At 33.1% G+C, this 127,774-nt stretch overlaps 2 protein-coding genes across 12 annotated transcripts; both read left to right on the forward strand.

The window, feature by feature from the left end:
• The first annotated feature begins 43,658 nt into the window (after positions 1-43,658).
• SPS3F (sucrose phosphate synthase 3F) lies at positions 43,659-50,851 on the forward strand. The gene is made up of 12 exons (XM_068638660.2): positions 43,659-44,621; positions 45,185-45,417; positions 45,998-46,061; positions 46,163-46,855; positions 47,167-47,301; positions 47,383-47,514; positions 47,593-47,769; positions 47,862-47,915; positions 48,000-48,062; positions 48,258-49,169; positions 49,521-49,648; positions 50,313-50,851. Exons 1-12 carry the CDS (start codon positions 44,343-44,345, stop codon positions 50,593-50,595), a joined length of 3,153 nt encoding a protein of 1,050 aa, XP_068494761.2. The 5' UTR covers positions 43,659-44,342; the 3' UTR covers positions 50,596-50,851.
• Positions 50,852-72,361: 21,510 nt separating this feature from the next.
• Positions 72,362-114,784, forward strand: LOC137831123 (callose synthase 7). Of its 11 annotated transcripts, none has more exons than XR_011084342.2 (43): positions 72,362-72,931; positions 75,248-75,348; positions 75,655-75,767; positions 75,850-75,937; positions 76,035-76,145; positions 76,252-76,413; positions 77,363-77,449; positions 77,577-77,668; positions 77,988-78,111; positions 79,163-79,297; positions 79,398-79,474; positions 79,582-79,672; positions 80,491-80,619; positions 80,747-80,864; positions 81,009-81,340; positions 81,484-81,536; positions 82,136-82,196; positions 92,499-92,583; positions 92,672-92,721; positions 92,836-92,922; positions 93,547-93,651; positions 93,761-93,855; positions 93,945-94,026; positions 94,119-94,282; positions 94,380-94,503; positions 94,606-94,700; positions 94,803-94,896; positions 94,986-95,137; positions 96,832-96,941; positions 97,026-97,136; positions 97,227-97,295; positions 97,392-97,578; positions 97,673-97,784; positions 109,669-109,791; positions 109,886-109,998; positions 110,133-110,216; positions 110,550-110,662; positions 110,785-111,014; positions 111,805-112,607; positions 112,694-112,744; positions 113,007-113,192; positions 113,438-113,697; positions 114,413-114,784. XR_011084342.2 is itself a non-coding variant. In XM_090304002.1 (43 exons), exons 1-42 carry the CDS (start codon positions 72,724-72,726, stop codon positions 113,675-113,677), a joined length of 5,742 nt encoding a protein of 1,913 aa, XP_090160128.1. In that variant the 5' UTR covers positions 72,362-72,723; the 3' UTR covers positions 113,678-113,697; positions 114,413-114,784. The 11 variants fall into 11 exon arrangements, 10 of the variants coding, with proteins under 10 accessions (XP_090160128.1, XP_090160131.1, XP_090160129.1 ...); XM_090304002.1 differs by having other exon boundaries at positions 111,805-112,602; XM_090304007.1 differs by having other exon boundaries at positions 72,504-72,931; positions 79,402-79,474; positions 111,805-112,602.
• Positions 114,785-127,774: the final 12,990 nt, after the last annotated feature.

The following is a 127,774-nucleotide window of genomic DNA, read 5'->3' on the forward strand; positions in this document are numbered from 1 at the left end:
TTATCTAGTGTTAGTTGGAATAAATTTCAATTACTAATAGAGTGTGTTAGAAAGCATTTTAGTTTTAATTATTATAACCCTTGATTAGTTGCTAACAGTTTAACTCTTTCTCCTCATGTCCATTTTGAAGAATAGCCTATGAAAGGAAGATATGCTGAATTTTGTTTTTACATGAACATGTGTGGATGTTGGTAAATTTAATAAGAATTTCTTCATGGAATGAAAAGAACTTGTTGTAACAGGAGATATAGATGCCACACAGAAGGGCATCGAAGGCACGCAGCTTAATATTCAAGCAGTAAGATGCAACATTTATTAATTTAATCTTCTTCCCCTGATAGCATCTGTGCAGTGACATAATCAAACAAATTGAAACTAAATAATTTGATATAGAATAAGGTTAAAGAGATAAATAATTTATATTATTCCCAATCTCTACTCAATTTCCCTATTGCTTTTTGCCTAAACATAAATAGACTCAACGCATTATCCAAAATATTGTTTCTACCAGTATATATATTTGGATGATGGCATCTATATTTGAAATCTAAAGAGGTACGTTATGATTATCTTAATAACTAATTAAATATTAACATAGACTATTTAGTAACAATAGAAATCAATTTAGATAATAATAATTTTTTTAATTTATAAAATAGTATTTAATTTAATTAATATTATAATTATTATTTTTAAATGATTTCTATTTAATGATTTTTGTAATGGATTATTTAGTTATTATTTTATTGTTATTAAATTTTATAAAATTTTACATTTATAATCAAGGTTAAATATATATATATATATATATATATGTATATTGAAAATGAAAACATTGTTTGCTGTGTGTGAATGGTTGTGCACGCAATATCATTGTCAAGCTCATATTAAAATCAATGATTTTGGCATTGGCTGTCGATGGTGCAACTGAGAGGTACATCTTCATCAACTTCCAAAAACTTCCGTAAAATCAAGCACTTGGTTCCAAACATTTATTTTCTAAATTATAAAATGATTTATCACTTCAAAAGTTTATCTATCTCCTTTTTTAATGAAATATTTTCTGAGTTAATAAGAGATCATTTTGTAATTAAATAAAGAAGGGAAAAAAATTGATTCCTATGCGTTTTAAATTATCTTAAAATATTCAGACTTATAATTTTTATTTAAATATTTGAATCGGTAGGTTTTTAAATAATTGCTTAAAATATTAATGTTTTAATGGTATATATTTTATAAATAATTAAGTGAGTTATTTTTATTGATTTTTTTATACCAAATAAAGAAAGTCATGAAAAAGTAAAGTTCTCTTTTGATGAAAAAATTAATTAAAAGTAAAAATAATATTGATTTAATTAATGTTATGAACTTCAACAATACTTTTGAATCATTCAAGCAAGTGGCATTTGGATCTAAAATTTCTTTTAATGGTCCTGTAGTTGGCAAAATCAGTGACATGGTCAAGAAGCAATTGACACAGAGGATTCAACTGTTACAGTAGAGTTTAAATTTGTTGCACTTTCATATTAATATGTCTATCTATGCATTACTTTCATGGTATAAATCACTATGAACTTTAATTGAATCTTAGTTTCCATTATTTTCTTTCATTTCTGTTGTATACTTGGAACTAGCATTTTTCGTTCAGGACCTGCAGGGATATATAATGGCTATGACTTTGTTACATTTTTTTTTTCTTTCTAAAGAACAAAGTTCTATTGCACGAGGAACCATTCATTGCACTTTACTCACGCGGGGCCAATTTTCACTCCCAGCAATTTCACTTTTTCACCACACTTTTAATACCACACTATCTTTACTAAATAAGTCTGGGCTCATTTTACTGGCACAACTTCATATATTAATCTAATTATCTAAAGAATAACTAAGTTATATAGTAATTGTGTAACACTATATTACTTATGGTATTATATATGTTCTTTAAATATTAGATATGTTTTTTAAATATGTTCTTTTTACCGACTCAAGTGATTTGGACTTCTCATTATGAGTGTCAAATTAGAAAAGTGTACGAGTCAAAGACAAGAAAACGTCTTTGGTCTTTGTGATATGTTTGGTAAAGCTAGGGTGAAAGTGACTAGACATAGCTGGATCGGTGAAAAAGCTTGGATTGGTCTCTTAAACTATTGAGATTTTAAAAAGTTCAAAGAGAAATCAGTCCAAAATAAATTGAATAGATCATCGACTCGAGGTGGGACATTGCACTCTGTGCCATAAATCACACCTTGAACTTGCATTGGGCCTAGTAAGTATCTATATTTTGTTACATAAGTCTGAATTCAGTAGATAATATCTAATGTTGATAATTTTTTCATTTATTTCAAGAACGTAAATTTGGTCGACCAGTTGAACCCGATAAGTTATTCATTGTCACACACACTAAGAAGATGGGCTTTGGGTAGATAGTTGTGCCTGATAGACTTATGTAAGTTATTGCTATAATTTTGTGTACATAACTTTTATTTCTCATTTAGAGTATTGCAAGTGTTAGGAAATCAATTGTTCAAGTACATTTAAGTTCAATTGTTATTCACTTTGATTTGGAACTTGAACCCAATTGTAGGTGTTACAGTTGAACTTCCATATTGATTGCAAATTTAAATTTGGATTGCCTATTAAAAAGCATTGCAGGTGTTATACTTAAAATTCTAGTTCAATTATAAATTGATATTTGGATTGAATGTTCAAAATAAATTGAGGTGTTATAATTGAAATTTGGATTGGAGGTTGGAAAAAATTACATGTGTAGTAATTGAAATTTTGATTGACGATTGAAAAATATTGCAAGTCTTGTAATTGAAATCACATATTTTAAATTAAAAAGTGGATTGTAGTTTAAAACAATTTATAAGTAGTATGATTCTTACCTGGTGGTTTTATAAATTTAATTGTAAATTTTAATCAATTAGTAGGTGATACTAATTTAATAATATCAAATTAAATAATAAAATATTTGTCTACACGAGTCTTAGTCGGCCCAGGTCACAGTCGAGTCGAGTCGGCCTAGGCCAAAGTGGAGTCGAGTCAACCTGGGCTGACTCGACTCGACATAGGCTCGGGCTTGAGTTTTAATTTTGCTTTTGCTGCTGCCATAAACAACCGGTTAAAACGAAGATTCAATCGATTGAAATTCTGCAAACAGTATTTTACATTGTTTGATTGTCTTCCTTGATTGCTTAATCTGTGATTTGTGATAAAGCTTCATTCTTATTCAATCTTTATGAAAATATTTTGATAAACAATTCACCCTCCCCCTATTGTTTAAGCCATTAATTCAACAGCTTGTAATCGGGGATGTTAAGAGATTCATTTTGGCCACTAACTCGGAGTTTGTTTTTGGATAAATTATGGTTGTGAGTGGACTCTATTGAATAACTTATATAACAACAATATCAACTTTTTTTTTATACTTCTATTACTTCAATTTTTTTTTATATAAGATTATATATATATATTTATATATATATATTTATATTGATTTAAAATTAGTTATATATATACATATCATCTATCAAATTTATAATTTTTTGAAAAGGAAATTTAAAATTGAAAAAAATAATAATTAATGACCACTTAATGTGATTATAAATAACTACATTGATAGTAAGATTAAAGAACCTTCAAATGATGGGGCTTATTAATGTATGACTTGGATGTGATTTTGCCTTGGTTTTTGTTGTGTTTACTGCTAGGACTAATGTTTCCTGGATGCTTCGTAATCGATGAAATACTTGTCTTAATTATTAGAATTGTAGACATTAAAAAAGAGGGGGCTGAATTGTTTTCAAACGTTTTTTCAAAAGTTTTGAAGGTATGAAGAAAGTCAAAGAAGAATCACAGCCAAAGGAATCGAAGAACACAAGATAAAAATATGATTGACGATTGACGATTGAAAAATATTGCAAGTCTTGTAATTGAAATCACATATTTTAAATTAAAAAGTGGATTGTAGTTTAAAACAATTTATAAGTAGTATGATTCTTACCTGGTGGTTTTATAAATTTAATTGTAAATTTTAATCAATTAGTAGGTGATACTAATTTAATAATATCAAATTAAATAATAAAATATTTGTCTACACGAGTCTTAGTCGGCCCAGGTCACAGTCGAGTCGAGTCGGCCTAGGCCAAAGTGGAGTCGAGTCAACCTGGGCTGACTCGACTCGACATAGGCTCGGGCTTGAGTTTTAATTTTGCTTTTGCTGCTGCCATAAACAACCGGTTAAAACGAAGATTCAATCGATTGAAATTCTGCAAACAGTATTTTACACTGTTTGATTGTCTTCCTTGATTGCTTAATCTGTGATTTGTGATAAAGCTTCATTCTTATTCAATCTTTATGAAAATATTTTGATAAACAATTCACCCTCCCCCTATTGTTTAAGCCATTAATTCAACAGCTTGTAATCGGGGATGTTAAGAGATTCATTTTGGCCACTAACTCGGAGTTTGTTTTTGGATAAATTATGGTTGTGAGTGGACTCTATTGAATAACTTATATAACAACAATATCAACTTTTTTTTTATACTTCTATTACTTCAATTTTTTTTTATATAAGATTATATATATATATATATATATATATATATATATATTTATATTGATTTAAAATTAGTTATATATATACATATCATCTATCAAATTTATAATTTTTTGAAAAGGAAATTTAAAATTGAAAAAAATAATAATTAATGACCACTTAATGTGATTATAAATAACTACATTGATAGTAAGATTAAAGAACCTTCAAATGATGGGGCTTATTAATGTATGACTTGGATGTGATTTTGCCTTGGTTTTTGTTGTGTTTACTGCTAGGACTAATGTTTCCTGGATGCTTCGTAATCGATGAAATACTTGTCTTAATTATTAGAATTGTAGACATTAAACAAGAGGGGGCTGAATTGTTTTCAAACGTTTTTTCAAAAGTTTTGAAGGTATGAAGAAAGTCAAAGAAGAATCACAGCCAAAGGAATCGAAGAACACAAGATAAAAATATGATTGAAGATTGACGATTGAAAAATATTGCAAGTCTTGTAATTGAAATCACATATTTTAAATTAAAAAGTGGATTGTAGTTTAAAACAATTTATAAGTAGTATGATTCTTACCTGGTGGTTTTATAAATTTAATTGTAAATTTTAATCAATTAGTAGGTGATACTAATTTAATAATATCAAATTAAATAATAAAATATTTGTCTACACGAGTCTTAGTCGGCCCAGGTCACAGTCGAGTCGAGTCGGCCTAGGCCAAAGTGGAGTCGAGTCAACCTGGGCTGACTCGACTCGACATAGGCTCGGGCTTGAGTTTTAATTTTGCTTTTGCTGCTGCCATAAACAACCGGTTAAAACGAAGATTCAATCGATTGAAATTCTGCAAACAGTATTTTACATTGTTTGATTGTCTTCCTTGATTGCTTAATCTGTGATTTGTGATAAAGCTTCATTCTTATTCAATCTTTATGAAAATATTTTGATAAACAATTCACCCTCCCCCTATTGTTTAAGCCATTAATTCAACAGCTTGTAATCGGGGATGTTAAGAGATTCATTTTGGCCACTAACTCGGAGTTTGTTTTTGGATAAATTATGGTTGTGAGTGGACTCTATTGAATAACTTATATAACAACAATATCAACTTTTTTTTTATACTTCTATTACTTCAATTTTTTTTTATATAAGATTATATATATATATATATATATATATATATATTTATATTGATTTAAAATTAGTTATATATATACATATCATCTATCAAATTTATAATTTTTTGAAAAGGAAATTTAAAATTGAAAAAAATAATAATTAATGACCACTTAATGTGATTATAAATAACTACATTGATAGTAAGATTAAAGAACCTTCAAATGATGGGGCTTATTAATGTATGACTTAGATGTGATTTTGCCTTGGTTTTTGTTGTGTTTACTGCTAGGACTAATGTTTCCTGGATGCTTCGTAATCGATGAAATACTTGTCTTAATTATTAGAATTGTAGACATTAAACAAGAGGGGGCTGAATTGTTTTCAAACGTTTTTTCAAAAGTTTTGAAGGTATGAAGAAAGTCAAAGAAGAATCACAGCCAAAGGAATCGAAGAACACAAGATAAAAATCAGTTTTAGTTGAATTCCAGAAATTCAACCGGTTGTTTCTGCGATTCAACCGGTTGCTTTTATCAACAGAGTGTAAAAAACAACTAAAAACATATATGCAAGAGTTAAGGGAGAGAAAGAATCACACAAGCAACTTTATACTGGTTCACTCTTATACCAAGAGCTACATCCATTTCCCATAAACCTCTGGGTATCCACTAAGTAATCAAAAACCAGATTACAAACACAAAACCACCAAAGAAGTGATCTTGATCCCCTCAAGAACACACACTTCTTCTGGCACACCACAAACAAACCACAAATCAGAACACCCTCTGACTCTGTGAACACCTGTACTTACAGAATTACAAATCAAGAAGAAATAGGATTGATCACACCTGGTACAAATCAAATCAAAGTACATAGCAAGTCCTACTTCACTCTTAGGCTTTGTTTGGATTGAGGAGGGGATTTGTGAAGAGGGGAGAGAGTGGATTTGTGAAGATTGAAGAGGATGTGTGAGGATATGTGAGGTTGTTTGGATTGAGGGATGATAGAGAGGATGGTTTATTGTAAGTTTACAAAATTATCCTTCTTATTAAAAAATATTTAAATAATAAATTATGATTTTTTTTTGTGTAGGTTTGAATTAATTAAATATTTTTAACATATAATATTCATAATTATTTATATTTTTAATAAAAAATTAAAAAATATAATATAAAATATTTTGGTGTTAAATTGAAATAAATTTATTAAATACATTAAAATTTATGAAAATAATATTCATTTGTTAATTTATATAACTATATATTGTTGATATTATAATTTTATTTTATTATTTTATTATTTATAATTATATGTTGTTATTAATAGTATAATTAAATATTTTTGAAATTATAAATAATAAATAAATTTATGTAATATTTAATTTTATATATTAAAATAAAATGCATGCACAAGGGTATTTTGGTAAAATGCAATAATCTTACTAAATCCCCACAAATCTCTTCATTTTGTGAAGAAAGAAAAAAACCCTCCACCCTCTCCCTCATCCTCTCCCCCACTCTCAAAACCATGGAAACAAACACAAAAAACACCCGCTCCCTCCCTCCTCCCACTTGGAAGCAAACACACCCTTAGAGAAATATCCAAAGCCTTAAGCAATATTGGAGAAAACTTGATTTCAAAAACTGATCTTGTAAGTTTGCTAGGAGCATATAACAGAACATTTATACTCCAAATAGTAGTTGAAAACATTTATATAAAAGCCAAATCACTTTCAAATCATTTAAAGCAAATTTAACAAACTTAACAAAATTCTGTTAAGGCACTTAAAAAAACAGTTGGTTGTTTTGTCGAAACAACCGATTGAATTGGTTTGACAACAAAGTCAACTAAGTTCAAACCTACCAAAACCAGTTTCAAAAATCTTAAGTATGAAACAACTAATTGAAATGATAAAACAACTGGTTGTTTTTCTGCTTCTTCATAAAACACTCTTTTCAAAAAGATTTCAATTAAACCAGCTTTTGGATTCAAACTAAGAGTGAATTAACAAATTCAAACTACCCCCGAACACACCCAACTAAGCTAACATCAGCCTTCAAACAATCCATGGAGATTTGGAGTCATCAAAGCACTTCTTCAACAATCTCCCCCTATTTGATGAAGACAAATCCCTGGTTTGCTTTGTTGAGTTCTGTTTGAATTTGAAGGTACCTGCAAAACAATCAAAACAACAGTACCAGAAGGTAATTCCATCCAAAATCTCTTGCACTACTGAACCAACTTCCACTATGTGATTTCCACAAAGAAAAACCACAAAATCAATTTGAAAAACTAGTGTAAGTAGGAGAGAAAATCAGAGTTTCCTGCACAACTACATATTAGCAATCAAACAGTTATAAACAACAATAAACCAACAACCAAACAAACAAATTCTCCCCCTATTTGTCCTCACAAATAGAGTAAAAGAGTATAAGAACAATTTTCACAATATCAAATGTTCAAGCAAAATAAACCCAGCAAATATAAGATTGTTCATCAGAAACCCAACAAAATTAAAAGACTTAAGACAAGAACAAATCTTCAATCATCTTTCCCATATTGGAGTTCAAATAGATGATTCTAAACTGCTTCAATATGCTCATCAAGATTCTGAAAACAAGACACACATAATTCATGATGGCTCTTTTGTTCATCCGCAAATCTGTCCATTCTGCTCAACATCAACCTCTCAAAAGGTGACATGGATGTGATGCGTTCACCCATGTTTCTAGCACTTTGTCCAACTTCATAACCACCGACACCATCTCCTCCAGCTTCCATATCAGTAGCAGCAACAACTGTTTGATCTTCATCTTCACCTTCAGCATGTGCACCACTTGATGAACCAACAAGATCACCACCTTTGCTTATCCATCTTCCATTAACCTTTGTGAATCCCATCCTACTTAGGGGTCCATTATTGAATTCACTTATAGTCTTCACAAGTTCATATTGTTTATCCTCCAAATGAACTTCAAAATAATGTAGAAATTTAGTAATCAAAATAGCATAAGGATAGTGATAATCACATAACCTCATAGATTTCAGCTTGTGCTCCTTAAAGACATGAATCTAGTTGATTTTGGTCTTGCTCATGATGCAATATATGAAGACAAGATATTCTTCAGTCAATGTAGAATGGTTCTTCCTCTTGGAGTTAGCATCCATGTGACAATGAATCCAATAAGCCTTTCATTCAACTTTTGTCTCCCAATAGAAAAATTTCTCACTGAAGAATGAGGATCCTTCAAGCAGCTCTTGTAGAATTGCATTTTGTTAAACTCATCAACAACACCAATGTTTCCCTTGTTGATCCTCAGTCCAGCATCCTTCAAACCAGTTATTGCAGTCCATACCTCTTGGGTAATCTCCATATTTACTCCCTTCACATGAGAGCAAATATTGTTACCAACAACTTGAAGATTGGTATAGAAAACTCTTACCAAACCTGGGTATATGTTCCCAGTCATCCCAATAAACCTCTTCAGCACTTGGTCTTTAAGAAGACTCCTCACTTCCAGAAGCTTTTGATATTTAAGCCAGTTGAAGGATATGATCTTTGGAGTGTTGATCAATTTTCTACTAGTTTCATGAAGATATTTGTCTATCTTCTCACTTTCACCTGAAAACAAATTCTCCAAACGTTCTTCTCTCTCTATACCCCTAGAGTTCATCCTCTTGGAAGAAAGAGGTGTAGATTCCATGGAAAATATTTAAGGAACAACACACACACACAGATAGTTCACAAAAGTTTAGAGCAAAAATAATGGGTTGTTCTTGTGAGAAAGAACAACAAAATAAGTTATTTATATAGAGATAAAAATAGTACAAAAATTTTCATTCAATGGGTTGTTTTGTTTTACACAGAGAATATGGCAGAAGATGACAGCTTTATGATAGTCAAGGCACATAAATCACATGGAGAGCACATGTAAACTTTGACTAGTGATAAAAGCACTTTATTTTCCAAGAAAATATGGAATATATTCAATTTATGACCAATGTAACTTCCTTTCAGAGAGAAAAAAAATCCATGATGAATGCAATTTGACTTGTAACAATTTGGAGAAGGAATCTGCAATAGAAACAATGCATAGAGAAAAGAGACCCATTTAATGCAATGTTGTTATAGGGAAACAATCGGTTGTTTCGTGAAAACAATCGGTTGTTTTTCTGTAACAGCAAATATGAAATTTCATAATAAATGGCACAAAAGAAAAACAAATGAAATTATTAAAAAAAATAAAAGAGAATATTATTCCAGAGTTTAAGAGAACATAAGATCTTTCAATTTATGCAATGCTTAAGATTAAGAAAACCCGTTTTACTTTCAAGCCACCGTATTTGATTGATCTTCACTACAACACGTCTCTTTTGACCAAGCTTTTTCTTGATTCTTAAGAATGCCCTTGTTGTTAACTCCATAGGTTGCATGCACTTGAAGCTTCTAGAATTTCTCCCTTGTCATATGCTTGTAGCAACCACAGTCATGAAATCACATGTGCTGTTTTTCCACCAAAGGAACCTCCATAAGACAAAAATCAAGCACCAAAATTTGGTCCCATTACATGGTAGAATTAGCCACTCATGTTGGCTATTACAAGCCCATAGAGCAAGAAAAGAAGTTCCAGGATGTTTCTCCTTGACGGATGCCTCCTCTAAGGTTTCTAACACCTTCTATTCTCCCAAATGATTTCCAATCCACTCAATGATGTCTAGGGTTGTGCCTCAAGCCTCATATTTAACCTAGTTGTGATGGGCCTAAGTGACTACTCGCCTAGGCGTTATTAGGCTCGCCTGAGCGAGTTGCACGAAAAAAGGCCCAATGTCAATGGAGTGATCTCGCCTGGGCGAGATTGAACTCGCTTGGGTGAGATCCTCTGGGAGCTCCTGGCTTGGGCGAGTTTAGGCGAGCTTGGGTGAGTGCTGGTGCATTCAAACTTTTTCTTTTTAGGTTTGTATATTCTCCTTTTGCCCTTTCATCAACATTTTTTCATAGAATCTTGAAATTAACACAAATTTGGGAATAAATCATTCTTATTCAAATTATAATCACAAGACATATAAAAAGATTTAAATTCATAAATTTGGGGTTATATTATAGTTATTTTATCAATTAATATCCATAAGTGTCTGTATTTTAATATGAAATATTACTGAAATCTAAGATTTATCAATCATGAACCACCCAAGAACAAAACAAAGCTCAATTCCTAAAATTACTTTACGATGTCGAAACTTGGTAGCAGATCACCACTTATTCCTACAAAGGTCACCACTTAATATGACTATGACTAACTACATTAGAAATGACATTAGAGAACTTGACCATCATGTCTTGCACTGGGGTGACTTTACACACACCTCATGCACTGCACCACCCAATCCAAGAAAAAGACAACTGAAAATTTCAAAAATTACTTCTCTGCGCATAAAGTTGGTAGCAGGTCACCACTTATTCCTACACAGGATCCACTTAATGTGATTGTTACTAACTAACTACATTAACAGTGATATTATAGAACTTGACCTTCATATTCTCCACTGGGGTGACTTTACACACACTGCATGCACTGCACCACACTACACAAGAACAACACAACTCAAAAATTCTAAAATTACATCACTATGCAGAAAGTTGGTAGCAGATCACCACTTACTGTGACTAACTACATTGACGCTGAGATTAGAAAACTTGACATTGGTTTCCTCCACTGAGGTCATTTTACAAACATGTTATGCACCACCAAAGAATAAAACAAAGCTCAATTTCTAAAATTACTTCACGGTGCAGAAACTTGGCATAGGTCACCACTTAATGTGACTGTCACTAACTACATTAAAAGTGACATTAGAGAACTTGACCATAATGTCCTCCACTAGGATGACTTTACACACACCTCATGCACTACACCACCACACTCAAGAATACGACAAAGCCCAAAATTTCTAAAATTACTTCATTATGCAGAAAGTTGGTAGCACTTATTTTGACTAATTGTATTAAAATTGAAATATGATAATTGTACCTTGGTGTCCCACACACAAGAACAACACAACTCAATTTCTAAAATTACTTAACGACATAGAAAATTGGTAGCAGATCACACTTATTCCTACACAGGTCACCAGTTAATGTGACTGTCACTAACTACATTAACAATCAAATTAAAGAACTTGACCTTCATGTCCTCCACTGAGGTGAATTTACACATATTTCATGCACTGGACCAATTCACACAAGAACAACACAAAGCTCAAAATTTCTAAAGTTATTTAATTATGCAAAAAGTTAGTAGCAGGTCACCAATTATTCTTACACATATCACCACTAACTCTGACTAACTACAATGACACTGAGATTAGATAAGTGTCTAATTATAATTGGTGAGCTTGGTTTGTGTATGCGGTGACTTAAGCATAAGTGTTTGCACAATTGTAGTTTTTTTAAAGTCTTGCCCACAATATCAAGGATGATGATGAGTGATGTGACTTAAGTTCATTTCGTGTTTGCACATAATGGTTTGTTTTGGTGTGATATTTCATTAAGTAATTTTGTGTTTTACGTGAAACAAGTGTTTCTCGATTTTGACGAATGTACTCCAAATATCAAGAAATGTGTAGGTATTATGCTAGTTTGTTTGATTATAAGTGATTACCCTGATTTGTGTATGTGGTGACTTGGGTGTGTATTTTTGGACAATTATATTGTTTTGAAGCAGTGACTCTCAAGATCAAGCATGACGACGGAAGACATAACATGCCTTTGAGTGGTCTTTTTTTACAATTTTCATCCCATTGGTGCTGGATTGTGTACAATATAATTGAAAACATGCCATAAATAAAAATAATTATGGAAAATGATGAATGTTGCTTAAACATTATTAGACAAATAAAATTTGGTCACTGGCGAAGTGGCGAAATGAACATATATTGTTATCAATTTACAACACCAAAGCAAACACACTCCAAAAACAAACATAAACAAGTGCTTAAGAAGTATGAATAAAACGTTCCCTAAATCTTGTAATTACAATATGATGACAATTTTCTATTCCTTTCCTCTTAGTCGAAAAATAACTACATCTATATCAAATTTGTTATACAAGTATAAAAAACACCAAAATAAAATTGCATCATGGACATGATACCATACACCCTACACTCTGCACAACGAAAAACAAATCAATCAACCACCATAGTTAATGTTGTCCTTAATTTATTATGCACGTTGCTTGTTAAAGGACAACAACTTGTGTAATGATAGCAGAAATTGAAAAAGAAAAACATTATGATGCAAAATTTATAATCGTAGTTTAGTAACACAAATCATAACAATAGATATGAATCAAGAATGTAGGAAATGACTTACCAATTCCCGTTCCTCAACTTCTTCATCTAATGCACAACCCATTTCTAAAGTATGTACATAGACAAGAGGTTCCTTTCGCAAAAACTAAGCATGGATCCCTCATAATAAGAAACCCTAGATTCCACAAAAACAAAAGTGAAATTGAAGAAATAGAAGGAAAATACAAAACATTGCCTCAAGTTTCTCTGTTCTGACGTCAATTAGTTCACGATTTCCAATCTTTCAAATTCTAAATATTTTTCTACAATGAAAAAAGTACCATTTTCCATGTCATCAACCTCTACCACGTGAAGGTTGTAATTTGGTGCAATGGAGAAAAGGGTTATCTAATAATCATTTTTCATAAGGAATCTATGTGACTCTTTTTTTTGTTATTCTGGATTGTATGCTTGCTTACCTTTGCTCTTGTGGTTATTGGTAAGAGGTATAAATAACTTGTCTATATTTTTTTATAAGGGTTAGAATACCCACATATAAATTTGAGTATATGCACTTGGAATAATTTAATTTTGCACTTGTTGATAGATAAAGTGGCAATTAACTTAGATATATTTCATTCTGTGAAAATATTGGTTACAATATTCTTAGCTGTGACAAAAAAATATCATAAAGAGTAATCTAGAAATACAATGAGTGAATCATGAACTCTCACCATTCACTTGCAACTAAAATGTATAATGAATTAGGAATCTGATGAAGTAATATATATGGCCAATCAGAATAACCTCTCATCGCATTCATAAACAAAAAGTTGTTCGCTTTATATCTCCTTTATAGTCTTTTTTTTCCATACTCAAGGAACCTATAAATTTGCTCCTCAAGATTTTCATTAAAAAAGTTAACATGAAGTAGTTGTAACACTAAATTCAAAACATTCATCATAGTTATAAAAACCTAGTGTTTTATGCTTCGCTATATTTGGTTCCCTCCTCGGAAAAAAAAAAAAAAAAAAACACTTTGCCACAAGTTTTTCCTTATAACCAATTGGTTCAACCTCCAAATCAATCTTTCTTTCTTTTCAACACTCGTTTCCAACCCACTTATTTATATCACGTTTTGCATTATTGGGTCTAGATTTTTCATTCCTAACAATTAACCAAGGGAAATTCTCCCTTCACTTCTATACTTTCTCCCTCCACCTTCATATTAATTATGAAAAGTTACTTTTACTTTTAAAAAAAAAATTAAATAACTCTAAATAAACCATAATCTCACCTTTCCAAATAACCTCAACTACATTTTTCACCCCCTATCTCCCTTCTAGTCGTTACACTTTCATTTTTCTCTAGTCAAGCGTTTGAGAGAAAATTTTCATCATTTGAGCATGTGTAAGATAGTTGACAAGAAAATTCATTGTATTCAACGTTTTCCCGTGGAAAGATAATTTTTTTTTTTAATTTTGTACTTCTGGGTTTTTTTCTAGGTTTTGTGGCTTCCAAAAAAAAATAAGCGAACAAAAAGACATTTACCACTAGTAAAAATATCACAAAACTTACCTCAATATTCACCACCAGTCATCTCAAAAAGGTATTATTGGGATTAAAAAAAATGTAAAGGTGAAAGGAGAAATTTCCTTAACCAAACTAATGTTTATCTACTCTGGACGGGTGGTCCCTTTATATGATAGAGGTTTGTTGACGGGTTGCTTCTTCTTACACCTCTATAACTTCTTGTGACACCCTCCTACTTCTTAAAATACCAAAAATATTCTTTATTCCATTGATTTTTTTTTTTCTTTTAGAATGGATGGTCCAGAAAAACTCTTGATGATAGAATCTAAAAGGTATTTCCGGATCCAAAAATATCTTCCAAATTCTATAACCCAAAATATAATTTTTTAAGAAAAATTTATTTCAAATTGTAAAATCTATAAGGTATTTTGGTAATACCTTCTGAATTATACAATTAAGGATATGTAAATTAAAAAAAAAAAATACATTCCAGATTATAGAATCTGTAAGGTATTTTTTGATTTAAAAATACATTTGGGATTATATAATCTGGAATGTATTTTTTTTTTAAGAAAGATAACATTTTGAATTGGAGAATCTAGACCAAAATACCTTCCAGATTCTATAATCTAGGATGTGCAAATAGAAAAAAAGAACAGATCCAAAAATAATTTTTAGATTCTATAATCCGAAATATATATTTTTAAGGATAAAATGATTTTTTTTCCTAACCTATGGGGTGTAAGAGAAATTATAGAGGTACATAAAGAAACAACCTTGTTAATGTTGCATTTGACAAAAACTATTTGGAGCAAAAACGCTAGTTGGAGTTAAAATTTAGTTTCAGGGTGACACTAGGTAGAATTGATAAAATAGTTATGATTTTAAGTGCAGGGATTTCTTTTTCACCCTGTGCTTTACTTCTACACCCATAAATATGTAAATCCTTATTTTGCCCTTGTAGTGCTTTTTTGTTATTATTACATGCTTGTAATTAATATTGGTCTGTGATTTTTATCGTTCAGCCTTGAACTGTTGAAGAAACTTTGGCACAAGATTGAGTTGAAGGGAAGATAGTAAAGTTAGAAAGTGGGTAAGAAATTTACATTTTTGTTTGGTTTTGAAATTTGTGGATTTCTCTTTAAAGTTTTTGTTGAATTGTATTGTCCAAGAGATTTTTTAATTGGATAAAAGTTCTTCGGATTATCTAATTTGAAACTGATAATAATTATTTTTGGATTGTGGAATTTAAAATTTAAAAGTAATATTCTAAAACACACAGAAACATAATTCAGAAAGAATTTTGTCTTCTAAATTATTAAATCCAGAATAGAATTCTGGATTTGAAAATATATTTTAAATTGCAAATCCAAAATATATTAAGTTTATGAAAATATATTGTAACTTACATAATAAAAATTATATTAAATTATTTAAAATGTAACAAATTGCCCAATCTATAATAATTTTTCGAATTCCATAATTAAAAAATTCTCACGTGAAACAATAGGAAGTATATTACAGATAACAGTGAAGGAAGAATATTGTGAAACCAATATTAGAAACACAAGAGCGACAATAATGGGTGGCTAACGTATAGATTAAAAAAGTTTCCAAATTATGTAATTAAGAAGGTACACATTTCATATATTTTAAACTTTTTACAAAAGGGTAATTTTGAAATACAAAAATATGGTGTGCTGAAAGAATGTATGGAGGTGCAGGAAGAAGCAGCCAATGAAAACATACGGGTGAAAAAAACAAAAAAATGTGCCATCTAAATAGCCCGCATCAGTTTAGCCCATAACTTAATAAAAGAAGTTTAGGTTAGATCAACTTGTTTATTAAAATAATAATTATAAATTTAAAAAACTGAAAATAATAATATTTTAATAACATAATAGAAATAGACATGTTAATACGATGTGTAAATTTTAATTTATTACTTATAAAATATATTTATAAATTTTAGTTTTTAATTAATTTTAAAATTTTGTAATTTTTATTTTTAAATCAATCATTTTAATTGGATTTTTCTTACTCTCAATTATTATATATTTATATTATATTATTTAGAATTTAAGCCCACATCAAACTTCATAAGGTTAGTGGTTATAAAGGTAGTGCACTAACAATATTATTATTCATCATACCATACATTGAAGTCTATTGTGAAAATAATAAAATAAATATTATTTTGTCATAAAAAAGTAAAAATTAAAAAATTTATACTTGTGATAAAAATAAATAAAAATACTAGAAGTTAGTTCTTTAAAAGAAGTTATTTCAAGTACCCTTTTAAAAGAATTAACAAAAAAAATCGTTTTTCGAACATATAAAAATAAGTTTTTAAAACAAAACAAAAACTAAGTGAAAGATACTACCTATACACTACAAGACAACAAAATATTGAATAGTACTCAAATTTATAGATCAAAAGTAATTAAAAATTATATTAATTAAATTAGATATTATTTTAGAGATTAAAAAATTATTGATATTTAAAGAGATTTTTATTATTAATAAAAATTTATAAAAATAGTTTTTAAATTGGCACTACAAGAAAAAAGATTTTAACAAGGTTATTTAGCAAAGCTTAATATAACCTTAGGAATTATTTTAATTAAAGAAATTTTTTTTAACCTTTATTAAGTTTATTTTAAAGGTTATTCTAAAACCTTAGCAAAACAACGAAGTTTTTTTAACCTTTTTTAAATTTCAAAGGTTTGTTTTAAAACCTCAACAAAATAACAGAGTTTTTTAACCTTTGTTAAATTTTAAAATTTTATTTTAAAACCTCAGAAAAATAATGGAGATTTTTTAACTTTCGATTAAATTCCAAAGTTTTATTTTAAAACCTCAGCAAAATCACGGAAGTTTATTTAACCTTCCTTAAATTCTAAAGGTTTATTTTAAAACCTTAGCAAAATAACATAGGTTTTTCTAACCTTCGTTAAATTCCAAAGATTTGGCGTAGAACCTCAATAAAACATTCCAGATTTTTCAAACTTCAATAAATAAATATAATTAAATCTATTTATATATAAATAATTAAAAACTATATAGTTTTAATATATTTTATAACTAAATTCTCTGAAATTTTGAATGTGTAACTTTACATTACAAATAAGTTTTCTAAAGTTTCAAAAATTTATGTTAAAATCTAAGCAAAAATAACCTTGGATAATAAGTATGTCAACAACTAATTTTGGATAATAAGTATGTCAAGAGTATGTGCATATTTATTACGATGGATGATAGTTGGTTTATATAATTCCTAGATTTTTTTGTTACGAGTTCATACTTTAAAAAACCTGACCTGTTTTATTTTAGCTTTTGATGTACGTATATTTTATGTGTAATTTTAGCTTTAGTTATAATTATTAATATATAATTCTCATAAGTTTGAAATATTCTAAATTAAGTCCTTTATTTTAAAATGCATTTGAAAGTGAGAAGTGATAAAGTTAATTTCTCCTCGCAATATGTTCTTGCAATCTTTGAAACCTTCTTAGTCAAGAACACACATGGCTTTGAAGCCCACATCTGATAGATAATGCAATTATTTAGAATATATAAAGTAGTGATAAACAACAATTCCCAAGTTGGGGCAGTAAGGTGATGAAAGAAGCAATATTTGAGTAAGAAGAAAATATGTGTCCTATTTAGTGTTTCTTCAACTTAGATATAATAGATAGCAATATTTGAGTAAGAAGAAAATAGGTGTCCTATTTAGTGTTTCTTCAACTTAGATATAATAGACATAAGTCTAATTGAATTGTGATTCCTTGCTAGAACGTTAACATAGTCAATCTTTTTATTTTCTTTACTTCATCTCCTTGCTAATATAAGTAAATATATATATATATATATATATATATATATATATATATATATATATATATATATATATATTGGCTTCTTCACTTAGTGAATCCACATAAAGCAAAATTTCCTAATTTTAAGTATCAACTTCAAATCCATCTTTACTTATTCCAAATGATTCGACAAAATTTACCTTTAAAATTAAAAAATTTTGAACTTAAAATTGTGACTATGGAGGGATTTATTGAATGGAAAAACAATTATTAATCTTTTTGGACAAGTGTACCCATTCAGAAGTAATAATTTTTCCTAAAAAACAGATATCGAATCCAAAAGGAACAATTTTCTTAAAATTTTAATGTGTAAAACTCACTAGATATTGAAATATGTGCAACAAATTAATTTGATCGATATGAACATTGTTTAAATAAAATGTGCTTGTAATTTAAATAAAAATAAGAATAAATGAATATGAGAATTTGATTATTATAAAGGTTTCATGTTAGGCATCACTATGAAACTTGACATCGTAGTTAAACTGACACCCCAAGTAACAACAATCATCTGTCATCACATGAAAAAATTATTATTAAAAGAAAAAAAATACAAAAAATATATGGGGGATTAGACCAAAACTCATATGTTAACAAAAACGATACATAGGTAATACCTATTCATAAAGAACTCTAAGAATATACTAGATGAAAGCCTATTATAACAATGAAATGAGTCTCTATGAATAAATCATAAGTTAGCCAACTTATCCCCACACACATCTCCTTCATGAACAATATGAGTAACCCTAAACCTTATTTTTCTACAGTAGTTAAGACAAGTGTTGCACCAATTACGAAGCATTCACGAAACCTTAGTTCTAACAGTAAATGCACCACTAACCAAGACAAAATCACTTAGTTAGGATTTTGCTAGCTACCACGTTTAACTTAGCTGGAGTTTGACGGTCGTTTATAACTATACCACTTAGTGAGAACTCAACTCACTATATTAACGAGGTCTAACCTACAATATTAGCTTCGAATAATAGAGGGTTCAACTCACACTATTATGATTTAGAGGTCGCTTGTTCCCTTTTGTGTCAGTGTTTGGCCTACTCTAAACACCTTGTAATGGTGCATTTCGTACAACAATCAAATTCTCAATAAAATTGGTCGGTCTAGTCTGATTTTTGATAACTATACAAATAAAAAATATATGATTTTATTTAGGTTTTAATTATTAATATATATACATATATAATTTTTAATTTTTATTCAATTATTTTACTTTATACCAACAATGATAATTACTCGCATTTTATTTACTTACGAATTTTCTCATTAATATGTTTTCGTAGTTATAGTTTCTTAGAGTTAGAAAAAGCTGATTGGTTTTAGAATGAACAATATAAAACACTAAATGCGTAAAATGTTTTTTATACGGTTTTCTACTTACAAGCATCACTTTAGTTAAATTCATTGGTTGATTAATCCAATTATTTGAAGAAAAACTTCAACACACTAATATAGCAATGGATAAAAAAATATCATATCAGTATTGTCTCGGAAAAATTGGAAAGATGCAAGAAATATGTATTTAATATACCATTTTTTAATTACATGACATTTCATAATTAAACGACATTGTAAAAAATATATTCTGCATATAGATTTATTTCAATTAATTTCAAAATTAAATTATTAATTTAGCCCTTATGTTAATAGATGATAAATTTGTTCATGGAGAAAATTTCTGATTAAATATTTGAATGTGTAAAATTTATGAGTGTTCTATAGATTTCAAACTCATCATTATAATAATAATAATAATAAAATAATTTTACAGAACTTAACTGTAGATGTAATTAATTACCAGATTTCTTAAACTTAGATGAAGACGACAACCTCTAACATCCAATGTTGTATAAACGAAACACTTTATTCATTGCATGGCTAATTAATTCTACATAGCAATAAAAGTTACAACATCTCAAACTCATGCCAATGAACTAAACTAGCCTTTACAAATGAAGGAACAAACGAATTTGTGAAGATGATCTAATGAACTCAGAGGTGGCAACCACAACAAAGGTAGAAAACACAGAGCGTGGAAACAATGACAACTCCTTCCACGATAGAGACAATCTTGTAAACGACGTTGTCGACGATGGTGGTGTGTATGTGGAGTCGTTTTCCTCGAAACGACGACGACAACCTCCGTGGCCACAACTCCTTGCTCAGCTTCTTAAACGACCAGCATGTGCCCTTCTTCTCCATCAAATTATTCTGAGTATTGATCAAAAGGGTTTTGGTCGTTTTTGTTTGGTGTGCATGTGGAGAGAGGGTCTGTGAAGTGCCTTTTATATGCGTAGAAAGCAATGAAGTATGACGTTAGTGTCTTGGATGATCCTTCAACGACAAGGCTTTTGGCTGGCACTGCTCATCTTTTGCTGGCCAAAGATTACACGTAAATTTGCACTTTCCTTCTGGACTGGTCCTCTTTTAGATTCTTCAATCATACTATATTCTATATTTATTAATGTTTTTGCTTGTTATTTAAACTCGAAAATATAAGAACATTTGGTTTGTTTGTATATATTATTTAATGTTTTATAGTAGGACTAATGGAAACTATTTAAAAAAATGTATTTAAAAAACATTTTAATAGATTAATAAATGAAAATATATTTAAATAGATGATGATTTTAATTCTTAAGTGACATGAGAATTAAGTAACAGGATGTATAAAATAAGTTCTGGATTTAAGATTTTTTTTTTTCTATCAGCAAAAAGAATAAATAAATATGGATTATTTTAGGAGTGATTCAACTCTTGTACAAAATTCAACACTCAAGACCCATCTATCTCTTTTCAGTTTATCTATACCATACACTATTTACATAAAATCAAACTACCCAGTCAAAAAAGTCAATAAAACTCTTCTTACAAAATACAAAAACAATCTATTACAAAATTCAAAGTTACTTAATCAAACACATACATGTCAGAGAATCAATGCACCACTTAAAGTAAGAAAAACTGATAGAAGCAGATTTAAATAATATCTAACATCATACATTTAGTTAAGCCAAAGTGAATATTTACTGATGATTTATTCCCAAATAAAATTTAAGTTAATAAAACATAAGGAATGTTTGAAGTTATATGTAAAAGGAATGAGGACAATTTTATCCTTCTACTCTATAAATTATACTAAAAGAATAACACATAAACGCATCGATGTATATCTTAGTGTCAATCAGTACATATAAAGTATTCTTAAATTTTGGGAGAGAATTGGCACTTCAGAATATTAAAGGAGAAAAATACATTTAATTGCTTTTAATGTTCACTTTTGACTCGTAATTGATACGTGTAAAAGTAATATATTTTATTAAAATTGTTATTAAGACACCCTCGCATGATTTCTAATGGATTATTGATTCTGCAATCACTACTTTCCTACACTAATAAGTTAATAAGACGCCAAAAAGATCTTTAAATTAAAAAAAAAAGCAAAAAGACAAAGCTAGTTAACATTCTATCTTTTTATATTACGTGCAAAAAATATGTAAAACCTGGTAAATATAATTAACACCGTGTGTGTGGAAATAAATTCTATATTTTTAAATATTATTATTATTTTAGAAAACATAATAAAATTAATGATTTTTTTGAATAACTTACTAAAACAAAATTAGGAAAATTAAAATTGGTACTCAAAGGTACACTCATAAATCTCCAAGGTAAGTCATTAATTCCTTAAATAAAACACAAGATTTGGGATATTTAAAGATATCTTATTATACTCATATGTGTATTATCAAGACACGTGTGGATTACAGAGTTGAAGCTACTTAGATTAATTTTTATTTTTCACACCTGTGATAACTTTACTATTCTTATTTTCATCTCATATGAAATTAATTTACATACATATATTACTGTAATATGAAAGTAAAAATAAAAATAAAATAAATACCATAATTTTTTATTAACATATAAAAAATTGTTATATTTCTTATTAATGTCTAGATAACAACTTTAAAAGGAAAATAAAATGGATGAGTATTTAGTTTTCGTATAAAAAAGTTTAGAAAAACATTTATTTTAATTAATTTCTCTAAAATATTAAAAATATAACTATTTATAAAAAATATCCCTAAAGATGCACCTGTTATAAGGTACCTTTATTTCTAAGTGACATATGAAGATGCCCTGAATTTTCTTTATGTCTGTGTTCTTTCTTTTTATAGTCTGAGTTCACATGAAAGACCGTGTTTGGTTGTTTTCTTTTCAGATTCTTTTTACTTTCGTTTCATTATCTTCAAATGTTGCGCAAGAGCTGGACTTCATTCACTCATTTTTCTCAAATAAAGAACCAAAAGGAGGGATATGGGTATATATTCCCTTCAAATTCTCCACCTATCTTTTACCACTAGATCACAAAAAAATGTATTACTCAATGAATATTTTAAACGCAAAGCTCATCAAAAGTTTTAAGGAGATTTTATAATTTTTCTCAAGCTTCAAGAAAAAAGAAAAAAAAATATTAAAAAGAAAGAAATTTTATTTTCTTCATAAATTAAACATAGGTTTTTATCATAATTTTAAAGATTATTTTGTTAGTTTCTTCACTGATTTTTAACTCATGTACTCTAAAAAAATCACTAAATAACAATTAATTTTACAAACAAAAAATAATTAGTTACTTTATTGACTAATTTTACGGGATCAAGTCATCAATAAAGTCATGATATCTCATTTACTTAATGAGCTAACTTGCTTAATACTCTACTTAATCTACATCATCAATAATGTTCATTGCGACACATGCATAACAACTCATTCTTAGCAACACACTGCTTAAGCGAGCTCCTTTCACTTGACTGATCTCGCATTCAATAGTTGGGAATTAGCATTCTATCTTAACTGTCATAGTCTATGCTTAAGGCCTCGTACTCAAGTGTCATACTCCATGCTTTAGCGTCTACCGTTATCACTTGAACGTTTCATAATGCTTGAGTGATACACACCTATTTGACTTCTTCCAACAAGTTTTGAAGCTTCCTTCATTGCTTTGTTCGCATTTGAGTGATACCTTCACCACTTAAGTGTCTGGCGCCTATGCATGACCCTCCAAGGTTTTAGAATCCATGCACACACCAATATCCTCACTTGAGTGACCATCATGTCCCTTAAGTGATATGATTTTAAAGGGGAGAGAGTTGTCTCAGTGATCTTACTCAAGCTACAAGCTTTTAGAACTCTATCATTTGAGTGTCTACACTACTGCTTGGTGATGGTGAATTTGATTACTACAAATAACTTAGGTGTCACTTGAACGATAAGATGCTTCTTGAGTGATATAATTCGAGAACACTTATTTTTAGCAAGCAAGGAAGAAAACCATGGAAATCCTCAACCAACAAAAACTTTAATACTTCAAAATTGCATTTTTTACTTTGATTTCACTTTTTGCTAATCCTTAACAACAAACATGAATCTTAATATATCGGTCATTCAATTATGGATGATGTGAGTATCTTAAACACCAATTCCTTTTAGTTTATATAATTAAATCATTCATTATATTATACTTGTAGGTATATGTATAGAATATAAATTAATAAGGGGAAACACAATTTCTATGGATTCATGAATCCCTAATTAATTAATCCTTTGGAAAATACGAAAACTAAAATCCAAACATACATCACCAATGGCTTGGTTACAAGGGGAAAGAAATACATTTTGCATCTTACATTAATGAGTAAGTACAGTGTTTAAGATTACCAATCATTAATACTCCATCACTTGTAGTTATACTAATAGTTTTTTCAACAAAGTATCACTAGAAGTTGTTTGTGATATCCCTAAATGATTACACTACAACATGGTTCTACTCATTGCACAAGAAGCCACCTACATATCTCAGGAAAATAGTGGATTGGTAATTACATTATCAACTTACATATATATATATATATATGTAAGTTGATAATGTCCCCTAACAAGTGGTTCTTTTATTAATTACCTCATATAGTGTATATAACATTTTGAAAGGTCGACCAAGTGCAAAGTCTTATAAGCTAACATGGTTGCACCTAAAGGTTATTTGTAATTTTCATTAATTAATTTCATATCTTCTTTTGTTTGTGAAATAAATATTTTTATCAAGTCATCATTAATATTGAATTATAGTGCAATAAAAAATCAAGAGGGTATGAGTGTGACTATTATATAATGCAATGGATGGAAACCATTGTCACAAGTGACATTGAAAGAGGTTGAGACCAAATAATCATGTTTAACTAATTCTTTATATAAAACTATGTCTAGTTTATAGACTAATTTCAAATTATTATGTGTTGTAGTATTTTATAGGTGTTCAAACATTTGATTTTGAATCAATGGATTATGTAAGGAACACTTGAGCGACATATTTTATTAACTTCTACACACTCTAGGATAGATGATGATTACAATTTGTTGAACAAGGTGCTTTGATGCTTCCAAATCTGCTATGAAGACTTGAAGAACTAGCTGTTGTGTTTGTGTGTGTTATTTAGTAGATTTCAAGTTATCAATTCACATCTAGTATTGATCCAAGTTCACTTGATTCTTAATCTCTTATGAAACAAGTGTTTTTAAAAAAAACTGTGTGAATTTTAGTCAGTTGTTTCGAGCTTTCAATTAGTTGAAAAAATTGTTGTTTAAAGTCTAGTGACTACAACAGATTTTTATCCAATTGATTTGTCATGACAACCGATTGAATTACACTTAGTGTTTTTCAAAGGTTTTGGAAAATCATAGTTTTCTTTTGTCTTTTCTGTGAGCCAAAAATAGTCGATTATTTGGATAAAAGAATCCACTGTTTTATGTGAAATCCTTAACAGAAAAAGAATTCAATCAGTTTATTTTAAAATGAATAAACTATTTTTGAAACAGAATTCTGTTATGAATTCCAAACTGATTTTATATGTTTCTAACTGCTTTCAATTAATGATCTAATAAATTTAACCACTTCTTAAAGTTTATATAAAGACTGGTATATTATCTTTTGAAAAGCTAAGGAAGAGAGCTTTATCAAAAACGATTTCAAGAGAAGATCAAAAGCTTTTGGATCATTGTTTGTGGGTGAAGTAGGAACTGGATTTTCTATTCTTTGTTCTACTGATTTGCTAAGACCGAGTGTATTCTATTTCCTTCTTTGAATACTGTAATTGTGTGTAAGTTAGTTTCAGAAAGGGTTTCTGGAAACTATGGTGTTGCCAAGAAGTGTTGTGTGTTCTTGAGGGGTTCAAAGTCAACATTCTTGGTGTGTGTGTGTGTGTGTGTGTGTGTTTTGTAATCTAGTTTTGATTGCATAGTGAATTCTCAGTGGTTAGCTGAGGACTGGATTGAGCTCTTGGTTAAGAGTGAATCAATATAAATCTATCTATGTGAATCTCTCTTTCCCAACTCTTTTACACTACTTTATATTTTGTTATTTGTTTTCTACTACAAACAGTCAGTTGTTTCAATAAAACAACTAGTTGATTTTTCATAAAGAATTGTAACTCTGATAATTCATCCAGTTGAACAAAAATTTAATTGATTGATTTTACAAATCTTTTCACTCTACTTCCAATTTTACGAAAATCTTATGAAAACAATCCCCCCCCCCCCCTTGTTTTGCCCACACATTCTAACAATTGGCATCAGGTGTTGAGTTCTTGAAAGTTACTCAAGTTTTGATCCTAAATCCTTTTGAAAATGGCTAAAAAACTACCCTTTGGGGAAGATGCTTCTATAAACAGACCACATTTGTTTTTTAGGCTGAATTATCAATTCTGGAAGGTAAGAATGAATTAGTTTTTTTTTTTGAGTCAATTGATAGAGGAGTCTGGAATGCTATCACAAATGGTCCTTTAACTCCTAAGATTGAAAAAGATAAAGTTTTCATTGAAAAACCTTGATCTGAATGGACTAAGAGTAAAGGAAAAAAGGCTCAATATGATTGCATTGCCAAGAAAATTATAAATTCTTCTTTGAATTCAGATGATTTTGTTAGGGTTTCTCAATTTGGATCAACAAAGGAGATGTGGGACATCCTTTAAGTGACCCATGAAGGCACAACTGATGTAAAGAGGGAAAGGAAGCATGCCTTGATTTAAGAGTATGAAATGTTCAGGATTCTGAAAGGGGAAACTATCTCTGATGTGCAAAAGAGATTTACTCACATAGTAAATCATCTTATTGGTCTTGGCAAAATCTTTGAAAGAGAGGAGTTGAACATGAATATCCTCAAATGCTTGGACAGATTGTGGCAACCAAAGGTCACTTCCATTTCAGAGACAAAGGATTTGAATACGTTGATCACTACATCTTTGTTTGGAAAGCTAAGGAAGCATGAACTTGAGATGAACCGACTGAATGACCAAAAAAATAAAGAAAAGCATGTGAAAAGCACTTATTTAAAAACAACAACACAAAAGGTTAATCAAGACTAAATGACTGCAGTGACAATGATACTTTCAACCTGCTCATAAGGAAATTTGGCAAGTTCTTAAAGAAGAAGAACAGGGACAAAAGTCAGACATCAAACATGTATAATAGCAAGAAAGTTAATGATTTTAATTCTACAAACTACACTTGTTTTGGATGTGGAAAACAGGGACACATCAAGGTTTAATGTCTAAGCAATGTGAGCAAAGAGAAAGGAGTTGACATAAAATTTGAGAAGAAAGGCAAAGCAAGAAGAGCCTACATAGCTTGACAAAACAATGATGACTCATCCTCGTGTTCTTCATCAAAGAAAGATGAAGAAGCCAATCTGTGTTTGATGGCAAATGAAGATTCAGAAACCAGCAGTGTAAGTTCAAGCACTCCTGTTAATTTTGAAAATTATAGTCAACTTCTTAATGCTTCAAAGAAACTCATGAGGAAGCTAAACAGATTGGCCCTATTAAATAACCGGTTGAAAAGGTTAAACAATTGGTTGGAAAATAAAGTCAAGACCTTAGAATAAGAGTTAAGTCTTTCAAAAAAATGATTTTGAAGACCTGAAAATGATCAACAAAAACTCTTCTTATAAGTGTCTTGATCTAAGCTTTTGTGAAAATTGTGATTCCCTTCAAAATAAGGTTCACTATCTTTTAAAAATAGTGGACAAGTTTTCCAAAGGACAATCGAACTTTGAATATATTCTTTCTTCACAAAGTTGTGTTTTTGGCAAGGTTGGTCTGGGCTTAATCGAAACCACAAGAACAAACCTTTTTCAAAATCCTTCTCCAGTATCTTTGAAAAACAACTAGTTGTTTTATCGAAACAACTGACTAAAACCTATTTGTACTACATGAAAAAAGACCGTACAATTAAATTTTGCAGAGCAAGAAGGTTTGTTGTTCCTAAAGGTCTTTTAAAATGGGTACCTAAGGTTCCCAAGGTTCCTATTAATATAATTGGACTCACATTCATAAGGGGACCAAATCTTGCTTCTTGACCATTCTTGCATGGATCTTTAAATAACCAAGAATCATCTTGGGCTTGAAGAATGACTACTCAAGGAAAAAAATCAAGAATAAAGATAGTCTTTGTGACTCCTCTTTTCAATTGTATATATCTTGTAGGTTTCTTTAATAGTTTAGAGACATCCTTGACATATGTATAGTGCCTGATCAAAGGACCATAATTGCTTACGGATGGTTATGCCAATTTTTGTTTTTCAAAACTTGTTTTTGGTCAAATATACATCGAGTCTGCCTCGAAATTTGATCATAAGAGAGTATAACATGTCGTTTACTTGAAAAGTAATTTCTTTTCATGAATGGTTAATCACCATAAAGTACAATCAAAGAAGATTTGTTTCCAAAACTGCAGAAGATTCATTTTCTCTTGAAAAGTCAACCCACTAAAAGCAACTTTACTTCTGCTATCTTTTTCTACTTATATTAGAGTGTGGATTCAACTGAATATTTCACAAAAACAATAAAAAAAATTCTCTACACCTTCACTTGAAATTGTTTTTCACTACATCTTTATAAACACATATATGCATCATGGCCTCTTCATCCCACTCACCAAAGAGAAATAAATCATGTTCCATCAAAGGAACTACAAGGGCTGGTCATTTAGAGACTTGGTTATCTGGAGAGAATGAGAAAAATGAAAGTTTTCGGCATGAGATGAGCAGAAAAGTCATCAACACCCCAAAGTTATTGTCTTTCAACTGGCTGAAGGAGAAAAAGCTTAAGGAGGCTAGGAAGGCATTGAAAAATAAGAATCTATGGAGGTTCCTTGAGATTAATGGAAATACTTTTCTAGATCTTGTGAAGGTATTCTACACAAACCTAACTGATGATGGTGAAAACATGTACTTATATGTCAAAGGGGTAGATATGGAGATTACTCATGCTATGTGGATTGCCATCACTGGGCTAAAATTATCTATAGCACGAATCAACAAAGGGAACACAAGTACTGTGGAGGATTTCAATAAAATACAATACTATGTTAGCTGCCTCAGAAATCCTCACATGAAAGTAAAGGGTTTTCATTTTAGTGCCTTAAAATTGAATGAAAGGGTCACTGCCTTCATTGTCACATGGATGATAACTTCAAGGGGGAGCAATCATGTTGTCCTCATTGAAGAAGACCTTGTTTTAGTGTACTGCATCATGAACAACATCAAAGTCATGTCTTCCAGGAGCATATGCAAAAATCTGTGAGGTTAAGTGATTACCATTTTCCTTATGTTGTTCTTGTGTCTAAATTTCTTCAATATGTTGAAGTTGATCTTAATGAAGAACTGTAAGAGGTGGTAAAACCATCTTATGAAATTAACAATGAATCACTTAGCAAGATGGAGTTCATTAAAGTTAATAACAAATGGGTTAGCAAAGAGGAAAAACAAGTGTATCTTTATCTTCGATCAAACAGGGACATCAGTGACCAAGCTGAACCAAATGTTGGTGATCAAGTTGAGCAGGGTGTTGGTGGACAAGATAGTGGTGCAAATGATGAAGTTGGTCCAAGTGCTGGAGTTGTAGAAGATTATGTTATAAATGCACTAGTGGGCTATGAGCTGCCTATAGATCATGGAATTCCAATGTCACAATTTGAAAGGTTGATGATCAGTCGCTTGGGCAACATCGCAAGTGATCAAAGGAACCACTACGAATTCTTTGCAGCCAGGTTCTAACATCTAGATGAGCAGATTGAAGTTGTTCAAACCCAACTCTTTGAATTCCAATATGGCAAGGAACCTTGAAAGCTCAATATCATCTTCTAATTCTGAAATGCTTTATGTACTGCTAAAATTGTTTCCTTTATTATTCTATTTCTATTATGCAAGTTCCTTCTCTTTGTCTATTTGTCTCTATTTGTGAAGACAAATAGGGGGAGAAGTTTATTTGTTTGATTTGGTTGTATGTTTCATAACTACTATTGCTACTCTGCACTACACTGAACACTTTCAAATCTTTCTGGTTTTCTTTCTACTACTATTTGGTTAAGCAGAAACTAGTGCTTTAAGTGTTCTTTATAAATATGTATTATCCTGCTATACTTGCATTATGTGGTATATATTTATGTTTTGCAAGAATTCTTAAGTTCAAAATCTACAACACAAACAACAAGGGATTTGTCTTCATCAAATAGGAGGAGATTGTTGAACACGTTGCTTTGATGCTTCCAAATCTGCTTTGAAGACTTGAAGAATCAGTTGTTGTGTTTGTGTGTGTTATTTAGTAGATTTTGAGTTGTCAATTCACATCTAGTATTGATTCAAGTTCACTTTATTCTTAATATCTTTTGAAAGAAGTTTTTCTAAAAAGTTATGTGAATTTTAGTTAGTTGTTTCAAGCTTTCAATCAGTTGAAAATATTGTAGTTCAAAATCTGGTGACTACAACAAATTTTTTATCCAATTGATTTGTCGTGACAACCAATTGAATTGCACTTACTGTTTTTCAAAGGTTTTCAAAAAGCTTGATTTTTTTTTTATCTTTTCTGTGAGGCAAAAAAAGTTGATTATTTCGATAAAAGAACTAGTTGTTTTATGTGAAATCCTTAATAGAAAAAGAATTCAATCAGTTTATTTTAAAATCAATCAATTATTTTTTAAACAAAATTTTGTTATGAATTCCAAACTAATTTTAAATGTTTCTAACTGGTTTGAATTAATGGTCTAATAGTTTTAACCACTTCTTAAAGTGTATATAATGACTATTATGTGATCTTTTCAAAAGCTAAGAAAGAGAGTTTTATCAAAAACGCTTTCAAGAGAAGATCAAGAGCTTTTGGATCATTGCTTGTGTGTGAAGTAGGAACTTGATTTTATATTCTTTGTTCTACTGCTTTGTTAAGATCAGGTGTATTCTATTTCCTTCTTTGAATACTATTGTAATTGTGTGTAAGTTAGTTTCAGAAAGGGTTTCTAGAAACTGTAGTGTGGCCAAGAAGTGTTGTGTTCTTGAGGGGTTCAAGATCAACATTCTTGGTGTGTGTTTTGTAATCTAGTTTCGATTGCATAGTGAATTCTCAGTGGTTAGCTGAGGACTGGATTGAACTCTTGGTTAAGAGCGAACCAGTATAAATCTATCTATGTGAATCTCTCTTTGCCTACTCTTATACGTTGCTTTATATTATGTTCTTTGTTTTCTGCTACAAACAATCAGTTGTTTCAATAAAATAACTAGTTGATTTTTCATATAGAGTTGTAAATATGATAATTGATCCAGTTGAACAAAAAATCAATTGATTAATTTTACAGATCTTTTCACTCTACTTTCAATCTTTGCAAAAATCTTGTGAAAATAATTTACCCTCTCTTCTTGTTTTGGCCACACATTCTAACACAATTGTTAAATCTTATGTTGTTTAGTATTAGTTTTAGCTTATAAGCTTTTAGTGTATAGAAATTTCCACTTTACATAATTAATTTATAATTTCATTTGATGTTGTTAATTTTCTATTATTTTATGAGTATATAAATCACATTTATATGTTTTTGTGTCATATATTTGAATTTGTCTAAGGTTTAGTTAATACAGGTTAGCAAAGAGGAGGAAATGAAATAATCAAACTGAACTAAAAAAAAGTATCATATAAATTCGTCGTCTATACAACAATTCTTTTTTGGTGTATTTTTTAACAATTTGTCACACCTTAGGCGACAATTGGAACCAAAGTCGTCGTCTATGTCTGAAATGTTTTTGTCTTTTTATGTTCAACTAGGTAGCATAAGGACGATGGTCTGGAGAAAATGACGTCTATCAAGACAAAAATAAATGACGATTTTTAGTAATAATCATTATCTATATGCAAAAATATACTATTGTCTATATTGAATTTATTTTAATGTTAGTTTCATACACGATGGTTTTAAAATCATTGTTGTACAACTTTAAAAACCATAATCTAAATACCTCTTTACAGTATTGAACTAACTAATTATATTAAAATATAAACATAATAAAGTCATAAATCATTTCAAAGTTTGTATGCCTAAAGTAAAACTTGACCAAAAAATATATTGGGTCCATTGTACTCCAATTTTCATCAGATAAAGAAAAACCTATTATGATGGGATGTAAAAAAGGACATTTAAAGCTCTAACACTTTGCAAGATTATTGAACATTACAACTTTTGGTATTCATTAAGAGAAAAATGAAGAATGAAAATATGATATGAGAAAGGGTACCAAAATTCGTCTCCAACAACCATATTTTCTTTTATATGTATGTATTATTATACTATATCATTTTTCACTTTAGGTCACCTTAACATGTCAATGGTTAAAAAAAGCATTAATAGAATCAATGATTGCTGTTAAAATTATGTGGATTAATGTTGATAAGTGATTTTCTTGATCAAAATGGAGAATGAATTAAACAAGTGGTTGAAGAAGAAAAAGACCTCCAAGATGCAAAATTTCAAAAAGAAATAGAAGATGAAATCATGAACAAGAAAGTTTGAATGAAGGAGAAGACCATGAAATAATTATTTTAGAATGTAATAATACTTTATTTGCCAAGTTTAATGCTTATATATATTAGAATTTAAACAATTTTCATGTTCAATTAGCCACAAACAAGAAAAGAACTCAAGGATTGAATCAATGCTTAAAAATACATGCAAAAAATACTCAAGGCAGTTTGAAAGTTATCTTGGACGAAAATGAAGAGTTTGTTGGTCCCAATGACAAAGTGGTGTCTAACCTGAGTTTATAGTCAAGATAAATTTATTATTTCTAAGAATTGAGAGAAAACAATATTTTATCGCATAAATGATGCATAGAGGTGGTACAAATGTCATATCAAGAGACAACATTTTCTAAAATATCCCACCATGAATTGACCATCGTCAATTCCTAAATATCCTTTCAAGCAATTGATTGCATATTGAAAAAATGTTGTTATCCAGGTATGACATTATATGATGTAAATCCTATTATGATGATGTTACCGATCCCAGGTTTATTATGAATTTTTTTTTGTCATAAATATATTTGCTTGTTGATTAATTTATGGTTCTACTTTTTGTTGTTTCTATTTTTGTTTTTAGTTCTAGTCTTTGTTTCTTATTCTAGTTATGGTTATGGTTTTGTTTTGTGTTTTTAGTTTCTATTTTTGTTTATGATTTTTAGTTTTAGCTTTTGTTTATGATTTCAACTTTTGTATTTGTTTCTATTTTCAGTTTCTATTTCTACTTTCTAGTTTTATTTTCTACTTTCATAGAGTGTTGGGAAAAAGGATGTTGAAGAAGTCACTAGAGATGAAATGTTTATAAAAACACGTCAAGGTCATCCTAGTCGAAAAGGAAAAACATTGGATGAAGAAACCCAAGATGTTATTGTAAGTTTATTTTAATTTACAAAATATGTTTATGTGCTTTTTTTAATCATTAACTTTTGATATATGTAGATATATTTGAGTCCATACTTGAAGGCTGTATGCAAAACACCTCAAGTGAAAATTGTGGAAAAAAAAACATTTGAATTAATGTTTGGAAAAGAAAGACCTGGCGGAGTTCGTTTTTGTAGAAGGACTATGACACCAACATCACTAAAAGGAATCAAGAAATTTTCTATTAAACAATGACATGCTATTGAAAGGAGTGGTATGGAAAAAATGATTGAAGGTTTATAAGCAATGATGAAATTCATGCTTAAGCAAAAAATCCCATATTTGAATGAGGAGGATATAGAACATATGATGTCACGAGTTTTAGGGAAAGAAAACAGTGTAGTTATTCCATGTTCATCTGCTTCCACTCTTCCTTATTTGGACCAGGTATAGACACATAATTTGCACTCAATGTTATAGGTTGGGTACTTTGTATTTATCTTATTTTATTTACAAACTTGATAATATTTTTAAAAAATTGTACATTTTGTTTAATTGTTCCAGGTTAGACCTCAAGATAATATTGGATAGGAAATTGATTCACGATTGATTGAAGAAATGCACAATTTTTTAGGGGTTTTCTTTATTAATTTCTAAGTCTAATTAGTTTTAATGATTAAAAGTTCTACTATTTGGTACATATTGGAGTATGTAATTTGCACATTTGAAATATTAATATTGTATACATTATTCTTAGTTAAAAAGGACACATTTTAAAGTTAGGTTATGAAATATAAATGTATAACATAATTTACAAATATTATAGAAATTAAATAAATGAATAACCAAAATTTAAAATTATAAATGTGATCTAAATGTACAATTACGTTTTAAACTAGTTTTAAAATGTTGCCTAACACATAATTTTATAAATTAACATGTATGCTTACAACGTAGAAAATGTTGTCTAATATATTTCATAATTTGCCACACTAAAAAAGGTGTTGTTTAAAAATATAGATAACATTATAAATAAGTGTTGTCTAAAAAGATAAACATGTAAATAAGTGTTGTCTAAAAAAATAGAAAAGTGTAAATAAGTGTTGTCTAAAAAGATAGATAACATCTAAATAAGTGTTGTCTTTATGGATGACAACATTTTACAAAACGTTGTCTAAATATTATGAGAAAAAATGTTGTTTATTCTACCAACATAAGACAACGGTTGGAGAAATTATTGTCCAAACCTAAGCTCATGGCTGCATATTCCACAATTGGAAAATCATTGTCAAACTGTTGCCTAAAGTTAAGACAATGATTTTTCTACTTTAGGCAACATTTTCTAGTTGTTGTGTAAGATAAAAAAAAATGTAGTGTATGTAGAATCTTCTTCTCTTTTTTTTTTTCTCTTTCTATAAGGTTAAACACTTAAACAAATACTTGATTATTAATTCCTTTTATATCTTTTTCAATATGGTATTGGGAAAACTTTATTTTTGTATCAAATAGTATGAATAATGGAATAAGAAGTTTTTCTTGTTACCTATTATGATCTTTGCTTTGGATGATTTTTTTTTTCTTTCTCAATTTTTAAGTTTTATTTTTTCATTGCAATCTCAAATTTTCTTATTTTCAATCCTTTTCACTTTATGTGACTATATGAATATATATATATATATATACATATATATATATATATATTAACATAGTGTTCTAGTTATTTGAGAGAGTGGAAATTTTGTTTAACGTAAGAATTAAGTTATGTCAATTTATCAGTTCATATTGAAGAAGCATAGAGAATTTTGGAGAGACTGAGTGAAGTTGACTCTTTAAATATTCAAGTAGTGTGTATGAAAGAAAATGAACAAGAAAACTATAATAATAATAATAATAATAATAATAATAATAAAAAAAAAAAAAAAGGGTTAGCATAGAAAAATGTAGTATATCAACTTTTTTTTTTCTTTTTGGTAAAAGAGCCTATAAGAATGTCTGATAAAATCTTAGGCCAATAAAAAGTTTAACTAAATTACAAAAGTATATATCATTTTAAAGAAATTAATAATTTTATTATTAAAAAGAAAATTTCAGTTCAAGTTATTGAAAAGTTTTAATTTTTAATTTTTAATTTTTAATTTTTTTTAATTTCTTTTATTTTAAAAAAAGGTTTAATTTCTTCTTGATTTAAGAAAATAAAATTAAAAAAAATAATTTAAATAATTTATATGTATTATAAAAATAAAATAAAATTGGGTGTTCAGACAATATGACTAAAAACTTGTGGGATGTTAAAATATTTTTTCTATGTATAGTTGTACACAAAATTATTAAGAAAAAGGACAAGAATAATCTTTCTATATATATATTGTGTGTGTGAGAAAAGAAAGATCTCAAATAACCTTCAGCTTCATATTCATATTTTTTCTGGCAAGTCATCTCTTAGACCCATTTCGGAGAAGGACAATGAAGAAGGAAAACCTCAAATATTAAACACCAAACAAAATTGAAAGAGAATATTGATATTTATCCAAACACTAGAAAATTTATAAGCCTCAAAATGAGCAACCCCAAACCCAAATGAATGATGACACAAACTTGAGTTTGCCATAAATATAGATGAGTCATCTTTGCCTTCTGCTGATGATGGAAATGTGTGTTGTGAATATTACATGAATATGACTAATTTAAAAATTAGGGCAAATATAGTGAATATTTCTGGTTCAAATGCAGAATCTAGTTAAAAAGGGTTCAAATTTAAGGAAAATATGGCAATAGATAATGTCTGGTTTACAGTGATGTTTACAACTTGTAGGATGAGGTTCACTTGTTACAAACAATGGCATCAAGTCCCCACAAAGAGATCAAGATATGGACATTTAATCATCAATTCTCCATTTATGCTTGATAGTGAGTGCTAATTGGATGATGACCCATATATATATATATATATATATATATATATATATATATATATATATATATATATATATATATATATATATATATATATATATACCATGAGTATGGTATTTCAAGATTTCAACACTAGAAAAAATAAAAAATAAAAAATGTTTTAAGTTTATATAATATGCTACTTTTCAGTCCTCATATTTAGAAAAAAGAATAAATGATATTTTTAAGTATTATATATTGTTATTCTATTTAATCTTTTTTTGATAATTTATCTTTTTCCTTCTTGTTTGTGTAATAAGTTTTTGTTAAAAAAAAATCAAAATGAACGAAATATTACAGAGATTAAAAGGAAAGTATATATATATATATATATATATATATATATATATATATATATAATTAGAAAAATTAAAACCAAAGAAAAATAAAATAATAAAATTTTATGAGAACTAATTTTATAGAAACCCAAATAAATAAAACTATTTTACATAAGTAAAAACATATTTAAACAAAAAGTAGAAAAAATTAAACTTATTAAGCATGTAAAAGGTAACATTCACACATCTAAAAATTATGATAGGTTAAATTATTTTGTAAAAAAATCTAACAAAAAATAGTTACCTAAAATGCATAAATTTATGATAGGGTCTTGTTTGAAATTGAGAGAGGCTATGTGTTGTAAATTTAACTTAATTGGGTCATTTGTAAAAAATGTGTTGTCACTTTTGACTTATTATTAATTCTTTTATTTATGCATATAATTTTTTTTCTTTTGCAGTAAAAAAATCTTTTCTAAAACTTCATAATGTGAGGCTCATTCTCCAAAGAAATTGTAACACTTAAAAAATACATCTAACTATTGCAATACAAGTTCTACATGTTTCTATACAAACTTAGAGTTTTACAAAACATTCATAATACATGGTTAAGACTTATAAAAGTATAAATATTTACAATTCATAGCTCAAAACAAAACTCTGAAGCCTTTCGGACTCTCCTGCACCTGTATAATTATTTTCTCGTGTACATAGTATAGTCATTGTAGTTCAAGCACAACAAGAAAAACAAGGGTAAGCTAGTGAAAATAAATTTTTTATAATATACACAATTCAATCAAAATAGCAAACCAAATTACATGGATCAATTTCTCAGTCACAGTCATTGAATTTCATTTCAATCCATAATACTTTGATTTCATTTCAATCCATAGTACTTTGATTTCATTTCAATCACCCTTACTACACATAAATCCATCATCTTCTGGAAGACTCATTAAGTATGTCTCTACCAGAGACTAACATCTAATTCATACATCAAGGATCAGGATAAGTTCAAAAATTCAATACCGAGTGTCTATAGCGGGACCCGGTGTGTATGAACCCCCTCATCAGCTTCTCACCACCTGATATCTTAGTCTATATGACTTAGATCATCAATTAAGCTAGAAGATCTCTATTAAACATAGGCTTTTCATACTTAATGTACCATCAAACAACAACTCATACATTATCCCAAATGTATGACATCAATTTCATACAATTTTCATCACATATATGATACATATCATTCAAGAGATAAAGTAGAAATAAGAGCTATTAATATTAAAAAACAAAACGTTCATATTGGTTGACAAATAAATGTCAAACCCATGTACACAATATTGGTAAATAATGACCAAGAAGTACATAAAAAAAAAAAAAGCAAACAAAGTAATCTAAACATCAACGATGACATCTTTGGTGTTGGCGGCCTCTTCTTCATCTTCTTCATAAGGTTCTTCAACGGGAATGAGATTTCCATTGTGAAAGTCTTTTCAAACGTCAAAATTGCCTTCATTTAAAGGAATTTTGTAAAAGTATTTGGCTTGTTGAAGAGCTCTCGAAAAACCCAATTTGTGTTGTTTTATTACAAATTTTGGGCTTCCTCTAAATATTTTTCTAACTGAATTATCTTCTCGACATCAACATGTTTAGAAGAAGATAATCATTCAAGCCCCTTTTTAATTTTTCATTCTCGATTTGCAAAGAAAGTATTTCGGCAACCAAAGCAGTGATTTCATCCTTTAAAGACTCTTTCTCGGTATTGCAACAAGAATGAGCATCCGAAATCTCTTTAATTTGAGCAGTTAAGGCAACATTGGCATCAAAAGCAGATTAAAGACTCTTCCCAGATTTAGAAAGCTCTTTCTTCAAATTTTCGTGCTCAATGGTGGAAATACCATTTACAACTTCTTTCAACCTCTTAGAAATCATCAAACACTGAGTAGAAAGCTCAATAGTTGCATCCGCCAATGAAGAAGTTGTTGTTGATTGAAAGACTAGCCTTTCTGGTCCATTCAAGTTAAAGCTTACTGACTCTGAAAATCTCATAGAAGTGCCATAGAGACTTTTCGAAAGAGGCTGAAAAGAATCGCCAACACCATGACGATGATGCCTTGGCAATGAATAAGAACATCTGCTACTTCTGTCTCTTTTCTTGATTTTCTTTTGAGGTTTAATGTGAGAGCCTTCAAGAATAGGATCAACCTGAGTAATGGGTGTTACAACCTCGAATTTTGTTCTCGGCTCAAGAGTATTGCCACCAAGTTTGTTCAAACCTTTTTGAAAATAAGTTCGGCCTTTCGGATGAATAGAAGCCATCAAACCTGCAATGCAAGAGAAAATTTAGCAAACTTAAAACTCTCCTATAAAAATAACAAAATTAGAACAAATGCATACCAATAAAGTCTCTTTCCGGTTTGGGGGAGAGGTAAATTCGTAGCAAACCACGAGTGGGAAGCTTCTAGGATAAGTAAACCGAAAGGACTTGAAGATCTTTCGGCTTAATTGAATGGCATGATCAAGAGTTAAAATTTAAAGGACTATCAGTCCAATAGAAAGGAAATTTTGGAACATTTCCATCATAAAAATATTTTTTCCCAACTTCTTCTATAAGAATTTTAAAAAATCCTCCTTTAAAATTTTTATAAGAAGTAACTGGAATGCTTGAGAGGTCGAGAGCTATAAAAATGAAGAAAAACTTTAGGGACAGGAGTTAAAGAAAGAAATTTACAAACAATGCGAAAAGCTTGCATTGAAGGCTAGCTATTAGGGTGCAACTGAGTAGGAGCTACGTTCAGAAGACGAAGGACACCCATTTGAAATTCGTCAAGAGGAAACCGAACATGAATGTCAGTAAAAAGACACTCATAAAAATAAATAAAAAATCACAAGCCTCGTTCTCACAACCATAATAAACATTGTCAATAGCCCGACAACGTTGAAAAGAGATAATCTCTTCAGTAGCTTCAAAAGAGTAGACAGAAATATTTGACAAAAAACTACGCAAGGCTGAAGACCAACGATACCCGGAAAAATACTCTCAGACTTTGTAGTCTACCCACTCATAACCTCGTCTGAGACTCCAATTCTCTTCCGCCCTTTCAACTTTTTTTTCAGCTTCAATATGTGGAGACTCATCACTCAAAGGTAAACCAATGGAAGCTTTATTCCTCGCGATTGATACAGTTGTTGATGAAGCAGCAAAATGAATGCTCCTATTAATATATGTTTTTAATGTGTTCAACCAATTTCAAAATTGTTTTTAATGTGATTGTAAAAAATCAACTGGTTGTTTTTGCAAAACAATCGGTTGTTTATATCAGCAGTATTAAAAATCAAAGCAAAACAGATTTAAAGAGAGTAGGGATAGAGAAATTAGCACGAAAGGTTTATATTGGTTCACTCTTTACCAAGAGCTACATCTGGTCCTCAACAACCACTGAGAATTCACTAAGTAATCAAAAACCTTGATTACAAACAACACAACAAAGTGGTGATCTTGAACCCTTCAAGAACACACACCACCTTTGACAAAAACACCACAGATTTCAAAACAACCTCTGAATCTGCACAACACCAATTCACAAAGAATTACAATAGTCAAGAGAGAAAGGAATGAGTACATCTTGGTACAATCACAGATTAAAGCAAAAAGAATACAACACAATCCTATTTCACTCTTAGAAAAGATCCAAAGCTTTTTAGCAATCTTGGAAAAATTGATTTGAATGATTTCTCTTGAATTAATTCAGACTAGGAGCGTAAAACAACTTATTTAAACTTCAATCAATTGATCAAAGCATTTAATGCAAGATCCAAAATAGTTTAAATCATTTAAAGCAGATTAAAGCCACTTAACATAATTTTGTTAAGGTTTTTAGAAAAACAATTGATTAAAAACATAAAACAATCAATTGAATTGGTTTGACAACAAAGTCAACCAAAGTCAAGCTTTTTCAAATCATTTTCAAAATACACTAAGTGTGAAACAACTGGTTGAATAAAAATTTCAATAGTCTGATTTTTCACTTTCCTTTGAAAACGCATCTTTTTAAAAATGATTAAAATCAAACAACCTTGGATCATCAAATAGAGTGGATTAACAAATTCAACTACTTTATACACACACACAACCAACAACAATGATCTTCATTCATTCCACTTGGATTTTGAGACATCAAAACACCTTGTTCAACACAGTGGGCCATTGATATCAAAGGGCAACTATTTATAGAAATCAGAAACCTCTTTCAAATGAAAGGACACGATATCCTGATCATTAGATTTAAATACATCCTACGGCTAAGGATAAGAGACGCTTCAAATCAATGTTACAGTAATTATCACTCACATGAATCGATGCGATCTTCCATACGAAGAGCGTTTAATATAAAATATACCCTAAAAAGCATAAATGATTACGTTATTCAAATTTAAAAAATTGATAACTCTACCCAGCATTTCATAATTCATAAAATCCTCATGCTTGGGGGCTAGTGTACTGGCTAGGCTGAGAGGTCGAAAGGTCGAAAGACCGTAAATATGTTAGAAGAAGAATAAAATTATAATAATATAAATAAAAAGTAAAATAAAATTAGTTGTGTATCAAGGCTCAATGAATAAGCCCAAATTACTAAAAATACATTTAGTGAACTCAAGATGTGAAAAGTAAAAGCCCAATTAAGTTAATAAAGACAATAATGATAATTATAAATAGGTGATTTGTTTAACCGATAATTAAAGTGTTTTTTTCTGATAAATTAAGCAAACTAATTTTGACTTTATCATTGGAGCACCTTGCAGGTACATCCACCCAACCGAGAATGAGTCTGGACCCAGTAGCCGAGAGTTGACCTAGATCCAACAACCGAGAATAAACCTAGATCTAGTAGCTGAGAACAAGACCAAATCAACTATTCCAATAACTGAAAGTCCAAGTCATCCGTAAGAGATCGAGAGGTCGTGTGGAAGAGAAGAAAAAAAGTTAGTTGACTCAAAGACCTTGTAAAAACATGAAGTATTACGAAAATTTTAACCAACTTATTTAAATTATAAAAAAAAATCATAAGTTTTCTAGTTTATTCTACTAATTTTTTAATATATACAGTCAAAATATTATTATTTTTGTTTATTCTAATAAGATTTATAATGAAATTTATACTAAATTTTCAATGTGTTGCATGTTTTTTTTTTTTTTACTTAATTCAATATGGTTTCTCAATAATTGAAAATCTGATTTAATCTCTCTTAATTTTAAAAATAAAATAGAATAACGTTATCATTTCTTGGCAACATCATTAGAATTTATGTTAACAAATGTATCATACGCCTAACTACGTGTCATTTTCTTATTGTGTCTCTTACAAAAAAAAGTTTTACATTACACATTTGAATGAAGAATAACATTGTATTCATTAAAATAAAAAAAAATTATTGCTGAATTCTACTAAAAATATAAATTAAACTGATTAAATAAATAGGCATGTCAAATTTTAGTAAAAACAAAATAGGCATATCAAATTAATAACTTACGCTTAAATTTACGATATAAACTTTCATATATAACAAAAAAAATAGTATTGAAGACACATTTAATTAAATTTTTTATTCCAATACACTGTTAAAAGTGAACTTTTTTCCATTCAAATAAATGAATGTGACTAAACCTTTAAACATGTCAAAGTCAAACATTTTATTTTATTGATAAAGATTACGTAGGTCCAACATGAAAACTTTATTTTTCATATAAAAGATCCTCATGCAATGATTGGAACTATAATACACTATTCATGATGTGATAAGAAAATAAATTGTTAAAAATAAACTTAATACATCAAGATGCACAAATCTCATTCTCCAACTATAAATTCCTTTATTCTTTTTTTTATATATCTTCTACATGGAACAATTTTGTTAGACTATAATATTGTGCATTAAAATATTAACATATCTTCGAGAAAACCTTTTTTTATATTCATTAAGTAAATATAATAAAAAGAAGAAAATATAAGTTTTTTTTTCATTCATGAAAGGAAATGCATGAGAAATACAAAAATTATACTTCCATTTTTTTTTCCACTCCACCGACTAAAATACTCGTATGAGAAAAAAAACAAAGATACTTCTCAAATATGTTGTTTTTCTACTTGAACACCACAACAAGAAAGAACCTCCTCAGCAGAATATAGTCAATTCCCATTCTTCTTCCCTCTTCAAGCACATAAAATTTAAATAAGGGAAAACACTTTTTTAGTTAATTTTGTTTCTTTTCTCAAACTAAAACACTAAGTTCCACCATCTTTTTTACTCTAGTATTTTTCTCCTTTTATCTTTATATTATCTTCTTTTTTATATTTTTTTTATTGACAAGCCAATTACTAAGTATTTGGATAAATGCAGTGTAAAAGATTTTCTTATGTATGATATTTCACTATAAGAAAATAATTAAATAATAATTAATTTTAAAAATAAAAATAATTAATTATTATATTGACTAAGTTAAAAATTAATTTTTTTTTTCTAAACTTAATTTTTATTTAATTTTTTTTTTTAGTGTATCATTGAGATCTCTAACACAACCACAATATCAATTTTAAAAAATAAACAACAGTTTAAACAACTAAAATCAATTTGTGGTTATATTGAGGTTATAGGTTTAGGTTATAGGTTCAAGGTTCAACATTCATTATCTTTGTCTTAGACCCTTACTATGAACAAAGATTATCTCAGACCCAATATATACTTAATTGTGTTATTAGATTTTAATTATATTTTATTTGTAACTAATCTTCTTAAGATTAATTTGTTGTGCCTAGAAAGTGAGTGAATATAACATTTTGAACCTTGATCAACGAATTTCTTCAACTTGCCAAATCGAGTATTTAAAAAACACCAAAAAAGTTAGTAAATCACATGATCACATATTTTCTATACTTAGTTTTCAGCCATATATACTTTATATTTATCATGTCCAAAATATGATCAATTGGTATGCTTAAACATAATTAATTGTTTTTATAAATAAAATAATTCATTTACATTTCGACTATAGAAATTTAACGACAAAGCACAGCAAAACTAGTTATATAATATAATAGATAGATAATAGATCGCTGATACTAATTACATACTAAATAAGTACTTTTGTATATAATATTCTTAAAAAATGTATCCAACAAATATATAATATGAATAAATAATTCCTATTAGAAACCCTTATTACAAATAGTTGGATACTTATTACTCTTAATGATAACTAGAAAACCTAAAATCCTCTTAATTAGTAGTATTTTGAGTTCCATAACCATCATTCATACACATAAGACCAAAATTCTCTCTATCTTCTTCTCACTCTACACGTGTGCATCTCTCTGGCCCACCATTCCCCGCCACGTGGCTCCCTCACCTTTGCCATCTCCTTCTCCTCCACCCCTTCCTCACTTCTCACCATCTCTTCCCATCCAACCCTTCTCGTGATTCTCCAAACACAACCCAAAAACTCTATCTTTGAACCCTTCTTCACCAATCCCAACACACCCCTTTTCCTCGTTCTATCCCATGCAACACCTCCACTTTCTCTCTCAGCATCCAAATGAATGAATGACACAAACTCTCACATAACAATAACAGAAAAACACAACACCACCTCACCCACCCCTTGAAGCCTTAACGCAGCAGAAGACACAGTTCTCATGTTTTTCACTTCTCATGTTTACTTAATATCCAAGAAACCTTGATGGACTTATAAGCACTGTACATATGTGATATATTCTTGTTTCAAGTTTTAATTTTTCTTTCTGGGATAAATTTGTTGTTCAAGATACTTTCTTTTTCCTTCCTAGACAAATCTTCTTTAGGAGATAATTCGGTTGATACAATCTACGTTGTTAGAAATATCAAAAGACCCCGGTTTTTGTTTTTCTGGTTTCTTATCATTTTCTTGAGAAAAACAGCGGGAAAACGGTGATGGCGGGGAATGAATGGATTAATGGGTACTTGGAGGCTATACTTTCAACTGGGGCATCGACCATTGAGGAGCAAAAGCCTGCTCCTGTGACTCTAAGAGATGGGGGGCATTTCAACCCCACCAAGTACTTTGTGGAAGAGGTGGTGACAAGTGTTGATGAATCTGATCTGTATCGGACTTGGATCAAAGTGGTTGCCACCAGGAACACCAGGGAGAGGAGTTCAAGGTTGGAGAACATGTGCTGGCGCATTTGGCATCTCACCCGCAAGAAAAAACAGGTTCTTCTTTAAGTTAGTTTGGTTTGAATGAAAAAAATTCATTTGAATTTGGATATGATTTGTAAATTATATGAATTATAAGGTTGATGTGATTTCGAAGAAGTTTAATGAAAGAAGAATCTATTTGTGAATCCAGTGCTGGGTTTCTGTTTTAGATTCCAATTTTGATGGCATGATCGAATCAATGTCAATATCATATAAGAAAACACGGTACCAATGTGCATGGAAATTTTTGTGCTTTTCTTGACTGATATTCTGATCTATTTAAAGTATTTTTTAATTGCTCTGTGATTTGGATGATTTTTTTAATGATGCTAGGATAACTTGTAAGTCTCAGTCATTACAAAAATTTTCAAGTAAAGATTTTAGCCTTATGTATGTGTACACTGAATTAAAGTGACATTATCTAAGCTGTAGCATTAGCAAGGATTATTGTTTTTTGTTTTCCAGTTCAAGATAGTGAAGGGAGTTTTCTAACTAGATAGAGTGAACTGTTTGCTTTAAGTGTTCAATTCACTATGCTTGGTCCTTCACCTAACAAAGTTGGGGGAACTATCATGTAGTTGGAATGGGAGGAAACCCAGAGGGTGGCTAACCGGAGATGGGAGAGAGAACAAGGTCGCAGAGAAGCAACAGAGGACATGTCTGAAGACTTGTCAGAAGGAGAAAAAGGTGATGGTATTGGAGAGATGGTGCAAAGTGAGACCCCAAAGAAAAATTTCCAGCGTCAGATTTCCAACTTGGAAGTATGGTCTGATGACAAAAAGGAAAAGAGACTCTATGTTGTCCTCTTAAGGTAACCATCCACCCTTCTCCGATAGCTGTTTTGAATTGACATTTGTGCTAACAAATAGACAATTTCTCAGGTTGTGTCAATGCTTCAATGAATACTTACTCATTGATTGATCTAGTGGAAGACAGATTCATATTTATTCCCATTATCAGTCATCAGGAAAATAATTTAGCTTTGCTTCAGATGCTTTGTACTGCTTAATTCCGATTATAAGAATTAAGCCAATGAGTCATTTATGAAGTCTCACCGGCTATCATAAAACAATCATAATGACCTTTTTTCTGCACTTAAAGTTTTATCCTGGTTCTGCACAATGGAAAATGTTGGTGGGGACTCTGATGATAAATGTCATTGACAAATACAAAAGGGGTAGGGGGAGGATTGGGATTGCATTTCCAAGCATTTGCTATCAAGAATTTAGAAAGAAACCACTTGCTTCCTATGAATTTTAAGCATTTGTTCTCAAGATAGTCTCATTTTTCTAAAAACACTGTTGTTGAGAAATGTTTCAGGAAATAAACTCTAGAAACACGTGTAAATGTAATCATGATGATTCCTATAACCTCGTTCTTTTGTTCCACAGCTTGCATGGATTGGTTCGAGGAGAAAACATGGAGCTTGGTCGAGATTCTGATACTGGTGGACAGGTACTTCACATTCTTATACACCTAAATCACAAACTTACTATAGAATATTTTATGTCAATCCCTAAAAATGGTGATAAATGCTAGAAACAATGTATTTGCAGATTAAATATGTGGTAGAACTTGCTCGTGCACTTGCAAAAATGCCTGGAGTATATAGAGTGGATCTGTTTACACGGCAAATCTCATCACCTGAAATTGACTGGAGCTATGGAGAGCCTACAGAAATGCTAACTGTGGGTGGAGATGATGATGAGAACATTGGGGAGAGCAGCGGTGCATATATCGTACGTATACCCTTTGGTCCACGCGATAAGTACCTCCAGAAAGAACTTCTCTGGCCTTACATTCAAGAATTTGTGGATGGAGCATTAGCTCACATTCTCAACATGTCAAAAGTATTGGGTGAACAAGTTGGTGGGGGACAACCTGTCTGGCCATATGTAATTCATGGACACTATGCTGATGCTGGAGATAGTGCTGCAATTCTTTCAGGTGCTTTGAATGTACCAATGATGCTGACAGGCCATTCACTTGGAAGAAACAAGCTTGAACAACTTCTTAAGCAGGGACGCCAATCGAAAGAGGATATCAATTCCACATATAAGATGATGAGGAGGATTGAGGCAGAAGAGCTTTCTCTGGATGCAGCAGAACTTGTTATCACTAGTACAAAACAAGAAATTGATGAGCAGTGGGGACTTTATGATGGATTTGATGTCAAGCTTGAGAAAGTATTGCGAGCTCGTGCTAGGCGTGGCGTCAACTGTCATGGTCGATACATGCCCAGGATGGCGGTAATTTGCTAACTAATATAACCTTAGGTGTTGTTTGGACAAACTTCTTCATAAGAACTTCTAGAAAATAAAACTAAGAAGAAATTAAATTAGTTTTTCTTTATATTAATGCATATGCTAATGAACCATTACTAAATTTGCATAAAATTGTGTTATAATTAATCTTACTCAGAAATTTTGAAGAAATCTCTTCACCAGATGGATATGTCGGCTTTGTTGTATTTTTGTAAGCTGATTGCATCACCTAAGTAGACTACTCTTTCTAATAACTTGGTGAAGTGCTATTTACTAATGGTTCAAACTTTCTGCAGGTTATCCCTCCTGGAATGGACTTCAGCAATGTCATGAGCCAAGAAGATGGCCCTGAAGCTGATGGAGAGATTTTTCAGCTTACTGCTAGTGTCGAAGGATCTTCACCAAAAGCAGTGCCATCAATTTGGGCAGAAGTGAGTAACTGATAATCCGGATCTGTCTTCATAATATTACTCATTTACTGTTATTGGCTTTCTACTTACAGTTTAGTGCAGCTGATGCGTTTCTTTAGGAATCCTCACAAGCCAGTGATCTTGGCCTTATCAAGGCCAGATCCTAAGAAGAACTTAACCACTCTGTTAAAAGCCTTTGGAGAAAGCCGTCCCTTAAGAGAACTTGCTAACCTTGTAAGTTGACTTAATTCATCTGTCCTCTCAGAAGAACTATTGCTAAGTACTCAGAAGACTAATGTGTTTACAAAACAGATTCTCATAATGGGAAATAGGGATGACATAGATGAGATGTCTTCTGGGAATGCTAGTGTGCTCACAACAGTGTTGAAAATGATTGATAAGTATGACCTATATGGGCGAGTGGCATACCCTAAACATCATAAGCAATCTGATGTCCCTGAGATATACCGATTTGCCGCAAAAACAAAGGTATAATGAAGTTTAGTAGATTTTTACTATTTATAAACAATAACTTGAATTTTAACAACTATGAACAGCTAATGATTTATATTTTCTATCAGGGTGTTTTCATCAATCCTGCTTTAGTGGAACCTTTTGGTCTTACTTTAATTGAGGTAGGATTTAACTAACTAGCTACTTTGGTCTTTTTATGTTACAGTGATCCCTTTTTATCTCTAAACATGCTCAAACTCATGCAGGCAGCAGCACACGGGCTTCCAATGGTGGCCACTAAAAATGGGGGACCAGTGGACATTCATAGGGTAAAATGAATTTTATCTTAGTTACATGGTCCATGCAAGAACCATCATCCTACATGTTTCAATGTGGTGAACTAGTTTCTCAGATAAATTGGAAAACATAAAATTCAGATTCAAATGGAAAAATCTCTTGTCACAAAGGTTATTACACGCTCCAAACCTTGCAGCCACTTATTATGTCTCCTTTTGATGTGTTAGGCCCTGAACAATGGTTTACTTGTGGACCCTCATGATCAGCAAGCAATTACTGATGCATTGATCAAGTTGTTGTCAGATAAAAACCTGTGGCATGAGTGCAGGAAAAATGGTTGGAAGAACATACACCTTTTCTCGTGGCCAGAACACTGCCGAACTTATCTGACAAGGGTGGCTGCCTGCAGGATGAGGCATCCACAATGGCAAACTAACACTCCTGGGAATGATATAAATGCTGAAGAGTCTTTCAATGACTCGCTTAAGGATGTGCAGGACATGTCCCTTAGGCTCTCTATTGACGCTGACTTAGCAGGTTTAGGATCGGGATCAGACATGCAAGACCAGGTTAAGCGTCTCCTAAGCAAGATGAAGAAGCCAGATTCTTCTGGTGGTTTAAATGACATTAACAAGTTGCCTGACAATGTAACTGGGAAATATCCTCTTCTGTGGAGAAGACGTAGGTTGATCGTTATAGCACTAGATATCTATGATGACAAAGGAGCTCCTGATAAGACAATGATCCAGATAGTGCAGACGATCATTAAAGCTGCTCAACTTGACCCTCAAAATGCAAGAGTTTCTGGATTTGCTTTGTCAACAGCCATGCCAATGCTAGAATTAGTAGAGTTCCTCAAATCAGGCAACATTCAAGCAAATGATTTTGATGTTTTGATTTGCAGTAGTGGTAGTGAAGTTTACTATCCCGGTACTTACTCAGAAGATGGAAAGCTTTTGCCTGATCCGGATTATGAAGCGCATATTGACTATCGTTGGGGTTGTGAAGGTCTAAAGAAAACCATTTGGAATCTTATGAATATTGCTGAAGGTGGAGAAAAACCTTCAAGCCCCATTGAGGAAGATTTGAAATCTAGTAATGCTCATTGCATATCATACAAAATAAAGGATCTCACTAAGGTACATGAAATTCACTTTTGTGTTTGCATTGGGCCTGTTTGGTGGAAACTTTTTTAGAAGTACTTCAAGAGAGAAAAATAAGAAGGAAATGAAACAGTTTTTGAGCAAGTTAAAATTAGTTTATGCATGAGTTAAGAATTAAATTTTGAAGTATCAGTAGGAAATGACTCCTGCAAATTTATAACTTATGTTTAAGTCAGTTTTACTTTGTAGAGAAACTAAATTTATTTCTGGCTTATTTATTTTCTCTTAGAAGTGGCTTTAGAGAAGTTTATTCAACATACTCACAGTAACAGTGGTCAAGGAAACTGGTTTTATTGATTGAAATGATTCTTGTATTGTCTTTCTCAGGCAAAGAGGGTTGATGACTTGAGACAGAAGCTTCGGATGCGAGGCCTACGCTGTCATCCTATGTACTGCAGGGGTTCATCTAGTGTGCAGGTTATTCCACTCCTTGCATCAAGGGCACAGGCACTCAGGTAATAATTCATAATAAGCAGTAAAGTCAACTCTGTAATACTCATCACTCAACACTTTCAGATTGAAGGGTCTGATACTAGCATATATGCTGAGAGAATTTGTAGAAATCTATTTTAATACTTTGGAGTGAGGTACTGTGAGAAAACTCTGAAATTGCATATTAACGTTAACACATGCTCAATTACCATATTAACGTTAACACATGCTCAATTACCATATTAACGTTAACACATGCTCAATTACCTCAACTAATAACTGAGGACAAACAAAACTAACAAAATTAAAGTTTTGGTTTAAGATGTCAATATTTGTTATATTGAACAAACTATTTACCCTATAATGAAATGCTTACAGAAAAACTACATCATACAACATTCAAGCAGATTTTGTGTGGGAAGTCAATTTGGACAGCATGTAATGCATTCATGTTAGTACTTAATTTAATGTTTAAGACTATATTTCATCAAGAGGGTGTAGTACAAAACAAGCTGGGTTTAGGTACTTATTAAGGTTAATCCTATTTCTCAAGTTTCCCATCTTTCAAAAGAGAAACTTGGCTAGTGAAGTGTTGGTGTGCTCTATTTACTCAGATTGCTATTTTTTATACAATTTCTAAAACAAGATGCTTAATATTCAGCAGTTGAGTGTTTGCTATTTTCTTAGGTATCTCTTTGTCCGTTGGGGACTGAATGTTGCAAACATGTTTGTCTTTCTTGGAGAAACTGGTGACACAGATTATGAGGAGTTGATTTCTGGAACTCACAAGACCATAATCATGAAGGGTGTTGTGTCTAATGGCTCAGAAGCAATACTTAGAGGTCCAGGAAGCTACCTAAGAGAGGACGTTGTACCAAATGAGAGTCCTCTTGTGGCATGCATTAGTGAAACAACTGAGGACAAGATTGCCAATACTTTGAATGAACTATCAAAATCTGGGATGATGTGAAGTGTTAAACTTCTTTTTCAAATAGTATTAATCAGATTACCTTTACAGAGCACAAATTGAGAAATGTGATGTAATTGTGTGCTACTGTGAAGCATAGAATCTGGCAAAAGTTATATATGGCTTATTTTGTCACAATGCTTTTTGATGTTAGGACTTGTATAGAAATTTCTCTTTAGGGTACATGTGCAGTTGCATCTGATGAGTAATCATGAAACCTTGTTTCTCTCTTTTCATTGAACCATTGGGAATTTCGCAAGGTTTGGCGTAATTGAAGAAATTCTGCTGAATATGAGAAGCATATGAACCTTCAAGAGGAAGCAAATTAATCAGAACAATATTTTCTCATGATAGCTGCTGAAAGAACAATAAAATTTTGGAAACCCAGACACTAATTTGACCCAAGTCAGAAATAAGTTAAGTTTTAAATATCTATATTCATATTTCTTATTTAGTCATGCTATATTGACAATTCAATACTGAATTGTTCTAAATTACAACTGGTATAATAAAAAATAATCGTTTAGTGAAATTTGAAATGTATAATCATGAGAGAAGATAGAGAAATTTTAAAAGATTACAAACAGATAGTGAAAGTAACATTTTTGTTTCTTATTTGAGTTATTATCTGATGTACTTTTAGTTAATACTTTTATTATATTATATTTTGTGTAATTAATGAAAGTGAAAGGTATGAGTGTACAAATGTGTTTACTACAGATGAGGTAAAGTTGAAGTTTGTAAAGTATGTTTTTGTAAAGTTGAAGTTTGTAAAGTATGTTTTTGTAAAGTATGTTTAGATTGTTTTGTTATTTGGTAAATTAAATAATTTGTTGTGATAACTTTTGTAGATATTTTGTACTCGGGATGAACTCTTGATGTGAATTAGAAAAGTTGCGTTTCACTTTGGTTTTGTTATTATGATAATGAGATCAGATACTTCAACAGGCCAACGAGGAATGAAGACATTTGTATGATGAGGTTGTGAGAGAGGAGGTAAATACAAGCGATATAAGAAGGATTTACTGGTTACTGAGAGTGGAAGTAGGAAATGTGATTGTCATTTTAAATTACTAGGGTATCCAGTAAAGAGTGGTGAAGGATGGATATTGAAATTACTTTGTGGGTCTCATAATCATGAGTTGGCAAATACGTTGGTTGGTCATCCATATGTTGGTAGGTTCACATGTAGTGAGAAGTAAATGCTTGTGGACATGACAGACAGTACAGTGAAGCCCAAAAATATTTTTTTAACAGTGAAAGAGCATAATGAGAAAAATGTGACCATAATAAAGCAAGTTTACAATGCACGATATTTGTACAGAAAATCAAAATTAGGTGATAAAACTAAAATGCAACAATTGATTATGTTGTTAGAGATCTTGAAGACTACCCAATCATTGTGTTTGGTTGAAGAAGTATTTGATGAAGAAAATATCATTGAATAAATGTGGATGTTGTCTTGCATAAGCATTCAAGATGAGCTTTTCTGTCTATTAGATTATTTTAGTAGCTAAGGTAGATTAGAATAATGACCTTGATATCTTGATCTATTGATATCTTGATCAATCTTCATACCTCAAGATGGTGAGTCTAAGCACAAAGCTTTGTGAAAGAATCTAAAATTGCTTTAACATTGTCACAGATTTTTAATCTATTAAAATCTTTTGCAACCAGATTTATTTTCTGGTCTACACACTATATTGTTTCTCCATTGCCTTGAGATTAAGGTGTTGTAGTTTGGAGGTCAAGTTTGTATCTTTTAGTTTGCATATAAGGTGTGTTTGTTCCTTAATTCTTTTTCTTTGTAAAGTTGTAATAGTGTGCTTTTAAGATAGGGTTTTATTAAGCATATGCTTAGCTAAAATAGTGTTTTTTAGTGTGTGCATATTGTTCTTAAAGGGTTCAAGAATTGTTCTTGTGTAATCTTGTGTAAAAGATTGTTGTGATATAGTGAAATCCATCTTAGTGTGAGATGAGACTGGATGTAGCTCAGTTTTGAGTGAAGCAGTATAAATTCTTGTGTGCCTTTCTGCACTTATATTCACTACCTTTAAATCTAGAAAAATAGTAAAACTAGTACAAAAGGAATTTGTTGTTTCAAAGATAAATTTGTTGTTTTATTGTAGTACTTGCCTTTGTTGTTTTCTGTTGATAAAGTTCTTAAAAGCTTTACAGGTTTTAAAACTGCAAAGTGTATTGAATTTTGAATCTTTCATGTTATAAATCAAGTAGTTAATAAGTCATCAAGTAGTAAGAACAATTTTAATTCTTCTGTATTAAAACTGAATTTGAAAACAAATTTTGTGTAAGTGAATTAGCTGATTTAGGTAAACTGAAATCTGAATTATAATCAGTTGTTATTTACTATAATCAGTTGTTATTGTTAGAATTGTAGAGGGGGATGAATTGTTTTTAAATTTTTTTCGCAAACTTTGAATGTATGGAGAAAGCCAATGAAGAATCAAGGCCAAAGGAATGAAAATGCTTAAGTTACAAAACTGTTTTAGTTGATTTCCAGGAAATCAATCGGTTCTTTTTGTCAGAAGTTTATAAAAACAACTTAAAACAGATATAATTGAGATTAGGGAAAGAGAGAATCACACAAACAGATTTATACTGATTCACTCTTACACCAAGAGCTACATCTAGTCCCTAGAAACCACTGGGTATTCCACTATGTAATCAACCACATATTACAACCACACACACCAAAGAAGTGATCTTGAACCCCTAAAGAACACTCATTTCCTTTGGCAATACAACACACCACGAATCAGAATAGCCTTTGACACTGTGAATCACAGTTCTTTACAGAAATACATATCAAGAGAGAATAAGGAATGATCACACCTGATACAGATTGAATTACAAAAGATTACACAACAGTCTTATTTCACTCTTATCAAGTTCAATCAAAGCTTGATGTAAATCTTTGAGAAAACTGTTTTCAAAAGATTAATTTCAGATAGTTACTACCAGGAGCGTTAAACAACCTATTTAAACTCCAAAATGCAATTAAAAACATTTAATGAAGGAGCCAGAACAATTTTGAATCAATTAAAACAGACTTACCAAACTTAACAGATTCTGTTAAAAGTTTTCAAAAAACAATCAGTTGAATTGTCGTAACAACCAGTTGAATTAGCTTGACAGAAAAGTCAAGCAATTTAAGCTTTGTCAAACCTGTTTCAAAAACACCAAGTGTCAAACAATTGATTGAAATGATAAAACAACTGATTGTCTTTCCACTTCTTTGTAAAACACTTTTTTTCAAAAGGATTTGATTTAAACCAACTTTGAATCCTAAATAAGAGTGGATTTACAATTCAAACTACTCAGAACACACACACACAAGTTACATCCAGCCTTCAAGCAATCTATATTGATTTGGAGACATCAAAGCCTTGTTCAACAGTTATTTGACTTACAACATGCTTAAATAGTTCTTTTGCGAAAATTACCCTGAGTCCAATTCACCCCCTTCTTGAACTTAGACTCCCATAAAGTCAAATACTTGAGTGAGATATGTATGTCCATTGCTCTAGGTTTGAGGAAGGGATGAATCTTGTGCAAGATTTATTTTGGACACACCCTGATTAAGTGAAGCTATTGAATGCCTTTAACATTGTATTGATGATGGGCAAAACATACAAAACTAATAGGTATAGGATGCCCTTGTTTAAAGTTGTTGGTGTTATCTCAATAGGATTGATCTTCAGTGTTGCATTTATGTTACTCACATTAGAATGTCATCATAAATTTGTATAGGCCCTTGAGAAACTAAGAGGTTTATTTTTTAGAGTTGATTTGTACCCTAAGGTTGTGGTCAGTGATAGAGATATTGCTCTAATGAATGCAATGAATGTTGTGTTTTCCGAAGTTGCTCATTTGTTATGTCGTTTCCATTGATAAAAATGTTAAAGCAAAATGTAAAATGATTGTTCATCTAAAAGAGGCTTGGGATCAAGTGATGGAATCTTGGAGAGCTATTGTTGATGGTCAAAATGTAGAGTCCTATGAACATTGTGTAGAGGCATTTAATGTTGTTTGTTCACCATGGCCTATATTTACTAAACATGTGATTAGTATTTGGTTAAATCCACATAAAGAAAAGTTTGTTAACAATTGGACATATAAGGTCATGCACTTAGTCAACACGACAAGTAACAAGGTTGAGTTTGTAAATTGGAGTTTAAAGAGGATCCTTGAGACGTAATGGGGGGACTTATGCTTTTGTTGGGATTCCATGAATAAGATAATTATCTTGCAACATAATGCAATTAAATCTTCATTTCGAAAGAGTTTACATGTGGTGAGTGATGTCTTTAATGTGTCGTCGTTTGTGGACATACACGAACATGTCATTGGTGGCTGATCGAGCTAGCATCAGGGTTGTCTATGTCCCTTCCCATGCAGGTGAATCCTTGATGACATAACCACCATCTACAATCAATTGTAAGATGGATGCAATTCTTCTACAAAAAGCCTACAATGATACAACAAATTTATTAAGTACAACTCAATGTGTATTATTTAAATAAACAAGTAATAAGTTCTTACCACTGCGAGATGCTCAAAGATAGTATCAACATCACTCCATATATGCAGGAACACAGGATCCAACAATCCACTGCAGGTAGTATCCCAAGATGAGGAGCACCCATCTTATTCATTTTTTGGTCATGAGATACCAATTTTAACTCCCCCAATCCTAATTTAACCAACCAAAATCATATAACATATATAATTTAACCAACCAAAATCATATAAAATTAACAATGAACAAGTATCATATTACAACATTATTAGAAAGTGAACTTTAAGCCTAACTCAACCCCATAAAATCGGCTCATGAGGTGAGGTTTGCACCCCACTTATATACAATGAAATGTCCTAATCTCTAGTCAATGTGGGATCTCCAACACACCTCTTTCACGTCGAGAGTGACAACTCGTGCGTGGGATAACATATTATGGGTGGTCCGATAACGACCCGATAGCAGGTGGCTTGATAAGCCCAACAAACACTCGCTAGGATAGGCTCGAAATGACTCTCATACCATATTAGAAAATGGACTTTAAGCCTAACTCAACCCCATAAAACTGACTCATGAGATGAGGTTTGCACCCACTTATATACAATGAAATGTCCTAATCTCTAGTCGATGTGGGATCTCCAACAAACATATTTACTTACCACACCATTCCATAATTGCATGACCACATGGTCTTCCTAACTTGTCAACAATGACCCATCCAGTGGACCTCCGGGATAATCTTCACCTCCTACTTGAGGTGCGCCTTCATCCTTCGCCTCCATTTGGGGTTCGCCTTCTTCCGGTTCAACATGTTCTGCATCTTCATGTTCTTCATTTTCATTAACATGTCTTGTTCTTCTTCTAATAGAGGTTGTGGGACGTAGACGGTCACCTTGTGAACCTCCTCCCCTAGTCCTCACCATTTATGTGTAATTACATCATTCAAGTTAAACCAAATTACAAGTAATGCACATAATCTCATCCACCATAAACCAATGACTAATATCACAAACAAGCAGTCATGATCCACCTATTAAACCAACAAATTAGAATGTAAAAAATTGAACACACAGACACACACTCATAATATTATAAATTTCCAAATTTAGAATTTGTTTAAGGAATTCAAGCAAAGCAAGATGTCATAAATTAAATACAATATCTATTCTTATACTAACCTAAGTGTTTAGTTATATATAACAATATATAAGTTGTAGAGAGCATTTACTCTTTTATGCATTTTCTGCAGGGAGAGTCTATTAGTTTATTTGCTGTAGAAAACGTCTAACGCATTATATTTTCTGCATTATGCCTCTTAGTCACTCAAAACATTAATTGAATGAAGTTCTGAGTTTTATTTTACTAATAATATATTTATATTTTGAAGGATTAATTCTAAGTTGTGTTAAAAAAATATTTAAAAAAAAAAGAAGAATTATTGACTGTCTAATGCAAGAATAAAATAATTTAATATTTGATTATTTTATGCCACATCCGTGTATGTCTAATTAAAAATTAGTGGGTTTTACACTCTTTGTAATCATTTAATGTGTCTTGAACTAAATAAAAAATCATATTTTAACTTTAATAACAGTGGATGTCTTAAGAAAACAAGAGAATTTTGAGTATAATTTCTAGAAAATAATTTCTTTGAATAGATTTTTAACTAATTGAGATATATTCTAAATATTCTTGAAATTTAAAAAAAAAACTACAGTTCGAACATACTCTGCTTTTTCTTTAGCAAATTTGTTCAAATTAAGTTTTGTGAATGCGTTTCTAACACGTTGTAAATATTTGTGGTTGTTTATACAAATTTGAATATCTTATCACGTTTTAGGAGGAAGAAGAGATTCTAAGCGTCTAGTACCAAGAAAACGAAAATTTGTAGAAAACAAAAATTAATAGTTTCAAGAAGTATAATCAACACTTTAAAGAATTTTAACAGGAAAAAACAAGCCAAAAAAAAAAAATATATATATATATATATATATATATATATATAAAAGTAAGTGTCTAATCATTATATCTAGTGAGTTTTCATTGTGCTCATGAGAGTGTTGTTTCTTTATTTTTCGAGCATTATTAATCTCGATGATTTTTCATTAGACAATCGTTTGATATAAATGATAACAAAATCAACTAAAATATTTATTTATTCTAATGGTGGTTTGAACTATATGGTGTATTAGACGGTTCAAGCATCTATCATGCTATTAGGTAGTTTAAGCGTCTAACAAATTATTAAACAGTCTAAGCGTTTAATAGACTTTTCCTCATTGAACAGTCTTATAAAGACATTACTTTTAGACGGTCTATTATTGTATATGAAAATATTAGAAATTTCTAGATGTTTAGATGTTGTTTGGTTATATGTTTTTTTTTTCTGAATTGGTGTGTTCTCAGGCTAAGTATGCTCAAGTGACATCTTCACTTAACGATGTGTAATGATTGCACTAACTCTTTACCCTCATAATTCGAGTGATGACATATTTAGTTCAACGTAAGCTTGTGACTCGAGCAAGTGAGAGACTGAGACAACTCTCTCTTTTGAATAGGGGTGACAATGCAAGTTGGCTCGCCCCGCATAGACTCATTTCATCTTTGGCCTGCAAAATTCGGGTCAGGTTGGTCCGCCTCGCGCTAGGAGTGCGGGCTCATTTCACTGGCCTGGTCCGCCCCACATTCGAAGTAACTCGCAGGCCTACAAGCCAACCCGCATAAGATTTTATTTTATTTCAAAAATTAAAATTTCATTCATTATAAAAAAAAAATTATTCTTACTACTGAAAAATTAAAATTTTATTCGTGTTTCAATTCATTTAATTAAGATAAAAATATAAATTCAAGTATAAGGATTGTTAGAAGGCTTGATTAAAAATAATTAAATTTTTGCTTTGCATATATTTTTTTCCTATATATGTATGTTATCAAACTTTTGCTACAAAACATTTTAATGAAAATGACTAATTTTTTAACTATTCTATTGAAATCTCTTATTTATATTATTTTTTTATGAATAAATTTTAAAATTCATTGTCACTCTTAATACTTGTGGTATGATTTTTTTAAAAAATAATTATTGTTTTTTTATTTATGTGGGCCAGTAGGCCAACCATTGTTGGTCCCGCAGGACTACGGATTATGCTGGACGGGTCAGCGGGCTAAAATAGTGAGTCTGCCCCTCATTTTTGGAGGTATAATACACAAACATTACAATGAATGTTGAAGAGCTATGATGGATGTTCAAGCAATATACTAGATGGCCAAGCATTGTATTTAACACTAAAATGATATGTGTTCGATGTACATAAGTTTTGGAAGCTTGGAGATTGTGCTCAAACAATGGTTGGTCACTTAAACGCTTTGAAGACTTACAATATATGTATATCACTCTCTAAACGAGAAATGTAGCTCAAACAATAAGTAACCGCTAAGTTAGGAAACTTATTAATAATTGTGGATAGGAAATTCATTAAGAGAATAATAATATTGACTAAATTTAGAGACAATCAAATAATTAGTCACTATATTGAATAAATTATATACTATTTTAGACACTATAAAATTATTGATATCTAAAATCGTTTCTATTATTAATACAAATTTATAAATTGATATTTAAATTAGTTACTAAAATGTTAACTACTAATATTTTAGATTACAAATTAGTTTCTGAAAGATTAATAGGGAACAATTTAGTATATAAAGTAGTTAGTAGCTAATGATTAGATACCAATTTAAAAACTACTTTATAAATTTTTATCAGTATAATATAAACTAATTTAGATATCAATAATTTTTTTAGTTTATAAAATAATTTCTAATATAGTTAATATAGTAATTAATTATTTTGATCTCTAAAATAATTTTATTTAATGTTTATATATATATATATATATATATATATATTATGTATATTATTTTTATGATGTGTTGCATGAAAAATGGTTCATAGTTGTGATATATGTACATTGATATTTAATCTTCTTGTTTTTTTAATTTTTTAAAATATTTCTTTCGTTCTCTTCTACTATTGAATTGTTTTACAACTTTTTAAATTTTAAGCAAAACAACAAGAAAACTTGAGAATCATAATTTTAAACAAACTCAAACCATTTTAATAATAGTTTTTTATACTTTACAAACTACTTTACCATACTAATAATAAACAAGAACATATTTAATGTAATTTCAATTACTATTTACATTTTTTCTTTTAAAATTTAAAATAGTCAAGATATATTTAATTCATCATATTTTTAACTTGATACAATTTCATATTATTATTACTATTACTTTTTTTTATATTTTTCAAATTTTATACTTATTATTTTTAGTCCATTATTTTAAAAATATATATTATGTATATCTCATGAGTCTAATATATTTAAGTCGATTATATTATCGACATTATATATATATATATATATATATATATATTAGCTTTTTATAACAATTATGTTAAAAGGTCTTACTAATCATTCTTTTTGATTAATTGATAATATATAACTTTTTTAAAAATTTAATTCAATTTTTTAATTTATGATTGAAAATGTTTCATATGTTTCAAGTTTTTACTTTAGAAAAATCAAATTTAAGCGTTTATGAGAAAATAATGGCACAAATTCATTGAAAGAATGTATTATTTTTCTATACAATGTTAGTTTTAAAATTTATTATATATACTCACAGGTACATGTCTATCAAATAAATTTATCATGTCATTATTAATTTATCAAATGAATTACAATTGTACAAAGAAAACATTTGAAATGTACTAGAGTTTTAATTAAAGAATTAAAAATATTGACATTTTATCACAAAAGTTTATACATTTTATTTTAATTTATATTCTTATTTAATAATTAATTTTAATGTCAGTCTTAAGAATATTTTATTCTTTCCTTAAATCAACGATGGTGATAATAATAATAATAATAATAATAATAATAATAATAATAATATATTACATATGATCAAAATTATCTCCTTCAATAAAGACTAAGAAGATGGAAACAACCTAGAAAACACAACAAAATATGTCTCAAGAGTCTAATGCAACAAACACTTATAAAATGATATTAACAAAATTAAGATGTATTTAGTGTTAGACTAAAACGTGACTAACTACGATATCCGTTTTAATTGAGACCCATTTACATAAAGACCTAACACTACTCTATAAACAGATTGACAAGAATCAATATTTATTATCCTAAATTATAAAAAAAAATTGTGAAAACACCTTTTATATGTACACTCTCCATCTCACATCAAAAGAGATCGTCCACATCATGAAGAGACCATCTTAGAAGGAATGCATTACAAAATAAAGGAGACATTTTTTATTTATAAAAGAACAAATAATAATAATAGTAATAATTTATTTCTTATTTTTTACTTTTACATATTTAATCTTTATTTAATTAATTTCTCCCTTTTTCTTTGCAAAAAACGCTGTAAAGTGTATATCTTACATTTCTAAATGAATTAAAAATAATTTATTTTGACTTGAATCACAAATCACAATTCAATTTCTTCCTAGTCAACTTCACTAACTTTTGTCAACAAAAACAAATTTAATGGTGTAGATCTCATTATTATTATTTTTATTTTAAATTAGAAATTTCATTTCATTTTTTTCAAACTTGATGACTCTTCCTTACGGCAAGTGTATCGTGTTAGAAGTAATAATTTGTCTCTAAGGACGAATATCAAAACCAAAAGGAACAATTAAATTCTCAAGTATAATATTCACTAAATATAAAACAAAATGTAAAAGTTTGTTGAAAATTTGTGTGTATGATGAGTTTGCAAGAAATTAAATAAAGCAAAGTAAAAGATTTATATGAGTAAATTAGGAAATTTGGGATTGAGGTTCATCTTTTTCACTCGTTTGTATTTTTTTCAAAAAAATATAATATTCAATCTTGATTAATTTTGATGAACATATAAAAATCATTTATATTGATTCTTCGCATACAAAATTATTAAGAGAGTCTCTTAAACATTGATTCCTCGCATATTTATAAAAACTCTTTATCATTATGAACAAATGTTATAAAACAAATAACATTTCAAATTTATTCTTATCATTCAAATATGTTAAGCATATTTTAATTCTAAATAAATTAAAAATAATTTATTTTGACTTGAATCACAAATCACAATTCCCTAGTCAACTTCACTAACTTTTGTCAACAAAAACAAATTTAACGGTGTAGATCTCATTATTATTATTATTATTATTATTTTAAATTAGAAATTTCATTTCATTTTTTCAAAACTTGATGACTTTTTTTACGGCAAGTGTACCGTGTCAGAAGTAATAATTTGCCCCTAAGGACGAATATCAAAACCACAAGGAACAATTAAATTCTCAAGTATATTATTCACTAAATATAAAAAAAATGTAAAAGTTTATTGAAAAGTTGTGTGTATGATGAGTTTGCAAGAAATTAAATAAAGCAAAGTAAAAGATTTGTAAGAGAAAATTGGGAAATTTGGGATTGAGGTTTATCATTCTCACTCGTTTGTATATTTTTCAAAAAATATAATATTCAATCCTGATTAATATTGATGAACATATAAAAATCATTCATATTGATTCTTCGCATACAAAATTATTAAGAGAGTCTCTTAAATATTGATTCCTCGCATATTTATAAAAACTCTTTATCATTATGAACAAATGTTATAAAACAAATAACATTTCAAATTTATTCTTATCATTCAAATATGTTAAGCATTGTCATTTAGGCCAGATGCTTAGAAGTACTTTTATGTTAAATCTAAGGATTAAAATCATGAATAATTTAAGCTTTGAGAATAAAATGATAATATCAATCATCAATCAAGAGCTGAATAATATAGAAATATCATCTCAATACATAATAGTTTGAACAAATTACTCCCAATTCCAAAGGGAAGATTTAGCCACTCATGTTGGGCATTATAAGCATGGAAAGCAAGAAAAGAAGATCCAAGATGTTTCTCCTTGATGGTTGCCTCATCTAGGGTTTTCTATCTCTCTCTATTCTTCCAATAATGTCTAGGGTTATGCCTCACGCCTTCTATTTAACCTAGTTGGGCTTGGGCTAAGTGACATCTCGCTTAAGCGAGTTATTACATGCTTAGGTGAGTTTAACGAGAAAAAGCCTAACTTCACTCGAGTGAACTTGTTTGGGTGAGTTCCTCTGGGGTGATCTTGCTTGGGCGAGTTTAGGTGAGTTTTGGGCGAGATTTAAATTTTCCAACTTTGTCTTTTTATCTTGTCCATTCTCCTTTAGTCCTTTCATTTTCATTTGCCCCTAAAATCTTGAAATTAACACAAATTAGAAGTTGAATTATAACTATTTTATCAATAAAAATCCATATGTGTTTATCTTTTAATATGAAATATTTATGAATTTTGGCACCTATCATATATACCTGTCTTTTTACTAACCTCCATGTCACGCTTCCTTTTGATGAGTTCATGATGGGAGTCCTTAGGATTCTCAATGTAGCCCCTACTCAACTCCATCCTAACTCATGAGCAACCTTTCAAACTTTTAAGCTTATTTGCGATGTGTTTCGGTTGAGGTCATCCCCTCAATCATTTTCATTTTAATATCACTCTCAGTTGGCCATCATGTGGGTTAGCTTTCATTGTCTAGACGTCCAGGTAATATTTTCTTTGCTTCCTACACCTCTTTGTATAAAATTTCAAAGATTTGTATTTTAAAAATTTTGTGGAGTCGAACAATAAACCATATTTTTATGATGTCAAGGGCCAACCCAAGTTTCCCTTCCCCTGGACTCGGTCTCCCACTTGTTACAAATCTTGTCGAGTTCGTCCATGAATCATTAAGATAAATAGATTTTTCACGTATTTGACCATGCTCAAAGGATTCTGGTTGTGTACCAATCGCCCCACCGTTGGGTGGATTTTTTCCGGTATGTAGTATTTAAATTACTTGTGTTTTTCTCAGTTTGTTGATCGTGCTTAATTTTATGTTTGTTTGAAAGAATAATAGCAGAAATAGATGTTGATGTTGTGAACATGATGAAGCAAATACGCCAACAAGCAGTCAGTCGGCAAAAGGGGTCGCTAGAGCTTGTTGGTAGGGTTTCGTCCACTCCCATCATAGACTTAGTTCCACCATCAAGTGACGAAGAGCACCCAAAAAGACAAAAAATGAGGGGGAGACTCGAGCAGTCTCCTCGTCGATTTGCCCCCAATCGTCTTCGGGGGATATGTTTGGGGGCATCATCCATGTTAGTAGAACGATTACAGATCGCTCAGGATGTGCAAGTTGCACTTACCCCCAATGAAGAAGAGGCCATTGTCTTGGCGCCAGTCGAAGACATGGTATCGGCTGTCGTGGAGATGATGAGTTGTTCTCTCATTATCTCTCGAGCGATCAGGACCGAAGTTCAGAAGAACTCGGCAGTTGCTATAGAGAAGGTGAAGGCATAGTTGACCGAGTCATCGAACTCTCTGAAGGCGACCTTGGAGGCCATAAGTGCTTTGGAGGAATAATCACGTCAAGTCAAGTCTGACCTTGACAGTGTGCGGACTCACAATACTACCCTATAAGCCGAGGTGCAAGACCTTGAGAAAGGTCATACGGATATGTCCAATGCTCAAGAGGAGTTGTCGGCCAAGAACAAACCCTTAGAGGAGGAGTTGGCCAATTATCAATCATTTCTCCTCCAAATTAGCAAGGAAGGTTTCAACCAAGGCATTTGGCAGGAGGCCTTATTCCATGGAGTCCCGGTTAAGGACGACCGATACGACAACTCAAAAGATGTTGTCAATGGTCAACTGGTCTCCTTCAACGATGTCGAGGGGGAAGAGGAGGAGGGGGAACGCTCGGTTGAAGAGGTGTTCAACCTTGTTTAACTTTGTAATATTTATTTTCATTTTGAAATCCTTTGGACCCAAGATGTGGGCCCTTTTTGTAATGAACATCCTTTATTTATAAAATTTCTTCTTGTAATGCAATTATTGTTCTTTATGAATTTCTTTTTCTATTCGTTTTGATTGTTGATCGTACGACTAACTTATGAGCATTTGCTTCGTTTTCACTTGTGTTTGCTTAATGTTTGAATTTTTTCTGAACCCTTATTATTTTGACGATCCGATCGCATAGTTAGAAAACCTACTTGGTTTGCGTTTTAATTGAATTTTCAACCAAACGCATTACTCTGCTTGCTTTTAAAATTGAATTTTGATTACTTGCTTTGCCTTGTGTTTTTCCTGTTTGATGATCTAACCATGTAGGAATTGTAAAAACCTTTTTAGTAAGTTGTTGGGAGGGATTGTCGTTTGAGACAAAGCTTCCTTACCCGAGCTAACTTTTTATTTTAACAGTATTTGGGAGGGATTACCACCTAGGGGTAAAACTTCCTAAGCCAAAGTGTATAGTTTTAGGGCACCGATAGGGATTGTCGTTTTGAGGCAAAACTTCCTTAACCATGTTGGTGCTTTATGCGTTTGTTTGGAAGGACTGCTAGTGTTTAAGTGAGATGCCTTGACCGAATGGTGGAGTGTATTGTGAGTATGTTCGTCATAACTGTAAAAAATAATAAGAAAGTTGTATTTAAGTGCCTCGTTAAAATCTTCTCGATCGAAAACCCTCATTCGGGATAAAACAACCAAGCAAGGAAAGAGTGCACATATTCATTTATTAACTATAATAAAATTTGAGGTGAGAGGCATTCCACGTCCTCAGTTCAATATTCCCTGATAGGTATCCAGAATACGCATTTAAGAAACTTAAAATATGATGACCGACTACACCATTGAATTTTTTCACCATGACTACATTAGTTAATTTTGTGGTGTATTGTGCCTTTTTAGTGAATCTGGCCAGCAACAGTTTGTCGATTTCATTCCTAGCGACGTTGCGTTTTTGTTCACCATTTTTCTTTTCTTTTGGACCGCCAACATATCGGAAGCAGTCTAAGCAAACAAATCAAAATTTTCGATAAGTGCTTGACTTACCATAACTTTGTCGACCGTTGTTAACGATGTTCCCATCTTGGTGGCATGCTTGTCATCCTATAGAGGTACTGGGCATAGATCCACTCCAGGCTCAATGTGGGCGTTATTCATTCTAGGGACATTATTCAGTCTATGCAAAAAGCCAATCGCTAACAAGGGCGACCATGTGCTCTTTCTTGGGAGCCCTAGGCTCTCGGGACCATCCTCATGATCTTTGAGAGTGTTCCCTTCTACGATCACGAGAACACCCCCTACGTGACTACCTAGCGACATAGCATTCCCTTGAGACCTTTTGGTCCAGATGCACTATAACTATATCACCAGACATAAACGAGGACTTCATAGCAAGGTGTGGAGTTGATATGATTGCTCAAAGTAGGTTCCTAGATGACCGCCTGAGTAGAATGTTATACGAAATGTTGACACCAACTATTAGATATCTTATCTTGATAGTATGACAAAGATGCTTGTCTTCACTAAACGTGATACACAAATCAATATACCTCGAGTATCTATTCGTTCTCCAGAAAAACCAACAATTTAATCGTGATATGGTTGGATTTCAGATTCTGGGATTCTCATCTTTTTGAAAGTTTTCCAATAAAGAATGTCCACTGAAATCCCTTGATCTACCATAGTCTTCATGATGACAAAGTTATCACCTCTACGGTGATGACCATAGGGTTATCTTGTGTTGGGACAATTGCTTTAAAATCATCATTTTTGAAGAGTATTGGAGGTATCCTCAGTCGAGCGATGGCTAAGGTGGAATTTATTTGCTGAATAGCCTGAAGATTTTTTTTTTCGGGTGGAGCTCGAACATCCTCCACATGCGAATCAACCAACAGTTGTATTTGATCGCTTCTCTTCTGCTTTTGCGTGAAGGCTCGACCCTTCTCGAGGTCTCACTCCTTTACAATTGCTTTTTTGGTTGTCGATCGTCGTCAAGATGACGTCGAGGATAATTTTCCCTCCATTCGTCCCTTTTGGGATATTTTTTCTCTTTGAGGGGATCTGTTGGAACTTCTGTTAGCAGTTCGGAAAAACTTTCGTAAATTCCCTACCCGAATGAGTTCTTCGATTTTTTCCTTCAACGCGTGGCATTCATTAGTCGTATGTCCGAAGTTGCAGTGATATCAACATTGCATGGATGTATGAGCGCTTTTTGGGCTATGTAGCTTCGGAGTGTCGGGATGAGGTCGGTATTCAATGTTTCATCAATAATTTTTTTCCCTCTCAGCATTCAAAGAGTATAGTTATGAAGCCGAGGTCCCCATTTTTTCCTATACTTATCACTTCGTCCAGGTGTGTGTCGGCCACCTCGATCTTTCCTTTTTTTCCTTTGTCTCCACCATTCTCTACTCGTACCTGATTGTGGTAATCGCGCAATTCTTCGAGTTGCATAAACTTTGTCACTTGCTGCCTTAATTCGTCTAAGTTAGGGATTGGCTTTTTGCATAGAATGTCGGTGACGACCCCGACCCTAGTGTTGTGACCAAGTGATGCATGGCCACCTCCAAACTAATATTTTGGATATTTAAAGACAATTCACTGAATCTCTTCATCAAGGCTCGGAGTGACTCACCCTTTTCTTATCGTAAGTTCACAAGTGCAATATATGTAAGATGATGTGATCGGCTTGTTGCAAACTGAGTACAAAACTTGGACAAAAGTGTTCTAAATCAATCCACCGAGTCAGGGGGAAGCCTTGTGAACCAACTGAGTGTCCTTCTCTTTAGTGAGGTGGGGAATACTCGGCATAACACCGAGTTATCTGATGTATAGAGACTCATTTGTGTTTTGTAGACCTCCACATGCTTGTCCGGATCTATAGTATCATCATACCGATATATGTTTAGCCCCTTCCAATTAGGAGGGAGTTGTGCCTTCATAATTTCATTAATAAAGGGGTGTCATTTGGGTTCGTCCTCCAAGATAACAATACATTCAGAATGATGGTGTCTTGAGGATTGATAATTATGAGTTCTGATGAGGGTAGTTTTCTTCTGATTTTGTGTATCCTCAAATGTTTGTGGGGAGGGTTGTCTTTCAGTTTCCGAATCTGGCATTTGAAGCCCTGGTTCGTGTGCTGGTCTCCTTACCTCTTGATTTGGTCTTCAAGGCCCTCGTCCGGATCTAGGTATGATATCGGCCAATTGCTGCTTCATCTGGTCATTCTGTTCTTGGAGGACTCGTCCTTCCTCCTTATTCTTCTGGCAAAGGGCTTGTATCTCCTCATTGTTCTCCTGTCACATCTTTGTCATCTCTCTTTGTAAGGTTTTGAGCATAGCTACTTGCTCGGCCTCTGTCATTCTTTCGTTAGCCATCTGTCTTGTGAAAACCATCTGTTGTACTTTTGAATCTATCTCGACCCCACGGTGAATGCCAACTGTACTTGTTATTACTTAACAATATTGGTACTCTATTTTAACCTACAATCTTACCTTCTCTGCATGCATATATACCCATGTGCCCAACTTTTCATAATATAATATTTGAATCTCGTATATATTATTTTACCTTCTCTCTCTCCTTCCCCTCAAACCCACATGGTATCCAGAGCTATTATAGCTGAACCATCCTCAACCTCAATTCCTATTTCTTCAAGCTCCACCACCACCCATAATTTTTCTGCTTCCACCTTCTATCCTCATATTTTAACTACTCTCATTCACTTCAAAATAGATGAAGAGAATTATCTCATATGGCAACAACAAGTTCTTGCTACTTTACGCAGTCTCAATCTCACCAAATTCTTGGACTTTACTTCTATTCCTTCACGGTATTCATGTGTTGCTGATGAATCTCACTCCATTCTTTCTTCTGCTTTTCGTTCTTTTGATCAACAAGATCAAGCCATCGTTGCTTGGTTACTTTCTTCCATATTTCTGTCTCTCCTCACCAACACAGTTGGCCTTTTTTCATCACACCAGTCAAATCTTAAAACACATTATGCCTCTAGGACTCATGCTCATGTCAAGAAACTAAAGATGCTTCTATGTGCTCCCAAACGAGATCGATCCATTTCAACCTTTCTTCAAGATCTCAAGAAAGTAGTGGATTCACTGGCCGGGGTTGGGTCTCTTATCACCATTGAAGATCATATTAAAGCAATCGTAGAAGGTTTACCTGAAGAATATGACACCTTCATCACCTTGGTAACCTCCAAAACGGATCCATAAACAATAGAGGAAGTTGAAGCTCTTTTCTTCTCCCAAGAAGAGTGTCTAGAAAAATATCGCACAAATACTGATCTTTTTCAAGCACAAACTGCTTCTTTTTCTTGCTTCAAGTTCTTTCCAAATAATCAACGCAATGCTCGTGGTTCTTCACGATCTCCGCTTCCTAAACATTCTTTTTCGTTCCATTGGTGCAAGATCTACAAGCAAACCTTCATGGACTTCTTCCTCCTTTTCCTCAAACTCTACCAATCCATCGAAGATTTAGTGTCAAATCTGTTTGAAATATGGCCATTATGCTTCTGATTGTTGGCATAGATATGGACGCCACTATGCACCATCTGTTTATGCTAATTCTTCACAGTTTGCACCTATGCCCAATGACAACGATGAACCTTCCATTCTTGGTTCTCCTCCCACTTCTACAGATTCTTTATGGTACCTAGACAGTGGTGCTTCACATCACTTCACTCATGATGATTTAACTCTCACTACCAAAACTCCATACACAGGATCTGAAACAATGAAAATAGGTAATGGTTTTGATTTGTATATTAAACATATTGGCACTATCGTATATAATAGTCCTAATAATCATTGCACATTTTCTTTGAATAACCTTTTCCATGTTCCTCACATAACTAAAAATCTTCTTAATGTATCTCGCTTTGCTCACGATAATGATGTTTTCTTTAAATTTCATCCTCACCATTGTTTTGTCAAAAAGCAAGATACCAAGGAGATCATCATTCGATGAATGCTTAGGAATGGTTTATATGTGTTTTCAAATTTTATTCCTTTTTCTCAACCTATTGTTAAAGGTACTACTATCTCAAATGCAACTGATATATATAAGTTATGGCATCCACGATTTGGTCATGCTAATGCTACTGTAATTCGTCATATTATGGCTCACTGTAATATTGTTTGTTTTACTAAACAAATGTTCTGTGATTCTTCACATTATTGGAAAACATCATCAATTAACTTTTTTTGATTCACATACAGTTTATGTTGCACCTTTTCAACTCATTTACATTGATATCTAAGGCCATCTTCCATTGTTTCTTCTAATGGTTCTTACTACTATATTTCTCTTCTTGATGCCTACACCAAATACACATGGTTTTATCTCTTGCAACATAAATATCAACTTGTTATTGTTTTTAAATCATTCAAAATCTTGCCTGAAAAACAAACTGGTTTTCCTCTAAAAAAATATCCAAACAAATAATGCTAAAGAATTTTTGTGTTTAAAATCTTTTCTTGTTGAAAATGGTATCCACCATCATTTGATTTGTCCCTACACCCATGAGCAAAATGAGTTTATTGAACGTAAGCATCGTCACATCACAAATGTTGGCTTAAATCTTCTTGCTCATGCCTCTCTCCCAATCAAATATTGGGGTGAGACCTTCACCACTTATGTGAATTTTATCAATGCTTTACCATTGTCTATTATTAACTTTGATACTCCATATCGTTTGCTTTTTAAGAAACAACCTAATTACAATTCTATAAAACCTTTGGATGTGCCTGCTATCCTCTCATGCATCCTTTTCACAAGAATAAATTAAACTTTCGTTCCTCACTGTGTTTATTTCTTGGCTATATAGTCCAGAATGCAAAGGTTATGTTTGTGATACATCTAGTATCAAATACATTACTTGTCATGTTATTTTTAATGAATCTATATTTCCTTACTTATCCTGTTTCATTCCATCTGACACCATTAACTCATCTTTTACGCATGATACTCCTTCTAACCATTATTTAACTATTATAAACTCTATTTCTTATGTTTCTGCATCACCCTCTACCCCCTCCTCGACTAATAATTTAACTGTTGTACATCCTCTATCTTTTTCATCACCATCACAATCTGTTCTCTCTCCATTTAATACCAACTCATCACCCCAACATACACCTGACGATACCTCACATGCTACTTAAAATGTTCATCCCATGATCACACGAGGTAAATTTGGTATTTTTAAGCCTCAAATTTTTAATATTGAGGTTACTATTGTTCCTTCAACGCTTAAAGAGGCCCTCCAAGATCATAACTGGGTTGCAACAATGAAAGAAGAATATGACACTTTACGAGCCAATGATACTTGGACCCTCACCTTATCGCTATTTGATATTCAACCCATTGGTTGTAAGTGGGTGTTCAAAAATAAGTACAACGTTGATGGCTCCTTCCAACGTCACAAAGCTAGACTTGTTGCAAAAGGATTTCATCAACATTCAGGCATCAATTACTCTGAAACTTTTAGCCCAGTGATCAAGCCGACAACCATTCGTATCGTTTTAACCATTGCTTTGTCTAACAAATGGCCTATCCACCAAATTGAAATCAACAATGTTTTTCTTTTATGGTGATCTACAAGAATCAGTTTACATGCTTCAACCGTCAGGTTTTGAAACAGATTCTCAACTAGTATGCAACCTTCACAAAGCAATTTATGGACTCAAACATGCACCTAGATCTTGGTTTCAAAAGCTAAGTTATACTTTGTCTTCACTTGGTTTTTCTTCAACAAAATCTGATTCCTCTTTATTTATCAAAACTTATACACATGTTACATTATTTGTTCTGATTTATGTTGATGATATTCTAATTACTGGCAATTCTCTTAGTGATTTACAGTCACTACACTACTTCTTTGGCATTGAAGCTTCTTGGACTACCAATGGCTCTCTTAATCTTTCTCAAATGAAGTACATCAAGGACCTACTACAAAAATCAGGAATGGTATCATCCAAACCACAACCTACGCGAATGATATCCTCTATTCGTCTCACACGAGATGACACAACAACATTTGATGATCCTTCTCTATACAGATCCATTGTTGGTTCCCTTTAATATATTCTTACAACTCATCTTGAATTGTCTTATAATGTAAACAAAGTCTGTCAGTTTCTTCATCATCATCAACTTCACGACTGGAAAACTCTCAAGCGCATATTGCGATATCTTGTTGACACTACATCACACGGTCTCCTACTTTAGCCTTCTCCACGCTTCACCATAATTGCCTTTGCCAATGCTGACTGGGGATCCGACCCAGATGATCAAAAATTCACTTCTGGCTACATTGTATATACGAGACTCAATTCAATAGCATGGGCTTCAAACAAGCAAAAGACCGTCTCTTGCAGTACCATTGAAGTTGAATACCGCAATATTGCTGTGTCTTTAGCTGAAATCAAATGGGTTCGTAATCTTCTTCAAGAAATACATGTAGCATACCATACACCAAAGATTTACAGTGACAACTTAGGCCCTATTTTGCTTGTCGCTAATCCTATAATAAACTCAAAGCCTAAATATTTTGATCTCGATCTTCATTTTGTGCGTGACTCTTTTCAACAAAAAGACCTTCAGCTATTACACATTGCGGGCCACAAACAATTCACAGATCTTCTCACTAACCTCTCACTGAAACTTCTATTCATAAGTTCATGGTTAAACTAATGATTGTTCCTAACCCCATCATTAGTTTATGGGGGGATATTACTTAGCCGTATTGTTAGTTTGTTTTAACCTACAATCTTACCTTCTTTGCATGTATATACCCATGTGCCCAACTTTTCATAATATAATATTTGAATCTCCAATATATTCTTTTGCCTTCTCTCTCTCCTTCCACTCAAATCCATATTTGTATAGACTTATAAGACCTAGATAGTACCTGCTATTAGCTTGAACAATTGCCTCTGATCCTTAGGTCGGTTCTTTGACCATAAAGTAAGTATTCTGTATAAGAGTGAGTCATATATTGATAAAATCGTACTTTTTACTCTTGTATAACAATGCTTATTTATAATGTTAACAATGAACTATCTCACTTATGGATCGTATATGATGCATATCATTAAAAAAATAATATTAACTGATTTATCGCATGGTCACCAAATTTATAAAATGTTATCCGAATTTATGAGATATTATATAATTTATCGCATATATCTTTGTTTATTATTTAATATAACCAATTCATTTAGTCCATGGGTCATAGATATTGTAACGTGACTAGTTCGATTCTCACCGAAGTTCCATTTTTTTATTTATCACCGACATGAGACACTCCCAAAAGAAGGAGTAGCAACTGCATCACCCTCTGTTCCCTTCTATTTCTTTATTTTGATAATTATTTATTTATTGTTTCCCTCCTTTTCCCTTGCTTCCGGAGCAATCCCAAAATCTCTCTCTCAATCAAAGTATCAATCTTTTTGGTTCCTTCTTGTACCCCAGTACAAAAGATGGCAACTTTACCTTCCCTCACTCTTCACTCAAACCCAAATACCTGTGGTGCTTTCTGGGTGGTGAAGGAGAAAAAAAAGAAGAAAATTGTGGAAGACATCTCGAACCTTGTTGCATTTGCTGTAGTGGTGTTGGTGGCAGGACCATGGGCAGAACCAGTGGCACAAAGGGTCCTTTTGAGATTGGTAGGCAGCCAACAAGGAGGATGCTGAGGGCTCTTACGAGTGTGGACTCGGAAAATGAAGAGGGTGTGGTGGACAGTAAGATTGTGCCTTCTTCACTTGCCGTGCTTGAGCCTATTCTCAGAGCAGCCCTTGAGATTGAGGAGGAGAATCCCAGAGTTGCCTATCTTTGTGAGTATTTTTTCATTGGGTTGTTTTGATGATTTATTTTTTAATTTTTGCTTGATGTGTGCAAATAGTGAGGTGTTGTGTTGTTAGTAGGTGTATAATGTCGGGGAATGTTCACCAGGATGGTTGGTGTTTTGTGTATGGAAGTAGAAGTATATAAGGCTGTGTGGATTTCCTTTGGATGTTTTGGGCAATATGTCTTTTTCTTTTCTTCATTCTTAGAATGAAAGAATAATTTTTATTATGGAAGAGAACAGTGCAAAAGTTAAGGCTGGGGTATTCTAATTAAGAGTTGCAAATTGCCAAAATTAACAACCAATGATAAAATACTTAAAATAAAAGATTTGTATCTCATGTTATTGCATGATTGTACCGTTTGTTGGAGGGGTGTTAAAAGTAGTGTAAAAGATATGATTTGATCTAAGTAATTAGGGAAACATGTACGACTTATAATTAGGGATATTCTCCATTATTAGCCATTATATTAGGTTTCCCTATATTATGGTTTGAGTGATCATAAATAAAGGGTTTACATGCGTGGTTAAACTCTTTATGAGGGGCGAGAATGAAAGAGAACAGAAAATTTACCAGTTCACACTGAGAGACCACATCCAACACTCACCTCACACATTAAATGATCATCATAAGGAAACAAGAAAATAAGTGGCAGATTGCGTCCATGTTAAACCACATCACTGGATTAGAGCTTTAGTGCTTATCTTGTTGAGTACTGCTATCCAAATGAAATACAAAATTTTAGTATGAGCTTTGGATTGGACTTTGAAACAGTGTTCTGTTAAAAGAAGAGCTTGACAAATAAGCCTAAATGAAAATAATATGATCCTGTATAAGGGAAGTAACTGAGATATTACCACTGCACTGAATATAAAAAAGGTAAGAGTCCCTTGCAAAGAATTGAAAATCAGTTAAGAGGATCACTGGTCAGTGGTTACCACTAATTATGTTTTCCAAAATTTAAAACTTTCCTGTCCCTCTACTTTTCAATTCTTCTCTCAACACTATATATCATAAATGTTATGCAAAGTGGTGGAGAGTCCCCATGTTTTCAAAATGAAAGGATGTGTAGCCTGAATTCATTGTTCCTTACTGACCCCAGAAGAATGTAGTAGTAACAGTGATGGGATTTTATGAAATCACAGGAGACTGGGAAATTAATCCTCTTAGGGAAAAGGAAAAGAACAATTAAAATGGCCAAATAATCACTCAATGAAAATCATTTAGTGGACTAAAGAAAGTAAGCTGTTGGCACTTCAAATATTCATGAAATTGAGGTACAACAATATTGAATTTCAATTAAGCAATAATTATCAAGTTAAAATAGTGTTCATTTTCCTTAATTGATTGATTGAAACCCTTACAGTAGATGCTTATATCTTTAGCATTGCATTTCACCACCAATGTTGTCCTTATGACTGCAGACCTGTTAACACATACTAATATTTCTCCCTATATTATTTAGAAAAAATTACTTGTTTTTAAAGCTTTCTGAGAGTTCTTGAAAAATAAATGATTATTTTCTCAAAATAAAATAAACCAAGCCTCTAGTAACTCTTCTGCATGTTGTTTCTCTTGACATGCACTACTTAACGAAGACAAAAATTAAAGTTGTCTTTATATTGTTTATGTTACTATCATCATTTGTGATTTGTAATACCATTTATTTAGAGAAATATTTCCTGTAAAAATGTGCAGATAGATTTTCTGCTAAACTGACATCCTTTCTTTTCCTTTTTGTTTCTTGAATTGATAAATACTCTGTAAAACAATTTCATATATGTTTACTTCAAACTATGTTCTGGATTTATATGATAAAAAGCTTTTGTTTGTGAACAATGAATGGTGACTGCAGTTGTCACTTATTTGAAATTGTTTCAGTTCATTCTCAAAAGAACAACATGTGGTTACTCATAGATAGATTTCATAGTCTTCGGAAGAAACTAAACGATTTCTATCTATCCTTTATGAGGGAGATCCACTTCAACTACTCTCTAAAATCCTATTTTCTAAGGGCAATTTTGACGAACCTAAATTTTTGGTCTGTTTAACATAATCCAAACAGAATTAAGAAGAGGAAGGGTATAACAAAATAAAGTTTAGTAAAAATATATACAAAAAATTCATTATTAGTTATTGCAAAGTGTCACATTAAAGCCAGATTCCGCTTTTAGAATTGTTACTTTGATGGTGAACACAAATTCAAAGTCAACACCTAAAAGAGAAATGAATCAATATATAGAATGGAAGTGTTGCTTCAGTATCTCAAAGATATATGGTACTGATGTTTGCTTGTTAAATTAGGTCGCTTCCATGCATTTGAGAAGGCCGACACTATGGATCCAACATCAAGTGGGCGTGGTGTTAGTCAGTTCAAGACTTACCTATTCCACAAACTCGAAAAAGTACACTGTCTATTTTTATTTTCTTACATTTCTTATAGTTATTGAAGGTTCTGTTTTGTTTCCTCTGGTCTCTATATGCTGGTAATGATGGGTGTCCCGGTGATTTATATTTTATATTACTCTCAGCCTGGTAGGGTTTTCTCTTTTTCATTTTAATAAAGATTTTTCTATCAGGAAAAACATTATACAATGATTATATTGATTGATCATTTACAAATAAGCCGAGCAGTCATTTCTTACTTGCTACCCGGAAATAAAAGTCAAGTAGTTGATGTATTACTCATTTTTTAAATTTATTGGTTGCAGGAAGATCTGTTTACTGAAAGACTTGCAAAAAGAGGTGATGGCAGGGAGATGCAGGCCTACTACCAAAATTTCTATGAGAAGAAAATCCGGGATGGAGAATTTAGCCAACGACCGTGAGGCTTGATCTAAATCTTGTGCTTTCAAGTTTTGTGAATTGTAATATGATATTTTATTGTTCCGATGTTGCTCTTGAAGTGAGGAGATGGCCAAGAATGTTCAGATTGCCACCATACTGTATGAAGTGCTGAAGACTACGGTAGCTCCATCAAAAATTGCGGAGAGGGTTTGTTTTGCTTTACTAGGCTACCTACCATGTCTAAAATTTTAGAATTCTAGAAGCATAGCTCAGACCTGGACTAAGGATGTTGTTTTATTGACAGACAAGAAGGTATGCTGAGGATGTTGAGCATAAGAGGGGACAATATGAACACTATAACATTCTTCCATTATATGCTGTTGGTGTTAAGCCAGCAATCATGGAACTTCCCGAGGTTTGTGTGTCTGGGATATTGTGTTTCTTTTGCTTCTGCTAATGATATAATTTCTCTGAAAATTTAAAGTTTTAATCTACTTTCTTTCTTTTCTTGAAAATTAAAGATCAAAGCAGCAATTCTTGCTTTATCTAAAGTGGACAATCTTCCAATGCCCATAATTCGTGCTAGACCTGATGCATCTAATGATGATTATACAACACCTACCGATAGGCCTAAAAAAGTGAATGATATACTTGATTGGATTGCCTTAGTGTTTGGGTTTCAGGTAATGGTTATTCTCTCTCTCCCTCGCCTTTCTATTTCCTAATTTCACTTTGATTGGAAATTGTCCTTGTTACAAATGTAGGTGAATAAGGTGCTACATTTATTATTAGTTCTTGGTTTAAGTTGGTGGTGGATGAAGAGATTTTGATTGGAGTGATGATTGGGTTTTAGAAGTTGTATTTATTGGAGACATGGAATCATTGTTTTAGTTTTTACTATTTGATAAAAGGATTCCATTTTTTGATGGCACGAGGGTTAGTTTGAAAAGGGTGGATTGAGGGTTTATTTTATATGTTCCGCTAAGCATATTTAAGAGAACTAATGATTTCTGTTTTTTACCAATTTATCAAGAGAACTTTTGAAATATAGTTTGTTTCTCCCCAAAATGTGTTACCAAATATGCACTCAGTTGAACTTGTGTTAACGTATGGCTAATCTGGAAGCAACAGGATAATGATTAATGACTAGAAAAAGCGATGTTTCATAGGTATGGACCATAGTTTCAACTTAGGTTGGAATTTGAGAAGGGTTCTCAATAGATTTTTCGTTGTTCTCTGGTATTGAAAATATGTCTCAGCAATGCTTAGAGCATAATCATTTGCAGGTTTGTCTGTTTTTGGCTGAAGCATAATGTCTGTTTTTTCAATGGAGATATTCTCCTTGAACCTTTTATGACATTAGGTTTTTTCACCACAAACATGGCAAATGAACAAGTATTAGTCATTCGTTTGAAAGTTTGGCTTCTTTGATGAGCTTTTATTAATAAATTTATAAAGCCATTGAAGAGCTCAATTTAGCCGACCCTTATTTGAATCTATCCTTGGTACGAAAGTTATAGTTTTCAATTTTTATTGCAATCAGCCAATGACAAATACTGGTAGGTATATTTGTCATGCACATTTCTATTGAACGATCTGATATACTGTTTCCTTCTCTTTTGGGATATGAAGAAAGGAAATGTGGCAAATCAAAGGGAGCACCTTATATTATTACTTGCCAACTTGAATATACGGTACAGGGTTGAATCATCTTCTCAGGTGAACTATTATTTCCAACATAGAACTTTTGTTTTTCGTATTTAATGGACAGGGTGATGCTAAATTTCAGAGTTGTAATTACACTTCTGGTTATCATAGTAAAAAGCTAATACAAAGCTTGCTGCAGCTTCATGTAGCAACTATAGAGAATTTGATGGAAACAATTTTCAAAAATTATGAGTCATGGTGTCATTATGTGGGTTGTACATCCAATGTCAGGTGATTGAATGTTTAATTTTGGGATAATAAAACCCAAAGACTTGGACCCTAAGAGTATATTTGGAATGAGGAGTTGGAAAGGGAAAGAAAGGTTAAGTTTTCAATTTTAAGTAACATTTTTTTAAATGAAAGGAAAAAATTGAAGTATTATTTGTTTTATATAAATGTTTTATAGCTATCAATTTAAAACTGTAAACTAACCCTCCTCTCCCTTTCTCTCCAAACCCTTACCCAAGCATACTCTAAATTTCGTTTCATACAGTGTTTATTTACTAACAAGAGCTCATTGATTCATTTTGGTGTTAATTTTTAACACTAGGTTTCGAGAAGATTCTGACTTGCAACAGATAATGCTGATATATATTGCACTTTATCTTCTAATATGGGGAGAAGCTTCGAATATCCGCTTTATGCCTGAATGTATTTGCTATATTTTCCATCATGTAAGTTCTCTATGACCTAGCAAGCATTCATTCTTCTGCTGTGCCTGCCCTGTGAGTCCACCATCTTAATCTCATGCTCGATTTATTCATAACAAGCTTGTGCTTCATTAGGTTACCAAAATGTTTTTTGTTACCTCCTTTAACTTATCATTTTACCATCATTCTCATCTCCATCAATAGCATAACTGTTATAGCTTCCATCTGTAACCATACTTCTTATCAATATGTTTAATGTCTTGAATTCTTCTTCTTAGACAGAATGACAGCATTGAAAATTAAGTAGAAGATATTTCTTGAATAAAAAGAACATTGTAGATTATATTTTTAGATTAAAGAATTAATATCATTCTAATTATTTACCAAAAGTCATTCTAATTAGGCAAGACCTTTTGTATACACAGCACAAGATTCACTTTCTTATTAATAAATTAATTTTCTAGCTGAATGTCTTTTTAAAGGAAAAAGATTTCTTCAGGGTATCACTTCTCTCATGAAGTTCTAATCAATTTTTTTTTTTAAAAATACCTTCATGTGAAATCCCCAAAGAAAGTTTGTGGAATGGAGACTTTTCCCAGTTAATTTTCAAAACACCGCTTATGCCAGAATCCTTTATACCTGATTTGGGAAGCTATGCAACATTTTCAAACACAAAGGTGTACTTGTGGAGGGGAAAGTAAAAACAAGTAATAAAATTGTAAGAGTGTTTACCTTCTACCGCATAAATTATATCCTGCTCAAGCATAAATAGATAATAGAATATCTATTATTAATATTCAAGAACATTCAAACAACTTACAAAGCAAAAGCCATATCAATATCAGACCTGTTCTGAACATGCCTCAAGTTTCACCTAATGAATGACAGACCTAGTTCCAGCATCATTCTTCTAATTCTAGTAGTAGGAACTCTTTTACCTAGCACTGATTCTGACCCTATAGTTTCACAAAATTTTAATTTCAATTTCATGTTTTAACCAAGCAACATAGCAAACATGGGCTAGATGGTTTGATGCCATGTTAATAATTCTCTCTCTTTTTTTTTCTTTGCAAAGATGTGCAATGAAGTCGATATAATGTTAGGTAAGAATCCCTCTCGTTTGACTGAGAGCACTGAGCTAGTAGAAGGACGTGATGATGAATATTTTCTGAGGGCAGTTATATGTCCTATTTACCAAGTTTTAATAAAGGTCAGTATGATGTGCAGTACGTTTTCAAATGTTGTCTGGAACTTGTTTTGCTGTGTGTTCAAATGTTGCCTGAAACTTGTTTCTGTATTTGTTGAAAAAGGAAGCAATGAGAAACAACAAAGGCAAGGCAAGTCACTCCAATTGGAGAAACTATGATGATCTTAATGAATACTTTTGGTAAACATTTTATTAGACTTTTGCTTATCAAATATTTAAAACTCTTGAAACAGTGATATTTTTATATGCATTTGGATAACACGAAGCTCAAACTTGTCCTTTTCCAGGTCTAAAAAATGTTTTGAAGATCTAAATTGGCCAATGAATCTCAAAGCAGATTTCTTTAGGCATTCAGACGAGACACAAACAAGACATCGGGTCTGTCTATGTTCTCTTTGTCTCTCCTTTATTTTCTGTATATATGTGCTATTTTCCAATTGTCAAATTCTTTCATATGTATTGGATGTAGTTAGAATAAAAGAAAATTTATTTCAGTATATCGTTTACTTTATATGCTATTTGTTTGAATAATTTCTCATCTCATGTTATGTGCCATATTTTTATACACTATGCCAATGTGCCTAATAATATCTTTTTTGACCCCTTTATTGAAGAATGATTTTATTTATTAAGACATTTTCATCCCTAAGATATTAGAACAGCCACAACAACTAGGCATTTTTCCACAAGCTGGGACTGGTTACATAGTTCAAAAGATGCCATTATGTTTTGGAAGTTACATTGAAACAAAGGGCTATAGCAAGAATAATCGTATAACTACGGATATGACGTGCTAATTCTCATGGCACCCTCATGAAGGATTCCAGCATCAGAAATTTGGATTAGGGTACACTTTTGGTAAAGATTATATTTTTTTAGAATTTGAAGTTCCATCTCTCCTAAAAGCTAAGTTGCTAGGTGGAGGCCTTTCTTGAATTGGATATGTCATGTATGTATATAACATATTGCTCAGGCTGAATTTCATGTATAGCTATTTATTTGTGTTTTGTACTTGTTCCACTTCTTTTTCCTTGCCCAAGTGTGTTCATTAGACATATAATTGCAGCTTACTTGTATTTTCCTTCCACACTAATAAAATTGTGGCATTGATTATACGCAACGCAACTTTATACTCACCTGGTCAGATGAACTTGCATTTCTTTTTGAAATAATTGATGTACAAATTTCAATGACAGCGCCGTAGCCAAGCCAACATTGGAGTTGGTAAGAGGAAGCCCAAAACAAATTTTGTTGAAGTTCGTACATTTTTGCATCTGTATAGGAGTTTTAATCGAATGTGGATATTCTTTATATTGGCTTTACAGGTAATTGTAGTACTTGGACCTGTGGAATGTTCTTTATGTTGACTTTAACTAAATGTCTAGAGCTATGGTTACGTCTTTAAACTTCACCATGCAAAATTTATTTCAAATATGGAAGTATTTGTTTCAGGCAATGATTATCATAGGATGGAGTTCCTTGGGACCTGTTGGGGTGTTTTTTGACAAAGATGTCTTCAGAAATGTTATGACTATATTCATTACATACGCTTTTCTCAATTTTCTTCAAGGTACTTTATTCCTGTGTTATTATTATTACTGTTCTGGTCTGTGTTATGACTTTATTAATGTTGAATGACCATATTCTTTATGTTGTTTTAATTAGAATTACTGGTATCATTTGTTAAGTTTTTTCTCATATCTTTTATCTGCAGTAACTCTTGATATTATTCTGACATGGAATGCATTGAAGAACATGAAATTTACTCGGTTGCTTCGATATTTTTTGAAATTTGTGGTAGCAGCTGTTTGGGTTGTTGTTTTGCCAATCTGTTATTCCAGTTCTCTAGTGAATCCATCAGGGGTTATCAAATTTGTCACTAGTTGGGCTGGGGATTGGGGGAATCAGTCCCTCTATACCTATGTTGTTGTATTATATATGATTCCAAACATAGTGGCTACAATACTTTTTTTCCTTCCTCCTCTGCGGAGAAAATTGGAGCGCTCAAATATGCGAATCCTTGCCATTTTGATGTGGTGGGCTCAGGTCAGCAACGCATTCATTTATTTGTTCATTTTTTGTGTGGAAATACCTTACAGATGCTTCATGTATTTATATTTTCATTTCTTTCCATTTTCTAATTGAAATATGGTTTTGGTGTGCTTTGTCTAACATTGAGTATGCTGCAGCCAAAATTGTATGTAGGAAGAGGCATGGATGAGAACATGTTCTCACTGCTGAAGTGAGTGAGATTTTCTTATCATTTTCCTTTTAGAATCCAGTTCTTTGTGTGGGATGGATGAGGGAGGATTTCAAGGTGGAAACCATCATTTTACTCCAACCACATTTTTTCCTCTTAATTGGCTTAGTTTGTGCTCTGCAAATCTTTTCTTTAGAAAGATGATATTTATAAAAATGAGTGTACAATTCCAATTGTATTTTGTTATGTTAAACATGATTTGATTTATTATATGCTTTATAAGATACTTGTACTTAGTATATAGGGAACCCTTTTCTCGTAGAAAATAATATTTTTCTTTTCCTTAAAGCTTTGTCAAGAAGCTAAGAACAAAGATTTTTTACCCCAAAAATATTCAAACATGCATCTACTATCCTAGTTAAAGACACACTGATTAATATATCTATCAACTTCCTTTTAGTTTTTTCGTCATATGTTTTACAAGACTATTTTGGCCCATATAGAGAGACAACAGTTTTTTTATTTTCTCTTAAAATTTGATCAGACTAATGATTGGGTATTTAATTCAATCATAATATTTGCTGCTTCTATTATTAAGTATCTTTTCATATTTTATGGCTTTAAATATATTGTTATGGCAGGTACACCCTCTTCTGGATCATGCTGCTGATTAGCAAGCTAGCATTCAGCTACTATGTGGAGGTATTATTTATGTAATTGATTTTTTTATTTAAATTTCTTCTAATTTGCATGGCTTGTTGACAATAACACACATGTAAGTGATAAAAAACATGCCCTGAATTCCAAGAGTGATTAAAATCTTCAATGACTTGCTTTCTCTGTCAAAATATCCTTTCAAATTGCACTCAAATAAGGTAAATTTTGGTTTTGATTCCTAAACCTTGTATGACTTTTAGTCCCAATAATTTTTTTTTGAAGTTTTGGTACTTGTTATTTTATTTTGATCCCTATTAAATATCTATTTTTTCATTTTAGTCCCTATAATATTTTGTTCGTTTTGAAACTAGTCTCTTGAAAAATTTGAGGGACTAAAAGCAAATAATCTACATATAACAAGAACTAAATCATAAAAGTAGATATTTGCAAGGACTACAATAAAATAACAAGGACCAAAAGAAAATGTCACAGGCACCCGTTGTTAAGAATTTTTTTTTATAAATATAAAAAAGTACAACTATACTTCAAGAACAAAAAAGCATATTTAAGCCTTCATGTTATTTTGAGTGTTAGAATATCTACAAAATATTTTAGAGGACAATTATTGCGTGTAATAGATTACTATAAATAGGGTTGTTAGTGCATTGTCTATTGTATTACATCACTTGAACAAATAAGAGGACCGAAAGACAGTGTATTCAACCTACAGTGTTGGACTTTTATTTATGTATATATATGATACAAAGAAGAGGCAAGGCACTTGCCTAAAACACTAACCCTAAAGTTGGGTACACACATAAGAAAAATAAAAAAGAAAGAAAATAACATTACATTTATTAAAAGAAAAGGAAGAATAGGATAAAATCTCTTGTGTATATTGAACACATATGATTATGTTTATATAGAAAAAGAAACATATGAGCTAAGTCCATTACATAAATAGAAATATCTAACAATATCTATAATATCTCATAATATCTAATAGTATCCGTTGGAGATCCCACGTCGACTAGAGATAAGAATATTTCATTGTTTATAAGTGGGTGCAAACCTCACCCCATGAGCCAGTTTTATGGGGTTGAGTTAGGCTTAAAGTCCACTTCATAATATAGTATTAGAGCCATTTAAAGCCTATCCTAGCGAGTGTTTGTTGGGCCTATCATGCCATCCGCTATCGGGCCGTTATCGGACCACCCATAATATGTTGTCCCATGCACGAGCTGTCACACTCGGCGTGAGGGGGTGTGTTGGAGATCCCACATCGACTAGAGATAAGAATATTTCATTGTATATAAGTGAGTGCAAACCTCACCCCATGAGCCAATTTTATGGGGTTGAGTTAGGCTAAAGTCCACTTTGTTATAGTATCTAACACTCCCCCTCAAGCTGTCATATGCAATTCAACTTGTTACAAATGTAATCAATCATAGTCTTGTTACAATATGTAATTCAACTTGTTACAAACCACTTTGCTACTCTTGCACCAAATTGATACGTGAAACTTTGTCATTATTAACTTTTCTAGTTCCAATAACCAATTGACTGACATTCACTATGTTTGTCAAGGGGTCTCGTGTTGATAACATTTGTAACAAGCTTGACTCATCATACTTATTCTCTAGCTTGAGGGAGAATACTAAAGTATGATTTGATTACATTAAATTGGGAAATGTATCACTCTTGTGTGTACAAAACACCCAACTACAAACAATCCTTTCAAGATGGTTTCCGAAGCTATCATAGATCCATTAAAAAGGCCACTCACCATGTTATATACGTAGCAAATCCTGTAACACTAGATGTGGGAGAGTGTATTGGGAAAACCTTAGGTCAACTAGAGATAGTGGCAAAATACACTATATAATGGAGGTAATCTTCATTTTACAAGCTAGTCTTTTAAGATTGAGTTTGACTTTGTTAGTTATAACAGTCTAAACTGTTTTATATGTATTCACTACTGAATTGGGTACTATTAATTCACTACTGAACTTGGTACTATTAATACCCAGTCTTCCCTGTTCTAAATGTACATTCAGTTAGTATTGAATAATAAAGTTCTCTCTTTCCTCTTATTCTCCTCTAAATCTTCTGTTCTTCCTCTATAAGCAGAAGAGCCAGCAGAGAGTGCAGTATTGTAAGCAGAATATGATGCAGTTTGAACTAGATTGGGAAACACATAAAGACCATCTTTAAGCTTGCCTTGGAGCAGGATTTTGTTGGTTCCCTGACGTTTAACAAGACAAACATCAGCATGAAACTCAAAGAAAACATTATTATCACGGGCGAACCTGGAAACACTTAATAGATTTTTAGAAATAGTAGGAACATGCAGAAGGTGGTGTAAAGAGAAGGTATGATGACTATTAATATCTGTAAAAGTTGCAGAACCAATAGAAGTAATAGGAAGCTGGAAACCATTACCTACAGCCACCTTTTCCGAACCTGTGTAGGGAGTTGTTGTGGAAAGATTGGTGCCATGAGCAGTGAGATGATGTGAAGCACCGCTATCAGGGTACCAAAGGGGATCATGGAGATTTTTGGGAGTCCCGAGGATCGAAGGTTCATCATCACAAAAAGATGAAGGAAAATGAGCAGTATTAGCAGTAACTTGAGATGGAGTGGAAGAATCAAACCTATGCCAACAGTGAAGGGCAGTATGGCCATATTTTCCACAGATTTGACATTGAACCCGAGAGGAGGAAGCAGTAGAAGATATCTTGGGGAAGTTCTTGGATGACAGAAAGCGGGGTTTAGAGTAGAACCGTTGTTTGGCGTGACCAGAGGGGCGGAAAAAGGAGGAAGAATGTGTAGAACTGGAGTTGTAGGGAGAGAAGGAGGATGGGACAGAAGCAACATTTGCCTGCAGAATGTGATCAACAGATTGTTTGTTTCGTTCAATACGATTTTCTTGAGCAAGAAGCAGTGCTTCAATGTCTGCAACCGTGTAAGGGTCGAGACGGGATGTGATAGAGGTTATAAAGGAGTCGTATTCTTCAGATAGCCCATCAAGAACAGCTTCAATGTGATCTTCGGTAGAGATGGGACAACCCACAGCAGCCAATTGATCTACAGTTTTCTTGATATCAAGAAGGTAGGTAGAGATGGAGCGGTCCTTCTTGGGTGTACGCAGCTTCTGCTTGTGCTTCTTGATTTGAGCACGGGTTTGGGACGCATAATGTGTCTGGAGCTTTTCCCAGACATGGGCTGACGTGTCCATGCCAACCATCTGGGTGAGGACACCTGCGGTCATTGATGCCAGTAACCAGGCCAAGATTGCTTGATCTTGACGATCATACTGGATGTATTTGGAATTCACAATTGGAGAAGCGTCTTCTTCGATAGAAATGAGACGTGGAGGAATGCAAGACCCATCCAGAAAATAAAGAAGATCTAAACTGCGAAGAGTGGCATTAACTTGCTGCCGCCAGACAAGGAAGTTTTCTGAGTCCAGTTTTAGAGGAATTGGCATATGAAAGATATGAGGGGGAAGGGCGTCGGGCTTGGCAGAAAAAGTTTCAGAATTGGGTTCAGTGGTAGATGATGAGGCCATTTTTGGCTCTGGATACCATAAAAGAGTAAAGAGGGTGAGAGAAAGGATTAGGAAGAAGAGAGAGAGAGATTGAGAGAACTTTAGTATTGTAGATTCAGATTTACATGTAGAGCAGCCTGGGTATTAATAGTACCCAGTGCAGTATGGAATACAAGAGAACAGTTAGGACTGTTATAAACAGTTATTACTGTTATACCTAATACATCCACCACTGAAACCAATCCTGAAGTTTTTTCTTCCAAACCCGAAGCTCTTCTCCCTCATATCTTTCATACCCCAATCCCTCTGAAACTGGATCTAGACAGTTTCCTAGTCTGGCGACAACAAGTTAATGCCACCCTTCGAAGTCTTGATCTCCTTCATTTTCTAGATGGTTCTTGCATTCCTCCGCACTTCATCTGTGCCGATGGAGACTCTTCTCCCACTGTTAATTCCAAATATATCCAGTATGATCGTCAGGCAATCTTGGCCTGGTTATTGGCGTCTATGACCGCAGGTATCCTAACTCAGATGGTTGGTATGGACACCTCAAATCAAGTCTGGCACAAACTCCAGACCAATTATGCGTCTCAAACTCGTGCTCAAATAAAGAAGCACAAACAATAGCTGCGTACACCCAAGAAGGACCGATCCATCTCTGCCTATCTTCTTGACATCAAGAAAACTGTAGACCACTTGGCTACTGTGGGTTGTCCCATCTCTACAGAAGATCACATTGAAGCTATTCTTGATGGGTTTTCCGATGAATATGATTCATTCATCACCTCTGTCACATCCCATCTTGACCCGTATATGGTAGCAGATATTGAAGCTCTGCTTCTTGCTCAAGAAAGTCGTATTGAAAAGGCAAAACAGTCTGTTGATCACATTCTGCAAGCCAATGTTCCATCTTCTTTCTCTCCTTACAACTCCAGTTCTACCAATCATCACCCTTCCTTCCGCCCTTCTGGTCTTGTTAAACAACGGTTTTATTCTAAACCACGCTTTCCAGCATCCAAGAACTTCACCAAGATGCCATCTAACTCGTCTTCGTCTCTGGTGCAATGTCAAATTTGTGGCAAATATGGGCACATTGCCCTTCATTGTTGGCATAGGTTTGATTTTTCCAATCCCTCTCAAGTTACTGCTAACACTGGTCATTTTCTACATCTCTTAGTGATGATGAACTTTCGATCCTCGAAACCCCCAATACTCTACATGACCCTCTTTGGTATCCTGATAGTGGTGCCTCCCATCATCTCACTGCTCACAGCAACAATCTTTCAACCACAACCCTGTACACAGGTTCGGAAAGGTTGCTGTAGGTAATGGTTCACAGCTCCCTATTGCATCTATTGGCTCTGCCACTTTTACCGATCTTACTACCCATAATACTTTTTCTTTATAACATCTTCTGCTTGTTTCTACTATTTCTAAAAATCTGTTGAGTGTTTCTAGGTTTGCACGTGATAATCACGTATTTTTTGAGTTCCTTGCTGATGTTTGTCTTGTTAAACGTCAGGGAACCAACGAAATTCTACTTCAAGGCAAGCTTAAAGATGGTCTTTATATGTTTACAAATCTTGTTCAAACTACACCTTATTCTGCATACACTACTGCTATTAGCACTGACTCTTCTACATATCATTTGTGGCACTCCCGGTTTGGTCATGCCCAACCAAGAGTGATTCATCAAATTATGAAGATTTGTAATATACCTTTTACTGCTAAACGCGAATTTTGTGAATCTTGTGTTGTTCGTAAGTCCCATCAACTCCCTTTTACTGCTTCTCAAACTATATACTCGAAACCTTTACGGTTTGTTTTCATTGACATTTGGGGGCCGTCTGCTACCCCTGCAACTAATGGTGCTACTTACTATATCTCTTTTGTGGATGCCTACACTAGATATGTTTGGTTCTATTTAATTCACACTAAATCACAGCCACTCACTGTTTTCAAATCCTTCAAATTATATGTTGAAAAACAAATTGGTTTTGAACTTTTAAGCATTCAAACTGACAATGCAAAAGAGTTTCTTTGTTTTAAATCTTTCCTTTCACCCAATGGCGTAACTCATTGTCTAACTTGCCCTAACACTCATGAACAAAATGGTTTTGTTGAACGTAAGTATTAAAGGAAAAGAAAGAATAGGGTAATCACTGCCTAATTGGGAAAAGAAAGAAGCTTGACATTGGGATCCATGGGAGTATCAACAGATTTCGAATTCATCAACCCAATTTCCTCCAAAATATCTAACGCGTATTTTCTTTGAGAGATAACAATACCAGTATTGGATTGTGCTACCTCAATCCCTAAGAAATATCTGAGTTTGCCAAGATCTTTGTTCTGAAAGTGTTGACAAAGGTGTTGTTTTACTTGTGAGATGCCATGGTGATCACTGCCTGTAAGAACAATGTCATCAACATATACTACAAGATAGATACACCCAGCACTCGAGTGACGATAAAAAACTGAATGATCTCCTTCACTGCGAGTCATACCAAATTGTTGAACAACATTGCTAAATTTTCCAAACCAAGCCCTAGGAGACTGCTTGAGGCCATATAAGGATTTGCAAAGACGACATACCAATCTAGAAGACTTCCCGTGAGCTACAAAATCGGGAGGTTGCTCCATATGAATTTCTTCCTACAAATCCCTATTAAGAAAAGCATTTTTGACATCCAGTTGATAAAGAGGGCATTGTTGAAGAGCAGCCATAGCTATGAATAAGCGAACAGAGGCCATCTTTGCTACTGGAGAAAAAGTATCACCATAGTCTAAACCAAAAATTTGGGTATAACCCTTACCACAAGACAAGCTTTGAGACGATCAGTAGTACGATCAGGACCAACTTTGATAGCAAAAATCCACTTGCAACCAACAACAGATTTCCTAGATGGTAAAGGAACAAGTTCCCAAGTTCCATTATTCTGAAGTGCATTCATTTCATCAAGCATGGCCTGACGCCAACCAGGATGAGCTAAGGCATCACCTACAAATTTTGGAATGGATACAGAAGAAATAGACGAAAGACAGGTATAAAAGGGTTGTGATAGTCTATGGTAACTCAAAGCAGTATAATGTGGAGAGGGATTACGAGTAGAACGTATACCTTTACGGATAGCAATAGGAAGATCAGGTTCAACAGTCGGAGGTTCAACTGTAGGAGCCGGTTTTATGTATTACAAAGTGGACTTTAAGCCTAACTCAACCTCTTAAAACCGGCTCATGAGGTTGAGGTTTGCACCCACTTATATACTCTGTAGTCGATGTGGGATCTCCAACACACCCCCTCACGCCGAGACTGCCAACTTGTGCGTGAGACTATATATTATGGGTGGTCCGATAGCGGTCCGGTAGCGGGTGGCCTGATAAGCCCAGGGTTTCGCTCGTTATAGGACTTGACCAAACATCTCACGACACGAGCTAACGACAGCCATGCAGTTAGCTCTTATTACAGTGGTTGACAGTGGCTTATTAAAGTGGTACCCCTTTCTTTACTTTAAACAGTGGTTTACACAGGTTGAATGATACAAGCAGGAAGCTAGGATAGGCTCGAAATGACTCTGATACCATATTAAGAAGTGGACTTTAAGCCTAATTCAACCCCTATATTACAAAGTGGACTTTAAGCCTAACTCAACCCCATAAAACCGGCTCAATGAGGTGAGGTTTGCACCCACTTATATACTATGAAAGACTCTAATCTCTAGTCGATGTGGGATCTCCAACACACCCCCCTCACGCCGAGACTGCCAACTCGTGCGTGAGACTATATATTATGGGTGGAACGATAGCGGCCCGATAGCGAGTGGCACGATAGGTCCTACACAAACACTCGCTAGGATATGCTCGAAATGACTCTGATACCATATTAAAGGAAAAGAAAGAATAGGGTAAATCCCTTGTGTATATTGAACACATGGGGTTATGTTTATATAGGAAAAGAAACATATGGGCTAAGCCCATTACATAAATGAGATATCTAACAATATCTATAATATCTCATAGTATCAAATAATATCTAATAATATCTAATAATATCTAATATCTAATAATATGTAATAATATCTAACCGTAAGCATAGGCATATTATTGATATAGGATTGACTTTACTTGCTCGTTCTAATTTACCCATGCATTTTTGGGGCTATGCTTTTACTACTACTGTTTCTATTATAAATGTTTTACCCACATCTATTTTAAACAATCAAAGCCCATATTATCTATTGTTTAACCCACCCCGATTATTCCTTTTCCAAAATTTTTGGATGTGCTTGTTATCCTCTTCTTCGCCCATATAATAAACATAAAATGAGTTTTTGTTCATCTTTGTGTTTGTTTCTTAGCTATGCCTCCAATCACAAATGATACATTTGTCTCTCTTCCACTGGGCGTATGTATATTACTCGTCATGTTACCTTTAATGAAACTGTTTTTTCTTATGCTGTTTTATCTAATCCTTTTTCTTTTGTTTCTTCACCCACTAATAGCCCCTCCTCCCCTTCATCCACATTAACTGTTTTTCAGCAAACACCTGTTTTTGTTTCTCAACCTGCACCTCATGAATCGCTGCCTACTACCCCTGCTTCCCCACTAGAGATTCTTGATTCCTTTGCTTCTACATCCTCTCAATCTGACTCGTCTTCCACAACTTTGACTCCACTCAATCCTGTTCCTCAAAACACTCACCCTATGGTTACACGGGCGAAGACGGTTTTACTTCAACCACGTGCCTTTACTGCAACACAAGTTTTGACCCTTCCCAAATCCACCAAAGAAGCCTTACATCTTCCCCAATGGCTTTCTTCCATGCAAGAAGAAATTGCTGCTCTAACTACCAACAAAACATGGATCCTCACCTCTCTTCCTCCTGGAGTTCAACCCATTGGTTGCAAATGGATTTTCAAAATCAAGTACAACGCTGATGACTCCTTTCAGCAGAATAAAGCTCGCCTCGTCGCCAAAGGATTTCATCAGCAACCAGGTTTTGACTACTTTGAAACATTCAGTCCAGTGATAAAGCCTGTCACCATACGTATTATCCTCACTCTTGCTCTTCAATTAAATTGGTCTGTCAATCAAATTGACATTAACAATGCCTTTTTTGTATGGTGACCTGGAGGAGTCTGTCTACATGGTCCAACCTCCTGGCTTTGAAATTGGTGACTCCAACACTGTTTGCAAACTTAACAAAGCTCTTTACGGGTTGAAACAGGCACCCAGATCCTGGTTTCACAAGCTAAGTGCCACTTTAATCTCACTTGGTTTTAATCCCACCAAAAGTGACACCTCCCTTTTTCTTCACTTCCACAATAACATCACTCTATTTGTCCTAATTTACGTTGATGATATTCTAATTACAGGGAACTCTAACACTGCCATTCAATGTTTGATTCACTCCCTCAGTTAGCATTTTGCCCTTAAGAACCTAGGCACTCTTCATTATTTTCTGGGTGTTGAAGCTACTTGGACATTGGATGGTGGCTTACATCTCTCTCAAACCAAATACATTCAGGATCTCCTTCACAAAATCAACATGCTCTCCTCCAAGCCTCAACCCACATGAATGCTCTCCACCTCTCGTCTAACAAAAGACACTACCACAGCTATAGATGATCCTTCTCTCTATCGATGTGGTTGGATCGGTTCAATATATCCTCATTACTCGTCCAGAACTTGCCTATAGCGTCAATAGAGCGTGTCGGTTCATGCACAACCCCCAATATCACCACTGGAATGCTGTTAAGCGCATTCTCCGCTACCTAGCTGGCACTACCACTCATGGTCTTCATCTTCGGCGCCCATCTCAACTCACACTTAATGCCTTTGCTGATGCTGATTGGGGCTCTGATCCTGATGACAAGAAATCAACCTCAGGCCTTGTTGTCTACCTGGGATCAAATCCTATTGCTTGCCTTTCAAAGAAACAAAAGGTTGTTTCTCGCAGCTCTACCGAAGCTGAATATCGCAGTATTGCTGCCACTCTTGCTGAACTCAAGTGGATACAAAATCTGCTCACCGAACTTCGTCTTCCTCCTACTCTTCCCACCACTCGATTTGATAATCTTGGCGCTATTCTTCTTGCATCCAATCCAATCATGCACTCCAAGACCAAACACTTTGAATTAGACCTTCATTTTGTTAGAGATACTATCCAACAAAAGCAACTGCAGCTTCTTCATGTTCCGCTACGCTACAGATCGCCGATATTTTCACCAAACCATTAAGTGCTGGCCCGTTTTCTACTTTGTCACATAAACTAATGGTGTATCCTAAACCATTAATTTAAGGGGGGGATGCTAGTTATAACAGTCTAAACTGTTTTATATGTATTGACTACTGAACTGGGTACTATTAATACCCAGTCTTCCCTGTTCTAAATGTACGTTCAGTTAGTATTGAATAATAAAGTTCTCTCTTTCCTCTTATTCTCTCCTCTAAATCTTCTATTCTTCCTCTACTCTTTTAGACTTAAATAATTTCCAAATCATGTAATTATGTTAATAAGGAAACTTTCTGATTACATTAATGATACAACATCTCAGGCCTCTCCTTTTTCTCTTTTTCTCATTTTCTCATTTTCTCTTCAATCATAAATTTGTGAAAACTTTAAAAAGATAATGAAATCAATTCCCAGTAAATGAACTACCAAATTCTTGCAATCGTGTTTCATATATTTTCTTTTTCCTCTTTATATACATGCCAAGATTGTACGAAAGTCAACAAATATTTTAAACTGTAATTCATTAAATTTGTTTATCTTTGGTACTAAATTTATCTTTCCACAGATATTGCCCCTTATTGGACCCACAAAATTAATCATGGGGATGTCCATTGATAACTACCAGTGGCATGAGTTCTTTCCAGAAAATGGTAAATATTTTATGCCCTTTTCACATCTACCTGTCTTTGCTACTTATTCAGTCAGCATAACTGGCTTCAACTCACATTACTGCCACAGAGACTCACAATATATGTATCGTCATTGCAATATGGGCTCCAGTTATCCTGGTAAGTATAGTAGGAAAGGAATTTTGGACTAACGAACTTCATTTTATTCCATTATTCTGCCTTCACATTTGTACATTAATTCATTCCATTGTTATATGTTTCATTAATATATAGGTTTATTTTATGGATACTCAAATATGGTATGCTATTTATGCCACTCTGTTTGGTGGCATTGTTGGAGCCTTCAGCCATTTGGGAGAGGTTAGTGGCATGTTTATTGCAACATTTTATATCTGACTTTTGTAATCCCCCCTTCTTATTTGAGTTCTTCTTTAATCCCACAAGAAAATAATTGCATTATTTGATACTAAGCTGTCTTATAAAATACATTTGTTCATGGTTTCTTTTTCTTTAATTGAACATTTGCTTGGTATATTAGTGATATAATACATTTCTGATTATGATGCACATATACCTAAATTTGGTGATGTGGACATATCAGATACTGATATATGTTATACTGCTGCTTCTGTACCAAAGCATGAATGCCTTGTCTTCAAACGACTTGCATTTTTTCTTTGAATAACAAAAGGATCATTATCTTAACTTGATTATAATGATTCTATATAAATAATTTTTTTCAATAATAGATGGTGATCGAAAACCAATATAAATATCATATTATATATTTTAAAAAAATAAATCAATAACATATACACAATTTATAATCATCATATTTTAATATATAATGTACTTGTATCCTAAGTTTTAAATTTTATCATATTTGTGTGCTGTATCTTATTTTAGCTAGTGCTTGTACCCATAGCCATGCAACATAGTTTTTTTTTTCTTGGTAATTTTCTCCTAATATTTTGCATCTCTTAGATAAGGACGCTTGGAATGCTCCGGTCCAGATTTCAGTCTGTTCCAGTAGCTTTCAGTCAGCGCTTTTGGTCAGGAAGAGACAGAAAGACTAAACAGGAGGAATCGGTACTGGAGTTCATGTTTCAAAATTTGGTATTTATGTACTATGAAATTATATAACTTCGTAAAAGCTGAATAAGTATCTGGTGTCTTGTGAATGAATTTTTGGTGTCAGGATGAGACCTATGAACGGAATAATATTGCATACTTCTCTCAAGTTTGGAATGAATTTATAAATTCTATGAGAGAGGAAGACCTCATCAGTAACAGGTCCGAACTACTGACCTGATACTTCTTGCATTGCATGCCTGGTTCCGAATTTCAAGCTTCTGATTATATTTTTAACTCTAATTGTCCAGGGATAGAGATTTGCTTCTCGTCCCATACACTGCTAGTTATGTTTCTGTAATTCAGTGGCCTCCATTCTTGCTTGCTAGTAAGGTGTGTCATATGAGTGGTTCCCATGGCCAGAAGTTTATTATGACTGAATGGACGTGTCTTTTGCTTTTCTAATTTTTTTTTCAATGTGACAGATTACTATTGCTGTTGACATGGCAAAAGATTATAAGAAGGAGACTGATGATGATTTGATCAAAAAGATAAAGAGTGATGGGTATATGTATTCAGCAGTTGTTGAATGCTATGAGACTCTCAAGGAGATAATATTGCACCTTCTGCTAGAAGCAGAAGATAAGCTGTAAGAGAGAAATATTTGTATAGCCTCTGTTCTCCCATTTAATTTTCTTCTTAATGGAATCCTCATGAGTATTGGGTTTCTTCCATCTATGAGACAGGGTTGTGAGCAGTATATGTGATAAAGTAGAACAGTGTATACGTGATGAAAAATTTGTCAAGGAACTGAATATGAGTGGCTTACCTTCACTCAGCGAGAAGTTAGAGAAATTCTTAACTCTACTGGTACGTTTTCCCAATCATGCTACCTTTTTTTCTCAGTATACTTCAGTTCCTTCTTGTAAGACTTATTCAGGTTTATAAATATTATTTTTAACCCATTGGCAGCAATCTGAAGACGGCCAACTTGAATCCCAAATAGTCAATGTCCTGCAAGATATTGTAGAAATTATCATACAGGATGTCATGGTTGATGGCCATTCGTATGTTTGAAACAGTCACTGGAACTTAGGTTTATGATTTTTTTTCTTAAACGAGATAGTAAGTACTGCTTTACAATATTGATTTGGTTCTTCCTTCTCCAGGTTTTTGCAAACACCTGAACATAATTTTAAGACAGGGCAGAGGTTTGTCAACGTTGACACTTCTTTTACACACAAGAGAGCAGTGATGGAGAAGGTAGTCTTGACGATTGTAATTTAGTGAATCTATTACATTTTTCCTTTTGAATGTGTTGTTGCTTACAAGTTTCTGTTTTCTCTCTGTAGGTTATTAGGCTTCATTTGCTTTTAACAGTCAAGGAATCAGCCATAAATGTTCCCCAAAATGTAGAAGCCCGCCGTCGTATTACATTCTTTGCAAATTCCTTATTTATGAACATGCCAAAGGCTCCCAAAGTTCGGGATATGTTGTCCTTCAGGTCAGTCATTGTGATATGCTAATTATATATTGAAAGGAAAGGGGAAAAATAGAACAAGTATTGATTAAATTGAAGGACAAAGTCATGAATGGTTTTTCATGACCCACCGCCCAAACAAGAGTGCTTTGAGCTTAAACCATGGACAAACTGTTAGGACAGGACCTCCTATTAAGGTCCATGAAAGGAGAATAAGGGAGAGAGAAATATAGCTATTTTATTTAATTCAAGTAGCTGAAGAGTTTGTTAGTGTTTTTGTGGTTGTTATGTTAGGAAGCTGTGTATATATGTGTTTGCAGGTTCTGGGGTGAGGGTAGGCAGAAAAATATTGTGTTGATAGTAGGAGGTTTTGGACCCTTTGAGTGCCAGTGTTGTATGTGTAAATTGTTTGTACATTGCAAGTGTTATACAGAGAAGTTCTTTTTTCCTTTTGGGAGTTTCTATCTTACAGGTTTTCTGATTCAGATTAGTATACTCTATTTTGTGTTGAAATGATGGATGAATTGTTGTGTGTGCACAATGTCTACTAAACCTGTTGCATAATCAAGAGAATTATGCTGTAATTAAGTGCAGATTCCATTCTATATTTATTAGGACAGATTTGTTAGTGATAGTAGGAGGTTTTGGACCCTTTTGGGAGTTTCTATCTTACAGGTTTTCTGATTCAGTGTATAATAAACACATTGGTATACTCTATTTTGTGTTGAAATGATGGATGAATTGTTGTGTGTGCACAATGTCTACTAAACCTGTTGCATAATCAAGAGAATTATGCTGTAATTAAGTGCAGATTCCATTCTATATTTATTAGGACAAATTTGTTAGTGATTTTATTTTATTTGATTTGTACAACTTTAGACACCCATTATGTTTGACTTTCATTACCTATTATTTCTTTACTTAATTAGGTTATAAAACTGTCTATAAATAGAGACTGTAATCACATTTATCAAATACATCAAAAATACATTTCATCTATTTCTTTCAACTTGGTATCAGAGGCATTTAAAGTCTATCCTAGTGACTGTTTGTTGGGCCTATCGTGTCACCCGTTATCGGGCCGTTATCAGATCACCCATAATATGTTGTCCCACGCACGAGCTGTCACTTTCGGTGTAAGGAGGGTGTGTTGGAGATCCCACATCGACTAGAGATGAGAATATTTTATTGTATATAAGTGGGGGCAAACCTCACCCCATGAGCCGGTTTTATGGGGTTGAGTTAGGCTTAAAGTCCACTTTGTAATATGGTATAAGAGCATATTTAGATACTAATAAGATGTCCTTTTTCATTACTATTTCTCTTTATTGTTTCCTTTTAAATCAAGATAAAAAGGCTATTGCATCACTATACAGGTTATAATCCTAACTAGGTTAGCACTACATGTTGACACCTCATTTATTATGGCTGCATCGAAGTATCTACTTGTTGACTTTCCCAAATATGGATGATTGTTTGCTTTTGCTGAGAGAATTATTGGAGAAGTTGTGCTTAAACCTAACCACATGCTCTGTTATTTATTGGTTGTTGTACTAAAGTGACAAATTAACTAATATCTGGCCGAACTATCAAACGTAAAACCTAAATACACTTCACAGCATATTCGAATAATGCTAAACTTTTAACATTAGTGTTAATATCCTAACAAATTTCCCTCATACTACTGTGAAATGTAACTTATCTGAATATTGCTTCAGTGTTCTGACACCCTATTTCAAAGAAGATGTTCTATATTCTGATGAAGAACTCAATAAGGAAAATGAAGATGGGATATCAATTTTATTCTACCTAACCAAGATATATCCTGGTGAGTATTTTTATATGCTTACTTTTATTTCTGTTCCTCTTGTATATGTGCACTCATTTACTGACTGAAACTAATGTACTGTAGATGAATGGGCCAATTTCCATGAACGACTAAAAAGTGAAGATCTTGAAGAAGACAAGGAAGAGTTAATGCGCCAGTGGGCATCTTACAGAGGGCAGACACTCTATCGAACAGGTCTTGATAGTAATGAACAGTATTTTCATTGCTAGATTTTAATATTCATTCCAATTTAAATGTTGTTTTTCAACTTCTTGTTTTTGTTAGTGAGAGGAATGATGTACTATTGGCAAGCTTTGATCCTTCAATGCTTCATCGAGTCTGCGGGAGTCAATGGTTATTTCTCTATTTGCATACTGCGTTCAAGTTAAAATTCTGAGATATGCACAAGCCTTTCATTTATAGATGAAATACACGTCTTTTCTCTTGCAGCTCTCTCTGAAGGCTACCGGAGAATGTATTCTTATGAAACAAATAAGAAGCTTCTCGAAGATGCACAAGCTATGGCTGATTTAAAGTTCACATATGTTGTTTCTTGTCAAGTGTATGGTTCTCAGAAGAAGTCCAAAAATCCTAGAGACAGAAGCTGCTATAATAACATTCTCAATCTGATGTTAACGTGAGTCAGTACAACCAGTTGCTCAACTTTTATTAGTTCTTGTATTTGTAAAACAACAATGGGATTGAATTGAAAAATGGAACATTCCATGCAGGAATTCAGCCCTTCGTGTTGCTTACATAGATAAAACAGAAGAGACAAAGGATGGAAAATCTCAGAATGTTTATTACTCTGTTCTTGTCAAGGGAGGGGACAAGTATGATCAGGTACGGACAAAACATCCTTGTTTCATGATTTATCGCGAGCTGTGTTTTTTCCATATTTAATGGAATTTAATATCTATTGTCTGCCAGTGTAATTTTTTTAATGCTCAACCAATAAGAAATTATGCTAGGTATGTTATAGATACTGAAATTATGATAAGAATGATATCAAGAAATTCAGAGAATAAGCAATGATTACATTGAAAATTGCAGGAAATATCAAAAGTTAAACTGAAAAAAAAAAATATAAAAGAAGCCGTGCATTTCTGCCCTGTGAGACTAGCCACTACCAAAACTCCTCAGCACACTGTGTAATATGTCCTTTCTTATAATTTTCTGCGTGAGGGAATGTGCTGGAGATCCCACATCGACTAGAGATTAGGAAATTTCATAATATATAAGTGGGTGCAAACCTCACCTCATAAGCCAGTTTTATGAGGTTGAGTTAGGCTTAAAGTTCACTTCTTAATAGTAATCAATCCTAGACCCTCGTAAGGGTTTAGTAAAAATATCTGCTAATTGATTATTTGAATTAACAAATTCAATCTTCATATCTCTCGATATGATCTTTTCTCGAATGAAATGACAATCAATCTCAATATGTTTAGTTTTTTAAGAGACTGTTTAAGCCAAATAAGCTCACAAGTAGCCAAGGCCACCATAGCTCTATATTCTGCTTATGCACTAGATCTCGCCACAATACTTTGTTTCTTGCTATTCTAAGAGATCAAGTTATCACCAATGGACACATAATAACCGGAAGTTGATCTTCTATCAGAAGGAGATCCTGCCCAATCAGCATCTGAATAACAAACGACTTTAGTATGGTTATTATGACCATATAACAAACCTTTTCCATGAGATCCTTTAATGTACTTCACTATACGAATGACTGCATTCCAATGATCTTCACATGGAGAATTAAGAAATTGACTTACCAAACTTAAGGTGTTGTTTTACTTGTGAGATGCCATGGTGATCACTTCCTGTAAGAACAATGTCATCAACATATACTACAAGATAGATACACCCAATACTTGAGTGACAATAATAAACTGAATGATCTGCTTCATTGCAAGTCATACCAAACTATTGAACAACATTGCTAAATTTTCCAAACCAAGCCCTAGGAGACTGCTTAAGGCCATATAAGGATTTGCGAAGATGACATACCAATCCAGGAGACTCCCCATGAGCAACAAAACTCGGTGGTTGCTCCATATAAATTTCTTCCTGCAAATCCCCATTAAGAAAAGTATTTTTGCATTCTAGTTGATAAAGAGGCCATTGTTGAAGAGCAGCCATAGCTATGAATAAGCAAACAAAAGCCATCTTTGCCATTGGAGAAAAAGTATCACCGTAGTCTAAACAAAAATTTTGGGTAAAACTCTTAGCCACAAGACGAGCCTTGAGACGATCAATAGTACCATAAGGACCAACTTTGATAGCAAAATACCACTGCAACCAACAAGAGATTTCCTAGTTGGTAAAGGAACAAGTTCCCAAGTTCCATTACTGAAGCGCATTCATTTCATCAAGCATGGCCTGACGCCAACCATGACGAGCTAAGGCATTACTTACAGATTTTGGAATGGATACAAAAGAAATAGACGAAAGGCAGGTATAAAAGGGTTGAGATAGTCTGTGGTAACTCAAAGTAGTATAATGTGGAGAGGGATTACGAGTAGAACGTATACCTTTACGAATAGAAATAGGAAGATTAGGTTCAACTGCTGGAGGTTCAACTGTCAGAGCTGAAGGGGGATGAGGTGTTGGCACCAAAAGAGAGTCAGTTGATGAACGATGAGGCGTTTGATGACGACTATACACCTGAAGAGTTGGTGGCGGTGGTGAATCGTTAGGTGCATTAGGCACAACAAGAGGAATAGTAACTTGATTAGATGACGACATAGAAGAAGGACAAGACTTAAAATAAAGGGAAGATTAAGGTGACATATGCTGAAATAAAATAATGATTTAAAAAAGGTGAGAAATATTTATATCCTTTTTGTGATCTAGTGAACCCTAAAAAGACAAATTTGTGAGTTTGGAGATAACTTATCATGGGTAGGACTAAAATTATGAACAAAGCATGTGGACCCAAAAACTTTGGTAGATAAAGAGTGGAAAGGGTCATGTGGAAATAAAATAGAATGAGGAATTTTGTCATCTAAAACTAATGATGGCATGCGATTAATGAGATAACATGCACTAAGAACAACATTACCCCAAAAACGCTGAGGAACATCACCATGGATTAAAATAGTACGAGTTGTTTCAACAAGATGTCTATTCTTGTTCTTAGCTACCCCATTTTGTTGAGGTGTATAAGCACATGAAGTTTGATGAAGAATACCATGAGAAGCCATAAAATTTTTAAAAGAATGAAAAAGATACTCACGTCCATTATCACTGCGTAAAATTCGAATGGAAATTCCAAATTGATTTTTAATTTCATTAGGAAATATTTGAAATATAGAAAACAACTCAGAACGATTTTTCATTAAAAATACCCAAGTACATCTTGAATAATCATTAATAAAAGTATCAAAATACTGAACTCCTAAATTAGACTTAATACGACTTGGTCCCCAAATGTCAGAGTGAACTAAGGCAAAAGGAGATGAAGCACGTTGTGAGACACTACTAGAAAAAGAACTACGAATGTGCTTTTCTAACTTACACGACTCACGATAAAGTAGACACATTAGACAAACTTGGAACAAACTGCTGCATCTTGGCAAGACTAGGATGACCCAAGTAAGCATGAATGAGAGATGGAGAATCCATAATCGCGCCAACATGTGCATAGATTTGTAGTTGATAAAGTCCATGAGACTCACATCCGGTGCCAATCATCTGTCCCGAACTTTGGTCCTACAAAGAAACAAAATCTTTGGTAAAATAAATAACACAATCAAGGGAACAAGTGAGACGATCAATGGATAATAAGTGAAATGGAAACCCAGGGACATAAAGAACATAATCAATAGATAAAGAAGGAAAAAGATTAATAGGACCAACACCATGTGATGGTACCCTATATCCATTGGCCATGGTAACCGAAGGTAAATAACTCGTAGTAGATAGGGAAGAGAAAAAAGATTTATTACCAGTTATGTGATCTGTGGCACCTAAATCTAGAACCCAAGGGCCAAGGGAAGTGGAGTGAGTGAGGACAACAAAAGATGTACCTGAATGTGCAACAAAAGCCGTGGAACTAGGGTTCTAACGATCCTCATACCATTTAAGAAATTCATTGAAAATAACAGGCTGACTTGGGTTATCAATTGAAGTAACTGAGCAACCGCAACAAATTTAGGAGGACTACCATGTAAGGCATAACATCTATCAATTTTGTAACTAAGTTTGCCATAATGGTCACACTTGTGATGCCCTTTGCCCGGCTTGTGAGGGTGAGTACGATCATTATGCTAAGAGACCAAAGTAGAAGAGTCATCAACATGAGACATTATATTAGTGGTATGTTTACCTGACACACGCAGAAGGGTAGAACAAATGGAAGTAAAATTGGGCACGATAGGAGATCCTAAAATTTGACCACGAACATGAGAATAATCATCAGGAAGGCCATGTAAACCCAATAACATGAAGAACTTGGATCTTTGTTCTAGTTCTTGAGAAGGAGTAGGGGCAGGAGGTAATAACTCATTAAAATCATGAAGAAGAGCATGAAGTTTATCCAAATATTCCACCATTGTACCATCAAGATGTTTGGGAGCAACAACCGTGAGAAGATTTTGACACACCATAAAGACGTTATGTATCATTGGTGTATAATAATTTTTCTTGTTCCCAAACCTCTGAACATGTCTCATAGGTACGAAAAAATTGTTTTAAGATGAGTGAACAGTAGATTTGATAACAATGCATAATTGAGCATCAATTTTCAACCAACAGGAAACCTCATTTTCAGCAACATTAGGGTGGGTAAGATGATCAACATAACTTTGACTCTTAAGCCATAATTTAATATCTAATGACCCAGTGTCATAATTTGTTCCATCCAATTTGTCAATGGAAAGATGAACATTGACATAATTAGTATAAATAGACGGATCCGACATAATGACAGCAGAAGAAGCCACAGTGGCAACGACAGCGAAAGAAGCCATAGAGGATAAGGACAAATCCAGTCCCCGGTCAATTGGCGGCAGTAGCAAATGTAAGAATTAATGGCCTAAACAACAGGGGGTGAATTGTTTAACACAAAATTTTCGCAAATGTTAGCTAATAATGAAGATTTATGAAGAATTACAGAAAGAGCAATCAGGGAAGCCAAGAAATCAAAGCTGATAAAACTGTTAGCAGAAAAACAATCGGTTGAAATTTCGATTTAACCGGTTGTTTATAGCACCAGAGACAAAAACCACATCAAACAGTTTGTAATAAGTGAGAGAGAGAGAAATTTCACACAATCAATTATACTGGTTCACTCCTTACCAGAGTTACATCCAGTCCCCAGAAAACCTTTGGGTATTTCACTAAGTAACCAACAACAGATTACAATCACACAACACTACAAAGAGGTGATCTTGATCACACAAGAACACACCCTCTTTGCCTTTTCACACAAACATAGTTAGATCAACCTCTGACCTTACAGATTTACTGTTTTACAAATATACAAAAGGAAAAACAATTACAAGAGTTGAAAGGAATAGAAAGAAATAGATGGAATGTATTTCTGATTTGTATTACAAATGTGATTACAGTCTCTATTTATAGACTGTTTTACGATCTAATTAAGGAAGGAAATAATAAGTAATAAAAGACAATTATAATGGTTGTTTAAAGCTGTACAAATCAAATAAAATCAAATCACTAACAAATCTGTCTTAATAAATATAAAATGGAATCTGCACTTAATTACAACATAATTCTCCTGATTATGCAACACTCCCCCTCAAGTTGGTGAATGTATATCTATCATTCCCAACTTGCAAGTAAGATCTTCGAATTGTTTTGTGGGAAGTCCTTTAGTAAACATATCTGCCAATTGTAGTCTTGACGGGATGTACTCAGTGGCTATAAGACCATCATCCAACTTTTCCTTAATAAAGTGTCGGTCTATCTCTACGTGCTTTGTTCGATCATGTTGAACCGGATTGTGTGCAATACTGATAGCAGACTTATTATCACACGCCAAGCCCATAGGAGCTTCATATTTTATTTTAAGGTCATCAAGTATGATCTTCACCCATAATAGTTCACACACCCCTTGAGCCATGGCTCTAAATTCCGTCTCTGCACTTGGTCTTGCAACTTGATCATGCAGTATCCTGTGGTGGATCTCCTATCAACAATCGATCCTGCATAGTCAGCATCAGTATATACTTTCATGAATAAGTTTTCCCCTTTTTTGAATAAGAATCCTTTTCTTGGGGAGGCTTTTAAGTACTGAAGAATTCTATCTATTGCCTGTGAGTGTCTTTCCCTTGGATCATGCATAAATTGGCTAACCACACTAATTGCATAGGCTATGTCTGGCCTAGTGTGTGATAGATAAATGAGTTTCCCCACAAGTCTTTGATATTGTGTCTTCTCCACTTTTGGGTTTTCCTCATCATTCCCAATCCTATGATTTTGCTCTATTGGCACTCCAGTGGGCTTACAACCCAACTTACCAGTCTCTTTGAGAAGATCAAGGATGTATTTCCTTTGAGAAATAAAGATGCCCTGTCTTGAGTAAGCAACTTCTATCCCAAGAAAGTACTTCAGCTTCCCAAGATCCTTCATCTCAAATTGAGCAGCTAGTCTCTCCTTCAAATTTTGTTTTTCAATCTCATCATCACCTGTAATAATCATATCATCTACATAGACCAAAAGTAGAGTGAGTTTACCATTCTGAGAGTGTTTTATAAACAGAGTATGGTCACCTTGGCTTTGTCGGTACCAGAAAGATACCATAGCTTGAGGAAACCTTCCAAACCAAGCACGAGGTGATTGTTTAAGACCATACAAGGCCTTCTTAAGTTTGCACACCTTATTTTCTTCATTAACATTACCATAACCCGGTGGAATCTCCATGTATACTTCTTCCTCCAAGCATCCATGCAAGAAGGCATTCTTAACATCAAACTGATGCATCTCCCAATCAAAGTGCGCTGCCAAGGAGAGAATAATTATGACTGTATTCATTTTTGCTACTGGAGCAAAAGTTTCCTCATAATCGATCCCATAGGTTTGAGTGTACCCTTTTGCAACTAACCTTGCTTTATATCGATCCAACGTGCCATTAGACTGATACTTCACTGTGTATATCCACCGACAACCCACTGCCTTCTTATCCTTTGGTCTCCCTACAATCTCCCAAGTCTCATTCTTTTCTAATGCCTTCATTTCTTCATTCATGGCTCGAATCCAGTTCTCATCCTTTAAGGCTTCTTGTACTGATGTAGGGATTCTAATAGAATCAATAGCTGAAAGAAAATCTGGTGCTGCATAGAAAGTTTTTCTGTAGACACAAATTGAGATATAGGATATTTGGCACAAGATCTTTTTTCTTTTCTCAAGGCAATAGGTAAATCATCTAGGTTAGTTTTATTTAAAGTGTCCTCAAGAGTCTCATAGGTATGAGTTCTTACCTTCGGTTTGGACAATTGAAGTTGCTGTTCGATCAGGACGGGTTCTTGTTGCCTTCGTTGGTATTGTTTCCCAAAGTATCTGTCCTCATTATTCTTCTCTGGTAATGATGTTGGCATAGGGTCTTTGTCATTCTCCCTAAGAACGAAATTCTGCAACAAAGGAAAAGGTGGCAACTCAAGGTCCTCAGCTTCTTGAATACTCTCCCCCTGAAGCTAAGAACTAGGAAAGAAAGACTTTGTTTCATGGAAGCTGACATCTTTGGAAACATAAACTTTACGACTTTGAGGATGATAACATTTGTACCCTTTTTGTTGGGGGCATAACCAATGAAGACACATTTGATGGCACGAGGATCTAACTTACCTCGATACGGGCTATGAACATGTACAAAAGCTGGACAACCAAAGACACGACTCTGAAGACTAGTTAACATGGGAATAAAAGGATAGAATATGGTCATAAGCTGAATAGGAGTAACACCCTCTAGAACCCGAGAAGGTAATCTATTAATCAAATAAGTGGCAGTCAGGACGGCTTCCCCCAGTAAGATTTTGGAATAGACATTTGGAAAAGTAAAGCTCTAGTTACCTCAAGGAGATGACGATTTTTTCTTTCAGCAACCCCATTTTGTTGTGGAGTGTCCACATAGGTTAATTCATGAACAACTCCATTTTCCTGAAGAAACTTTGAAAGGTTCTGGTTGACATATTCTCGTCCATTATCAGAACGTAATCTCTTAATTGGTCTTTCAAATTGTGTTTGAACCATTTTGTAAAAATTTACAAACAAGTGAAAAACTTCAAACTTATCTTTCATGAGGAATATCCAGGTAACGCGAGTACAACCATCAATAAATGAAACAAACCATTTTGCACCCGAGATATTAGGAATAGATGAAGGTCCCCATACATCAGAATGAATAAGATCAAAAGGTTTTGAACTTCTATTATTATTCGAAGGAAAAGTTGTTCTATGGTGTTTAGCAAACTGACAAACATCACAATGAAAAGACTCAACCGATAATTTTGTAAATAAAACATGAAATAAGGATTTTAGGGTACTAAAAGGAGGATGTCCAAGACGTCTGTGTTGAAGCCATATCTGAGAAGATGACCAAGATTCAGTGCCTTGCTGAAGACTAGAAGTGTGTGCCTGTAGTTTAGCACATTTTTTAGTTTCTTCCTGTTGTAAGTAATATAACCCGCCCTGCTCTTTAGCAAGTCCAATTGTCTTCCTCGTGGCAAGATCCTGAAAAACACAATGGGAAGGAAAAAATGTTATTGCACAATTTAAATCTTGGGTAATCTTAAGAATTGACAAGAGGTTATTAGATAGGTTGGGAACATGAAACACATTTTTTAAAGGGAAGGAAGGTTGAAGGTGGATATTACCACGACCAGTAATGGGGGTATTGGAACCATTAGCTACAGTAATATGTTGGTTATAAGATAAGGCATTGTAGGATGATAAATAAGAGGAATAAGGTGTCATATGATCAGTAGCACCAGAGTCTATAATCCAGATATTCTCAGTACCAGAAGCATTAAAGGATAAGAAACTAGAACTCTTACCACTCATGGTTAAAGAACAAGAGCTAGTCTTACTAAGAGAGTTCATGAGAGCTCGTAAACGTTCCAACTCTTCTTTGCTGAGTGAGGGGACCTCCTCTGCTATTTGAGGGAAAGGTAAGGTCGTACTTTCAGAGTCAGATGATGCTTGATTAGCATGCCTTTGTATGGTACCTTTGAATCCTCCAATACGTTCCAAGACCTTCTCCTTTCCATGAAGTTTGAAGCATCTTTCCTTAGTATGACCTGTCTTTTTACAATAACTGCACCAACGATCTTCATGATTAGCCTTTGTGGGAGGCTTTCCAAATGAAGGAAATGAACCTTTTATAGGGCCCTTGCCAGTCGCCACAGCTGAACTATCACCAAAGTTGTTAGTACTTAGAGCTGAACTATCAACGGAGTTGCCCCCATCCAACATTACTAACCGAGTTTCTTCCCCTCGTACAATGTGAAAAACCTCTGAGAGAGAAGGGAAATTTTCCTTTCCCAAGATCTGAATCCTAATTGGATCAAATTCAGGGTTTAATTCAGAAAGAAATTTAAATATGCGTACCCTTTTCAAGAAATTGTGTTAGTGCAATAGAGTCATATGTGCACTTCATCTTCAAATTTTGATATTGATCTAATTCGATCCATAAACCATTCAACATACCATAGTAGTTTGTTACTGAAAGGCTCCCTTGGGTGGTATGAAAGATCTTGTTTTCTATCTCGTACCATGCTGCAGTATCTTTTGTCAGAGTATGTTTGACAAAGGTTTTCCCAAATCTCCTTAGCAGTGGAGAAGAACATACAATTTCGGCTAATCTCTGGCGTCATAGAATTCCATAACCAGGTCATGATAAGAGAGTCTTCATCATCCCAGTCTTCATATTTCGAATCAGTTTTGGCTGGAGGGTTCCCTTCTAGGTGACTCAATTTCTTCCTTCCTTTGAGAGTAGCACGAACCAACTGGGCCCATTGCAGGTAGTTGTTTCCATTGAGACGATAACTACTTTGCAACATCGGCAAATCATTGGAGCTAAGAGAGGTTGTGTTGTTAGTTGTCATTGGTAAGAGTTGACCGAAATACGACAAAACTGGTGGTGATTTTTGTTTGGAAAAAAATATTCCAGCAGCAGCGGTCAACGGCGGAGGTCGGCGTCGGAGGTCGGCAGCGGAGGTCGGCTACGTCGGCCGGCAGCGGAGGTTGAGGTCGGCGTCGGAGGTCGGCAACGAAGGTCGGCGTCGGAGGTCGGCAACGAAGGTCGGCGTCGGAGGTCGGCACGTCTGTCAACGTCGGGCGGCAGTGGAGGTCGGCGTCAGAGGTCGGCTACGTCGGTCGGCAGCGGAGGTCGGTTACGGAGGTCGGCAGCGGAGGTCGGCACGTCGGTCGGCAGCGGAGGTAGAGGTCGGCAGCGGTAGTATTTGCAGCAATGAAGGCTGCCTAGAAAAGTAATTGCAGCAATGAAGGCTGCCAAAAAATTGCAGAAACAGAGTCTCCCAGATCAGGAGCTCTGATACCAAGTTGAAAGGAATAGAAAGAAATAGATGAAATATATTTCTGATTTGTATTACAAATGTGATTACAATCTCTATTTATATACTGTTTTACGATCTAATTAAGAAAGAAAATAATAGGTAATAAAAAACATTTATAATGGTTGTTTAAAGCTGTACAAATCAAATAAAATCAAATCACTAACAAATCTGTCCTAATAAATATAAAATGGAATCTGCACTTAATTACAGCATAATTCTCCTGATTATGCAACAACAAGAATAGAAGGAACAGATTACACCTGGTGTACAGGAAATCATAGAGCTCCTAATTCACTTCTTGAACCAATTGCACAGCCTTAGGCAATCTTGCTAAGCTTGAATCAAATCTCTCTCAAAATAGTTTCTTAATCTCTCTTTCTGTATATTCAAATATGGAGGGTAACCCAGTTTTATAGCTCTTCAAACTTGCCGTTTTAGGCAGTTAAACACGAGCCAAAACAGTTTCAAATCAACTGAAAACAAATTTAATAGGATTTTGAAAAACTGTTAAGAAATTCAAAAATCAACCGGTTGAAATGTCGTTTTAACCGGTTGAATTGGTTTTGACAGTTAGTCAATCAAGTCAAAAACAATTTGAAAACCCTCCAAAAAAGTTGGGTGTAAAACAATCGACTAAACCAAGAAATCAATCGGTTGTTTTTCACTTAGCTTAGAAAAACACTTTTCATTTTCAAAACCAGATTGATTCAGCTGTGCTTTGGATTAAGAATAAATTTTACAAATACTAAAGTACCTTGAACTAAGCCCCAAACACAGCAGCACGGGCATCAAGTTCTTTTCACAAATTTGGAGGCATCAAAGTTTCATTTTCAGCAGCAAAGATGAAGGCTTCCCTATGCTCTAAATACCATATTAAAGGGAAAAAAAAATAGGGTAAATTCCTTGTGTATATATAACACATAGGGTTATGTTTATATAGGAAAAGAAACATATGGGCTAAGCCCATATGAAATGTCTAACAATATCTATAATATCTCATAGTATCTAATTATATCTAACAGTATCAAAGTCAAAGTCATGAGTTCGATTCCAAATAGACAATTGCTAAAGGGAGATTGTTGTAGGTAGCATTAATTGTTTCTAGCGAGGCAATTGCTGAGGGAAAGATTGTTGCAGGTGACATCAACTGTTCCATAGTGTAGGCTAAGTGAACCAAGTTACAATTGAATTGTAATGCTTAGGCTATTACGCTCTTAAGTAGAAAGAGTTACACCGTGATTAATAGGTTTTGGCCTAATGATTAGCGCTCAATCCAATAGTGGACAGACAATTAATGCATCTAACATGTGACAACCACATGCTTGTGTGACTTTTTAGTTTGATTTGTAGATTATAGGATCTTGAAGTGGTTGGAGGCAATGTGTAGAATGTGTTTAGTCATTGTTGGCAATGGGAAAAGCTGTCGTAACACTCCTGGGTTTATCTCTTTGAAGCTTTGGAATCTAGATTTTAGAATTATATGAAAATATCTTATTATAGCTTAATATTATCCTTTAAGATGAATTTTAGCGAATTCTCATTATCTCTTAGGATTGATTCCTATATTTTCCTATCTTATAATGATTCGTTTTCCTAATTTACTTATGGTCATAATTAGTGTAAATAAAGGTTAGCGCTCTATTTTTTATGAACATAGCAGCACATCAATACTTTGTAATGCGTATAAGTTAGTATTAGTTTTTTCATTCTTTATTTCTCTTCTATCCTCTTTACATAAGGCCACATATTTTAAAAGATTTAATTCAAATGTATGGAGAATGGAATTCTTGAATTGTTGAAAATAAAAGATTGAAAGTAGACAGAAATTCAACTAAAAGGACCAATTTAAGTTGTTTTTATCCAACAGTTAACTAACCACTTCTTTAACAATGGAGAAATAAATATGGAGCAGATACTTTAGAGCTGAAGCAAATGGAAAGATATGATTACAGCTACTATAATTCTATAAGAATATTATTAGGGTGTCAAACTAAAGGATGTTATGTGCTACTATTTGCATGGTATAAAGTATAAACTGAAGAGATTTTCTATTGTGTTACTGTTGTGCCTAACTATATGATGAAATAGTTTGATATTGTGCACACGTTGCTCAATTCATGTTAAGTTGGTTTTCCGTTATGAATAGCCTTACATTTAGTTCAAATTATTTGGTATTGCATTACTAGGAAATATATCGCATCAAGCTACCTGGTCCTCCAACAGGAATTGGTGAAGGGAAACCTGAAAACCAAAATCATGCCATTGTATTTACTCGTGGAGAAGCCTTGCAAACCATAGACATGAATCAGGTAACTTTTCCGGGGACTTCAATTTAATACAAATTAAGTAGCACTTTCTGTATAACTCAATGCTCCTCCCTAATTCATTGTTTCTTCTGTTAAGGATAACTACTATGAAGAAGCTTTCAAAATGCGAAATGTATTGGAAGAATTCCGACGTAGTGGGAGACGGAAACCCACCATATTGGGTATAAGGGAGCATATATTTACCGGAAGGTATGTGTTGTCACAATATCTAATATTAAGTTTTGTTTGAATTAATTTTTCACGATCAAGAAAATATATACTTCTACATCATCAAACTTGAATTGGCACAAGTTATATATGCTTATGTGTTTCTTATTTTGCAGTGTTTCTTCACTTGCTTGGTTTATGTCAAACCAGGAGACAAGTTTTGTCACCATTGGCCAAAGAATTTTGGCAAATCCATTAAGGTTAGTCTCAATTTTTTTGTCCTGTGATACTGACTGTAAGTATAATAATCCCCTGGGATTTTCATATTGTTTTCACAGCTTTTGTACCTTTTACCTTATTCTCTATTTTGTTTCCTCCGCTTAGTTAATGTACAAGAAAGGGTTTGATTTATTATTTATTTACTTTCCCACAAAAATCCCTTTAGGCTTGAAACATGAACAGAGCACAGACATGTCACTACTCTGTGCTGCAACTGAATTTAATTCAAGAATAGGACAGTCTTGCTTTATTCTCTATGAACTAACCTTTTTTTTTTTACTCCAGTTAAGTAATCCACATTTCTGAATTTGCAGGGTCCGGTTTCATTATGGTCATCCTGATATATTTGACCGAATCTTCCACATAACAAGAGGTGGCTTAAGCAAAGCATCAAAAGTTATAAACTTAAGTGAAGATATATTTGCAGGTACTAATAGTAATTGCTACCCTACGGATCTAAATTTTCAACTAATTCTGCTTTCAATTCAAATTCACATTGGTGATTTATGTTTGTGGGAATTTTTGACTAATTATGCTTGACATTCTCAGGGTTCAATTCAACTCTACGTCAAGGATTTATCACACAACATGAATACATACAACTAGGTAAGGGGCGTGATGTGGGCATGAATCAGATATCACTATTTGATGCCAAGGTTGCAAATGGAAATGGAGAACAATCACTTAGCCGGGATGTTTATCGACTTGGACAACGATTTGACTTCTACAGAATGTTGTCATTCTACTTCACAACAGTTGGTGTCTACTTCAGTAGCATGGTAATTGATTAAATCTCATTTTGGGGATCTTATTGGATAGTTTAAGATATGTGGATAGAAATCTATCTACAATTTTTCATGAAATGAGTGATTTCTTGAGGCTTAATTTAAGCACTTTGTGCCAAGACACGTGTATTACATAAAATAAGGAGTGTAGACAATGCTTAATAAGTATTTAATGTGTGGTTCATTTAGTTTAGAGAAACCTTAAATTGGCGATATATAGTCCTAAAAAAAATTGGTGACTAAATATTAGAGTAGCCTTGTTCTAATGTTTAGTCTTTCAAAAATTTGTTTAGTCAACACTTTAGTCTTCCACATGGACCTATATAGTGACATTTTAGATCCTTGTGGAAATAATTTGGTGACAATTTAAATCTTTGAAAGATTGATTTGGCAACCAACACTTTTGATGGGCATACCAGCATGTAACTTTGAAGGAAAAACTGAGGGTTTTCTCTTTAGTTTAATTCAGGCTCATTTGAGATTGTGTTGACCTTTTGAAAGTGGAAGATAGCAAAAGGTGTATCTTTTTATCAAAATCACATATCTTAATCTGATATTAGATATGGGAACATTCCTAAATTTTTAAAGAAATCTATGACAACAACTTAATTTTTGAGTTGGCGTGTTTTACTGTCTGTATAGTGGTGAAATATTGGAAAACTAGAATGTACAATACAATTACAGATATTACCAGACAACTAAATACAAAAGCACATGTCTCTCCTTTTGGTGTTTAAAATGGACTTATGCTAATGCCTGTATTTGGATGTTATGAATTTTTCAGATAATTGTGTTGACTGTGTATGTGTTCTTATATGGACGTTTATATATGGTTTTGAGTGGTGTTGAGAAAGAAATTCTTCAAAGTCCAAACATACATTACAGCAAAGCCCTTGAAGAGGCTTTGGTAACTCAGTCTGTTGTTCAGTTAGGCTTACTGCTTGTGCTGCCCATGGTTATGGAGATTGGCTTGGAGAAGGGATTTCGCACAGCCTTGGGTGATTTTATCATCATGCAACTGCACCTAGCCTCTGTGTTCTTTTCTTTCCAGCTTGGAACAAAAGCTCATTATTATGGAATGACACTCTTACATGGGGGCTCTAAATATAGATCAACTGGTCGTGGGTTTGTTGTCTTCCATGCAAAGTTTGCTGAAAACTACAGGATGTACTCACGAAGTCATTTTGTGAAGGGCCTTGAGATACTTCTGCTATTGATTGTTTGTGAAGTCTATGGGGAGTCATATTGCATGCCACATCATTATTTGTTCATCACAATCTCAATGTGGTTTTTGGCCACTTCCTGGTTGTTTGCTCCTTTCTGGTTTAATCCTTCTGGCTTTGATTGGCAAAAAACTGTGGATGATTGGTCAGATTGGAAACGCTGGATGGGGAATCGTGGCGGAATTGGTATTTCAGCTGACAAAAGCTGGGAATCTTGGTGGGATGAAGAAAATGAACATATGAAACACTCAAATATCAGGGGAAAAATACTTGAGATTATTCTTGCATTTCGCTTCTTCATGTACCAATATGGTATTGTCTACCACATGGATATCTCTCATCATAACAAGGAGTTGCAGGTAGAGTAAGTCTTTTTGTGTATTCTCCAATCCTATTAACGGTTGCAAGTTTTGTTGGCACCATCTTACTACCTTTGGTTTTTCATTGTAGGTATTTGGACTTTCTTGGGCAGTTCTAATAATAATACTTATCGTATTGAGGGTATGTACAAATTCTAAATGGGGATCAAGAGTGATTTTGTATAAGACTACTACTACTGCTTCAATTTAAGCCTAATCATTTGCTTGACACAAAATCTTATTAACCAAAGTGATTTTTTGCTTCTAGTTTAAATTTTAGTCATAAAACATTTATTTTCATAAAATAAAGGGAGCTTTTAGATCATTTTAGGCACTGTACAGTTAAATTAGTTCACTTTTCTGCAGTACTAATTCATTTGTTTTCTGCTGTCTGTATATATCAGTTGGTATCCATGGCAAGACGAAGATTTGGCACCGACTTTCAGCTCATGTTTCGTATTCTGAAGGCCCTTCTCTTCCTTGGCTTTTTCGCAGCCATGACTGTATTATTTGTGGTGTGTGGACTCACCATATCAGATTTGTTTGCTGCCATTATTGCCTTCATGCCCTCTGGATGGGCCATTATTCTGGTAAGTTAAAACTTTTGAACGTTCTAGAAGCATTAATTAGGAACAACTTTTGGTCTGTTTTGTCAAATTGACCCTATTTGAACTTAATTTTCTAGAAACTAAAAATTATCCAAATAAAACCATTATCTGACATGTCTTAGGCAGATTGAAGAAATATTGCAATATATTTTACTTTAACACAATTTTACAAGGAAGAGTTTCATTTATCCAGAAAAACTGATGTTCCCTTCTTTTTCACATTCAAGATTGCACAAGCATGCAAGGTATGCTTGAAAGGAGCTAAACTATTGGACTCGGTGAAAGAGCTATCCAGAGCTTATGAATATGTAATGGGATTAATAGTATTCTTGCCAACAACCATTTTGTCTTGGTTTCCATTTGTGTCAGAGTTTCAAACTCGGTTGCTATTTAATGAAGCATTTAGTAGAGGGCTTCAAATTTCAATGATTCTTACTGGAAAGAAGGACACTTATCAATCTGACTGAAATATTACTGAATTGTTGAGGTAATCTTGCATACATCAAAGTTATTTTTGTACTATTATAAAAAGAAAGAACCGAGATAAACAAAAGAGAAAAAAAGAAGACAAAAAAAGATACGAGAAAGAATATTTCTTCTATTTTATTTTCTTTACTTAAATCAAAGCAAACTGAATACATACAAGCGGTACATTCATTCTAGGTAGTTAAAGAGACAAAATATAAAATAAAGAGTCAACAAAGACTAGAATAGGAAAAGACAAAATAAAGGCTAGACATATGTACAAAGAAAAACAACTAAGAATTAGAAAAGACAAAATTAATATTAGTTTCCTTTTAGAAGTCTTGTGTCCATATCCTTTGTTAGCCCTGAGGAGAAAATATTGATAAGATCCAACTTGGAATAAATACTCATGAAAGATTGAGGACTTAAGGCTTTGGTATAAATGTTAGTTTGTTGCTCTGTGGTAGAAATGGGAAGTAAATGTATGAGACCATTCAATTTTTTCCTAACAATGTGACAATCTATTTCTATGTGTTTCGTACGCTTATGAAACACTGGATTTACTGCAATGTATCTTGTTGAGTTATTGTCACTATAAAAAAGATGGTTACTAAAAAAGAACTTTGAAATCTTTAAAAAGATTAGTTATTGAATTTTACATGTAATAGTGGTCATTGCCTTATATTCAGCTTCAAATGAACTCTTTGATATTGTTCCTTGTTTCTTTGATTTTCAAGATATGAGGGAATTTCCAAGATACACATTACAACCGGTCACTGATTGTCTTGAATCATTACAAGTGCTCAAATCATTATCACAAAAGATTTTTAAATGAGCATTGGAACCAAGACTCGGAGCTCCTTTAGTTGAGAATTCTAATTATTGCATTATAGTGAGCAATTGCAGGCATAGGAAGAAATTGAGAAAGTTGTTACACAGAAAAGGTTATGTCAGGTCGAGTATTAGTGAGATACATAAGTCTTCCAAAATCAATGTTTTATAGACTTGAACATCTGTGAAAGGAGCACATCCAACATAAGATAATTTTGCATGATTATCAATTTGAGTAAGTGTAGGTTGCAGGCTAAAAGACCTGCATCTGTTAACAATTTCAGTGCATATTTTCTTCATTCATTCCTTTTCTTACTTTTTGCTATTTCAAGAACTAGAAAATATCTTAAATCCACATTATCCTTAATTTTGAATGTTTGATTCAAGACTTGCTTGATTCGCTCAATCAACTCTTTAACATTTTCTGTCAATATTATATCATCCACATACTCCAATAATGTTGTAAAAGATCTTTCTGAATAATTAATGAACAAATAATGATCATTTATAAAAAGAATGATAGTTTGGCAAAACACATTCTTTTGTCTTGCTTAAGGCCATTTAAAGCCTTTTCTAATTTACAAATTTGTCCTGGTTGAATAGAAGTCAATCCAGGAGGAGCAACCATGTATACATCTTCTTTTAACTGTCCAAGTAAAAAAGACATTGTTTATGTTTAATTGTTTCAATTCTTAATTAAAGATAGAAGCAACCTTATGGTGGTCATCATTGTTACTGGACATAAAGTGTTAAGATAGTCAATGCCTTTTGTTTGTATGCATCCCTTTGCTACTAGCTTTGCTTTATACCTTTTAACTATTTCATTAGCCTTATATTTTATTTTCAATATCCATTTGTAACCTATGACTGTTAGTTTTTCTTCAATAGTCATGTTTTACAATTCTAAAATAAGTGTTTGGCTCAACACGTGAAGAAAGAGACATAACAAAATATGTGTAAGAAGATGATAAATTATTAATAGATAAAACAGAATTCAAATGAAAATTAATTCTTTATGTTGTATTGGAAACATTAAGATTACAATGATAATCTTTTAGATAATCAGGTGGTTTTTTTATTCACGGGTACTCATTCAAACAAGTTGACATGTTTTAAAATTTTGTTTTGTGTCATGATCTTCATTGAAGTTTTGATCTATATGAGAACAAACTTTTTTCTGGAACCTCAATGTCTGATTCACAATTATTATTACTGTTATTTTCAGCATTATCACAAGGTACAAAAATGACTTGTGATGGCTGACTAAAAATAAGAGGATCTTCGGTAAAAAAAAATGATCATGAATGTTACGAGTGTTAGTTTCATTGCTAGTATCTTGAACCCTTTGATATGGAAAAACATGGTCATAGAAGACTGTTAGTATTGATGGCTAGAACAAGAGGGGGTTGAATTGTTTTCAAAAGCTTTTCACAATTACTTTGCTTAGAATGAAACTTTAACAATCAACTCAGAAAAGCAATTCAGAAAGCCAAACAAATTCCCAAACAGAAACAAATATCAGAATTATAATCGGTTAAAATAACGATTCAACTGGTTGTTTATGATAGCGGAAAATATCAAAAAGTTATGGAGAGAATAGATAGAGAGAATTACACACAAGGTTTATACTGGTTCACTGTATCTAATAGCTACATCCAGTCCTCAGTCAAACCATTGAGTATTTCACTATGCAACCAATCACAGATTACACATACTCAACACAAAGAGGTGACTTTGAATCCCACAAAGCCTACTCACCCTCTTTGCACACAACCAACACCTCAAGCCAGAATCACACTGACTTTATAGGATTTTTACAATAGTTTTACATAGAGTAATATGAACAATTACAAAAACCTAAACAGGATTAACAAACACTTGGAATCACAGTACACCAGAAACCCTATTGATCAGTTATTTGAATCACAACAAAGCTTAAAAGAAATCTTGCTAAAACTTGGTAAAACACCTTTTCATAGACAGTTGGTAATCTCTCAAATCAATCTCAAATCAGAGTATCAAACTTTTCTGTTTCATCAACCTCTTTACGTTAGACTAGTTTTATAAACCTTGAGAAGCTACCGTTGAAGGCATATTTGAACAACCAAATCAGTTAAAACAGGGTTTTTCAAAAAACTGTTATGAAAACATACATTTAATCGGTTAAAACTGCGATTTAACGATTGAATGGTTTTGACAGTTATACAACTGATTCAAAAAACAGTTTCAAAACACCTTTGCCAGCTAAGTGACAAACAACCAATTATCTCAAAACTTTAATCGGTTATTTTTTCCTTTGCATGGAAAAACACTTTAATCTTTAAAACAGATTGAAATAAACTTTGTTTGAGAATCAATATTCATCTTACAAAGATTATAAACCCCATAACAAAACCTAAACCTAAAAGATAACACAGCTTCATGCTTCATGAGGATTTGATACATCAAAGCTTTCCATCTTCAACAATCTCCCTCTATTTGATGGAGACAAATCCTTGGGATGCTTTTAGGAATGTTCTTTGTTTAGAATCTGTTGAATTCTGCAATCACTGAACAAACACATAATAGCCTAGTCCAAAACAGATACGCACCATACATCATATTTCAAATAAGCATAACTACATAAGAACAGTCGGTTATTTCACAGAGATAACCGGTTAAAATTCTGTAAACCAGAAAACACATCAGCTTTAAAAACTTCCAGAAATAAAGCAGTAACACATTCAATAATAGCAATGTTCAAAAGCAGTAAATACAATTAAGAACATTACAACTTCCCAACAATACTTTTCCCCCTATTTGTCTTATCAAATAGACAAATGGTAGGATTAAAAACAACATAAAGAAAATAATTATTAAGCTAAAAAGAAGGGCTATCCTTCCTTTGAAATTGCAGTTCCAGAATCTATCTCTGAACTTCTTCAATTTGTTCATCCAGAGTAGAGAACCGTGTATCCATGTTGGTAAACCTTGACCTGCACATCTCATAGAGGTTCCTTTGATTGTCAGCAAAGTAGTCCATTTTATTGATCATTTTGCATTTCAAAGGATGACATGTTTGGCATCCTTTCTTCCACATTGATGTTATGATGTATACCTTTTTGAGTTTCAGCAGCAGGTTCATCTTGCATTGCTGCCTCTTCAATTTCATCTCCTTCATTAGCTCCACTTGGGCCAGCTTGATCACCATCCTTGCTTACCCATCTTCCACCAATTTTAGTAAATCCCATCTTGCTTAGGGATCCACTATTGATTTCACTAGAGGGTTTGATAACTTCTGCTAGCTCTCCTTCTATATCAACTTCAAAATAGTGAAGAAACTTAGAAATCAAAATGGCATAATGATAATGAAAACATAACCTCATAGCTTTTTGCATGTGCTCTTTTATGGTGTGAATCCAGTTGATCTTCACTTTATTCATGATGCAGTAGATCAAGAGAAGATCTTCTTCAGATAGAGTTGAATGGTTGCTCCCCCTAGGTGTGAGAATCCATGAAACTATGAAGGCCACAAGCCTTTCATCAAGCTTCAACCCTCCAACAGAAAAATTCCTCACTTTGGAGTGGGGATTCTTGAGACAACCTTTGTAAAATTGGATTTTGTTGAAATCTTCCACTACTCCAAGGTTTTCCCTATTGATTCTTAGTCCAGAAGACTTCAACAGACCATACCTCACTTGTGATGATCATATCTACACCTTTGACATGAGAAACAAGTGAGTCACCATCAAAATGAAGATTAATGTAGAATACCTTTACAAGATCAGGATAGATATTCCCTGTAAGTTCTAGGAATCTCTTCAACTTTTGTTCTTTGAGAATACTCCTCACAGAATCCAACTTCTGTTGTTTCATCCATGTGAAGGAAACAAATTTTGGGGTATTCACATTCTTTCTACTAGTCTCTAGTAGATACTTGTTGATGAGATTGGTATCTCCTGCAAACCATCCTTCAAGCTTTCCAGAGCTTTTGACACCCCTGGACTTCATCCTTTTTGCAGATGAAGGAGTTCCATCCATTGCTTAAATCAGAAACAATTTCTGCAAAGTTAATGATAGATAGAAATAACAATTCTATATTAATCGGTTATTTGTGAGTGAAAACAACAGTTACAAGCTTTGGGTTTTATAGCAGAGAACACCTAGTCAAAGCTGGTTGCATTCAATCATAAAGACAAAACAAATCTGAACCATAAAGCTGACACAGTCAGTCAAATCAGAAAGGTACAGATTCACATGTGATATTTGACCAAGCATTTAAGACATTTGGTTTTCAAGAAAAGTAGAGATCTGATCTATTAAAAGAAAAAGTACCAGAGTTAACCTGTATTCAACCATCCAATTAATGCGCTTTTGACCATACACGTCACTAGGTCTAACAGAAACACAAACCAAAAATTAAAAATAAAAAACAAATTTGTCCAGAGCTTATCAGATATAAAATAATTGGTTGTTTCGAGGAAACAATCGGTTAAATTTCTATTCTAAAGAAAAATAATTTGTTTCAAAAACACATGTTGCAGTAATTATTATGTTTTCACATATTTGCAAGCTATAAAACATATGAAGAGTAGATAAAACACATAGAAATTACTCATAGAAACATAGAAAAGCATATTGAATTGAATTTTGGTACTCCAATAGTTCTCAACAAAGAAATGAGAATTTAATTCTCAGATCACTGATTTTCTAATTATAGAAGATCAAGAAACCAACACTAGACTTTGATATGTTGACATGTACAGAACATCCAATCCTTGTTGAACCTTTCAAAAGAAATCAGAAATCTGCATAACAGAACTTTGTCAAATCTTAAGATTTGATCCCTTGAAGAATTTGGGACCTTCAGTGTTAGATTTATCTTTCATATTATCAATATATCTTGGAATCCACTTATACAGATTTAGGTACAAGAGATTTACGAAACCTGCAATACCTGACATAATGACCTTTCTTCATGCAATAAAAGCATGTAACAACCAGTTGAAACGACTTTTTAACTGATTGTTTTTCTGGAAAATTTGTAAAAGGTTTTGCAATCTTTTTTTCTTTGCTTTGAGGGTAAAATCCCAAACCTGCTTTTCCAAATACACATTTCTGTGAGGCTAAAAGATCTTCAAAGTTGGACTTTCCAGTTGTAAGCTTTTCTAAGGTTTTCTAAAGATAGCAAATCTTCTTTTCAAGAAGTTCACAATTTTCACAACTGCAAGAAGAATTCTTGTAAATTAAATCCAGATTTTTTAAATCTTCATTTGTTTTGCACAGCTCTTCTTCTAGATTCTTAACTTTATTTTCTAACCAGTTATTTAATCCTTTCAACCAGTTGAGAGAAAGGGCCAATCAGTTGGCTTCATCATGAGTTTCATAAAAAGCATTAAGCAATTGATCATAGGTGGTACCTTTACTTGTTGAAGTAGAATCTACGCTACTTGTTACTGATGCTAGAAGGCAAAGATTAGCTTCTTCATCATCTGAAGAACTTGAGGATGAGACATCATTGTCATCCCATGCTATATATGCTTTCTTAGCTTTTCCCTTTTTCTCCCTTTTGAAGTCTCCTTTTTCTTTGACTTCATTGTTCAAACATTCAAACTTAATATGTCCCTGTTCACCACAGCCATAAAAGGTATACTTATTATAATTGAATTCAATAGATTTGTTTGAGTCATACCTTTTAGACTTTCTCAAGAATTTGCTGAATTTTCTTGATAACAAACTTATGTTTTCTTCTTCACTTTCACTAGAAACATGTTGTGGTTTGCTAGCTTTAAATGCTATGCTCTTGTTATGCTTGTCTTCACTCTCTTGAACAACAAGCCTTTGAATCTCAATTTCATGCTCTCTTAGTTTGCCGAAAAGAGATACCATAGTCATTGAGGTGAGATCCTTTGATTCAGAAATGGCAATAACCTTTGGTTGCCATGTTCTATCAAGACACTTCAGTACCTTAATTTTAAGCTTTTCTTCATGAAACTTCTTACCAAGACTCATAAGATGATTCACAATGCGTGAGAACCTCTTTTGCACATCACATATGGATTCTCCTTTTCGCATTCTGAAGAGTTCATACTCTTGGATCAGAGCATGCTTCCTAGCTCTCTTCACATCATTTGTGCCTTCATGTGTGACCTCCAAGATGTCCCACATTTCTTTGGCCGAGATACATTGTGAAACCCTGAAAAACTCATCACAGCTTAGAGCAGATGTTATAATATTTTTGGCTATCCAATCAAATTTAACCTTCTTACTTTCTGCCTCAGTCCACTCGGATGAAGGTTTATCTACTAAAACATCATCTTTCTTAACTTCAGGTATAAAAAGACCATTTTTAATTGACTCTCAAATGCCTTTATCAGTTGAAAACTTTAACAATCAAATCAGTTAAAACAGGTTTTCAAAAAACTGTTATGAAAACATACATTTAATCGGTTAAAACTGCAATTTAACCGGTTGAATGGTTTTGACAGTTATACAAATAATTCAAAAAACAGTTTCAAAACACCTTCTCCAGCTAAGTGACAAACAACCGATTATCTCGAAAATTTAATCGGTTGTTTTTCCCTTTGCATGGAAAAAAACTTTAATCTTTAAAACAAATTGAAATAAGCTTTGTTTGAGAATCAATACACCCCATAACAAAACCTAAACCTAAAACATAACACAACTTCAGGCTTCATGAGGATTTGATACATCAAAGCTTCCCATCTTCAACGAAGACAACATCCATAAACACAAAAGTTTCTCTGGATTGAATATTTATCAAAACATATTCTTTTGTCCCTCCTTTTAAAACCAATAAAAACACATTTTGATACCCTTTGATCAATTTTTCTTTTGTTTGTTGACAAAGTGTTAAGAGAGCATACAAATCCAAACATCTGTAGTCCATTAAAATTTACTATAGTTTTGTAAAGCATTTCATGATGAGAAGATTAATTTAAAAACAAGTGTTGGAAGCATGTTTATAATATGCGCAACTTGTGTCACAGAATATGACTAATAAATTTTGGGCATAAGAGATTGTATCGTGAGAGTTTTTGCTACATTTAATATATGACCATGTTTTCTTTCAACTATACTAATTTATTGCGGAGTATTGACACGTGATGTTTGATGCACTATTCCTTTGTTAACAAATAAATTAGTCATGAAAATTTCAGTCCCATTATCATTTCTTTTTATTATTAATGCTGGCTAAAATTGTGTTTGAGTAATAACAACAAAAATTTTAAAAGTCTTAACAATTTCAAAATTTTTGTTTTAAAAAGAAAAATCTATCTGTACCTCGAATAGTCATCAACTATTGTCAAGAAATATTTATGACCTAGAATTGATGGTACTGAGTATGGTCCTCATACATTTACATGAATCAATTCAAAATATTTTTTAGATTTAGATGTACTAATAAGAAATGAATGTTTTTTTTGTTTTGCTAAATGACAAATATCACAAACAATAGATTTGTTATATTTAACAAAAAGAAATTTAGTTATGAAAACACTAATACATATGTTTGAATGGAAATGTTAGAACTCATTATGTGGAGTTGTTACACGGTCTGGGTGTTGTGAAGTAAGTCACGAGGTGGAGTTGTTACACGGTCTGCAGATTATGGTCGTGTCCTCATGTTGGAGTTACTTTGCTTTGAAGTAAAAGAAAGAAAGGGAGTTTTATTACTCCTACAGTAACCATCCAGTGTGTTGGACTTTTTGTTTTGTTACCTTAGTAGTAGGTGTTTTTGTAGGCTGATTCTATGTAGTACCCGTTTGATGCGGGGCAAGGGAGTGTTAAGAGATCTATCTTTTAACCTTGATATGTATATTTGTTTGCCTAAGCTAAGAGCGTTCTTGTATACGGGTTGGGACACCCCTTAAGTGTCCCATTTTATTTCTTTAATTCATTGCTGATAAAAAAAAAACATATGTTTGAAACATGCCTTAATCAAAAATGTCAAAGCATTTCAAGATCACTAGCATTGTTTGATGGTGTTGCATAATTAGGAGAATTATTTTGTAATTAAGTGAAGATTTCATTATCTATTTATTAAGACAACTTTGTTAGTGATTTGATTTGTACAACTTTAATCACCTATTATTTCTTGTTTTCATTACCTATTATTTCTTTCCTTAATTAGGTTGTAAACAATCTACATTGAGACTATAATCACATTTGTAAAACATTTCAAAAAATATATTTCATCTATATTTTTAACTTGGTATCAGAGCTCCTGATCTGGGAGACTATACTTCTGCAATCGTTTTTTTTAGCAGCCTTCATTATTGCAATTATTTTTCTGGGTAGTCTTTATTGCTACAATTATTTTTGTGGGCAACCTTTATTGATGCAATTATTTTTTGGGGCAACCTTAATTGCTGCAACTTTTTTCCTTATCTTTTCTCTATTGACCTCCACCCTGCACCCTTGACTGTTACTGCCACCGCCATTGACGCTGTCGATCGCCGCCACCGATCGCCGAAAACCGTTGTCAGAAATTTTTTTCGACGAACTTTTTTTTGTGAACAAGACCAAATTTTACCATTTTGCAAAAGCTTAGTTGGTTTTGAGCTCTCATGGACTCCCTTAGTAAGACATCTAGTTATTGTTCCTTAACTATGAGTGGTAAAAGTTTTAGTTTCTTATCCTTTAATGCTTCTAGTACTGAAAATATCTAGATTATAAACTTTGGTGCTACTGATCATATGACACATCATTCCTCTTATTTTTCATCCTACACTGCTTTATCTGGTAACCAATATGTTACTGTTGCTAATGGTTCCAATACCCTCATTACTGGTCGTGGTAACATTCACCTTCAACCTTCCTTTCCTTTAAAAATGTGTTTCATGTTTCGAAACTATCCAAACTATCCAATAACCTCTTGTCTATTCAAAAGGTTACCCAAGATTTAAATTGTGCAGTGGTATTTTTTCATTCCCATTGTGTTTTTCAGGATCTTGCCACAGGGAAGACTATTGGAATAACTAAAGAGCAAGGCGTGTTATATTATTTATAGCATGATGAAAATAAAAAGTGTGTTACACTACAGGTACACACTTCTAATCTCCAGCAAGGCTGTGAATCTTTGTCATCCTCTCAGATATGGCTTCAACACAGACATCTTGGTCATCCTCTATTGAGTACCCTAAAGTCCTTATTTCCTGTTTTATTTACAAAAGTGTTTGTTGAGTCTTTTCATTGTGATGTTTGTCAGTTTACTAAACACCTTCAGACAACTTTTCTTCCCAATGGTAATAAAAGTTCTAAACCGTTGGATCTTATTCATTCAAATGTATGGGGACCTTCACCTATTTCTAATATCTCGAGTGCAAAATGGTTTGTTTCATTTATTGATGATTGTACTCAGGTTACCTGATATTCCTCATGAAAGATAAGTTTGAAGTTTTTCACTTGTTTGTAAAGTTTTACAAAATGATTCAAACATAATTTGAAAGTCCAATTAAGAGATTTCATTCTGATAATGGAAGAGAATATGTGAACCAAAACCTTCCAAAGTTCCTTCAAGAATAGGGAGTTGTTGAAAGGAAAAATCGTCATTTCCTTGAGGTTACTAGTGTTTTACTTTTCCAAACGTCTATTCCTAGATCTTATAGGGGAAGCAATCTTGACTGCCACTTATTTGATTAATATATTACCCTATCGGGTTCTAGTGGGTGTTACTCCTATTCAGCTTATGACCACATTTTATCCTTTTATTCCTATGTTGACTAGTCTTCAGAATCGTGTCTTTGGTTGTACTGTCTTTGTCCATGTTCATAGTTCTTATCGGGGTACGCCATCAAATGTGTCTTCTTCGATTATGCTTCCAACAAAAAGGGGTACAAATGTTATCACTGTTAAAATGTATGGCTTTAAACTAGAGGGAGGGTGAATGGTTTAAAAAGGGTTTTCACAAACTTTTAAGTCTAGAATGAAATTACTTCGAGAAAAACTTGATTAAGAAATTAGTTTGACAAAACACAAAGCAAATTAGCACAGCACCAGAAAAACAATCGGTTGTTTCGTAGAAACAATCGGTTGTTTATACCAGTTCACAAATACAAACTGAAATTAAAGAGTTTAAGGGATAGAGAGATTGAACACACATGTTTATACTGGTTCACTCTTAACCAAGAGCTACATCCAGTCTTCCCAGAAACCACTGGGAAATCCACTAAGCAATCAACCCTAGATTACTTACAACACCACCAAAGAAGTGACCTTGATCCCCTCAAGACACACACTTCCTTTGGCTCAGCACAAACACCACTAAGAATGTTGATCTTGACAACCTCAAGAACACACAACACTTCTCAGCTTCACACACAGAGTTTCTTCAAAGTACAAAGGATTACACTTGTTACAGAAAAGATCTGAAATCAATACAAGATGAAAATCCTATATCACACTCTCTTTGAACCAAGCAATCTCAAAGCAATCTCTAACTCTTTCAAAAGAAAAATCAGTGAAAATCTCAAATCTGTTTTTCTTTGATTAAATCTCAATTGTTTGTTACATAATCTTAACAAATTATGAGAAGTCATCTCAACATACAAGTGGAGACCTTACCATAGGGAGGAATGGACAAAGACCAGAGCATTTAATGTTCTTCCTGCTGGTCTTCTTAATGATTAAAATATGTTGTAAATAATTTTGGCTCACTTGAGGGGTCCAAATAGTAGAATAAGCTAGAATAGGTCCATATAGCATAAATAGAAGGTGTAGTTATCAAATTGGGCCTATGAGAAGTCCTTTAGGGAAGGAAGCTAAACCTACCTTCTAGAATATGAGTGATGGTGCGGCATTGACCAAGGTTAATACCCTAGTCGCACCATATGCGTCATTTTCCCATCATACCCTCTTTCTTATTCTCCAAGGCTCCTCCACTTATAAATAGGAGGCCTCCCCTCTGTATTTCTCATGTTGAATTTGAATGAAGTAAAGAAACTCTACACAAATATTGTGTGAGCTTAAGTGAGTGTTATCTCCTCTCCCTTGGTCTTATCTTGATGAGAATGAAGCTCTCAAGTGGTGGCCTTCCACTTATCTTGGTGGTTACCACCCATCAAGTGGCGTGATCACCACTCTCCTTTTCCACAAGTTTCCTTCTTCCATTCTCCTTCATTACGCCTTCCATTTATGTTCATTGTTTTTGTTTTCTTCCTTGGTTTTCCTCTCGGTTTTGTCATGATTAATTGAGTTTTGCATCCATTCTTACCATATCTTATCTTTTATCTTTTCCTTTGTGAAATGAACTTTCACATCTACTTGACCACTTGGTTAAGTTAATGTCCAGTGGAAATTTTTCTAAGGTCTTCACTCTTAAATTCCTAAAATCTCAATCCTAAAAGTAAAGTGTCACCAAAATGAAAACATCTAAAAATCAACTCACATCATGTATTGTATCATGCATAAAGTAAAGCTCAATTGGATCCATATCTTCAAAGATCATATGCAGAAATCTACAAGGTTAAGTGATTATCACTACTCTTATGCTGTTTTGATTTCTAAGTTTCTTAATTATTTTGAAGTGGACTTGGAAGATGAGTTGTTTGAAACTGTGAAGTCCTTAAGTGAAATCAATAATGGTTCCCTAAGTAAGATGGGGTTTACCAAAGTTTATGGTAAATGGATTAGCAAAGGAGGAGACCAAGCTGGCTCATCAAGTGGAGCACAAGATGAGGAAGAAAATGAAGTTGTTGCCACTAGAGATGAACTTGCTACTGAATCTTTTGAAGTTGAACCAAGTGTTGCCACTGGAGATGAGAGGATTACATCCATGACTTTATTGTCATAAATGGGAGGAGATTATATTCTAGGGATTCATTCTGCAAAATTTGATAGTCTGAGTAAAAGGAGAAATCCTTTGAGAAGGCAAAACCCTTACTTGGAGTAGAAACTTTCTTTCCATTGTTCTGAAACTTTTTTCGTTCAAAAAATAATATCATTATTCTCTTCTCTCTATATTTTGTTCTTTGTTTTCTAACAGTATCAGTCATATTTATGCTCTGCTACTATTGCATTTATCTATACTCCTTAAATTTAAAGCTAAACAGATTCATCCTTGAGAAAGTCCTCTGAAGACGGTGCCACGAATCTTCGACGACGTTGCGGTACCAGTCTCTAAAGCTGTTTGGGCATTTTAATGAGCTAGCGGAAGACTGCACCTATTGCGTGGGTGTCTCCAGTGACACGTTTGGTGCACGTGTTTATCCACTGGTTGTTCGTCTTCAAGCTCGAGTTTGGAGTTGTTTATGCTGTTATAACCATCAACTTCTGGTGGTGCGTGCTCATGTTAGGGCTTTTCCGGCTGAAACCTACTGTCTTTCTGGCATTACTCGTGAACCGCTATCATTATTCTGATATCTCTCCAACGAACCGCCACCACCCTGCGACCTAACCACTACCACCGCGCGACCGCTCTGCTCGATCGCCACCACCCTGCGACCTAACCGCTACCACTACGCGACCGTCCTGCTCGATTGCCACCACCGCCGCTCAAGTGGATATGGAGGCCAATCATCAAGAACAAGAAGAGGTTGAGGCTCAAATGGAGGACGCTCATGGAGTTAATAGCCCACCTCAAAGGCTTACAAGGAGCATGTTCAAGGCTTTAGGAGCTAATGGACGTTTGTTTTCTCTTTTTGTAATTTCTTTGGTTGAAGGTGCTTAGAGGGAAACATAAGAAACCTCTTTTGTAAAAGCATCTTTAGGTCTTTAGTTTGGGAAACTTAGGGGGTGTGCGTTTAGTAGGGAGGTGTAGACGTAATAGGGAGGTGCCAAACTAAGAGAGGAAGTCACACCTTCCTCATGCTATAGTTGGCGCCAACTTTCATGTCATTTGGGGGGAATTTGCATTTGTTTTAGCTTCACATTTCAGCACCTCTTAGCCTATAAATTAAGGTGCTGCCTTTGTATTTTTCAGATTTGAATTAGGAATTAGAGAAACTCTACTCAATTTGAGAGAGAATTGGAGAGCTTTGTGCCTTCCTCACTTAGTCTTATCTTGAGAGTTCTTGGTTACCTCAAGTGGCGGCATAGCACACTCATCTTGGAGTCCCCATCCTCTAAGTGGCGTGATCATCCAACCAATCCCTCCATCTTCATGAGCTTTCTCTTCTCCTTCCTTCCTTCTCTTTTTATGTTCATGTCTTAGCTTGTGTTCTTGCATTTTCAGTTCGGTATTTTTAGTTCCTTTGTTGTTTGCTTCGGTTCCTTTTGCTTTTGTCGATCCTCTTTGCTTCTTCTTCTTTTCTAGTTGCTATTTTTTT

Source organism: Phaseolus vulgaris, chromosome 6 (genome assembly GCF_051622355.1).
Source record: "Phaseolus vulgaris cultivar YP4 chromosome 6, ASM5162235v1, whole genome shotgun sequence".
Lineage (NCBI taxonomy): Eukaryota > Viridiplantae > Streptophyta > Magnoliopsida > Fabales > Fabaceae > Phaseolus > Phaseolus vulgaris.

Excerpts from the sequence above, each read along its gene's own strand:
- SPS3F (XM_068638660.2), top strand. The coding sequence starts at position 44,343 with ATGGCGGGGAATGAATGGATTAATGGGTACTTGGAGGCTATACTTTCA. Across the intron at positions 45,418-45,997 it reads CTCTATGTTGTCCTCTTAAG|CTTGCATGGATTGGTTCGAG; the intron begins GTAACCATCCAC and ends TTTGTTCCACAG. Across the intron at positions 48,063-48,257 it reads GACCAGTGGACATTCATAGG|GCCCTGAACAATGGTTTACT; the intron begins GTAAAATGAATT and ends TTGATGTGTTAG.
- LOC137831123 (XM_090304002.1), top strand. The coding sequence starts at position 72,724 with ATGGGCAGAACCAGTGGCACAAAGGGTCCTTTTGAGATTGGTAGGCAG. Across the intron at positions 77,450-77,576 it reads GGGTTGAATCATCTTCTCAG|CTTCATGTAGCAACTATAGA; the intron begins GTGAACTATTAT and ends AGCTTGCTGCAG. Across the intron at positions 93,856-93,944 it reads GAAGACCTCATCAGTAACAG|GGATAGAGATTTGCTTCTCG; the intron begins GTCCGAACTACT and ends CTAATTGTCCAG.